The sequence below is a fragment of the Rousettus aegyptiacus genome, unplaced genomic scaffold (genome assembly GCF_014176215.1).
Source record: "Rousettus aegyptiacus isolate mRouAeg1 unplaced genomic scaffold, mRouAeg1.p scaffold_m13_p_18, whole genome shotgun sequence".
NCBI lineage: Eukaryota > Metazoa > Chordata > Mammalia > Chiroptera > Pteropodidae > Rousettus > Rousettus aegyptiacus.
This window is the reverse complement of record NW_023416293.1, coordinates 13,565,591-13,675,197: the sequence shown is the minus strand read 5'-3', so window position 1 is coordinate 13,675,197 and position 109,607 is coordinate 13,565,591. Positions and strand designations below refer to the sequence as shown.

Genomic DNA, 109,607 nt, shown 5'->3' with positions numbered 1-109,607 from the left:
CCATAAGACGCACTTTCTAAGTTTCTGGAGCTGTCGGTAGCTTGTTAGGTGGTAAGTTCGCTGTCGGAGGGGCGTTTCCTGCGGGCTGGAGACCGCCAGGCCAGGACCAGCCCGAAGGGGCAGCGGGAGCTGCCCCCGGACCTCCGGTTGCTGGGATCATGATCCCTCTGTCATCAAAACTCCTCCGCGTGAGCAGAAACCAGGTCGTTAGTCTAGCTGTAGCTGATTACCTTAGCTGCTTATTTTGTGCTTCTAATTGCACTGAATTATTGAGTTCAGGAGAATATGTTTATTATACTGAGACTTTGTGTCTCCTGACTCTAGATAAACCCTTAAAGTCATTATTTTCTTCAAAATACACGTATAGATGAATTAACTCTATTCCATTTGAAATTCTGGGAAATAGGAAGCTATTGCTACTTCCTGTGCATATCTAGTATACGGCAGTGCGTGCCAGACATAATTACTAGTAACACCTGCACATCTAGTCCCGCTTAGTGGTGTAACACCTGCACGTCTAAAGGCAGCTTGGAAGCCTTATCTTATTTCCTTATCCAAAGGTTATTATTATTCCTTGGATAGAAACAACTCACTGTCAAAAAAGCTGCATTTTATGATAGGTCATTTCAGGTCTGTCTGCCCTAACGTGGATTCTGCATTCCTAAGATCTGAGCTAGACCTGCAGATTCTGAGTTTATACTTAAGCCGCACCTGCTGTGCTGAGTGCGTTTATCACACCCGCACCGGAAGGCACGGTCTACTGTGATTTGCCATTCTAACACCACGCTTTGTCTTCGCAGGGATTGCGAGCATGTCGGACCGAAGGCGAATTCTGGAGGAAACCAGAATTCTCTTCGAACTACTTCATCGTAACTGTGTATTCTGCTCCCATTGGTCGTGCAGAGTTTATGTCATTTTGTTTCTGAAGAACCAAGCGTCTCATAAAAGCTCCATTTTCTTCATTTTGCATTTATTGTTATGCCTCATCCTTGCTATTTTTCTGCTCAAAGGCTGTTCTGTTTTGTTTTGTTTTGTTTCAAATAAACAAGAAAAGACCCACTTGCATGAATTGGAACAAACGAGAGATGTGAACGCATGTGACACTTAGGCACTTGCCGAGGTGTGGTGGCTTCAGCTCGGCTGAGTTTTAGAAGAGATGAGAGTAAGGTTCTCGTCAAGAAACGGGGCAGATTCTTTAGATAAATCGTCACCGAGCTATGCGAGCGAGCGGGGGTGGGGTGGCCCACCACATCAGACGTAACGTGCAACCAGCTGCGTATCTCAACCGCGGCTTCCAACGCGTGGGGTCCCGCGGGCACCGTACCCCTCCCTCCCCCCTTCCTCTCCCACCTGCACCCCGGCGCCCCACCCCGTCCGTCCCTGACACAGAAACAGTCATAAAACCGAGCCGACTCTGCGAGGCAGCACGTTCAGACGCCGGACCGCGGCGGCGGAGGACGCGGGCCGCAGGACGAACCGCGTCTTCCACCCGCTTCTGCGGGGGAGGGGGCTCTCCAGCCTGTGGTGTTGGGGGCGGGGGGAGCCCAAGTGCCCAGTGCTGGTCCACGCTGGCGAAGGAGCTGAGCCCCGGGCTGGGCTGCCGAGGCGGCTGCACCTGTGGCCGTGACGTCACCCAGGAGGGACCAGCCCCGCGCGAGAGCCCGTGACGTCACGGTGGCCTCGCGCGAGCCCGCAGCCCCCGCACGCGCGCCAGGCCTGACCCGCGTGGCCGCTGGCGACGGGGAATGGCCAACACCCAGTCTTCGTTCCCTAGCAACGCGTCCTAGCAACTTGCCCTGACGCCTGGAGTTCAGTTCTGGGTTGGTCACTGTCTCTCCCGAGTGTCCCCCCCATCCGACGACAAGGTCCACCCCTGTTAGATCGGGACTTCATCCTCCCATCCCCCCGCCTGGACTAGAGTGCGGCTGAGCTGTCACTTGGGATGTTTCTTTTCACTTGGCTTATCCAGAGATGTTCTCCGGGGCGCCCTCTGCTGGTGAGATGGTCGCAGTCCCCGCAGTGGACCCGCGTTAGAAAAATTGCCCGCGGAGGCGAGATCGCGTCTCCCACGAAACAAAAGCGAATCAGCCCCAAGCCGCATGCGTGCGGCCTCGCCTCTCCCCCGAGAAGCCGTCCTCTAAGGAACGAGCTAGGCCGGAAACCTGCTTTCCAATAAAATATGTTTATTCACAGAAAACTTAAGTTATTCCACCACTTTGATGAATTACTGTTCCGCTCTCTGTATGAACTGGGAATCACGCTGGGGCTTCCGCGGGTAATTCCGGGGTGCGGGCGCTGCCCAGAAGCGTGGCATTCAGCGCGAGACCGGGCCTTACAGCTTCCGTGGTGATGTCATTCAGGCTTAACTAATGGCCTTTTCCACTCTCGTCCGGTGACCAGCAGAAGCGAGCAGGACCCTGCGGGGCCCCCGGAACGAGAGTCATAGAGAAGGGTCTGACCACCAGGAGCCCTCTGCGGCCTGAGGCCTGAGTTGATTTATCACCTTTCACTCCTGAGCCTTGACATTTACTATCGAGTTTTCTAAATTCTCCCCTTCCGCGGGGTGCCCGTTGCCTTCGCGGCTCTGAAATGCTGTGAGTCTGTGTAATAGAACTGTGACAGCGGTTTCCTCCAGGCAGACTCTGCCAGAGGCATCACTTGCAGAGAGAAATCCCAATCAGGTAGAGATCAGCCCCGCCCATCCTTCGGGGGAGGGAGGGGGGAGCCACGAGCAGCCAGGTGAAAAGACGGGATGGTGAAAGCCACCAAGACACAGAGGTTTTAAATCGTCGACGAGAGTTCCGTGTGATGCATTCGAGTCTTTTAAAAATGTCTCTCGCGTGGGCGGTGAGTCCGTGCAAGGACCCGGTAACGGAACCGTAACGCGGGGGGCGGGAGCTGTTTAGAAACATGCGCCCCAGTAAATGCGCAGGCGGCGTGCTGCCCAGGCTCGGGGGCTGCGCTCAGACGGAACCCAGGGGCCTTTTCACGATTTTGTCACCAAGGAACCCAATATTCCTCAACACCTAAATGATGTCACGAGCTAAGCTTGCTTACAGGAACTCAGAAGGGATCCCTGCCCAAAGACCCCGGTGCCCAGTGCAAAGATGGAGATGGTGATGGGGTGTCGTGTGCAAAAAGGTCCGTGCACAGAAAGGGCCGTGTGCAAAAGGGTTGTGTGCAAAAGGTCAGCGTGCAAAAAGGGCCGTGTGCAAAAAACCCCTTGGTTTGCGCCCCTGACCCAGTAGAGTTGGTAGCAATTTTGTAAAAAAGATTAATTTAATTCAATACTTGCTTTGGAGAATGAAGGGTACCCCATATAGTCTTCTTCTTTTATTAAAATTATTTCTGGTCAACAATAAGGAGGAAAAAGAGGACAAGAAAAGAAAAAAATAAGAAAAAAAACAGGTGGAAAATGAGAAAAAGAAAGCGACTCAAAAATACTCATGGAAAGAGTAAAAACTGAAGGGCTCTGCTTTTAATATTCAACATCTGGCTTTAAAAACGTATCAGTCACGTGATCACCAACAGCTGTTGCATTAGACTTAATTAGCTATGATTTTCAAAAGGGAGAAGGAACGCTCTTGGATCAGCCGACAGAAAGTTATCGCTTCAAATGCGCCAGCCTAGCCCTGGCAACCGTTTAAGAGTTAGGGAGACGGAATCTACCAAGGGTGCTCACTGTTAAGTGCGGCGCCACCGGCAGTGTAAACGGCCCCACCTGTTTGAGGCTGGAGGAGCAAAGCAGGAGGGCCATATGTCCAAACAGATACATTATGTGTTCAAATGGATACATTTATGTGTTCAAACAGATACATTATGTGTTCAAAAATGGATACATTTATGTGTTCAAATGGATACATTTATGTGTTCAAACAGATACATCTACATGTTCAAACAGATACATTTAAGTGATGCAGAGGGTCTTAAGGGAAGTCTGCAGGTTCATAACAAGGCAGGAAGACAAATCCCAATGATTTCACCAGTGAGCTCGATGGGTTCTCCAAGTTTGGGGAGCCCAGTCTTCCCGGGTAGGTGGGTCTCCCTCACAGCCTACTGGAAACTACTCAGCCACGTGGGTGGGAGGCGATTCCTCATGAGTGGGGCACGAGGTTATTCCTGTTCTGAAGACAGGAAGTAGAAGCTGTGAAGCCATGAAACAGGTGTGACACGACGGAACCAAGAACACGGGCGGAGGGACCTCAGGTGACAAAGGAGGGCGGGCCCACACCTGGCCCTGCAGCATGGCGGGAGCCTGGAGGAGCGAGCCGCAGAGGGATCCCCAGTTAGGCACAGGGAGCTGCTCAGCCTCACCTGGCCGTGGGTGGAACGCAAGAAGCGTCTGCCAATGAGGCCGCGGGCCGGCACCTGTGCAGAACCCACGGGAACGCGTCTATTTCCCTTTTGTTATTATTGGCGGCGCTGCTGACGTTTTGTGTTTTTGAGTAATTTCAGATTCACATTCCTGAGAATATTGTCACTAAAGAGCCAAGGGAGAGCTTTCTGTTTCTGCCTCGCTGCTCATAAAACGCGTTAATAAGCAAAAATAGAAATCAGAGCCATCTCTTTTTTATGTGAAATTACAGAGTACACGTTCAAAAAACAAGTTTCCCTTTAACTCCAGAGGCAGGCCTGAATCTGGAGGGCTATAAAAAACGGTTTCACATGGGAAGCTGGATTTTTAGGCTAATGAATGCGACTCTATTTTTGATACTATGCTGTGTGTTTATATAAAATAGAGGAGCATTTTAGGCCAATTAGTGGCTTGCAAACCCTATACTTTTTCCAGCGAGGGCTCAGCTCGATGAACCCGAGAAGTTAACAGAGAAGTATTGGCAGGACTCGTGCGGTTGGCTTGATTCAGGGCACCAAGCTGGAGCATAAATTAGTTTTTATTTGTTAAAAGGAAAAACAAATTCTGTTTGTTTTTGTAATACAGTTTGTTAGTTCTTTTAATTTGGGGGAAAATTTGGCGAACCGTGGGACTCACAGGCGAGGCTCCACCCACGGCCTGTGCTGCTTGGACGCCGCTGACCCGGGGTGCGGGCCCCGCGGAGCTGGCGAGGGCGCCACACGGGGTGTCCGGGCCACCAAGCGGGCGCTCGCCTGGCCCGTCCCCCCACCAGCCCATCCCCCTAACGTGGAGGTCGTGGCCGCGGAAAGAGGATTTAGGGGACGCTAGTGCCGGACGGGCTCGCAAGGCCGCCGGCCCCCGCCCGTCCTGTCGCGGATGAGGGGAAGGGAGACACGCGGTCCGGTGCGGTCAAGGCCAATTCGCCCAACGCCAGACCCGCCCAAGTGCCCAGTCGACGGACACAAACGGCCGGATCAGCAGCTCCTTTGTTTGCCTGGCCCGTGAGGAGACGGACAGGAAACCCCGACGTGGAAAAGATGCGCTACGTGCCGACGAGACGGGGCGGCCCAGCGAACTGAGTCCCGGACTCCTGTGGTCACTTTGCCTGTCGCTCAGCAGCGTGGGCCCCGCCCTCAACGCCACGCCCGCCCCCCCCCCCCCCCCCCCCCCCCCCCCGCCAGCGGGGCCCGGGCACCCCCGGGGAGGGGCGGGGCACGGCGCTGCTCCCTCCCCCGTTTCTGTGAGTCGGTGAAGCGTCAAGATTGGTGGCAAAGGGGCTGCCTCGGAGCAAGTGTGCGCTGCGCTTTCGCCGAGGACTCGCGAAGCTCCCGCCCCTGCCACACCTGTGCCGAGCCGCACAGGGCGGCGCCGTGGGTGCGACGCGGACGTGGCTCGCTGTCCCCGCCTCGTCTTCCTGTTCTGGGCGAGAGAGTTCTGCGCTGGTCATGGTCCTCCAGAGACGCGGAACCGGTAGAGATAGATGATCGATAGGTGATCGATAGATAGATGATCGATAGATGATAGATGATTGATAGAGGATAGGTAGGTGACTGATAGAGGATAGGTAGGTGATAGGTAGGTGAGAGGTAGGTGAGAGGTAGGTGAGAGGTAGGTGAGAGGTAGGTGAGAGGGGCGCGGAAGCCCCGCCCGCTCGAGCCCCAGGTGCCCTGACTTCTGAGGTCGGGGGGCATGGCTGCCTGGCCCGAGGCGCGAACCCACCGTTTCATTACCGTTTCCTTCCATTCGGGCCTCGATGAACCGGACGACATTCCCGCAAACTGCTGAGGGCGGATCTTCGCTCTGCCCGCGGAGTCGGACGCCCGCCTCTCCCAGACACGACGTGTCACCCAAGCGTCCCGGCTCAGTCAGGTGGACGCAAAAGTAAGCGCCACCGCCGCTGATTTTTATACGGACACAAACGGAGGCCGCGTGCCGCAGCTGTCCTGCCGCGAGGCCTCGCCAACGGGAGGGGCGCGGGGGCCGCGGCGGGGGGGCCAGTGCGCGCCACCCGCGCGCCCCGCCACTGGGGAGAAACCTGGGCGCAGCTGCGTGGGTTAGAAACACACGCAAAGGGCGTTATTGTTAGAAATGTTCATGGTCGTGTGACCTCGGCGCGTCCGGGGTCGGTCACTCCCAGTGTGTCCCCCAACTGAGTTTCAGATGCGCGTGGTGGTGGCCGTGCCCGCCCGCCGCGGCGACAGACGGACCCTGTGGCCGCCGCCGCACAGCACCGGGCAGAGCGGCTCGACGCCAGCCTCGGGGTTCGGAGAAGCTGCCTCTGGCCGGGAACGTCCCCCCTCGAGTCGGGCCGGGCCTGGGAGCCGGAAGAGCCAGGCGGGACGGGGCCGGTTCGGGGGTTCAGGGGGGCCCGGGGGCCCGGCCAGTCGCTCCCGGAAACGCTTCCCCACTGAATCTCGGGCATTTGTGAGACCGGCCCGGGAGGTCCGAGCTCTGACGTGCCGGTCTCAGGTGACCGGACTGGGCTGGGGCGGGGGGCGGTCAGAGGGCGGCACCAGGCCCAGACTCTGCTGCTTGCTTTTGGGGACCAAATGAGAGAAACAGAAGGCGCTGAACGCAGCGCTTCGGTTACTGCCTTGAATAAACGGTCGTTTAAAAATATTTATCCCGAGTTTAGAGGGGGAGAAACCGAAGCTACAAACGCCCGTGGGGCGCGGCCGGCCGCCCAGGCCCGGCCCGGGTGGGGAGCGCGCCCCGCCCCGCCCCGCGTGGGCCTCGCGGCCCCGGGCGCCGCCCCGCCAGCTCCCGGGGGCCCAGGGCACGGGGACCCGGGGCGGGGGCGCATCCTGCCTCCTCCCGAGTGTTCCGTTGTTCGGTTGTTCGGTTGTTCGGTGCATCTTAGGGCACCAGGAGCCGCCCCTGCCCGGTGCCGGCCCAGCTGCCTGCAGGGCCCTCGTCCCAGGCCCCGCCTGACTTCTGTTTATGGCGTTTCTCGGCCAAGAGGAAAACCATTAGGTGTCGGGTTTCAGGGGGAAGCGGCCAAGAAGCTGCGTGTTCCAGCGGGAGTTTCTGCCAAGGGACCTGAAATAAACCCGGCCCGGCCCGGCCTCCGCGCCCACGCTGCCCGCGGCGCGCTCAATCGGCTGGACCCGAGCGTGGAACTGGGGTCGCCTAAGCCGTCGGGGGGGGGGGGGGCGCTGAAAGCAGGCGGCGGCGAGCGGGCTGTGTTCCCCTCTGGTTTCCTTCGGGTAACACGCCAGCTGATACACGACTTAGGCGAAAAAGAAAAGTCTGCGTGAAGAGTGATTTATTTGTATTTTTAGCCAAAGGTGAGAGATGACTTGGAGCGATTTCTCTGAGCATCGAGGGCCGCACAGAGACAGGAGGAGGCCTCGGACTCGTGAGCGGGGAAACCTCAATGCGGTAAAAGCTGTAACTAAACATCTAGGATGATTCGCCTCCGTTTTTTTAAAAACTTTTTTTTTCAGTTTCTGTTAATGCTGACCGAGACCCAACAGTCAGACTCCCTTCGTGTCTAGCGGCCGGTCCCCCCGCAGCTGAACTAAACCACTGCAGACACCACAGCACAGCCTGCTGGCCGTTCTCCCCGCGGTGAAGAAACGCGTTTATGAAGAAACGCGTTTATGCACGTCCGTCTGACCGCGCACAGAAAAAGACTGCAGCTCGACAAAACCGACCGGGGAAGAACACACACCGTTCCCACGAAAGTTCCTGTCCCCTGACAATAGTAAAACATAAGCGCCAATCAGTATAATGAAGCGTATTTCCCCAAATTTGTGTTTATTCAACACTCACTCAGAAAGGAAATACGTATTTTGGATGAAAATATCCTGAGCTGAAAATCTACTCAAAGAAAGGAGAAGGTGAAGTTTAAAAATACGTTAATGATAATTCTTTGCATATAAAGGGAAATTCTTCATAATCTAAATTTAAATACCAAATGTTTATATTTCATTTCACTAATGAATGGAAATTCCATTTAGAGTAATAAAAACGTATAAAATAGTTGGATGACTTAATTGTCTGGTTTTGTCACCCTAGCATACAAACCCCACCGAATTCATTTATATTGTATATAAAGTTTATACACTTCTAAAAACTTATTTAAAACATCTACAAAAACTTTAAAAAACATATAAAGACGTTTTCTATTTCTCGTAAAGCAAGGGACACAATAAGCCACTTTGTTGCCCTAGAGCCCAGGGGGCGTTTATTCTCAGGGGAGGTTTATTCTCTAGGGGACTCATTGCCTCTGACATGTTAGATTATAAATCGCTGGGGTCAGAACTCCTTGACTCCAAGAATTTTGAATCTTCTAAAATTTTAAAATAGTTTTTGAAGAAAAGTTTATCAAGTGAGTGCACATCACCCCCTGGAGCTTCTATGTCGCATTTATTAAGAACACACAGCCATATCTTTCTGTCAATGTTTTTATTTTGTTTAAAGAGGGTATAATTTTAAAGGGTTAAATACCAGTTTTATTCTAAGTTAATAAATTAGTGTTAAGACTTACTATTGAACTATGACTATTTCGATAATTCAAATATAAGTATTTTACTGAAATTGGAATGACATATGAACATAGCTCTCCATAAAGCTCTTTTTTAATGCTACAAAAGTTATATTTTCCCTCAGTAGAATCCACTTATCTGATTAAAATGAAGTATTTTGTGCTTATAAGTGCTGCAGTTATTAAAAATACTCATGAAAAAATTCAGCAATGTGTGAGATGCCTCGTCAGTAATAAGGTCAGATGCCCGGGCCCCTGGAAGGTTCGTAAACGCGGTTGGTATTACCGACTGTGCTGCAATGCAATACCTGTGTGGCCAGGTAAAGCGGAATCGTTCCAGGTGCACTTGAACGGAAGTTGGTCACGTCTGGATTTCCGCACCTGCGGATGGAGGAAAGCCGAGCTCGGCGCTGCGTTTCCGCAGCTGCTTTGCAGTGAGCTCCATTCCTTACCTTAAACCTTGGTAGGTAGATTGAGCAATAATTTTCAGGTGGGTAAGAAAGCCAGGCAGAAAAGGCCCCGGCCCAGAAGCCTGCTTCCCTCCAGGACTGAAACCTCCAGGTGATGCTCGCCCGTATGGTCGGGCTGCTGCGGGGCTCGTGGAGTTGCCACCCGAACCTTCCTTCCTGGGGGGCTGGGGCGCCTGCCCTCTGGGCAGGGTTTGTGGCAGACCACAGAGGCCCCCCAGACTTTCTGCCTCCATTAAAATGTCCCCAGAGCCTGGCATATGTCAGTGCTTGAAATACAAGCAACAAGCTCACGGACGCCTGAGCTGTGCCCAGGGGCGTCACGGAAAGGCGCAGGGAGAAGGAGGCAGTGAGAGGCACCGGACCCGGTCATCCCTGGTGGACCCCCGAAGCAGCGGAGAATTCTAGAGGCCGGGAGAGTAGAACTTACGCGGGGGCCCCGGGCGAGGAAACGTGGTGCGGCCGCTGAGGATTAGCAGGAATTAACATTTCACTTGAGGTTGGTGTCAATCTTTACTTGAAACTTGTGTCGTGACCCAAACAGGAGGTGACTTTTTCCGGGAAGGGTACAGATTCGGGCATAGTTTCCGCGTCCAGGAGCCCTTTTTGCACGCAGCCCGTTCGCTTGCGGCCCTTTTGCACACGACCCCCTTTTTTTTTTGCACGCGGCCCGTTTGCTTGCGGCCCGTTTTGCACATGAACCCCCCTTTTTTTGCACACGGCCCGTTCGCTTGCGGCCCTCTTATATGCACACGGCCCTTTTTGCCCGCGGCCTGTTTGCTCATGGCCCTTTTTGCACACGACCCTTTCTTTTGCACGCGGCCCGTTCGCTTGCGGCTCTCTTATATGCACACGGCCCTTTTTGCACGCAGCCTGTTCGCTTGTGGCCCTTTTTGCACATGACCCACCCCCCCCTTTTTTTTGCATGCGGCCCGTTCGCTTGTGGCCCTTTTTGCACACGGCCCCCCCCTCTTTTTTTTTGCACACGGCCCTTTTTGCACGCGGCCCGTTTGCAGGCCACGCCCCCTCCCCAGCTCGGGCTCTGCGCGGGGCAGCAGGGACTGTGCGTGGCGACTCCTTTTCAGTTCCCCGAAGGAAACTTAGCTCGCAGCCTAGTTCAGGTGTCAAGGAACGCTGGGGCCTGGTGACAGCTTGGGTCGCCTGCCCTCATGTCCAGTCTCCAAGGGAGATGTCATAAAGACTCTGCGCAGAGTGGGCCCTGAGAGGTGCGCCCTCTGGGTGACAGCCCGAGGCGCCCGTGAACCCTGCGGCCGCGGGCTGCTGGCTTGTCGCGCGCTGACCAGGTCGGCGGCGGGGGCAGGAGGCGGCTGCGGCCCGGCCCCTCCCGCGCCCCGGGCAGCCGCCATCCGCGCGGGGGTCACTCGCCAGCTCCCCCGGACGCACCCACGGGCTGCGGCGAATGTCGCCGTCGCCTGCGGCTCCCCGCGGTTTCTCCCAACTGCCCGCCTCGTGGCCCTGACCCCGGAGCCTCAACCCCGGGTGAAATCGGTACCCTCGGTGCTTGAGAGTCACAGGCGCTCCGCGCACGGGAGCGGCAGGCCCGCAGGCGGGAATGGCGAAGCGAGCCGCCCCCCGGGCGTGGGCCTGGCTGTCCCTTGAGTGCCGGGGTCAGGCGATGCTGCTGCCCTGGTGTTTGGAGTCAGGCACAGAAGGGAGAGAATTGGAATGGGAAGGGCTGGGTCCTCGCTGGAGTCACCAGGAATTCCAGACTATGCCCAGTCTTAATTCTTTATTTTATGAAAATTAATATCACAACGTGTCTTGCACTTACAATAATTTCAGTTACTACATAAATCGCAAAACACAAATGTCCTATTACAGCCCCTGAAAGGTACCTTATATGTAAATCTCCACAGAATTATGTTAAATAATAAATAGCCTACATAGCCTGTCATCTTGCAGTGCTAGATAAAATTAATCTCTTCTTCTAAATTGTATAAATGTAGGGTCAGTTTTATTTCTAAAATTCCTTGGCTCTCTGAATGACTACAGGGCATTGAATTAAAACACGTGAAAAAAATTTGTAGAGAAACATAGCGGGTTTTAGTAATTTGACTAAACGTGTCATTGATTTGACTGATTTTGACCTTTGTTAACTTCCTGCATTTAAATTGCGAACAAATATTTTGCTACCTCTAGAAAGAACAAAGAGTTTACGTCCCACTGACTCTCATCAGAGAGAAACTTGACTTCCATGATTTAATGCTACTTTAAACAAAGAGAAAACTGCCAAAGCATGTTCTATGTACAGAAATAATTTGTTTCATTTAAGAAGTCATTTCTTGAAACTCAAACCAACTGTGAGCTCAGACGAGAAACACTAGGCTATCTCACAGGAAGTACACACACAACCGCACACACACACACAACCGTGCGCGCGCACACACACACACACGCAGAAATCCAGGCCACAGTCCTCCGCATTCATGTGACTGATGTGTATTTTCTCACGTGATTCACAAGACTCTAGTTATTAAAAAAAGATGCTGCTTGTATGTGGAGCTAAGGGTGGCCCTTCTCGGTGTATTCGTGGCCTTCAGGTGGGACACAGGGTCATTTAGGATTACTTACTATGTCAAGAGGACATGGGGATCAAAGTCGAGAGCTTCTAGGATGAGGGTCCGATGGGTCATTAGACTTGTAACCTAATCGGAATGCATCCCCGTGGGAAAAGAATAGTGAGTGTGTGTGTGCGTGTGTGTGTGTGTGGGGGGGGTCATGCTTTTAAGAGGCGATGCAAAAGTAATCATTGCTGAAGCTTCTATGGGGCGTCACCTTAAATACCAGCTCCTCTGGGCCGCTCTCAGGGAAGACCCAGGGCAGCGTGTGAGACATGAGGCCAGGAGAAGGCCCCCGGGGGCCCCCGACTGAGCTTAGCTTTTCTTTCTGTTAACTATGAAGAAAACATCCAGACGTTTGGTTTCAAATCTCTGTTTCCCACCCCTGCGTTTAGGTTAAGTCGTTGGCACAATGAAAGCAAATAAGTTAATGTAAATGGAAACTCCTTTCTATGGGGATTTGCTGCACGTCAACTGTTTTATGAATATAATACTCCATTTCTCCCTTTTCTGTTTTGCGACAAATAACATATCACAAAAGCCATGAAATGGAATTTGCGAAATGGAATTCATAATATAGTCTAAATTAATGAAAGAGCTAAATTGTCGGTTAGCGGTGAAATGCTTGGTGTGCAGTTACCCAGGTACTTCGTGAGGAGACCCTCCGGTGGGCCTGCGTTAACCAGCGGGGACAGGTTCCACGGGTGACCCAACTCTGTTCCACCGGTCGCTTCACGTGTGACTGGCAGACAGATTATTTGACCTGCCTTCCCACTTCACGGTGCTCGTGATAGGGTTACACAATCCATGGTAATTCGGCGCAGTATTTTTTATTCTTTGACAAGTCGCCAGCCTGCACGGATCAGATTCGTCTGCTCTGAGTGACAGCATAATTGGGTCCCTCAAATCCTGTCCTTCTGGAAACTTAAATGTAAGTGTGCCAGAGGGCCCACTCGCACTGCAGGAAAAGGGTTTTTCTAGAGCAAAATGCATGTGCTATTTTACATAGAAAGTGTTTCATCCCAAGTTTGGGGACGGCTGGGTCAGAAGAACCGAGGTCCCTTGGACTCACCAGAGAAAGCGAGTCATGTCCCCTGTACATGTGATTTGCATCCATGAACCCCTGTTCACTTGTTTCAAACACTGGCTGACGTCTCCTCCGACAAACCTACTGAAACGTGACCGAAACAGGACACATTCCGACGACCAGCTTCAGAGACGATGGAACAATGACACTTGTGATTGGTCGCTGTGTTCTATTTCCTGGCGCTCACTTCAGTGATGAGGTGATCTTCGTTGAGGTGTTTTATGAACATAGTCCTTTCCCGGGGGTGTTGGAGGGTGCGTGTATTTTGGACAAGAACTTCAATGTCGCGGGGCCGGCTAAGGCCACCATGTCGCACGGCCTCGTTTAGCCTCTGGTACAGGTGCCGTTTCGCATCCTGACTGCCACTTGCTAGATGTGTTATAACGGGCCAGATACTGAAATTATTCTAAACCTCAGTTCCTCACCTACAGAATGCAGATGCTAAGGGTATGTGCTGCATAGAACTTGTCCTGAGAATCAAGTGCAGGTAAAACAGTCAGTGAAAATGCCTGGCAATACCTGGGCCTTGATACATGTCAGTCATGACAATGGTCATCAAGGAACGATCCGGGGTGCAAACCCTCTGATTGGGTTGGTGTCGAATCAAGGAAATGCAGAGAGAAACATAAAGAGGTTTGCAAAAGAACAATTACAGACAATGGGCCCTCAGCAGAACGAATCTTTTCACTTGAAACAGGGAACGAAAAATCCCAATTTCGAATGTGTCGTTTTGAAAAACTTGCAGATCGTTCCAGTTATAAAATTTGTCTGAGAGAATGAAAGCACAGCTTTTTTCTACTTGTCTCGACAGATATCCTTTTCCTTTGAACTTGTGCGTTTGAAGGTCTTCGTATCAAGAGACACGTGACCAGCCAGGGCGATCCCCACACGCTTGTGCCGATTTGATACAGAGCTACGAGAGGATTTCATGACAAATCTTCATTGTAAATTAAACATCACAGGTTAGTAACCCTAGTTACCCTATAAAAAATATTAAACCTCACAGTCGATATTTCATGAGAAAAAGCAAAAACTCATATGAAAATTTCAGTGTACAAGTATTAGAGTTCTGAATAGAAGCTTATGATTTTAAAATAATCATTGCAAAGACGTTCAGCTAATCAGTTCACACAGTTTCACCACTGCAGAAAATATTAAAGTGTATATTTCTTTTCTGCAAGTATTTATTTGTAAAAGGTATTTTGTGTACAAATACATATTTGCAAAAAAAAAATTTTTTATACTACGTACTGTGCAAAAAATTGATGGAAGCTGAATTTGGGGAAAACTAAGTATATCTTTTATTCCCGATGAATTCTGGTGCCAAAAATAAAATAAACTTTAAAAGAAATACAACATGGTATCTTTCTGTTCGATAATTATATAACCAGATCCAAGCCTTATTTCTAAAATGGAACTTTGAGCTTAATTTTTCTGACTAGGTCTCAGAGCCACTAATGGCATTGCCAGACCTTAGAAAAAAAAATATGCTGTCTTGTGACAGGTTAATTAGGAACACAGCCCATAGTCATCGACGTGGGTCTGCAATTCACTATTATTTTCTTTTTTTAAGATAAAAATCGTAGACTTATAATTCTCTAGTCTAGTGCAGTGGGCTCTACTAATTGATACTAATTAATACTGATTGATACTGATTGATTCGGATCGATTCTGATGATTCAGATTGATACTGGCGGATTCGGATCGATTCGGATTGATGCATACGCCACAGGGTCAACGGGCCTTCCGGCGCCGTCTCTCTCTGACCGCAACTTCTCACGCGGAGAAGAAAACAGTTTCCAGGATTGCTTCTCCACTAAGGGACGTTTCCATGGCTCTACTGCTGAGTATTTTGCGGCCGCTCAGATCGACACACGTGATGCTGTTCTGCGGAACCCGAGAACTGTATGTTTTAACCACATGATCCAGCGCACGGCCATGGGTCGGATTTCGGTTGGAGAAACTGAGGCAGGAGAATTTACAGGCCTAAGGAGAGCAGGGAAAGGGAGCTTTATTACTTCGTGGTGCTCGAAACGCGATTCTCTACCGCGCTTTTCTCATCAGTAAGTAAAGAGATGGAAAGGAAACAGTGTAACTTTGAAACCGTTGCTTCATTCTAAAACTCGCTCCTCTTCGCATGTTAGCGACGAGGTGCTGTATAGTAATGCAAGGGTTAATCGCCAGTTCTGTGTGTGTAATTGCAAAAAAGGATAGAAGGCTGAGCACAAGATAAATGGGAGTTGGATAGAAAGCAATCGAGGATGTGTACTTAAGACACTGAAAATCAGTCAGGAGCCTGAGAGAGTAGTGCATGTCAACTATACCTTAATACAAGTTTTTTTTAAATGAAAAATTAAAAAAAAAATAAAATCAGGTAGGAGTGTGAAGATATAAGAAACCAAGCCAACCAACCGAAAGGCAGCGTGTGACCAGTGTATAAGCTGAGGTACAAGGGGTTTCGTTCATTATTTAAAAAAAAAAAATTGTTCTACTAAAGTTAATTGCATAGCCTATATTTTAAAATGTCTTATATAATCTATTTATGAATCTGCATCACAATATATTATGTGCAAGAAAAGAATAATGATTGAATTTTATTAGGATTATGGATGCCGATTCCTGGTAAAAAGCTGTCTACGGACTGGAGAACTTCAAAGCAAATGCGCGAAGTAAATGAGTCAAGGATGGGCCTTAACGTGGAGGGTAAGTGTGTGCAGCATTACATGCCTCACGTCAATGTTATATTCCGTCAAATCAGCTACATTAGGTTTCGTGTGTAAATATTCAGCACAAAGGCATTCGCACGATTCTATTTTTATCTTACGGATTTAACAGACGCTGTATTCGTTTAGAGAAGTTTATTTAAGTTCAATTGTAACAAACATAATTTTGGGTCAAAAGTATCAAGCAATGAAATTTCACATATCATACAGAGAATAATTCTTGTTGTAAACAAGGTAACAAGATAGACTTGCTTGAAAATTTTAAATTAGATTAAATAAACTTGGAAAGAGATTGGACTAAATGCTAACATATGGAATAGAAGGTTTCCAAAAGTGAATTTCGTTAACTCTCTGCAGGAACTCTAGCTTTACGTCTATTTCTAGAAGCAACAGTAAACCGCAAGGTGCGGATGAATAGGACAAGGAGGCCATCTTGAGGACATTGTAGAAATGCACATGTTATTCTCACACAGCTCACGAGCAATTCACGATTTAAAAAAATATGTGCTTTAAGCTAATACTTTCAGTAAAAATAGTTTTTTTCTTAAAAAAAGGCAGTTTCTGAAGACCGTTTAGATTCTCTTGCAATCATTTTCTCTCGGTCTCTCTCTCACACACACAGACTACAGAGAAGTGATTTTTTGCTGAATGATAGATGAGATTTTAAAAGAAGCCCGAGACTGTACAAATGTTGCAGCAAAACTGTCTTAAATATTTTCTCTGCAGCCGTGAAATAGAAGCTTGCGGTGAAGACCGGCGGGAGGCGCCTCGCGAATCCCGCTGGCTCGTCTCGCCCTCCTGCTCCCGGACGGATGGAGGCGGCCGCGACCCGGAGGCGCAGGTGCCGGCCCGGCCGGCCTAGGCGCTGGGCGTCAAGGTGGGACTCGCCGGGCCGTTGGCCGACTGTCCGGGGCCCGCGGCCTTGGCGCCGCCGTCCGGCCCGTCCGCGGCCTGCGCCTCGCCGGGGCAGCCGCAGTTGGTGGCCGGCTTCGCCCCGTCCACCTCGTTCTCCAGCTGCACCTGATCCTCCTGCTTGGCCATCTTCTTCGCGCGCCCGTTCCGAGCCGGGTAGACGCCCGCGACGATGTCGTACAGGGACTGGTACTGCTCCTGGCGGAGGGAACGGGTGAGAAACACCGTGAGGAAAGTCATGTCGGGACGGCGGCGAGCGAGGCGCCACAGGGCACCCACGGGCCACAGGGCACCTCGCCCCCGCGCCACGGGCCACAGGGCACCTCGCCCCCACGCCTCCGCCCCGACCCTGCAGGCTGAGCTCAGGGACCTCGCTGCTGCGCCTGGCACAGGGTCCCACGTGATGCCACGTCGCTGAGCAAGCGCCCGCCTGTTCCTACGCTGAACAGTGAGTCCCTCCCACACCGAGGGCCCCCAGCGCCCTGAGGTCGGCGGGCGCAAGGTCGATGTCAAGCGTGGCTCGGCCGCGTGAGTAGCTGAGTTCACGCTGTGACCAGCCACCGCGCCCTAGACCGCCACCGCCTCGAGATGACAAAAACCCACACTTCACACTCCGTGTGTCTTTGTACCTCTCTGCAGGTCATCCTAACGAGCGGCCAGCCCGCTGCCCCAGGCCGGGGCTCTGAGCTGGCCTTGTGACCCGTTAGGCAGCACAGCGCAGAGGAAGCCCTGCCGTCCGCCCCCAGCCCGGGCTCCCGTCTCCGGCTCCCCGCCGCCTTCGCGTGAAAGCTCCCGGGCCGGCCTCTGGATGACAGAGACACGCGACCCCTGTTGCTGCAGCTCAGCGCCAGTGGTGATGACTCAGCGCGAATCGTCACGTGACAACGGAAGGTAAAGGAGAAGAACAGAGAAGCGGAGGGAGGAGGAGAGGAAGACGGAGGCGCTCGGGGCGCGGGACACTCACGAACGTGGACACCATCTCCGGCCGGGCTTTGCGGAGGGACTTCACCGCCTGGAAGACGTCTATCACGTCTTCCGTCTCCGCGCTTTCCAGAAGGTTCAGCAGGGCGCAGAACATTCCCGTTTGCTGAGATCCATCTCTACCGAAGGGAGAAAAGGTAAAAATACAGTAAGTGCATTTCGCGGAGACGAGACAGTGGACTAGGAGCGAGAGAGAGGCGGACGTGTTCCTCACTCCGTGTGGGTTGTATCATCATATTCCAGCCTCGCGAGGGCCACGTACGGCTGCTAAATGCATTTTGGGGGGGAATAGATTAATCCGATCGTTTTTAGAAATGTTGTCTTAGGCTTTAAAAATAGACTTCCCTCTGCTTCGTACTTTACAGATGATGATGCGTTTTTGTCTACGTCTGAAGTTGCTGGGACAAATACGATAACACCATGTTGACGGCTGAGGACCCCAAATGGAGTCCTGGCTGGACACGTGGTCTGAACGACAGGCATCACCAGAAAAATGGCACCTGGCAGAACGAGCCATCAAGGAGAGGGCCCCCGAGTGGCCGAGGCGCCTGTGAGAGGTACGTCATGTTACCACAAGGATCTGATTTGAAGAATTTATTGTTAGCAGGAGTTTATTTACTGGACACAACTAGGGACCATATTTAACCACCTCCTAAGAAACACGTACCATTTTGAGCCTAAACTTCCCTTAGTCAGCCTTCTTTCCACGTACGTGTCGCTTTGGAAAACTCAAGTAAACGCTGAAAAGCAGTGGATCTCTAGGGGCTCGATTCTAGCATATGTACTTCTAACAACAACGAGGCTTTCTCGAAAACTCTAAAAGCATTTCCCTAGGCTTACATTTCTCATTTTACTTTGCTGTTTTCCATCTCACTTTCTCAACATTTTCATGGAAACATGTTATACCACGCTGCCTTCTTCATCGGAAGGTAGGGATGCGGGCTTCTATCCCAGGTGGGCGCTCTCTGCGTGACGAATTAACGAACTCGAGTATTATGACCGGCTCCGTCACGAGCTTTCGCTGTGGTCGTGCATTTTATGTATCGGGATAAGTGGAACTAAACAGGAAGTGGGGACCCGGAAGTCGGGATTCTGGGAGCCGTCGGCCCGGACCACTCACCTGCAGTGGACCAGGAGAGGCGCATTCTTGGGGTGCTTGCTCCCTTCGGCGGAGTTCCTCGCGGGGAGCTTTTGTTTGAGAGCCTGAATCATGGCGATCAGGTCCTGGGGGTCCGCGGGCAGCTCGTCGGCTTTCCAGTTATGGCACTGGAACTGGTACACGGTCCGGGAGTCTTTCCTCTGAAACCGCGAGCGAAGGAAGGGCAGGTTAACGCGAGCGGGGCTCACGTTTTCTCCACCGCGGCGTTCCGACGGCGCCGCCTTCCCGGGGCGATCTAGCTTCTCTCCCAAAGGCGCGGCTCCCGGGGCCGCTCACGTACCTTGGCGTGTCTCAGCTCGAACGCGCGGAGGGTGTACCCCGGGGATCTGCTGGTGTCCTTCAGGTCGACCTCGACGTCCCCGTGCGTCTGCTTCCCGTCGGCCCAGTACTGAGCGCAGGCCTCCTGGAAGAGAGCGTGCGATGTGGCACCCGCCGGGCGCGCCCTCTGCCGCCCCGGAAAGTGCCCGGAGCACCTCTCGCTGTCCCTCTCTCCCTTCCTCTGCTCTGTGACACCGAAATTCCTAATCGCGTCTGAAAACTGCAAGCTGCTCAGAAAATTCTAAAATCCGTTTGCACGCTGGTGGACGGCCATTCAGCGTTTCCTTGTGGGTTTCGGGAGGTGAAGGGGACGCCCAGGTGGCCAGGGCCCCGCGGGAGCAGCCCCGTCGTCCCTGGTGCCTGACGCCTGCTCCTCCCTTCCATGCCCCTGCCGCCACCTCTCACGGGTGCAGACTGCGCGGCCGTCGCGCAGGGCCCCGCGGGAGCCTAGATGCCCCGGTCCCTCCAGCTGCCCCTTGAGGGAAGGGTCCGCGTCTTCGGAGCTTTGTCTCTGTGCCGACGATCAGCTCTAGGGAATGGGACTGAATATCTACGTAAAGGGTCAGGCTGAGGAGCGGGAGAGTCGCAAAAACGTGTCTTCTCGGCCAACGGTTCTCCGTCCACTACACTCTGCCTTCGAGGGGCTCCCCGCCTGCACCGCCCTTCCAGCTCCTGACTCTCACGACTCAGATGAAGGTAAAGAATGCCGGAATGCCACGCTGGGAATGTAAACGCGTGTTAAATACGAAACAAAACAAAACCCCGCAAGACTAAAAGACAACGTTCTCTGTCCGGGGTAGGGAACCAGAGAACAGAGAGAGAGGATGCATGTCACATAATTGCATGCGCACGAGGCTATTCACTAAACCAGCTCTAACGAGCGTCGGCGAATGCATTTGGTGCCAAAACGTGGCGACGGCAACTTTGATAACGCGTTAAGGAAAGGATCAAATGCACGTCGCAGGCGTTAAGAGCAAATTAGACCTTAGGTTAGCTATAGAATTTCACAGCAACAAATATTACGCAGACATAAAGGAGGCAGGATTTAGAAAAAATTGTCAGGTGTTTTGTCTCGCCGGACGAATAGGATGAAATGGGTATACGGGATGTCAGCGAGTGAAGCCTCGGTGATGGACATGCCGACGGTATGTGGAGGTCCAGCCGGCGAGCCCACCTGCTCGGAGCGGAAAGGACGGAAAACACAAAACACGAGGTAGATGGAAAGACAGATGTCGGACAGACTATCGAGGGTCTTCAGCCTCAGACCGAGGAGCCTGGTTTTTATCTTGAAGAAGACAGAAGGAAAACGTGGCTCGTCGTCTCCGGGAGGTTGACCCTGGGATCGCCACGTGCTAGGTGGTCTGTGAGCGGCGTGCGGACCGGAGGTTGGGGGGGTGTGACAGTCTGTCACGACCCAGACACGAGGCGCGGGGGGCCACCAGGCGGGTGGAAGACGACAAGAAAGAACCCATGAAATCGTGTGTGTGTGTGTGTGTGGGGAGGATCAAGAAGACTCGAGCGTCGCCATCACATACGTGATCCAAGAACAGAGAATGAATGTTATGACAGAAAAGTGTAAAAAAACAGTGCTGACCTGGTCTCCGCTCTTCAGCTCTGTCAGCATGACAATAACTTTGACTTTTCTTTGGAAAACCATCTGCCAAAAGTCACTGACGGTCTCTCTCAGCGGCCCCTGAGCAGCGATCATCACTTCAGGCTTCCAGTAGCTCTTTACAAAAAATAAAGAGAGAGAAAGCAGTGGGTTTCGTTACTGCTGCTACCAGATCGAACGGCGGAGTCTTAAGACCCCCTCTCGGAACGAGTCGCTTCATGTTCACATCAACGTTGTCACATAAAAATATTAAGATTCTTAGGTCCTATAAACAATGTGATGTCTGGCCGTAAGGTACATATTTAGTTAATGAGAACGCTTAGCTAATCATGTGAAATCAAGATAAGAAAATACTGCCTTACGACAAGAACGGATTTTTCTTTCCTAAAATACCTTTTCTTTTCCTCTCTCTAAAAAGGCTAACGTGATTATAAAAAGAATAACCTTCATTATGTCTCTCTCGGTGCCTATGCACTCAGGACAGCTGATCCTTAAGCTAACATTCTGTGAACGTGTGCTTTAGGAAAACTGGAACAGAAATCCAACTTAGTGTTTAAGTACAAAGGATTCGCTGAATGACTAACAATTCCTCGTTTGAATTCTCAGTTTATAAAAATTTTTAAAAAAGGTGTGTGACACAGACTCACCTGATAATTTAGGTAATCCGAAAGAAAAGTTTTAACTATTAGTCATGTGACACATTTGACTATGAGCATATTGATTCGAAAAGCCATAAAACAAAAATTCGAGGAAAAAATATTTCGAGCAAATGTAAGTATTTGAAAATGTTTACGTTTAGTCAGACGCCCAAACTGTAAACAAGTCAAATATGTGTCATTCTTTTGTGAAATCGCTCAGTGGATGGCCATGATCAGTGGACGGCCATAGTCACGGGGAGGTACTTTCTGAAGGGCGCAGGGGAAGCGGCGCCTACCATGACAAAAGACGCGTTGATGTATCTGCTGGTCTCCTCGGTGTCGCTGTCGTCATCGGAAGAGTCATCCGACTCCTGCTCGCTCTCTTTGCTTATCTCCAGCTCGTGCTTCAGTGGCACTCTGTTAAAATCGTCTGCGCGCAGCGAATGAATAGATAAAAATTAGATCTCTGCTCGATTGTCACGTGGACATTAGAAAGCAAGTTAGAAGGGACAGATTGCCTTATGTGTGTTGAGCTACACGGAACGAGATGTGCGTAAAATTCAGTTTTCCCAATTAACCAATTATAAAAAGAAGTCTAAGAAAAAGAAGGAAAAAAATGGGACATAACTCTGTTAAATGACAAGCGGATGTCGTAACATTCCATGTGATTATTCGATTTTTGATACACGTACTTTAGTTTTCCACGGAGTATTATTATTCTGCTTGATATGCTAAAAAATGCATGTGTAAGTTAATAAAACACTTAGCTTAGGCAAAAGTCTACTTTTCAATTATATACTATTAACATTAAATTTATCTTAAGTAGGTATCTCAGATAAATTATTATTTAATCGAGAAAATTACTTAGCCCATGATTTCCCACTGTTTCTCAACTTCCTCACTGTCTAGTAACTTGATCAAGTGACCGGATTAGCCACATCGCCATCAAGTCTATATCTTCAACTTCACGAGGAATCTCTCAGGAATTCGCTCGGTCAACCGCGCGCTGGTCTGATTTACCCTGTCGCCCAGCTTCTTAGCTTGCGTTATATTTTCTCCATGTCAATTTCGGTGTGTGCCAGTGAATAAAATTACAGCTGTACCACATGTGGCCCTGTCGATACGCGTAAATAGCGGTGTTCAAAAAACCCGTGCGCATCGTGATCCGTTAAATGGGATGATTAACGGCTGAGCCTCGGGACATAAGGATGGGATGAAGAGGAAACGCATGGGCAGCCGAAGCGCGCGAGCCCTGGGGTCGACGACGGGGATCGGACAGAGACAGAACCGATGAGGAGGCCGCGGCCGCTTCCCTCCAGTTTCAGAAGCTACATCGTCCCGACAACCCGTTTCCGAAACGACCGGTAGAAAGGGAACGCCCAGGACAGTCCGAGGGCCGCTGCGACTGCCCGCGGGTCACGGGATGCGCCGCGCGCGGCCTCCCGGCGGTCCTCGGCGGCCGACCCAGTGGCGGCGGCGCTTGTGTGCCCATGTGCCTCGCGGTCACCAGCTCCGAGAGAGAGAGAGAACGCCAGTTTACCTGGCGCGGGCGAGAGAATAAAAGGACCCGAGCTACCTACATGGGACGACGGAAGAATTCCTGTTTTTACTTTTGTTTTCCTCTTGGTTTCCGACGTGCTGTGTCCTCCAGTTCCTGTAGGAGGGCAGTCTCTGAGGGGAAAAGCAGAATGGAAACGGGTCAGCACCGGCTTAGTTTATAATTTATTAAGGCGCGAGATGCTCCCTAAAGAATAGTATTTCGTCGAGGTTTGCGAAGTCCACGTCGTTCACGGTCTCGAAGTTCGCCTCTGACTTTTCCCTTCTAATCGCTCAGGTGCTTAGTACTTCTGACGCGGTGAGTTTGAGCTAGATAAATACAACGAAATAACGGAAAATGGTTTCTCTCAGTGGGCTATTGGATAGCAAAGCAGCATGGCCTTTTCCTTGTACAAGTTGAAAGCACTCTACAGAGGCCGAGTGTCATCCGGCTTGCAAAACGGCCACGGCGAATCCCTTTTAAATGACCAGAAGTGGACGCTCCACACAGAGCGTTCGCGGAAGACACGAGGAGCGTCGGGACCACACTTATTGTCACCTTCCAGACTCCCCTCCCTGTCACTCGCAGCGGCTCATCTGTCAGCAAGACCGAGCATTGCTGCGGGAGACGCTCGCGAACGCTTCCTTTCCTATCGTGGACTTGGTCCAGCCCACTGTCCTTCTCACCTGAGAACGTCAGAGACAGAACCCAGCATGGCCGCCCGGCGGCCTCCCAGCCGGTGCCGCCTCTCGGCCGGCGGCCGCCCCTGGTCTGCGCTCAGCGGACTCCCGTCCATCCCGATCCCAACCTACACGTCCCTTGAGGACGCCGCCAGGAGCCTCGTAGCTCCTTAGGAAGCTGACTGCGCCCTTCCCGCCCCGTCAAATCACGGCTCGGAGGAAAGATGCGTGTGTGCTCCGCTCCCTGCTTTGGCCCGCGAACCTTTTCCGCCCACCCCTCCTCCGCCGACGGCCCTGGGTGTGGCTGCCCCTGCGCGACCGACCGTCCTGTGGCCTGCGGGCGTCGGGTACCGCATCTAGGTTTAGGCCCGGCGGGCTGCGTGCCCCTCTCCTTGCCGTCCGCCATCAGGCCGGTCACCCCGCGCCGACGAGCATGCGCCCCCCAACGCGCGGCCTCTTCGCCCGTGAGCTTCCTCACCCCCTGCCGCCTCCCCTGTGCTCCTCGGCCCCCGCCTTCTCCGTCCTCCCCTGAGCCTTCCTTCCAACGGCGGCATCGCCATCGAGCTACCGACAACAACCTCTGTCCGTCCTAGTCATCTGTCCCCGGGCCTTCAGCGAGCCGCGATTCGGTCAACACGTCGCCTTTGCTGCTTCCTCCCTGTGCTCGGGGCCCTCGTCACCGGCTGCCGTGGCGTCGTTCATCTGCGAACACCCTCGACCCCCTTGCCTCCAAAACCGCCAGGTGGCCACTGCTAACACTCCCAGATGGGTTTAACCTAGTTGTCCACATACGCAGCTCATCTCCCCAGAGAGCTCAGTGTCTCTGTAGGAAAACGAATAAAACCAACCGGCCGATCGCTCTTTAAATCCAAGACCATAAACGGTGAAGGATCCAGCAATCGTATCTGGCAACCCGGCCACCTTCGCCTAGCAGGCCGGCCCTCCTGCCTCGACGCGGGCGCGGGCGGCTCGGAAGAGCTCCGCGTTCACTGCCGTGGGTCCATCAGCTGAAAGACCGGGAAGGCAGCAGGGGAGCCCCGAGCCGGAGGCCGCCCCGTGGGCCGCTGGGCGCTCGTGGCTCCCCGCTCTCCACCCGCGCCTCGGCCGCCTTGATCTGAAGCCTCAGACGGCCCTGAGAACTGGTCTTGGGAAACTCTGAGACCGCCAGTTCGGCAGTTCACAGAAAGGTCCAGTCAACAGGAAATGACAGGGGAAAGGGAGAAGCTGCGAAACACATTTCGATACGCGGGCGATTCGGAGCCAGCCGCGCCCACCATCCGCGGGCGGAGCGGACGGCGTCCCGGGCTGGCTCGCAGAGCGGTCGCCCCCTAGACGGGTCGGGACCCGCGGTCACCCCTCGGTTTCCGTCCCCCGGCTCAGGCATCGTCACAGACTCCTCTCATTGTTTCCTTTACAAACCTGGACCGGACGCCGTGCTCAAAGGCGGGCCGCCGCGTCGCCTCCGGCGGACCCGTGCCGGGGGGCTGCGCCATGTGTTCACACGCTGTTTCAGGCCAGCTTGATGAGCACTGGCTGCAGACCCAGCTCCGCATTCAAACGCGCCTCCCGCGGGACCGCCGCGTGCGGTCCACGGCGCCGGGAAAGACCCAGCAACCGACCGACCCGTCTGCGATCCTTCCTGCCCCCTCCGCTGCCGTCACCTGGAATTCCGCCTCCAGGGGCGACGGCTCGCTGGGCGGGTCTCTCTTCTTCATGTTAGACAGGTAGGGGTGCAGCTCCGACAAGTTCACCTCCGTTTCTCCAAACTGGTTGTACTCCACCAAGGCCTGATGGATCAAGATGTACTGCGCCTACCCATTCCAGGGGGAAAACAGAGGTGATTAGCTGACGGCTTAGTCCTGTGCATCGCGGCTCGATAAACTACACAGTCCCATGATTCTTCTCGTATTGGGACAATGTATGGGAAAGAAAACTGATGTCTACGGCACTGAGATGCTCTGTGAGTCGGCCGTCACCCTTCTCTGGAGCACGAGCAGAAGCTCTGCCTTGGACCTTTTCTTTCCAGAAAAACAAACCAACCAAAAAAGCTGGCTAAGCAGATCAGACATTTACTGTAATGCGTAGCTTGTTATCTTATTCCTAAAAATCGAAAACATTATCGATTGCTTCTTTCAGTGACTATTTCTGAGTCAGGAAGCCAAATTAGTAATATATGACACTATAAGAAATTTTATGTTGTATCTGAGAGGAAAAAAACAAATTGATAGAACATATTTTAAAAAGTCTTCTAGAACTTTTTAAAACAAATTTCTTTAAAAAACACATTATGCCAAACTCAGATTTAACAATTCCTAACCTTGTGTCATATTTGAATCCCCTATTTTAAAATAAAAGACACGTTTCTGATAAACGTCCAGGCTCTTCCTCCATAACCTCTCCTTTCTCCCCTGAGTCTGGCCGTACCCTTCAACCCTATTTAGTGTTTCCACGGGAAATAATTTTTTTTTCCTGGTCGACACTCTGCCTTTATACGACTACACTAACCTCTGTGTATCTATAAATATCGCACATTTTCGCGCATTCTCGTAAAGGCGCGTGCGTTGTGCCACGCGCGTCTCACCGGTGGCTTTATTCGCCGTCGCTCTCGCCCGCTAGCCTAACCGCGTGCACAGGTGCGCGCGCACCTGGATGCGCGTGTCCGCGTCCGCACGGCGAGTCCGCACGCGCGCGTTTTGCTTGCCTGGCCCTAACGATGCGCTCTGAGGCCTTTCCGACCCTCTGCGCCGTCCCGCGCACACCGGGCGCAGCGAACGCTCGAGCACACGCGTGGCGCTCCTCTTGTGGGCGCGGGGCGTGGGGTGCGGGGCGCGGGGCGCCGGCCGTCGGGGCGCCAGCGCGGGGTGCGGGGTGCAGGGCGCGGGGCATGGGGCGCCGGCCGTCGGGGCGCGGGGCGCAGGCGAGGGCGCGGGGTGCGGGGTGCGGGGCGCGGGCGAGGGCGCGGGGCGCGGCCGTACCTCCACCTGCACCATGAGGCAGCGCTGCCGCCGCAGCTTGACCACGTAGCCGTACACGTCCGCGCGGCCCTCGGCCTCCAGGCCCTCGAGCATGGCGTCGATCCCGATGTAGGTGCCGGTGCGGCCCACGCCGGCGCTGCGCACAGAGCGCGCGTGAGCCGCGGCGGGAGCGGGGACCCCGGGGGGCGGGGGACGCCCGGGGAGCGGGGGGACTCATGGGGGAGCAGAGAGACCCTCGGGGAGCACAGGGTCCAGGGGAGAGCAGGGGGGGTTGGGGGGGAGGATTAGGGCCCCCCTGGCCTGTCCTGGCGCCCGCGCCCCCCACCCCCCGGGCCGCCCCGGCGCCCCGCCGCACCTGCAGTGCACCACGATGGGGCCGCTGAAGAAGGTGCTGCAGGCGTTCACGCGCCGCCGCAGCTTGAGCAGCAGGTGCGGGTCCTCGGGCACCCCGTGGTCCGGCCAGCTGGTGAACTGGATGTGCGTCACCTCTCGCCCCGGCGCCTTTTCTTTTTTCTGGCCAAGAGAGCACATTTGCCTTGAGCCGGTTTGTTGCCGGTGTTGGTGGGAGCCAGCGACCTGACCCGACGTGGGGGAGGCGGGAGCGCGGAGCGGAGCGGACCGAGCCACGGCTCCCCCCCCCCCCCCCCGCCCCCCCGCGTTGTGAAGCTGGGGTCCCGCTTTCCTTCTCAGCGGGTCGCTGAGAAGTCACAGTGCACCAGCGTGCGCTGACCAGTGAGCGGCAGGGTGAGTGACCTAGGGCGAGTGTGGCAGGGACTGCCGGGGGCTTTCGGGCCACCGCGTTGGTTAAGGACAGTGACCTCAGACTGGTCAGTGTAACCACCGACGGCCGCATCACCGAGGCTACGCACCGGGCCTCGGTGGCCTCGGCCCTCATTTACCCGGGACCCGTTGGTGGGATTGTCCCTCAGCCCTCTGTGCGTGTGGCATGAGTAGTGCCGTGGAGGGTGACGTAAATACACACATAAACATGCAACTGGGGATTTTTACTGCAGAAAATGTGTCTGGATCATAAATACCCTTCAGGTTACTGACAACCTTCCAATGAGTGGAATTTAGAGCAGTTTTCAGCCTTATCTGTAAAGACTTCCATTTTAAAACAGGTTTATTAAGACGTTTTTCACATCTTAATACCATAACATTCGTTCGAGGTGTAACATTTTTATCACACTCACAGAATGGTAAAATCGTCCCCACGGTTTGATTATAAAACGTTTTCATTACCCCTGCCCCCCAAATTGACCTCCCTGATCAGCTGTCACCCCGGCTCCTGGTCCGACCCCTCAGTCCCAACCAACTACTCACTGACCTCCGTCTGCGGACTTGCCTGTTCTAAGCTTACCCGTAAGCGGGACCGCACACATGGGCAAAGGACTCCAATTTAGCGATTAGTTAAAACCCCGGAGCTTTCTCTTCTGAACTACACATTTTATCTCTCCCATTTGTCCAAATATTTGTACAGATAGTCTTCCGTCATGGCAACAAGCGTGTCGGGAACATGGATTACTTTATCGTTCCGTCCGTAATTCGGTCATTCATTCCACACATTTCATGCGCTTTACTTTGGACTTGGAGGGTCGGCATTACAAACACGTTTGGGGGGACGTGGAGAAGCTTTCTCCAGGGACCTAAGCGACCCTGTCGTCCCGCGGTGGAGTTCTAACCGCCCTCCTCCTCCTGCAGGCCGTTCAAAATAATGCCTCTGTGTGTGCGCCGCCCGTAGTTGGGAAAATAATGACGAAAATAATTTCTCCCGGGTATATTTTAACTTTTCACTTTTACCATCTCGCGGCTCCCTTTTTAGAAACAAGCCAGACAAAACCAGACATCGTGCAAGGAAGCGAACTCACGTGCGTGACCGTGAACTTCTGGACGATGTAATCGGGACACCGCTTGTACTCGCCGACCTTCACGGCGATGTCTCCGTACTCCCGGCTGGTCTCGTCCACGGACGGCCAGTATTCTGCACATTTGTTCTAGGTTTTAAAAATCACCAGTGAGTCCCGTTTTTCATTTAAATGAACTTTTCATTAAACATTCTTTAAATCAAACAAAACTTGGTCATCTGAAATTCTCAACACATTAGTGTGTTCTTTAAGCGCATAGACGTGGTAAGCCGGGCGCTCACGCTATCTTCCGTTTCCCATGAGGGCGTCTGAAGGGTCTCCCTCCCACCCCCTGGGGGCGGCGTCCTCCCGGGCTCAGCTGCCCGTTCAAAATGCCCGGGCTCGGTGGTGGGCAGGAAGGGCATGGTTGCACAAGTGAAATTCAGGCTGGGGGATGGGGAGGCCCTCACGCTTGCTAGAGTGACGTTACAGTAACTGCCGTCCGTCTGCCCAAGGTCACTCTTGTTTCACGTACTCACAGGTACTTGTGAAATCAGCACGTGGGCCTGTACTACATGGACAATACTGGGAAGAAACAGGCATCGCATCGAAGCCCGGCCGTCAGGCGGAAACGTTTACGTTTTATGCATCCGTACGCGTACGTATATGTGTCGATCCAGAGCGCGGCTGTTTCCGCCGTCAAGCGCGGGCACCCGTGGCCGGGCGAGATCGCGTCTCCTTTCCCACCCTCCGCCTCCGCCCCGGGGGTCCTCCGGGCCTCACCCTGTTACCCTCTTCACAGCGAGTGACCATGACGATGACCGTGGCCTTCTGCTCCCAGATCATCCTCCAGAAGTCATCCACACTTTCGTCCCTGGGACCTAGGGAAACGACCGCAAGCTAAGACACGGCGTCTGAAAACGGCCGGGGACCAACGCGTCCGAAGGCGGCGTGGGCGACCCGATGCATTACCTTGGGCGGCGATGTACTTCCTGGGCTCTTTGAAACCCTGTTTAAAAGACACAAAGGTGCATCGTTTACCGAACACTCGATTATCCCTTTACATGCAAAGTCGAGAGTCAGAGGACGTTGCTTTAGATCCACGTTCTTTGGTTGTGGGTTTCCCCGAGCGTTTGCAAATTACGAGGGGGGTTTTACTGACTCGTGATCAGGCGTGCGACTTTGCCAAACGTGTTTGTCAGCATTTCTGAACAGTATTCATAATCCCACGTCTTCACCATGTACCCCAAACGCCTTAAAAAAAACTCGCCTTCGTCCTCATTTGGAGTGGCAAAACAATTTACAAGAGCGATCCAGGCTTTTCTCTGTTTGCCAAACCTTACAGCACCATCGCAATGTAAACCTCCTTACCAGCCACGTAGTTACTGCTGGGAGTTTTACTCAGTTTCTCCCGATAAATCATCCTGCGGTTACCCCACACTGACTCTGTCCTGGAGAAGAGGGATGATAACTTCCATTTATCTATGATGCCTGCTTTCTCCACTCCTGGTACCAAGGTGAGGAAGGGGGCAGAGGCAGGTGAGATGCGCTGGTTTCTTCTGGGTCATCTCACCATATCCTTTAAGGTCAGCTCGGCCATCAGGGAGACCCTTCAAAGAGCTGACCTTTTACATGTAGGGGAAGTGTGGCCACGTGGGCCACACAACCACTTAATTTTGCTAACTCCGTGAAACTTCTCAGGACGTAGTTTTATTCAGACATGCGTGGATTCAGCAGCATGACAGTGTGAACCGAGTGACCACGCTATGTCGAGTCCATCCCTAGAGGCCGCACAAACATACTCCCCGGGGCTCCCGGCCCTGCTGGAGAAACTCGGTGCAACTCGACGGCACCGAGTCATATTCCAGCAGACAACGGAAGTTCTTTTTTTCTCCCCAGAGACTATCTACATTCTTATAAAATTAAAAATTCAGAGGGCGCGTGACTCTGCCGACACCTCTAGCCCCCAGGGCTGTGAAAGGGTAATTTCGGTTTCGAGACCTCCAGTGCATGGGGGCAATTTCTGTCATCGGCCTAGGAAACTAATACGCCGTGCAAATAAATAAATGCGTTCTTGTTATTTGATCATTTCACCTACTCCACTAAAAGTCTATGCGTTCAAGTAGATATTAACAGACAAAAGACACCTCCATTTCAATTGCTTTTTCTTTAAAGAAATTTGCTGGCCCCTGCTCTTTATAATATCTATCTATCTATCTATCTATCTATAGATATAGAGATAGATAAATACATTACATATATATCTATCTATATCTATATTTATCTATAGATATATAACATATATATAACATATCTAGATCTAGATCTAGATCTAGGTCTAGATATATGGCCAAGATAAATGTTTTAGGTAAATAAAGCACGGTTCAGAGAAGTGTGACTACTATGTTAACAGTTTTGGATGAAGGAGGGAATAACAAATGTGCATGTTTTCTTGTTCATATTTAAAGAAACGCTGGACAAATAACACAGAGTTCGCCTCTTCAAAGTGGTGGGGTCTTAGGCAGATGGTGGGTTGAGTGGGAGGAAGATTTTTTCCAGTCTTTCTATAAATTTATACTGCTTAAAAAATTTAAATTTGTGTGGTATATTATTTAACAATTCGTATAGTAAATTCCATTTCTAACGGTTTTGGATAAACTCTCTGCATTTGATTTGTGACAGATACAGCAGTCGGGCGGCCCGGGTCTGAATCCCAGTGCAAACCGTTACCGCCTGGGCACGGCCAGGTGACCTGACGGGCAGAAGTCCCAGCCTCGCCCCTGCCGCGCAGCACATGTGGCCGTGGCTGGCGTGACATGCACAGCGGATCGTCGTGTCTGATACCCGGCTCACACGGGGGGCCGGGACGTTTTGATTCTTAGAATCGCTCTGTCAGTAGAGAAAAACCCCGCACGAAACCTGGCTCTAACAGCAAATGAGAGCTGTATCTAGGCTCGCGCACAATCGCGGTTTTCTTGCCCGTGGCCGTGACGTTATGGGCTTCCTTGAAACAGTTTCTAATCACATTCCCGAGGCTTTGCCCTGACCAGGGGGGAGCCGAGCGGCACACAGGGACGCGAGGAGGATGGACACGGCCCGCGACCGAACGCCGGAGCCGCGAGGCATTCTCACTCACGTCGATGTAGCTGGCGTTGATGTAGTTCGAGCCCGCGTCCCCGGTGACTTCGGACAGCTCCACACGGTTGTAGTCATCTGCTCGGGGGAAAGAAGCGCGAGGAAGTGAAGTCCTGGCCAGGCCCGGGCGCCGGGGGGGCCTGCCCCCCGCCAGCACTTACAGGGCAGGATGTCCACGTAACGGTTCTTGTTCTGGTTGAAGGGTTTTCGAGCCTCCTTGATGGAAAACTTGCTGAACACCCTGGGAATGCTCTGGAAGACACCGAACCCTTGCGTCACGGCACAGTCAAGAAAACGGGGTTCCCCTTGCTGGCTGGACGAGGCACCTTTATACCCATGAACAAGTCGCATAGGGTCGTTGAACTTTACATTGAGGAATTATGCCAAAGGAAAAAACGCTTTAAAAAAATGAAGGCTAGACTACTTTGAGAACAAATCCCATACTTTTAGAATAAATTGTCCGTGAGAGGAAATTTAGAATTAATTGCTTTGCCACTTTAAAACTCATTTAAAAGCCCATACTGACATGGTTACCAAAAGTACAGGGACAAAATCAGCCAAATAGGTTTCAGGACACAACTTCACAAATATATTACTACGATGAGGCATGATTTTGAAATATTGACTGGTTCCCCGACTAGGTGTCTCTCTTCTGATCTGTAAATATCTGCGAATAATATCTGCTTGGACGGTTGCAGTAGTAGGCGGGGTGGATTCTAAAGGCAATGCATTTGCATTGGATTTGTCCTGAGGACTGAGTCAGAGTTTTCCTCGCATAGCAAGAAGAGCACTCACTTGAAATTCAGCCAGAAAGAGCCTTCCTTCATCAGCGATCTTTCTCTTGTACGTTTCCAGCAGAACATCGGCGTGGATCGGCTCCACGTTCATCAGCTGCTTATCATCATCTTGAAACACAGTAAAGAGGCGGGGTCGGCGTTACGCCCACCTTCCGGGCATTCCCGCAAGTGTCGCCGAGTTTACATCTTGGATTTAATCCTCGTCGATTAAATAAATACATTTACACTTCATCATTATATCAACAGAGGAAGTCCAGGTTGGATACAAATGTTAATTCTTATTTTAAACGAATGGATTCAAGTGCGTGTGTCAAGGGGGTGCGGGGCGGGGGGGGAGGGTAATTTGTCAGTAAAAAAAAAAAAACAATAACAACGCATACTTACCCCTTTCGACAAGTTCTTGTTGTTCATCTAAGTTGCTGTGAAAATAAGAAAGGTAAGTTTCTACATTCTCAAGAAACGTAGAGTTCAGCTGGCATTTGATTTGTATTTAATGAACTTACTGGAGGAAGGAGGAAACGGAGGATAAAACAAGAAGAGGGGAGGGAAGAAAAAAATTAGGGAGAAAGAAACCAGCCCAGGGGTGTCTGCTAAACTCGGCTAGGAGACCGAGTTATTGTGAAACGCTCGTGTTCCGTAAGACGGAGTTGTTCCTGGCCACGGGGACACACGTGTTTCCCCAGACAATTTTTCTCCTTTCCTTCGCCTTTGTCTCTCCAAGATCCCTCTGACCCACTTTGTACTAAAAGAATAGACACACATTCTTTCACTGGTTAGCATTAAAAGAAATCCACGACATTATTAGTGAATCTAGAAAATAAGGTTTGCTATAAACCAGTGAGAGCACACTAACAATCCTCGATTGAAAGTTCAGTGACAAACTAGACTTCATGCCATCAAGATGGTTTTCATTTAACTGGTTCTAAACTCGCCTCACAGATGATTTGAGGGCTTTCATTATTATTACTATATGTGTATTTTTTCATTTTGAAACCAGCTCTTACCTGGATCTTTTCTTATGCAGATCATAGATTTTATAGAGAACAATGAGAAGGGCAACTGTTGTCACAATAATCAGAAACACCAGAAATATAATCAGTGCTTTAGAATTATCTAAAAATGAAAAATAACACATGAAGAGAGATTATTATGTCAAATATAAATATTTTTGCTGGGTTCCTCGAATAATCACCTCTAAAGTACCTACATTTTAATATTTTCATTTATTTTGAGAGTTTCAAAAAAAATAACATATTTAGAATGAGACCAAATACAATAAATTTCTGCTGTAGTGAATTTTGTTTCTATTATTATTTGGAACCAATAAAAGCATTTTATATTTTGAGAGAGTAAATAGAATACAGAAGAGCAATTTTCTTTCCTTTAAATAATGTCCTTTTTTTATGAGATGTTGTCATGTAGGTTTAATTGTTTCTTTCATGATTTTTTAATAAAATCTATTCTTTAATAATGGAACTTCTTATTTTGAATTTAAGATATTATATTTCAATATGATGTTCACCTATACATGTTTTTTCAGATAACTTAAAATACTATGCTTATGGAACATACATAATGTAAACATGTAACAATTAAATATGTGAATATGAAATAATATAGTATAAATATAATATATAGCGAAGTGATAACTCACAGGATGTTGAGTGAGAGGCAGTAGCTGGAGGTCCGTCATATTTCCCGTTGTTATAGTAGACCTGAATTTCAGTAATAAAAGAGAAAATCAATTCATATATCATAACGTAACACTATGGCTCATATGATGCTGTTTATTTTCATTAAAAATAGGCTGGTTATTAGGTTATAAAAGACAGTTATATAGATAGGCTAGTTATCTTTAATTTAAAGTTGAAATTTAATATTTATTAAATATTTTTTAAAAGAAAAATTTAACGGTGAAAAAGATATAGAGAAATCTTAGTCCATTTAACAATAATAGTAATAACAAACAGCAAGAATAAGGGAAGCGAAAGGAATAAAATCCTGCACACCAAAATACTCATAATTTAAAGTTAAATTCCCTATTAATAGGCTAATATTTTTACATTTTATTTAAAAAGAAAATTCTACCATACACTGCTTACTAGAATTATACATAAAATGCCCATAAAATTTTTCACAGGGTAAATGGAAATAATACAATGTAAGAATCACTATATTTGTGTTAAAATGATATTAGTTCACAGGGTTACAATGTAGGTTCTATCCTGTATCACGCTAAGTGATACAGGATAGAACCTACGGTAGAGACGTAAGTACCATAAATATCTGCATTTCATAGTATTGATACAAATAAAGCAAAAATAGTTTAGATATACAGAGAAACTGCCAAGAGGAATAATTTTAATATCATTAAAAGCGGTTGATAAATAGAATAACTCTAGAAAGTATATATCTCAGCTTTTATCCCATGGAGAATGTATAATTTCCCCAGTACTCACAAAATATTTATAAACATGTATCATAACCACACTGTTAAAAATACTCTGTGAATTCTAAAGAGCAGAAAACGTAAAAACCAATGATCTTTTATAACCTAATAACTAATAACAATAAAAAACATTCAAGCACCAGAAATGTAGAAACACCCTCTGAAAAAACGGGTAAATTAAAAAACTTCCAGTTTACAATGCAAACTCTTTAGAATTTTCAATAGTAAGAACATTCTACTCTAAAAATGTACTCATTAAATTTTATGTCAGCCATGGAGAAATGAGAGATAAATAATATAGACATGGGGTACAGTTAAAGTTTATTTATTCCTACTATTTTCTGTCGCTATGACTTGTATCACGGTTTTCCCTGGCACGTATCTTTTTATTTCTACTATTTTCTAGCCATTTTGCAATTTAAAAAGTCGCATTAAGAAAGACAAAAAATCAAGGTAAATAAAAGATCTGGCAAAGTAATCATCTATAGCGCATGACATGTGCTACTTGACCAGGAGCAAGCATTTAGCTGTAAGAAAAATAAAGTTTACCAAACTGGGTATTCGCAATGTTGATAATATGTTGAAGGTGATATTGATAACATGCGATATATTAATAATATAAAAGTAACATGTCAATATATTGACAAAAGACTACTGTTTCTTTGCACTAAGGGTGAAAAGTTCGGAGTTAAACATCTAGGACTTAAAGTGTGATTCCCTTAGATTCCAGAGCTTCTCAGTTACTTTAAGGGTGGTAACAATCATTCTCCTCATTCGCGACGACAGAAATTATAACCTTACCTCAAAGTCGTACTGTGTTGAGTAGGCGAGATCTTCCACGATGAAGTCGCACTTTTCCCGTGGTTTTTGCGGGAACTTGGTATCCCCGGTTTTGACGTTCAGCTTGTAGCTGCCGTCCCGGGGACCGTTGAAGTCCCGAGGTGGCTCGCAGGTCACACGCACGCTGTTGTCCGACTTCCGGGAGATCATGACTTTCTCGACCTTCCCTGGCTCTGTCGGGGGCAGAGAGAGTGGTCATGGGCACCGTTCGGTGTCCTGTGGGAGCTCCCGTGGGGGGTGCAGGTGCGCAGAGACAGCCGTGCGGAAACCTGTAACCAAACATCTAAGAAATCAGCGTCCGCTCGGGGACCGTTAGCACGTCAGTGGCGTGTGAAGCCAGGGGCGGTCCTGTCACCCGGGAGGGCGGTGTGCGGATTTAGAGGACAGGAAACGGAGTGAGGGGGGCCGCGGGGGGACGCGAGGGGGCGGGGACCCCGAAGGCCTGCACGCCACCCACGGCCTCCTCCCTTGCCGGCCCGATCGTCCCCGTGAGTCCTGCCCAGCTGCGTCTTCGGGACCGGCAGCCAAACTGTCTTTGCTTTCCCCGATATCTCAGAAATTCAGGAAAATAACAAGAGCGGGAAGCTCGAAGGCCTGGACTTTTTCAACCGAAACCCCACGTGTCTGGCCCTGCGGAGGACGCGAGCCCGGCGCCCGCTCCCACGTGCGGCTCCCGCCTCTGACCGTGGAGGAGTTAAGGGCCCCCTGGGAGGCGGGGTAGCTGTGGGCCTCGAGACGATGGTGGCACTGTCCCTGCAGGTGGCAGGCGCCAAGTGCCACCAGCGCGGAGCCCCGCCTGGAAAATGGCAGGCGTCCGGCGTGACCGAGAGAGGATAACGCCGAGAATCACGTCCCTTCTTCTAATTCTCACGACTGTTTCTGAGAATGACACAGATCCAGAGGACCCAGGAAGACAGTTTTTTTAAGTGTCGTATTTAAAATTATTATTTAAAAAAAAAAAAAAGCCCTAGATGTCAACGAATGGGCCAGACGGATGTGTTTCCCACACGCGCCTCTGTTCACGGACAGAGGCGTGAAAGCCCGTGACTCACGTGCTTCCAGCGTTGTGAACTTGCATGTCGTGGACTCTCCGTCACGCCGGACATGCCCCAGCACGTAGGCTCGCACGGACACCTCGTATTGCGTGTACGGCTTCAACCCGTGCAGAGCGCGTTTGGTCAGATCTTTAGGCAGATCGTCGCAGCGTGGACCTGAAGGGGAAAAATGGAAATATTAATTAGTCACTAAAAGCCAAGATGGCCACACATTTAACGGGGTGTCTACACGAAAGCATTCTTAGTTGACTCCAAACTGAGCGACTGAGGCCTGAGCACGTCCTCGGGGCTCAGAAGCACACGTGGTCGCCAGCAACCGTACTGAACACAGTCCACTGTGACAGCGTGCGCCGGCGAGCCCCAGACGCACGGCCTCCGCCAGCTCCCGGCGCGGGCTCTGGCCGCGAGGATGTCCGGCGTCGCGCCCCGCGGCAGATGCTCACACGGGGCCCGGCCCCACCGCCCGCCTGCCAGCGAGCCGACTCCCGCCGCTCGCGAGGCCTCGCTCTCAGCCCGCCTGACGCACGTCGGATCGCCGAACGGCTGCTGAGCAGGGCGTTTTTCAAAAGCTGCTTCTGTCTGGGGAGCAAAGTTTGCAGGGCTCAGAGAGGCGGATCGGGGCGCTGGTCTCCGAGGGCCGAGGGCTCCCACGTCTGCTGCAGAAGCTGAGGCGGAGCCGGCTGTCCGGGCGCCGCCTCCTGCCTTCGAGACCGCGTCTCGGGGTGTCGCTGCAGGGGGCTGAGCGGAAGCGGTGCCCGCAGACTTGAGCCACGACCGAGGAGGCTTCGCTGCCACTTGTCACCGTTAAGTTAGTACACGGGACGGACCGCGTTGGCCGCACACCTCTCCTGTGGCGGCCGTTCCCGAAACACTTAGAAAAACCTTCAAACGTTATAAAAACACCCGTCGGACTGACGAAGTGAAATAAAGGTCCATGACGTTTTCCGTCCACTTTAAATTCTTAGCTTTCAGACGCGGAAAGGATTGAATCACTGAATCATGGAACGAAATTTAGTGCCCGATTAAGAAGTAACGTAAGCGGCAATACTAGTTCGTGGGCTCCGTTCCTGTGGACTTTTCATAGCGATTTCGTTTGAAATAACGAGAGTCGTTTAAGAATTTGCTTGCGCCGTGCGGGAACCCTCTGAACTCTGCCGACTTCGCCGGGGTGGGCGTGGGTCCCGCTCTGCACGGTTCAGTGAGCCAGAGGACCGGCGAGGACACCTCTCGGGTGCCTGCTTCCGACCGCCGCGTGCGGGCAGCTCGACGGGGCCTTCGACAGCTCGCCCGGGGCAGACTCGCCGACCGACGCACCCCGAGGCTGACGCCGTGCGCCTCGTGCCCCCCCCCCCCCAGCCACCCGGCTGCGTGTGACATTTGGACATCCGTGAATGTGAGCAGCACTAGCTAAGAAGGAATCGTGCTAGCTGTAAAAACAAACCAAAAACCAAGAATCGAAAAACGAGAAAAAAAGCGGGTTGCCAAAAACCAACCAAACAAAAAGCCCTAAGCAAACCACCTATTGAACTGCTGATAACTAACCCGATAGGTCCTTCTCAGCCTCATGATGCAAATGCAGGTATTTTTACATGTATAGATCACCACGGAGCATAAACAGTGATCCATGCGTTGCCGCGTGTACTCCGGCCTAGAAAGGACGCTGGACTAGGTGAGGCATACGAAGCCGAGCCGAGTTCGTGCAAGGCGTCCGTGAGGCGGAGATCTCCTTGTTTTATCTTCCCGCAATTCCCATTTTTTCTTTCTCACGGGTCTAACTGCCGTGATGACCATAACCTCAAGTGCCTTGCAAACACCTCTTCTCCGTGGCATTTGAGCCCTTTTGCCTTAACTCAAAAACTGCACGTGTTCAGCTTTGCTTTAGTAGTTTGATCGTTAAGATCCGAACGACCGGCGAACGACAGACAGTATGTCAGCAAAGTACAAAGTACGACCTGAGGGACAGTTTACTTTTCACGTTTCGACACGAGTGTCTGGTTCCTCCCCACCAAACGGAGACGGAATTCCACGAGATGCTGAGGCTGACCCTCCCTGCGGCTGCAGGCGAAGGGTCGGTGAGCGGGGTGTCTCGGGGGGCCACATCCGCTCTGAGATGGCCCGCTGAGCCGCTGCCTTCTCGACCAGCGTCTGAGACACTCCAGATGCTGCTCCTCACAGGTGGCCTCTCACCTGGAGGACTCGCCTGTGTTTCAGACAACGTTTGTTTCTGCGGAAGTTGAATTCTCACTTTATTCCAGGACTCCGCCTGCCGCGGCTGAGCGGGCGTCCGGTCACCTACGGCCAGTATTTTGTGTGTATCGGCTGGGTCCGGTTTTGGAAGGTGTTTGCTTGTGGGCAGAGTAACGAGTTCACTCACTCATATGACATCGGAAGGCTCAAGACCTCAATCCCCCATACCCACTGCTTTCCAACTTAATTCTACACAAATTACCTGAAGGAGGTGAATAACAAAAAGTGAAATTATGGTATGGACCGCCAGGAGAGCTCCAGATGATCAACGAGCTGGATGCAGTTGTATTCACGCAGTTAACACTCCTGGGTGCTTCTGGAACTATTGAAAGAATAAGAATAAAATGTAAAAATTAAGTCATGGAGAAAGTAGTCTTCATATTATAATCATGCACAATTAATAGTGCATTTTATGTATTTATTTTTATTGGTTGACCTCACAGATTGCAAGGACCTTGTCAGCTTACAATCCTATAATTTTATTTTTTACGCCTACAGCACCTGGTCTTCCTAGGTGGTCTCCCATCCAAGCACTGACCAGGCCCGACCCTGCTGAGCTTCCGAGATCAGACATCGGGCTTGTTCGGGGTGGCGTGGCCGCAGACCAGTGTATTTTCATTAATTATGAATTAATAATGAAACTAAATGAAAGACACTGGTCCTGTTACACTTACTTTAGAAGTCATTGAACAGAGGACATGTCACTCCAGAGGGGCACTGTGACCCCTGAGCGTCCCCCGACTTGAAGCTACCCGAGCACGCCCTCCCTCTCACGGCGTCTGGCTGCCGCCGTTTCTAGAAGCTCTGTCCTGGAAGCCGCCACTGGTGGTGCTGATAAATTTCACAGTCATTTGAAGTAGCATTTGTCATTGCGCCCGCTAACCAGTCATCGGGATTTGAGATGAAAAATGTGACTAAATGCTTACGGCAAATTCGCAAGGTGTAGTTTATGTTCGAACGCGCTTGAGGTACAGTTGGACGAGTTTTGACAACTATGTGCACCTACATCGTCAACATATAGAACCTTCGCATCGCCCCGAAAAAGTTCTTCTCTGCCACCTCCTGGCCCCCTGATCTCCCTTGCCCAGCCCCCAACGCCCTCCGAACTGCTTCTGTCGATAGAGACCAAATTCGTCTTTTCCTCCATTTCACCCAAATGAAATCGAAGCCCAGGCACGGGGCGCGTCTGGCACCCGGCACCCGGCGCGGAGCTGCAGAAGCCACTCTCGTCACTTACGGGCGAGGGGCACTCGGCCGCGGGGCGCGCCACATCGCGCCGATTCGCTCGGCTGTCACGGGGTGTCCGGGGCGCCCCCAGGCTCTCGGCCCCCGTGAGCGAGTCTGCTAGGAACATGTGCGTGAACGTCTTCCCTCCCCGATAAACACCCGGCGTTCGCATCCGTGGTGCTGTCGGCCCTTTTCATTTTAGCCATTTCGGTGAACGTGTGAACGGGCAAATCCATCAAAGCAGAAATGTCTTTTTCAATTGTCGTGTAATAGCAAAGGGATAAAATCCCGCCAAAATATCACTTGATCTTCCGTAAAGCTGCACAATTTCCCCAAATCGTGTCTGTGCTTTCCTCGAATCCGAGCGTCTGTGCTTCCGGAGGTGACTTTAGCCTCGGCGTAGTCGCGGTAACCTTTGTCTGCCGCGACATGTTTCTGCCATCTTACCGACTGTTGTCGACTTAATGTTCTTTATCTCTCCCATCCCCCCTGACTCCTTCTTCCTCTTCCCCTCCCCCCGCCCTTTCCTTCTCTAACGTGGAATTTTTTAAAATCCCATCACTTCCTCTCTCTCTCTCTCTCTCTCTCTCTCTCTCTCACTCATAAATGATCATCCGCGTAACTAACTAACATATTTTTTCCTCGGAGATTCTAACTTCAACGGGAGCGTCTCTCTTCCCACTAAGAGCGGACGTTTAGCTCTTCTCTCTTTCTTCTCTCCTCCGTCTCCCGGACGCTATTCTCTTCCAAATGGCATTAGTTATCATAGTGATTATCGTCTATGCGGCAGGCATTTTAGTAATAATCCTTATTATTTTGCCAGCAATGCCTGGATTTTATCCGCTGACGTCCTCACTCTCTTCCTCTCAGAGGCTGGATGGGGGGAGGGGGGCGGAGGGTCCCGCACACGCGGGAGGAGCAGCGTACGGTTTGGATCTTCCGTCATTTATTTCTAAGTTCTATTTTAAAAATTTGAAACAAGTCCATTTTCTGGAACCCTTTCTCCACACCTGCAACATCATGGCTGGTGATTCTCAAAGACTCATAAGACCATAAAAAGAAAGGAAATTTTTTATATAAATGTAAGCAATATACTCACCTCCAAAATCTGTTCTAATAATTTCTTTTTTTTCAGTAACATTGTAGTTGTCATAGACTATTGTTGCAACACAAGTATAATCACTGTTGGGTTTAAAATTGTCCCATTCAAATTTCTCGCTCTTTTGAGTAACAGTATCTGTAAAAAAAAATAAGTATTGCACATGACTATATTGATACGATCTATGACATTTCACTTTTATTGAGATTTCACATTTATAATTAATAACTTTTACATTGAAAACCTACGTAAATAGTCAAAATAATGAGGAAAAGGCCCTTTCTCCCACGCTACATTCTGTTGCCACTCTCGATTTTAAAGAGACCGGCAGGAAGGGTAGCTGGCTTCGGGAGTGCCCTCATCTAGCGAATGGAGTTCGCTCGCTGTTCTTTGCTCAGGCTCTGAGAGTCGGCCTTTCCCAGCGGGTCCTCAGGCCACTGCCCGATCGCTGGTCCATCCCACGTCTGCTCCTGCCTCCCTCCCCCTGCCGCGAAACAGCCGGACCCCACCCCTGTGCCAGGCCCATGGCCGCCGGAGCCCCGTGGGCGTGTGTTCGCGCCTGTCTGTCTGTCTGTCCTGCCAAAGACGGCCTCCCTTATGTCAAGGAAGGGACGGCCCACCTCAATAACGTCAAATAAAAAGGAATAGGAATCATAAAATCTTGAATCATTGAAAAGAAACGGTGCCTCAGGTCTCGCTCCCCACCAGTACGAACCCCCCGACTCATCCCGAGAGGCTCTTTCTAGCTTTTCCTCCCACTTCCTGTCCCGCTAACTCTCCTGGAATTTCGGCGTCTGTGAATTCTGCCGGTGGCGGGCCGAGCAGCGTCGCCTGGGCTTCCGCTGGTCACCCGCCCATTCCCACAGTACGCACGCCGTCGTCTTTACAGCGCCTTGCTTTGATGCCCTTCCCCGCGACGCCTCGTGTAGAACAGTCCCCAAGAACACGCTTATAAGTTAAGGACTATTACTATTTCAAAAATTATTTTCCAGGGGAAGTATTTGTCTATTTTGCGAATTCGAGTGGTATAGAGAATACAATGATTTGACTCCAAACATACTACGGAGATAAAGAGAGAGGGAGAAGGAAGGACGGACGGACGGAAGGAAGGAAGGGAGGGAGGAAGGGAGGAAGGGAGAGAGGGAGGGAGAGAGGAGGGAGGGAGGGAGGGAGGAGGGAGGGAGGGAGGGAGGGAGGAGGGAGGATTACACAGTATCTAGCACAACTTTCTGCTACAAAAATATTCTCTGATCGATGCCATATTCTTACCACATTGAAACTGGTAATGAATGTCTTCTTTTTTACATTTAAACTGTTTAGGTTTTTCCCATTCTAAACAAATAGAAGTATTTGCTTTTTCCTTCTGTACACAGTTCTTTAACTGAAAACTGTCAGGATCTGTTAAGAAGAGGATATAGATATAGAAGATTAATATTTCATAATGTGTGCTCTATGCTCAATTATAGCCGTTGAAATTATATTCACGATGCAGACTTTGACAAGCATTTAGATTACTTTGAAAAAAGACTAAACTAGGGGTTTTGTGTTTCTTGATCGTTCAGTTTCTTTCTTTCTTTCTTTCTTTTCTTTTTTTTTTGTGACATCACACATTTTGGAAGCATTTTATTCAGAACTTACGCTACTTAAAAAAAAAAAAAGAACCCAAACATCTAGATAAAATTGCATGTTTTGCACATTTTAAAACACTCCCTCCATTTTGTTTTTATATTTATAGCTCTAATTTTGTCCTTTACTCTTTGATTTGCCAGTGAATGATTATTACACAGAGTATGGGGAGTTTATTTATTTTTTTTTAAATTGTTATTTTCTGTTTTCCTCGAAAGTATATTTCAGCGATATTTAGAGAAAATGAACAAGTGAAGAGGTGTTCTTCAGAAAAACATCGAACCTAACCTAACGCAGAAAATGCGGCGAAGCAAATCGCGCTGATCTTGAATCGCAGACCGTGGAAGACGCTGAGCGAGCTCACCCTGTCCTGCAACCCCTTCCCGCGGGGCTGCAGCGCGGGTTCGAGACCTTGGTCCTTTGCCACAGCAGCTGAGCGGGGCGACCTTCGCCTGACCCTTCACGCCTTTTTTGTGTGTGTGTTAAAGTAAACATCGAATCCTTGACTTTGTGGTTTGCCCCAATGCTCCGCAGACACGCCTGTATTTCAAAGCACAGCTGCGTGCCTGTGGACATTCGGCTGCTTGACTTCAGTGGGGGCGGGGAGGGGCAGGCCGTGGGTCCCCACGGTGGGATCGGTCACGTGGCACGTGGGAGGAATCGCAGGGAGGCGGTCAGGGATGCAGGCAGGAGGCCTCTGCGCGCTTACGCTGATCCCCGGGCTGGAAGCACACGTCAGGCTACCTTCCTTCCCCTCGGCCCTGTTTTCTCGAGAGATTGGTTCCCGTGACCCCTGCGAGTCACCGCGCACGCAAAAGCACTTTTTCCGCAAATACACAAGCAGCCACCGATCTGCGTTTACCTGGCGGTACACGTAAACCTAACTTCTTAGGCGGGTCACATGAGTCATGAGACAGCTGGACACCAACTGTCTCACACGCCAATAGGTCCGCGAGCTTTTTCTGAGGACACGGGTGAGGCTCACACGTCACCTCGCCGGCGACGGACAGCTCAGCACGGAATTTCCTTTTCCCACTGTCAAACTGGTAAGCCACAGAGACATATCCGTACTTGTCATCTGAAAGGAAACAGAACGGCGAGGGTTATCGTTTATTTTTCAGAGCGGAAAGACTGCGCTCAATGCCGACGCCTCCGCGTGCACTTTCGGCGACGGCGGAGCGCTAGCGGAGTGTCCCCCGGGGACGTGAACACACAGGGGTGCCCCCGTTCTGCTCCTCCGCGATCCCCCTTTCTGCCTTGTCGAGGGCCGCAGCGTGACGGGTGGTGCTTGGATGGCCGCTGGACCGCGAGGCCGCCCGCCTGTCCCGGCTGCGCACGGCACGACAGCGAAGGCCAGGCCGCCTCGGCCAGCGCCGCGAGTCACGGTCCACGCAGAAGACCTGCCCCCAGGGGGAGCTCAGGAACTCCTCGCCGAAACGACTCACAAACAAACCCTGTGTCTGACCAATGCTTCTCCCTGGTCTCCGACTTCCTTAGCTTTCTAAAAGGCGGTTCTCGACGCTCAGTTTCTCCACGTCGTTGGAGCACCAGTTGCTTGGAGATCCCACGTCTCGTCGGCCCTTCACGCACGTAAAGCCACTGATCGCAAACTGCCCGAAACAACGTCCTCGGCGTCACCTCGCCCTCATTTAAACAGGTTCCTTGGACTGGCAAAAATATCTTTTCCGCAAATATCCATTTGGCCACTGGTTTCTCAATGCGATGAAAATTTTTGGGCCCTCGTTGTATTTCAGACGCCGTCCCAACCACAAAGAACACACACATGGAGCTCGAACACGGGGGCGGGCACAGACGTGAACCGCATGAGACACACGGACGCCCCAGACGCCGTCACGTGCGGAATTACGCGGGAGCGGCGAGGCAGAGAGGGCGCCCCTGGGACGGGAGGGGCGGGAGGGGCCGGTTCTCCGCGGGAGGCGACTGGCAGCGGGTCCACGCGGCTTCGAGGGAGAGCGAGAGGGGGCGGCTGGGACGTCTCATTAACGAAACGATCGTACGGAGGCGGATCTGACCGCCAGGCATAGGGAGCACCCCCGGGAAGAGAGGGGGACGATGGGAAGGGGGGGGCCCAAGGGATCCCAGGCTCGTGCTCTGAGCCAAACCCACGCAAGGCAGCGAGAGAGACGGACGGACGGACAGGCAGACACACGACGTTTCTCCCTCCTGCCGGGCCTGCAGGGTTCACCCACATTCCGTTCATCCTTACGTGGCCTCCTTGCCCCTCCCCAGCCCCCGAGGGAGCCGGCTTTCCTTCCGTTTTGCAAACGCCCCGCTGAAGCCAGCTGAAGCCCAGTGGCCTCCGCAAGGCTGCTTCGCTAGCGACCACTAAACTCAGTACCCAAAACTAGGTCTGAATGGGGCGCCGAAGCTTCCGGCACGCGGAGGACACTGGTTTGGGGGATTTGGAGGTCACCGTTCCTGAGAGAATCAGAGCCAGCGAGCTTAGCCCGTTGGGGACTCCCGGGCGCTTGGCATAAAAAAGGGTGAATTAAAGTTATATTTGTATGGTGCCCCCGGGGAGCGCACTTACCACATGTCGGCTTAGCTGTGGTAGAAGCTGAAATAGAGAGAGAAAAAAAGAAAGCGAATTATTAAAATGCCATTTCGCACCTTCTCTGCTGTCGTCATTTTTGGGGGAAGGGCGTTTTATACACCGAGATCTAGCGAGCTGGGCCTGGCGGATCACGCGGGCTTCGCCGCACCTCGTCTGAAGTTCGGATCTCGAAACTTCAGACGTCCTACGCCAAGGAGCTGGTCTAGAGAGCATTTTTGTTCATTTACCCCGAGACCCAACCGTGGCTAGGACGTTTGGGGTGCACATCGGACTATGTGTGGCGACGGCTGACCGTTCACGCCGCCGGAAACATTGCCAATGTCCTCACACCCCGACTCATCTCGAAATCGATTTGTGTAATTCTAACCCCCAGAGAGTGCAGCTCCCTCGACACCCCGAGCTGTGTCTGCGTGAGCACGGGGTCCAGCTGAGGACCTGGGGGGCGCGCGCCCCGCGGAAGCCAAGCGCGCTCTGCCCACGCAGCCTCTCGGCTGGGAGAATGCGGGGGAGGACGGGGGTGGGGGGGCTGCCCCGGGGCTGCGAACGACCCCGCCCTCACGGCCACTTGACGCCCCGAGGCCGTCAGCCGTGGCCGCACGGAGAGATCGTGCGTCCGACCCACTGCCCTTCCCGGCCCGCACGGTGAGGCCCCTCCGAGGAACTTCTCAGGGACAGGCCCGCTCGTGAGCCCTTCCCGGCGCGTGGTGGCAGTGTGGCTGCGTGACTGAGGGTGAGGTTGTCACCTATGGTTGTGGCAACGCTGTTGAGGTCAGTGTGTGCCATGAGGCTCTGAGTGGGTGGTGGAGTGGACATGAGGCTCAGATCTGCAAGGAAACGGACAGGAGAACAAACGTTAATGAGGTGGCCACACGGAAGGGCGAGGGGGGAATCATTCGGGGACGAGGATGCCCTAGCCGGGCCTCCGCTGGAGCGGCCCTTCCTTCAAACTGACGCTCGCTTGGTTTCGAAACGAGAACACGAGTCACAGGGGTGTCTGCAAAGGGCCCTTTACGGCGACTAACAACAGGCCACGTGATCTGAACCGCACGCCGCGTCGGCGGAAAGCAAAGCCGTCGCTCCTTGGCGTGACTCTTACCTGGCGGGTCATCTGCCTCAACCTACTCTCGGGTGCGACTCTCCTTGGTTTAACCACCAAGAAGGAGAGGAGTCGCCCGTCTGTACCGGGCTCGGCACATCTTCAGGGCTCACGGCGATCTTATAAGGGGCAGGGTTCCCTCTGCACTCCCCGACGGGAAAAGAGGCGCACAGGAGCGTTGGTCCCCGAGGCCAGCGACACCCAGGAGTGTCGGTCACTGGCACCGAGGCCAGCGACGACGCTGGGGAGGCCGCCCTGGGTTCTGAGGCCGCATGACGTGACCTTTGCTAACGTGGCCGAGAAATTGCAACCTGCCCGGGAAGGGCTTCCTGGGACGTTTCTTTTGCCCAATTTCGTGCCCGTCTGCAAGGATTTAGGGAAAGGGGGCCGTGTGGACGGCATTCGGGGGGACACGGAAGCCCTGAGGTCAAGCCTTGCATTTCTGTCTCACGATCTGGGGCTCGGAGGCCACCGCGGTCCGACCTGAGGAGAGGTTCATGGCGGAGACAGCGGTGGTGCGTGCGGGTGAGCCCGGGGCGCTGCTGGGTGCGGGGCTGGGGGTGCCCGCGGTGTCCGTAGGAGGGGTGCCGGACGGAGCCGTCCCTGCCGGAGCGCCTGCAAGCAGAAAGGCCGTCGGCTTGCCACTCGACCCTGCCACACGGCCCGGGGGCCAGACGGCCGAGCGCCAGACACCCGAATACCTCCGCTGTCCCCCAAAGTTCGCTTTCCGCAAAGCCACGAACGGCAGCCGGGCTCGCGGGAGAGGCCGAAGGGAGAAAGCTATGCGGCCTCGTCGTCGGAGCCTGACTCCAAAAAGAACCTGGGACCTTGGGAGACAGCTCGGGCAGCCTGCAGTGTCAAAAATGCCCCCGAGTGACGGGGTGGGGCCTCGGCTTGCTGGCCCCGAGACCCCAGGATGGCAGCGGAGACCTGAATGTCACGGCAGGAAGTGCGACCTGCCGTGTGCCGAGTGCCCCCCTGGGTGCGCCTCTCGGGGGACGGTCCCTGGGGCAGGCGGCTGCTTCCGAGTTCCTTAAAACAGAGCTGGGCAGGCTCCTGCCCGTGCAGCTGCCGAGCTCGGGGTCCCCGCGGAAGGCGACAATTCTCCTTTCACTGCGTGGACTCTCCCGGCCGGGAAACTCCCGGAGGCTTGGAGCCGCAGAGTGTCCACGCTGAGCTCACGTCCCTCCTCCCTGACCCCGCACGTGAGCCCATCGGTGTAGAGTGAAGTGTGGTGGCCGCCGAGGCCGCACGCCGGGCCTGGCTAAGACTCGTCATTGCCAAGCTGCGAAGCCCTGGTCTCCCCCGCCCCCCGGGCCCCGCCCCCAGAATTCCAGCACAAGGACCCAGTGTGTGCAAACGGGGTGGCACGGGACAGGGGGCACGGGGCTGGCCACCAGGGCAGACGCGGCAGGGCCGCGAGGCAGCCGCCCCGGGAGCACGTTCGGCCAGCGCGTGATCACCCTCACGTGATGTCACGGTCATCGGTTCCGTGAAGACGTGGCTTCTTTTGCAGCCAGGTCCTCGGGGTTTTGGCGGGGGACTCAGGGCGTGCCTATCCTGAAAGCGACTTCGGTGCCTGCACGCAGCAGCCCCCGGCCACGTCCTCGAGGCCACACGCCCCCCCCCCATCGGCACTGAAAATGCACCTTTGGAAATGTGGAGTCTGGGTTCTCAGCTCTGTCTTCAAAAGGCACTAACGCCCCACATTTGATAAACCGGAAGGAAATAAACACCGTGCACCCCCTCTTTGGCTCTGAGTCCCGGGGCAGGGGCTCCACGGGACTGGGCAAAGCCTCGGAGGCTTTGCATCCTTTACGAAACGTGCGGACACAGAACGGGCCTCTGCGAAGCTCCCTCCTCCTCCTTCTCCTCCTCCTCCTCTGCACGGGAGACCCCTCTCCCGGTGATGCTTGAGGGCCCCCGCCCCCTCCCCAAATCCCCTACCTTCCTGCTTCATTTGAACCTGTCTGTCCCTTGTGGAACCCATCTCCGAGGTGGCTTAGAGGGGCATTTGCCATTTTAATTAGGTGAATTCATCCTAACAGGTTTTTAACGAGTGGAATTAGCTGCTGCGCGGGAGAGAGAATCCCTTGCTCAGGGCAAAGCGACCGCCGGCCCCACGGACCAGGGCTCGCTCGCTCTCTGCTTACTTCACAGTGCCAGCCCAGGCATGGTTTCTGAATTTGCCCATTTGCCGGAAGTGCCGAATCTTTTTGCCACAGTTTCCATGGCAACTGGAATGGGTGGGAGGAGGCGGGAGGTGATCGACATTTGCGGATTGCCCAGGTTGATTTTTTTTATGCCAAGGCAACAATTTCACTACGTAGAAATAATAACGATCCCATGGGACGTGCTGGACGCCCTGCTGGACTCGGACTTAGCACGCGGCCGCCTTGTGGGGTTCCACGGCCGGGCCACCTTGTGGGGTTCCACGGCCGGCCACCTTGTGGGGTTCCACGGCCGGGCCACCTTGTGGGGTTCCACGGCTGGGCCACCTTGTGGGGTTCCACGGCCGGCCACCCACACCTTCCACTTTCGGGCGCTCGGGTCACTAAATTTATCTACGTGGCTGTGGGGCTTTGCAACCTGACAAACGTGCCCATATTTTAAGATTGGGAAAAAAAAAATTTAAAAAGGCACCAAGAGGTGATTTAGACACTGATGTTGGAAAGACGAGGGGGGGCCCTGTGACGTTTTTACAAACACAGGACGCTGGGAAGGCCTCGGAGTTTGGTGGGGGACGTGAGCATTCGGGTCCTTTTTCCTCGTTCTTTTAAGAAGCAAATTAATTGCGGCCATAATTTCTCAGTGATGATAAAGGTCAGTTATCCTTCACTGCTGGGTTTATAGGAAGGTCTTTAAGTGACGGTTTGTGTGTATCATTCGTCATTCCTAACAAAATGGCGTTTTCGCTGCACAATGATACTCGCCCCGAATAAAAAGAAACGCGCAGAGGGCCTCGAATAACTGTTTCCTCCTGAACAGAGTTTTCCCGTTTCCGCCTAATCCCTGTGATTTTTCTGCTCGTCTCCCCTGCCACAGGGACCACCGCTACGTGGCCGCGCGGGCTACGGAGAAGCCCGGACACAGGGCGTTTGGAATCCGGGCGCGAAGGGTGGCCGGATCCCCTCCGCCCTTCCTGGGCTCCGCCCCGCGCCTCTGTGCACACGAAAGCCGGAGCGTTTGCAAACCTGGTGTCCTCTGCCCGCGCGGCGCGGGCGTGAGTGCAGGAGGGGGAGGCTGCCTGCTGCGTGTCTGAGTGCCAGGTCCGGCAGTGGGTGTCTGCAAGTCTGCGTGCGTGGAGAGGTGAGGCAGCGAGGTTGGAGGGGCACCTAAGGCGAGAAAGCGAGATCATCCCGTCAGCTGAGAAGCGCAAACGCAGGGCGGTGGCAAGGGACGAAGCTCCGCGCCCGTGTACCGCACTCCGGAGCGACCCGATCTGCTCGGGCGCTTGCGTCTGCCTGGCCGGAGGCGGCTCCCGGGCGGGCGCAGCCACCACGTGCGTGAGAGTCCCTGTGAGCTTTTGGAAACCTCCATCGCTTTACAAACGGAAAGTGGGGACGTCTCTTGAAGGCCGAATGAGAAAAGGACCCCTCGGTACCCAAAAGTCTCTCATACACCACGAGGAAAAGAAGAAATAGAAAAATGGACCCGCCATGGAACAGACACGATTCTGAGACGCGGCGGCCAAAACACGTGTGCGCACGGGCCGCGTCCTCACGGAGAACGTTCCGGGTGGGGGCCAAATGCGACACTTTTAACTACCAGAAGATGGACAGAATCCAGTGTTAGAAAAGATGCATGGAAGCAGCTGCACACTCGTGCGCAGACACTCACAAAATCACGCGCCAGAGTGCGGAGTGTGCACCGCCATGCTTCACACGCGTCTTTAGGGGGTGGGATTTGGGGAGAGGGTATTTCATCGTGTGTGCGTGTGTGCGCGTGTGTGTGTGCATGTGTGCGTGCATGTGCGTGCGTGTGTGCATGGGGGCGTGTGCGCATGTGTCTGTATGTGTGCATGTGTGTGCATGTGTGCACGCATGGGTGTGCATGTGGGTGTGTGTGCATGTGCATGTGTGTGCATGTGTGTCTGTGTGTGCATGTGTGTGTGTGTGCCTGTACGTGTGCATGTGCATGTGGGCGTGTATGCATGTGTCTGTATGTGTGCATGTGCGTGCATGTGCGTGTGGGCATGTGTGCGTGTGTGTCTGCACGTGTGCATGTGGGCTGTGTGCATGTGTGTGTGTGGGCGTGTGGGCGTGTGTGTCTGTGTGTGCATGTGTGCGGGCATGTGCACACGCGTGTGCATGCGTGTGTGTGTCAAGGGGGATGCGGACGTCCGAAGTGAAGGCGCCCATGTGACCTGCCGTCCGTCATCGCGTGCAGCGGGACGTGAGCCGCTGGCCGCCAGCCCCTTTGCCCTCGCGCTGCTGCTGGAAAGTCTCGGGGCTCAGAACCCGAACACTTAGGGGATCAGGTGGGTCCCGGGGCGACTCGGCCACGGCGGCACCGTGACGGGATAGAGACTCAACACCTGGGCCCGTCGCCGCTACGGCAACCGCTGGGCAGGGCCAAAGCACGGCTGGGGGTGTCGGAGCCTCTGTGGGGACGTCACTCGGGCCTCGTTCTCAAGCGCAGTCGGTGGCAGCGCTAGACACACAGTGTGGCCGCGCCGATCGCAGCCGACAGACCGGCTGGCCTCGGAGAGCGGCCACCACCGCGTCGTTTCAGAGGAGACGCGGAGACCCCTCCCGACGGCGATTCACGTGCCGAAGGCCCCGCCGCCCGCGGGAAACGCGGAGCGAGCGACGTTCCTCTGCGGCTCCCGGCCGAAGCCCCTCCCGGCTCGCTGACGATCCCCGCGGACGCGGCCCGCGGCCTCACTCCCCGCCGCTAGGGTTCCCAACCTCGACCCACTGGTTTTAAAAAAAATAATGCAGGTGAAGGTCCCCGGGAGAAATTCGAATAACAAAGCTGGATCATTAGTCCTCAGCGTGGATGTTCGAAATGATCGACAGCCCACCTCCGATCCCTCTCTGGTGCTGAGAATCGGACGTGAACGGAGGGCTTGTGCTCGGGGTCCCAGTGGGGGCGGCGGTGACGGGGTCGGAGACGGTGCTCCGCCCTGTCCCACCCGTCTGGCCGCGGAACACCCAGGTGACCGGGCACCGGGGACGCCAGCGGGCAGAGAGCAGGGAACGTTCCCGCGACTTACCGCGGCGTGTGCGGGAGGGGGGTGGGGGCTCCTCCCCTTCGTCCTGCCCCCTAACAACGCGGGCGCGCTACGCGAGGCAGCCCGCAGCCCGCAAACACCTACATGCCCTGCATGTCGGACACGTCCATGAAATCACACGCAGAGAAACCGAGCACGCAGTCCCGCGGCAAAGTGTTCGCTAATGTCAGAGCCCGGGTCCCCTGACTCACTCCGGTTCGCACCTGGGTGCCACCCCGTCACCTCGGGGCTACTAGCATTCTCCGGGGGCTTCGGGGGCGCCTCTGCGGAGGGCGCGCCGGGACCGAGGGGCGGCGTGGGCTCTGAGGAGTTGCTTCCTCGTTCAGAGATGCTTGCGGGTGAGGGTGGAGTGGTGCGAGCAGGTATGAGGACACCTGGCGGCCAAGCGCTGGACTTTGCTGCTGCGTTCGGTCCTGTTATAGTCGTGAGAGACGGAAGAAGGAGAAGGTAAGCATGCGAACCACGCACGGACACGCTGTCTCATCCGCGCTCCGTTCCGGCTGTTCCGGCGCGTGTGTGACGCACGCGTGTGCACGTGCGTGTGTGCAGAGCTGTAAACGCGTCTGTACAACTACGCGCATACACGCATGCAAACGGAGCTGCATGCGGATGTGCGGAGGTAATACGCGGACCTGCGAACAACCGCCAGCAGCTGCCGGGCACCCGCTGGGGGCAAAAACCAGGGAACGGGGCCGGGCGCGGCTGTCCGGGCCGCTCCTCCTCCAGCAGCTGGGCCCGGGCCGTCCGCGGCCAGAGGGCCGGAAGGAGGGGAGCGCAGTGCACGATCGAGGGGGCCCTGACGGACGTGCGTGCGGAAGGGTGCAGGCGGACAAAGCGGGGGGGGGGGGGTGGAGAACGTGCGTGAGGCGGGGCAGGCACGGAGCAAAGCGGGGCGAGTGCCGGACGGGGAAGTCGGGAGGCAGCGAGCAACGGCGGGACGGAGACCCGGCCTCCTCGTCCTCGCCAGACACGAAGCGACACCCGCTCGCGCCGAACCCGCGTCAGAGCCTCGCGACCTGAGCGCGCCGCGGCGTCCGCGGACACCGAGTGTCACCGGCCTGTCCCGGGCGACAGACAGCCACGGTGATCACACGGTCCTTCTACGTGGTTTTCTAAAGCAAAATTTCGGCTCCTAAAATTTCACCACCTAATGACTCACAAATCAACATTTTTTTTTTTTCCTAACGAACGTTCACGCGTAATTTCTTGCCCACGGATCCAACTACACAGGCGAGCAGCGCCTTCCTGTCTTGAGGAAAACCTTCGGTCTAACTTTGGCATCCTCTCACCTGCTCCGTGCTGAATTAAAAGAGTGGGGTGAGGCGAGGGAGAGGGTGGGGAAAGACGGGGGGGAAGATGGGAGGGAGGAGGAGGGGAGGGAGGGAGGAGGGAGGGAGGGAGGGAGGGAGGGAGGAGGGAGGAGGAGGGAGGGAGGAGGGGAGGGAGGGAGGGAGGGAGGGGGAGGGAGAGAGGGAGGAGGGAGGAGGGAGGGAGGAGGGAGGGAGGAGGAGGGAGGGAGGGAGGAGGGAGGGAGGAGGAGGGAGGGAGGGAGGAGGGAGGGAGAGGGAGGGGGAGGGAGGGAGGGAGGAGGGGGGAGGGAGGGAGGAGGGAGGGAGGGAGGGAGGAGGGGGGAGGGAGGAGGGGGGGCGGGCCTCACGGTTCCACCCGCTGCCATCAACTGACTGGCGCCCGCGCAGACTTGACCGGTAGTTCGCTTGTTTTAGCTTAAACTGACTCCGGGTCCTCGGGGTCCCACGGGCCCCTTTGGCTTCGCAGGTTCTCCCTTTCTCGCCCACTCCCAGTCTTCCGTCAGGTTTGAATGACAGACGGGAAGGACCATCGCTCCGAAGGCCTCACGCGATCACGCGGTCCTGCTTCAACGGCCGGCCCTTAACGAGGGCTCCTCGCCAAGCACGTTCAGACTGGGGCGGACGAAGAACGTCCGCCCAGAAGCCTCCAAACTCCCGCACGCATCTGAAGCTCGGTGCCCATCGCACAGTTCCACAAAGAAGAATTAACTTAGGATTAGAAAACGCGCTTCTATCGCCCTTCTGCATGGTCTCCGTACTCCACCTCGGAGACACCGCTGGTTTTTACTGATCACGTTCTCGTAGGGGCGACCATCCTCATCCGCGTTTTGGGACGCGATGTTAGCGTACCTGGTTTCATCATTCGGGGGCTCGTTATAATAGAGCCGAGGCAGAGATTGCGGAAACTCGGGAAGGCAGTGAGTCATCCAACATTTCCAATACTCCCCTCTCCACCCTGCTCCCAGCCCCCTTCCCTGGAAACGGCCCGCGTGCGTGGCCGAGACGCGCTCACTCTTCCGTGACGGGCGGAGGTGCTGAGTCGCATGTGTGCACATGGCATACACTGGTAAGGCGGTCGCAACCTCTCCGCCGTACTATGAAACTACGAAATTCTAATATTAGATCTTCTTTTTTAAAAAAACGAGAGAACATGCTTCTTATGCAGATTCGGGAGTGTTTCGTTACTATTCGCATAGTAATGCATTTTCATTTACTTACAAAAATGATTCCTTTAATAATCCAGTTCTCAGAGCGTTTCAAACGTGCCTCATTAGCACTGTGCATTATAATTTTTAAATCGGCTTCGTCTTAATGGCTTTACTTACCTTCTTCATGTGTACCGTCAACCCTATGATTAACCAGGAAATTAGTAATACACTTTCAATAACAATAACATTTAAGCGATGTAATTTATTTTTAACCAAATGCAGCCTAATTTTTCTCTCTTATTTTGCATATATTATGTGTGAGTTTATTGTCTAAATTTATCTCAGGACTAGGATATTTGTTAAGACGGAGTACAAGTGTGACGGTAGAATTTGGAAATAGTTATTACAAAATATCTTAGTCTCAAAGCTTTTCTCTCGAAGGAAGATACATGGATGTATATGCATATATGTATATATATATATGTACACATAAATATGTTTACAATTCTCTGTACTTCCTCACATAATTCCTTAACTCATTTTTAACTATAAAGTTTCTTGATCTAACTTAAATTGATTTATTCGTAGTGTTAAAATTTAAAAAGAGATTGGAAACCTGCCATGTGGCTTACTGTCATTTAAGAAAAGCTATAGTTTATATACAATAATACATAGATAAACAATAATATGCTCGGGTAGCTATCAAATTTATATCTTACAAGCAGAAATGTTAAGAACAAGCAAATGTCAAGAACAATTCATGATTGCAAACTTTATCCTTACAAAATGATTTCACTAGATAATAGAAGATTTTATTGACATTAAATATATAAACTTAGCAACAAAAGATAAAATATATAAAATGCAAATATTAATTCTTACCAGAAGTGGAAGAGACTGTGACATTATCCCCTGCAAAAAAAAAAAAAAAAAAACACCTCTTAGAAACTTTCGAATTTTCTGCACATATGTAAACAGGGATTGGATTTGTACACACACATCGTCTCTGTCAGTTGGCACTAGCAAAGTGACAATTTTCAAGTTTTAGTACCTTTCACCACAATGAAACTATATATTCCTTCTCTCGATGTCAAGTTTTCTAATACTCAGGTTAAATAAGAAAAATAATAGAATAAAAGAGAGCTATTGGAGTTCATTTCAAACCCGCAAAAGACTCCGGAAAGACTTTCGGAAAGTTTTTCCCAAAGGCATCGTTTATGGAGATAATGTTCATCCATTGAACACCTACCTATGAGGTCCTCCTAGGTACACAATAATAATTTTTTTAAAAGCCGTGGACTGTGATGGCAGATGAGACAGGGTGGGCTAGAGAAGCATGCAGGAGGGTCATGTCATTTAGACTTCCGGGGCTGGCGGCTCGCTGGTGGGGGTGGTGGTAGAGAGAGTCTCCTGGCGACGTTTAAGCCGTGACCTCAAAGACTGACAACAGGTAGCTTAGTCCCAGAGGAACAGCAAGTCGGGATTGTCTCCTGGGCTGCAGGCAGCCGTCGGAGGGAGAGCCGTGAGAGCAGGTGTGAGAGAAAGTTTTTCGAGTGTAGATCAAGCTTGTTGGGAAATGGAAAACAGGTTATCAGAGGGCACAGCTGGGGACGGGAGAACTCGAGAAAGCAGAGGAGAAAGACGAAGCTGCTCGCGAGGAAGATGGTACCGGGGGGGACAATCCCCGAGGCCCTTGGGAGGCGGTCGCGGAGGAGAAGGTGATACGCTCGGGGCCCCCGCGTAGACACGTTCGCAGCCTTTGGACGCAGAGGACGGCGGCCCGGGCGGTGCCTCTGGGCCGAGGCCGCGGAACTCCACGGGACGGGTTTCGCAGCTCTGAAGCTGAAGGGGACCCCCACGTCACACAAAAGAGGGGCGCCCAGGACGGAGCCCTGGAGCCGAGCGGTGCGTGAGGAGAAGCCCCGCCAAGGTGACCTAACTTTCTCGGGAGGAGGAAAACTGAAGCCCGCGAGAGGAAGCGCGAGGCCGGGCGGAATGACCGACGTCGAGGCCCCGGGAGGGAGGAACCCGGCAGGCCCGATGACGGCGGGCGGCTTGGGCGGGAGCGGCCGGAGCGAGCCCTCCGGGCCACGAGGAGGACGTTGGTTTTTTTTCTCAAAGTGGTGGAAGCCATCGGATCAACGAATCTGGAGGAGGAAACTACCGGCCGATTTGACGTCCAGGCACAGGAAAAGATGGGGCACACAGGCCCGGGGGAAACTGGGTCCCGGGAGAAGACGGTGCTTGTGGCTTTGGACGCTTGGGCGGGGGGGTCTGGGAGGACATTTGGCGTGTGAGTCTGGGGTTCAAGGAGGACTTGCAGGGGGCACAGAAACGTGGAATCCACTGGGATGTAAATGGCCATCGAAACCTCGACCGCGGATGGAATCACGCGGGGCAGAAAGTCGGTTTAGAGACTGAGACGAGGCCGGCGCTCCGACGTGATCGGCTTTGAGATCCGACGGCGTAAGGGAGAGAATCGCACGCAGAGAGGCCGGAAGAAAAACAGTAAAAAAGAAAGCAGAAGGAAGGAATTCAAGGGATAAGGCGGTTTCAGAAAAAGGGAGACTGGCCAGCGTGTTCTAACTCTGCAGAAAGGACAAGCGAAATGGTTTCCGGCCAAAGCGGAGGCGAACTTCGCGACGGGGCCTTCGGTGTCCGCCGGGGCTTGGCGAGGTCACAGCGGACGGAGGAAGGGGCAACGCGGGAACTTGCGAACGCCAAGGAGGGTCACGTAGGACTTTGTTTGTTTGTTTTTGCTTGAAAATCACAGGCGCAGTTACAGAACTGAAACGACGTCTGCAAAAAGCCGCCCGCCGGCTCCTGTAACGGAAATGCCCGAGAGCGTTTCTGGCCCCAGGCCCTGCTGGCCTCGGCAGCGTGGACGATCTCGCCAGGTTCCCGTTTCCGCCCGTGTCTTTGCTCGTCCGCCCGCCTCGCTTCACCTTCTTTAGAGAGCACCCCCGTCTCACACGTACGCAGCCTTTATTTTTTTCTGAAGGAAAATCCCAAGCCTTCGGCATCACCGTAAAACTCAAATCGCCTGTCCTCGTAGTCACGGGGACCCCTCTCCGCAGACTTTTGGTCTCTGGAGAAACTTTTAGCCGACGTGTCAAGTCACACGGAAACTATGTAGCGACTCCTTAATTTAAGGGAATGTCCTTAAGAAAATATTTAGGTATCAAGGCAGTGCCACTTGAAATGACACTTTATTGCCATAAGCCACACCCACTAGATTACATCATCTAAAAAAATTTTAATGGCTTGTTCAAATACCAAAAACATTTAACTACACATCTCAAAGTAGGAGCACAGATCGAGGCAACGTCCATGCAACTGCCTAGTTAAAAATCCAGCTGCTACCTAAAGGACACCCCCCCCCCATAAACGCTCTGATGGCTTTCGCATCGAGGTAAGCGGCACACCCACACCTGTCACACCGAGACAAGCTGGAGGGCAGGTGAGGCTTCCCAACCCCTTGGCAGAGGCCCCGCCCGCAGACGTCTGCAGGAGCTGGTCCTGCCGCTCCCGCGCCCCGTGACTCTCCCTCGACCACGACTCCGGGTGCCGGCCACCCCCAGCTCACGGATGCGGCCCGCATCGCATCCTCGCCGGGATCCCAGCTAGGAGAGGCCACGCTGGATCGTCCCCTCCACGAGAAGACCCGACCCCCTCGGTGCGTGGCTGGCTATGACGACGTCACGACCCGCCCGTCCGGCTGCGGGGTTTGGCCGCAGAGTGACCTGCGCGGCCAGTGCAGGGAGAACCTGCGTGTGACGTAGGCGGACAGCCCCGTCCCCTTCGCCTCCGACGCCGCGTGTCACTTAGAAGCAACCGCATCCTGTTAGCGGAGTCGCGGAGAACAGCAGGACGGTGTATCAATAGCCGCAGCACCGCGACATGCGTAAACGTTATACCTGAACGATGCTGGTCGGGAAGAGCCTGCGGAGCGGCGGAGGGGGTCGGGGGGCGGGGCGCGCCCTCGGCGGCTGACGGCGGAGAACAGGCTTCGCGTTCCCCAAAGTCGGAGCTGCGGGGAGCCTTTTCTTATGCTCCCTAAACACGTGGGATGAACATGAGGAAACAGGCCACACGCTTAGTGCTCCTACGTATGGTCCTTCCACTCTTCCGGGGACCTTGCCGGCTACTTTTTTTTTTTTCTTTTTTAAGGAAATCTCCTGGGTTTTTATTTGGACAAAGGAATATTCAGCAACATTCCAGTAGGGGGCACCATAGCACCAGAAATCTTTAAATCCTTCGCCAGCATCCTCTCCCCGCCGGAGCCCTCCCGAGAATCACAGCGCGCAGCCGACCAGGTGAGCAGGCTAGGTGAGCTGGCCAGGTGAGCCGGCCTTTCTCGATGCGTTTCTTTTACAACTCAGAACGTTTACGTGATCACAACTCAGAGTTCCTCCGAAGTCACACCCCTAAGTTCCCCATCAGCGTTTTCAGAAAAAACAAACAAACTAGGAATCAGGGATGTGAAAGTGACATTTCGAAAGGTGAACTCGAGACGCAAAGCGCCCGGTTCCCGCCCCGCCCCCGAGGAAGGGACGGAGCCCCGGCTCCTCTCCAAAGAGGTGTGCACACGTCTGGCCCGACACACCTGGGACAGGTACGAGGCCGAGACGAAACGGCGACAGGAGCCTCGCGCCCAGCATCCGTGCCCCACGGCCGGGGCGTGTTTCGAAGGCGCGGCACGCGAGGCCGAGCCCCGCGAAGACGCAGGCCGCTCGAGGTCGGAAGGAGCAAATCCAGACAAACGAGGGCCAGCGGAAACAAACGCGGGGTTTTCCTCCACTTTGTCAGGCGCGATAACAATACGCCACATCGATAAGATGAAAGTTGTCCTTTTACTTACTCTGTACACCGGCGAGATGGTCCGCAGACAGCCAACGGAACAAATCACATCACATTCGAACGTTCGTATGGAGCAAACGCTCTTGCGCGTGACAAGATAGGATGTGGACTATAGAGAGGCACAGAAAATAGTCTTTTCTTCCCTCCCCTACATACTAATTATAACCTAATATAATAATGAGAATGTGATGCTAGTATATCATTATAAGGGCATAATGATTATAATAGTGATTATACTGATATAGCATCATAAGTTTAATCATGATAATATAATAATGATAGCGAGAGTTTCGTTATGTATCAGACACTACGTATATCTCTTTGCATATGTTTTTGTATTTGAGCATCCCCACAGGCCAATGAGACAGCAATTATTTTTCCTATTTTATAGGGAATGAGACTTGGAGGAATTTAGTAAACGGCATACAATCACACGCCTGGGAAGCATTACTGTGAAGGAGAACCTCATAATAACTTTCTTATCCTTTTTGTTAAAATGTTGGTTATCTCGTGACGATGCCCCGAATGCCATGAAGAAAACGGTTCCTGCCTACCGCCAGAAGGTGCCGTCAGAGGTTCGACGCACACAGAAACACGGGATTTCAATGCATTGGCATCGATTTCCCCCGACAGATAAGGGGCCGAAGCGTCAACGGGCTTACACGCCTTCCCGACCCCACGCAGAGGCGTTAGCTGGGCCCACGACCCGCAAGCCCCGCCGGCTCCCACAGAATTTCGCCGTACCTTTCAGCACATCTGCTGAAGACACCACACCTTAAATACTAGGGGACACACCCAAGAAACCCCAGACCAAAGCCTCCGACGAGAAAGCGCCTGAGAGAGACACACACACAATGAGGAGCAGAAGGAGCCCCCCAAAACCAACCGCAGCTCCCGTCTTCAGCGGCGAGACAACAAGGCGCCCACCGGCAAGGAGCGGCGGCTGTAAAAAGCAACACTTCAAGACCAGCAGGGGAAGTCGGCAGACACCGGCCGAGGCCTTAGAGAAAGAGAAACAATGGGACAACAGAAAATGCCTTTCGAAGGTGCAGAACCGTCTTAATGTTGTGCGGTTGCTTCTAGAAGGGGGGAGATTGAGACTGGGACTCGGAGGGGGGCGAGGGGTTGGTCTTTTTCCCTACAGACTTCGTAGAGCTTCTGAAACTTTCCACGCGCACATTCGAAGAGAAACAGAAGGAAGAAGGATCTCGGGATGCAAAATCGAGGGTAAAAGAGGCAGGTGCGCAGGGCCCCGGAGCGGAGTAAAAGCAAGGAGTTTGCTTTTGGATGCGGCCGCCCGCGCTGGCCGTCCGTCTCTGCGGGTCCGTCCCGTGCGGTTACTCACACCACACAGGCGTGCGCACACGCGCGCGCCTCTAAAACGAGGCGTGCGTTTCTAGGCCTTTTCCGCTTGGTTTAGAACATCATGTTGTCGATTTCAGCCATGTGGATTAAGCGAACAAATAAAAAAAATAAATAAATACATACATGGGGCGAGATAACCATCTATAAAAGATCGATGACTCTGCCTTGTTTTCTATCTTAAAATATTTATCTATGAGTCGTGGGGAAAAAGAAAAAAAGCAGATGATCACTTCCTGTGTGAGGCCGGCTGCTCCGAGGTCTTCGATTTAGATTCGCATGTCTTCAAATGTCCCACGGTCGGATTTGTTTCAGAAGTATTTCATGCCGCAGGTCCCTGGGAGAAATCCTGCGAAGTGTGTTAAGGTATGAAAGGCGAAGAGAAATCGATGTAGCGAACCCGTTTTTCCATGGGCAGGCTGGGGACACCGCCATGACACTCGGGGACAGTGGACCGTGTCCCCGAGAACGCGGCGCGCGGTCCTGGTTCGTTTCGGTTTTGTGATGTATTTACAGATACGGGGAGAGCAAGAGCGGGCGAGAGAGAGAAGAGAAAGAGAATCAAGAGCATCCTAACACTGACGCATACAAAATCGAGGCTTCCATCCATCTTGGCGGTGGATGGGTTAAAAATAAAAGCCGACCACGTTCACACAGAGCAGAGGCGCCGGGCCCCGCCCCCGCAGCTCTGGGTCCGTGGGTGCGAGGCGTGCGGGTGACACTCTGGGCGCTGGCCCTTGTCACAGCTCTAAGGCTGAGCACTGCCGGGAAAGGGGCCCAGACCCCTTGGTGAAGATACTTTCAACACACTTCTCAGAATGGGTTTAAGCTCCTCTTAAATGTCTGTGTGTGTGTGTCTTACGAAAACGCCCGTCTTCACTGACCCAAGCCAGGGGTAAGCACCTGACTCTTGCGATGGACTCACGGCAGCACCAGCCAAGGACGCTCGCCGCGGTGCTGGGACCGCGTTAGCCGCGTCTTCGGCGCCATTCATCACGCGGAGCACCTGATGGCCGGCCTCCGCGCGGCCGGCGCGAGGCTAAGCAATCGTACGCGCGGCTCCGTCTCATCGCAGAGACCCCACCGAGTGGGCAGCACTGCCTTCCTGTTACAGACGCCGGCTCACAAAAATAAATACCTCTGGGCAAGGCCAGAGAGGTCGCAGTGCAAGGAGTTAGCTGCCGAATGCCGATCTGTCTGCACTCGGAAGGGCTCGTTCGAGGAGCCTCCGCTGCCAGAGAAGGATCCCTAATGGCACATCCAGCCCTTGTGCCAACGCCCCACTGAGACCCGGCCATGAGCACACTGCCAGGCACGGACCGTCAGAGTGGCTTTCAGAGGAAGTCGCACGTCGAAACTTATTTTTAAAAAGTGCGAATGGCTCTAAGGATGACTGTGAAAGAGGCCGGCTCTTAAAAGTTTAGAAAAAAAAGGTGTGTGGAGAGGGGGAGGCGGGGGTGAGGTGGGCAGCCCTCTGCTAACCTCGGTGGAAACTGGTCCTCGGAAACGTTACCCAGGTGCTCGGGGAAGGGAACCGACGTGCTCCGAACGTCACCCTCTGCACAGCCACGCTCCGGAACAGGACGGGGCGCGAGGCCGGAGCTGGTGGACCCCGCGCGGGCGCCGTGGGGACGTGGCCCGGCGAGTGGCCGCCCCCACGGGGAGGGGCAGGGCCGCGCCTTTAACCCCTTCCCTCGTCCATCAGGGACGGTTTTAAACAAACCGGGAGCGAAATCTCAGTGACCCCGTCGGTGTGCGTGAGCCCCAAGTCCAATAAGAAATAGACAGACAGGAAACGCTGGGTCCCAGGGGGTCCCCCGGGCCCACCGGGGTCCCATCACACAGACGCCACCCACAGTCTGTGGAGGCCGGCGACAGGCCCTGAGCAGCAGCTCACGACGCCCTCGGCTTCGGGAAGGGGCGCCAGGCCTCAGGGCAGCAGCTGCGCCCCAGACGGACGGGGCCTCGGCGGGCGGGGCTGAGCCCCCCGCGGCCGCCGCGCCGGCCCTGTGGTCTCTCCCCTCGCTCCTCTTCTGCTTTTCTCACTCAGAGACCCGGGGGTAGAGGAAGGGGTGCAGTGTGTGTGGTTTACGCGCCCGGAGCTTCTGCATGGTGCGACGGGTCGCCATGGGATGCCCCCCCCCCGAGGCCGCCCCATGGGACGCCCGGCTGCCGCCCAGAACCCGGGCTTCAGGCTCATCTGTTTCCTTGGCTTCTTTATTATTTTTTTTCCTTTTCTCTCTTTCGCAGATGAGGTTGACTATGAGGAACAGGGGTGTTCTCATTTCTGTTGGAAAAGCGATGGCCTGTGTGTCTGTCGCGGGAAGGAAAAGGTTAAGCTCGGCCTTACGCGTGTGACACATGGGGCCCTCCCCTGGGCCGGGAAGGAAACGGGGTTCGCCCATAACACACAGTGAAACTCAGAGAAACTCGATCCCATAGAAAAACAAGCAGGACAAGTGTGCTTCCTCGCGAACAGGGTTCACAGTCCTCTGACCCCCCCGATTACAAGGTGGCCTAAGAGCGGAGGCAGGTGCTTCACACCTGTGCAGAGGTGAACGCGGCCGTCACCGCGCCGCACCCTGTGCAAGCCCGTGTCCCAGCGGCTTCCTTCAGGTCGCCCTAGAGGCCTCGCCGAAGATCGTGCTGGAAGCCAGAGACGTGCGGCACCATTTCGCTGCCCGGGGCACGTTCCTTGCCCTGGCGAGTAAAAGTTTCTGCGCCAAGTGAGCATTTCTGCCAATTGTCTTATGTTTTCACTAAAAACAACGGCTTTGTGATATTTAAAAAAAAAAAGTATTAAAATAACACATTCACATCCAGAAATTATAAATCCTAGGAAAGGTTTGGAAATAAGTTTTGTTTTTTTTTTTCAATTGCTGTGGGGAAAAAAATCATATTGGGTCAGCACTGCATGCCTTTCTATGTCAGAACGGTTTTCCTCCATCTTGAGTTAAAAAGGAACATTTTTGGACTCCTCATATTATCTCGACGCGACAAGTGTTTCATGAACGAGGAAACAAATAGAATAGCAGTGGAAATAGACGGCCCCCCACAGACTGAGTGAGGAACAGGGCGGAAGTCCCAGCCCCAGGCCACCCAGCTGCCCGAGCCTCTGTTTCCCGCCCCATGCCGCCCGCCCCGGGCCGGAGAGGAGAGTGTTCCCAGCGCCCTCCTGGGCTTCGGCACCCAGCCCCCCGGCCGGCACGGCCAGCATCCGGGGGGCGCGGCCCCTGCCCGCTGCCCTCGCTGTCCTTCAAGCTCGGTCACGCCCTGTTTCGCCAGACCTCGCGCTGGGTTTCCAAACCGGGGCCTCCCCGCCCTCCCGCCAGGCCCCGCCCCCGAGTCTCCCTGTCAGATCCGCCTTGTCGAGATGGGTCCCTGGGCGGGTCCCAGACCTTCGCGTCCCTGTTGGAAGCCGGTCGCCATCCACCTCCAACCCGCCCGTGCGGCACCGTTCTCCCCATTCGGTTCAAACGCCCCTGCGGTCACCCGGGAGGCGTGGGCGCCTGTCCCGGTCACCCGGGAGGCGTGGGCACCTGTCCCCTCCCTCCCCGCCTCTTTGCCAACACCCTCTGTCCTTCCTCCCCAACATGACCCCGAACCGCGTCCTCGAGACTCGGTTCAAACTCCAACGCCGCGACAGCCCCCCTCACCCTCGGCACGAGAGTCACATGTGCCCCCCACGGGGGTCCGTGTCAGGGACCGAGTCAACGGGTCCGCTGTCTTTCTACACGGAGTGGTCCGGCGACGATCACAGGAGTCGGAAACCGCGCACACAGGTGCGACTCACGGCACGGCCGCTCTCCAGCCGCGTGACCTCGGAGAAGCGGCCGCCCCTCTCCGAACGCCGGGTCCTTCTCACTTAGTCTGCAGTGTCCGCGCATAGGGCAGTGGTGGCTGTCGAAGGGGACAGTGCTCGCAAGGCCCTTGGTAAGGAAGCACGGCGCGTCCCTCGCTTAGCAGCCCGGTCACCACCGTCGTCATCACCATCGAGGCCGTCGCCCCCGGGCATTTCACCCGCGGAGTCTACGCGTGTCTCTCAAAGGCGCGGGTGAGATCGGGGTCCCTCGTGCCCTACGCGATGCTCAGGTCCCAGAAAGCGATCGATGCGTGAGACCGTCCGCGCCTCGGGTCTCGGGGGGGCAAAGCTCAGAGCCGCGTAATTCTGAAACTCGCCGTGCGCCCCGCCACGTGCGAACTCTCGATTCGCCAGAAAGCTTTGCATGTCCCCTGGGCACCTTCGCATTCTCGAGAATTCTCAATACGTATTTATAATTCTGTGGCACAGGGAAGAGCAAAATGCAAAGCGGCAGCCGGGCACCGTGCGGCCTCCGCCCTCACCCCCCGCGGGCCTGGAGCTGAACCCGCGCTCAGCCCGCCCGGCCCTCGCGGGGGCGGAACGTCCCTGAGCCTGTCCACGGGCGACGGAGCCGCCACACCCGTGTGTGGGGCCACGGGGGACTCGGTGGGGCGGCTCGGCCAAGGGCTCCACGAGGCGCTGGCCCCGCCGCAGGGCTGTCGAGTGAATGCTGGTTAAAGCCAGCGGCGGCCTCTCCGCGCCTCGGCCTCCCCCCGGCCTCCTCGGCCCCTCTGTGGCCACCGTCTGGGGTTCTGGATTTTCGCATTGTTTTTCTACAATGATGCAGCTGATGCTGGGCCGGGAAGAATGGGGGCCCCCCCCCTGGATTCGGGTGTCCGGGCGCCCCTCTGCCGGAGCGTGCTCGTCCCGCTCAGCACCCCGTTTTGCTGCCTTCCTTTGCATGCCCCCTCGACCCGAGAGGGCTTCCGAGGCCCCTTATCAGAGGCCGGGCTCGCGAGTGGCAGCGAGGCCACAGCCCTGGCCAGCGCGTGGCTTCCAGTGACCCGGCGCCTGTGGCTCTGTCTGCGCGGGCCACGTCCCCGCTGCCTCCCCTGGGCCCCGAGGCCCAGGCCCCACTCACGAACCTGCCCTGACAACGCCAGGGCCCCATGGCCTCGGGGACCCCGCCTTCGGGCAAGCACCCTGAAAACCGCCTCAGAAGCCCCTCGCCAGCTGATAAAATCGACCACCCGTTTCAAAAGGAGGGTTTGCCCAGCTGGACGGAGAAAGCGTGGCCTCGCTTGGGCTTCCTGGCGGGTCTGTTCCCTTTCATTGGTCGCCTGAGGGATTCCCGAAGCCTGAAGAGCACCCGGGGCCTGTGTGGAACCTGCCCCCCCGGCACGTGGCTTCCTGAGGCTCCACGCGGTGCCCGGTGCCAGCCCGCGGCCCCGCAGCCAGGGGACAAGTTAAAAACGGTCTGCGTACGCGATGTGAGCCCACTTCAAACGGTAATCACAACGGCAGCCCCGGGTCCCCCAGCAGCGGGGGGGGGGGGGGGGGGGGGAGGGTAGAAGTTACCAACTTGCAGAGGAGGAACTGAGCAGCGGGAGTGAGCGACGTCACCCGTCACCCGGGAAGCAGCCACAGCTGCAAGGGAGGGGCCGGAGGAGGAGCGGGACCCAGAAGGCCGAGGGAGTCGGAGGGCCCGGCAAGGGCGGTTTCCTGTGTCATGGCAACTAGAGAGGAATGAGCTTCGAGAAGGAGGAAGCTGTCAGTAGTGACAAATGTCCCTGACAGACGAAGCGCAGCAAACGCTCAGGCGCATTGGGTGGAGCCGCGTAGACCCTGGGGGCCGGGCGGGGTGGCGCCGAGCATCTGTGTGAGCGGTTTCGGGGGGCCGCTGGCCGAAGCAGCCAGAAAACGGGGGGCAGATAAGGGACCCGGAAGTCAGCGTGCTCGCCCAAGGGCTGGCAAAAAAAAATCTGTAAAAAGTCTGCGGAGGAGAAGAAAAAGGTATCGACCAGTAACTAGACGGAGACCGGGAGAGGAGAGACCTCGTTTTCTCAGCTGCGCTGCCATTAAGATCGCGTCTCTCAAAATCGTGTCTTGATGATAATCTCTATAAATTGTTTGGAGCCTATGGAAAAAAAAACTCTAGATTTAAGAAAAAAAAATCATGTAAATATTTCTGGGGCTTATTATCTACCAAATCCACTAGGGAATTTTTTTTTTTTAAGTCTTTGTTTCAATTTTAAGTACTGGATGTGTCCAAAGCTTTCACACATTCCTTTTCTGTGTTTTTCTTCAATGATGTTTCTTTTTATTACCAATCTTCAATCCCCAAACTGATCAGATTTACTATCCAGGAAGTTGAATATGATTTTTAGACCTAACAGGGTCATAGAACAATAGTAAATTATAAAAATGTTGTCATGGAGATGTCGGCTTCCAGTGTCTTTCCTTAAAAATGCCACATCAACAATTGAAACATCGATATTTGATATTTAAGGCTGAGTCTGTCACGCGGGCCCCGGCCAAACTCCACCAGAGGTGTGTTTCCCCAGTGACCTAATTTTCATACGCTAAACGAGGCCAGAAAGTATTATGTCTCTATCACTATCAAAACTCCTGAGGCAGGTGCAACCGTGAATTTAAATCAGGAGCTAATAACACTTTTTCGGGGGCATAAAGAAGCAGCTTTTATTCTTATAGTTCTGGATCGAGATGCTCGCAACGGAAAAAACGAACGGGGCGTGCTCTTGGTCCGTCTGGAGGCCCTGTGAGCGACGCCAAAGGAATGCCTGGTTAAACCCGTCCCCTCTGCAAATGCGCCTGTCGGGATGACCCAAGCGTGAAGGAAACGGGAAGGCCGCAGTTTGGGAAAACGACTCCGCCCCTCACTGGACTCGACTCCTCAACGGCTGGGTTATCAGCTGAGTTAAAATACACACCGATGTGGGAAAACTTCCTGACCGTTTCTCGTCGTACTGTAAACAGGTTTTTGGTTTGCTTGAGGGAGAGACCGCATCCCAGAGAGACGGGCAGGAATCCTGCCAGGGTCGGCCGTGGGGTGATGGCATGAAAATAGCGGGGAGACTTCATAACGAGGGGAGACATTTTAAAAGAAATGGTTAACTTCTAAATCTAACCGCGCAATGTCTTTCAAAAGGAGCAAGCCGACTTATGCCTCAGGCTTTATAATGTGAAAAAATCTTGATCGAACCATGTGGCCATCTCCCTGCCCAGCTCACTACATCAACGAAGCCTTGTAGGGCGGCTTTCTAAGTCGTCACATGATTTCTCAGTGACTCAAAGGCGTTCATTTCTTCTCTAAGCATGGTCACCTTTGGCGAGTGTCAGAAACAAAGGTGCCGTCCTCCTCCCCATAAGCGCGCACCCATCCACGAGCAAACGTAGCCTTCATCTGCGAAACAAACAGCAGTTCGTTAACTACTGGCTGAACTTCATAGGAAAGAAATATAATGGTAAAGAAGGAAGGTTCTCAACGTTTAAAAAAAAAAAATCCCGTCCTAGGACCACACAGGAGAGCGGGGAGCGGGGAGCAGGCGGTGAGGAGGGGGGTGCGTAAGGGGACCTTGGGCGCGGGCACCGGAATTGCTGGCCGGTGCCCGGGGTGAGAGTCAGGGACACAAGCCTCGCAGAGGCGTCCGGTGGCAGAGGAGGCGGCCCGAAGAATCAGTCATTTCCCAGGCCACGCTCAAATCCACCAGGATGTGAATTCTGAAAACGGCTGTGATCATTTTGTGTGTGTGGTTACTATGCAACCACTGAGGTAGTTCTTTGTAGTCTTGGCCCGGCGCGGTGGTCGTGGGCACCATGTTACGCGCACAGAAGCCACTTCTGTGACACAAGGACCGTCAGGCTGAACCACGCAAAACGGCGTCTTCCGACGCCAGCAATGAGCATCCGTCGCCGACTTCACGCCGTCTGGCCAACGCGCCACGTGCCGCCGACTGTGCGCATACAAACACCTTCCAGCCGAGCGCACCGCAGCCCTCGGGTGGCCTTGCCGCTTGGACAGGGATGGACGGGAGGCTTCTGTTGAACTCTCTCCAGCCCCCTTCAATGTGTATGCACCTCTTCACCAAAGGGCTTCCACCTGCCTCGGGGAGGAGCGGGTCTGCCGGTTCTGAAAGCCAAGGACCTCCGCCGATGCCTCCTGCGGTCCGAACCCGCGGGGACACCGTGCGGGCCTCTAGATTCCCGGCCTCGGCCTCCTCTGCTCCTCGGCATTCGCTCCCGGATGCCCTTCTCGCCTGACCCGAAAATTGCTTTGATTTCGCCCGGAATCCGTTTAAGCGGCTGCCGTGTCTCTCGTCTCCCTCTTGAAATCACCTTTCCTGACACAGAACCTCCCTGACGCCCGTTCTCACCTGACCCCTGATCATTTTCCTTCCCTCCGCACCGTGCCATCGGAAGCATTGTGCTCACTTGGGGTTCACCTGCCTGATGCGAGGGCCTTTCTGTGAGCCCTCGGGCCCTCCCTCCCTCCCTCCCTCCCTTCCTTCCTTCCTTCCTTCCTTCCCTCCTCCCTCTACTTCTCGCCCGTTCTCAGCGGCGGTGCGGAAGGCGCTGGGCGGCGCCAACGCCGTCGGGGGGCGCGCAGCCCGGATCGCAGGCGCCTCGAAGGCTCCTGCTTCTTCCACGCGCGCTCCCCACCCCCCGCCCCCCGCCCCATCCGGCCGACTCCCAGGCGGTCTTCCGAGGTCCAGACGCGGCGGTCGGTTCTCGCTGTCCTGTGGCTCCGCGCGCGTGTGGATGGCACCGTGTCCACCGCGCTTCGCCTTGACATGGGGACCTGGAATGCGCCCTCCGCGCACGGCCACGGGGCTCGCTGGCCTCCTCTGCTCTCCTCCCGGGAGCCGCCCTCGCCCCGCTGACAGCTGCACCCCGCTCTGACGCGCGCGCATCCCGACCCCGCCCTCCTCACTCAGGGCCAGGGACCGACCCACGACCCTTACGGGACCTTTCTGGAGGTTTCTCACAGCCACCTGTGTTCACGCAAGGCTGCGTTTGGCTTATAAAGACGGATGAAAATGAATCTACTGTGTTAAAAAGCATATCCATGGTGGAGGTACTCACAGTCTTAACGTGTAACTGTCACTTTGCTCGTGGGATGTTTGCTGCCCTTAACCTCTGCGTCCGGGATATCCTCACACAGACGGAATGCTCCTCCCCAGCTCTGGGCCGGCCCTCCACGAATGTGAAGTCTGCTCTTACATCTTAAACGCAGCAATGTACAAACAGACCCTGCGGTTTTACATTTACTTCAGCATCTGGACGTGTTTCGCAAATTATTTCCATTTCTTTGGAATATAGAGCAGCCTTACAAATGGTTCCGACAAAGTTTTGGCCCAGAAAAGATCTGCTAAATCCAGAGACTCTGTTTTGGGGACTCTGCGGTCCCCAACAGAATCCCTCCCTTGCTCCCGCCCCTCCTCCCTACAGAGGTCGCACACACACGCGCACACACACACATGCACGCACGCACACGCATGCACACACATGCACACACGCATGCACATGCACGCACGCACACGCATGCACACACATGCGCACACACATGCAAACGCACACACACGCACATGCATGCACACGCACATGCACACACGTGCACACACGTGCACACACATGCACACACACGCACACACAAACGTGTGCACACGTGCACACGCATACACACACATGCACACAGAGACACACATGCACACACGCGCACACATGCACACATGCACACACACACGTGCACACACATGCACACACGCTCGCCTGCTTCCATCGTTCAAACCTCTGTGAGCGCAAGCCCACCGCTCTCCTTACGTCTTCCGACGTGAACATTCGCGCAGACGGAGAGGCGACGGGCTGCCCTTGGGAGGGGAAGTCGCGCCGGTGACGTGAGGGACGGTGGGCCGGACCCGTCTCCGCGGGACTAGGAAGGACCCGCTGACGATTCTCCGTGTTCTCATTTGGTCCCTAATGCGCGAGACCCAGCGTGTTCGCCAATGCGTCGGCCCCTGGCCAACCGTGCCCCCCACCCCTGTCTGCGCGTGGCCTTCCCGGCCGCGCTCTGCCCGGAGCGCCCTGGGGTGCGGGGCGGGGGGAGCCGCGGCAGAGGGGCAGGAGGGTCTGAGTTCCTCTGTTCCTGGGGACACACGGTGCGTGGAGGGGTTGGGACCAAACGTCACCACGGGGCCCCGGTCGCCTCGGACGGCCGCGAGGGTCCGCCTCCGAGACCCGCGTCCGTGCACCTTGGGGACCGAGGGACTCTGTGTCACTGTCCGCGCTCCGGCTGCTGTCAACCCCCGGCTCCCCCGCCTGACTTGGCTTCTTCGGCCCATTTGGAAGCCAGAACGCGCCCATCGAAATCACGATGCAGAACAAATGTGCAACCCTAGGAAACATGGCGGGCCAGCGACACACGGACCTGCCACTGAGGGCTGCGGAATGTTCCAGAATCGTCCCCCTCACACTGGCTCCAGCTCCATTAGGATTCAAAAGACACTCTCCAAACTGGGAGACCTGAAGTCTTCATGGGCGGCGCCTCAACCCCTTTTATCTACGTGGGTTCAGGTCATCAGGCCGGAGAGGATCGAGGCGGCCCCGTCTCTTCTCGTCCTGAACCCCGTGGGTGGGCGAGCGGCGGAAGCTGGAGGAGACGGGGTCGGTGCGGGTCTCCCCGGGGGCAGGTGCGCGCGGAGCCCACGAGGCCAGCGGGGGGCGACCCCGTTCCCAGCCACAGCTGTGGCTCTCAGGGGCCCCAAAGCCAGTGTGCCAGGCGGGACGGGGCGGCCACGTCTGAGCTGGAATTTTCTAGACTTGCCCAGGGCGTCCCCTGAGTAGCATTCAAGGCCACTCTGCGAAGTGAGACTCCGTCCTCCACTGCCATGACGCCTGCCAAATTGTCAGGTGACAAAAACGAAAACAAAAATACAAACCAACAAACAAAGAAACAAACACCCCAGTTGTCTCCGCACTGGGCCCCGAGGACGTCGTGAACACGTCACGTCGCATGAAGCCGGGTCCCCGAGACACAGCTCGCGGCCTGGCCCGTCTACGCCCGCGGCAGCTCTAAGCGCCTTTCCGCCAACGGAGCCATTTCTTTGGCCGCCGATGACCTCACAGCGCCAGCGGAATTCGCCTCGAACAGCCGTTTTGAGCGAATATTTCCCCGTCTTCGCAGTTCCCCTTCAGATATGGGAAGGTCGCCTGTTCCTTTTTTCTCACAGCCGGCCACAGACACCGTCGCTTTGATTAGCCGCAGACCAGCATTCTTAGAACACCGAGCTTCTGTGGACGGCAGAAAGGGCAGTCCACGCTGCCTTAAACAGCGCCGTTTCCCTTCCTCCTCGGCCCACCTCTTGCCCCTGGAGACACTTCTCCTTAGATGACCTAAACCCACGCGGATGAAAGGGGGTCCCGCTCCACGCACCGAAAACACGTGCCGCCATCACCAGGGCGGAAGGTTCTTCGGTTTGCGTTGGCCTCGGCTGGGAGGCGGGTCACGCGACGCCCTAGGGAGTCTCGGCGCAGGGCATCGCAGCGCCGCGACGGGCATCGTCATCGCCGGCCTGTGCTGAGCGCCGCCTCCGCGCGAGGCCCTTTACCGCCCGGGAGGCGGGCGCTCAAACCGGCACCATTGAGGGATCGGGAGACTCCGGCACGTGGAGGCCGAGCGACCCTCCCAGAGAAGCGCGGGGCGCGGCGGGGCTGGGAGCGAAGTCCGGGAAGGCTGGCTACCGGGTCCGCGACCCTGACCAAGCGCAACGCCGCCACCCATTAGGGCCACCAGAGCAGTCCCGGATTCGGCGGGAGGTTACGCGTCTCCAGTGTCCAGGCGGGGACCGAGCTTCCGCCGGACCAGGCTGCTCCCGAATGTCTCCTTCTGCTGTTTCCGGAAGCTTGCCAGGACCTCGGGTGGGTCAGACTCAGGACTGGTCCCTCCGTCCGTCCGCCACAGACCCCCCCTGTGCCCCCTCACGCCTCACGAGCATCTAAGTGTTCTAATTAGATAAAGGGACCTCGTTCCTAAAGAACTCTAGTCTTCAAAAGGGAGATAAGAGGTTAAAGGCCATTATTATTTGAACGGCGCCCACCACCAGCCTGGTTTGGCTCCATTCAGGGACGGAAAAGAATGGACTTGAGCCAGGTACGGAGGGAGCAGGTGCGCTCAGCGGGGCTCTGGTCTGGGGCCCCAGACTCCACAGAGAAGTCGTGTGGGTTCAGCCCTGCGCACTGCGCGATTGTGCCAGGAGACGCCTCTATCCAACAGCAGTGTGGCCGTCGCACACTTAGGGGCCTGTCGCATTTTCTAAGCACACAGTCCTGGGAAGTAGGGCCCTCAGGGGCTCCCACGTCAGGTGGCTGGAGCTCAGGGAGGGGCGGGGACCGTGGTGGCTCAGCCCCTCCCTCCTGCGTCCAGTCAGCGACCAGGGCTCAAGGAGACGCTATGGTTTCCGTAATTCCCATGGGAACCTCCAGACGGGGCCGTTACGGCGGCGGGTACGCCAAAGGGCCACCAAAGGTCGAAGGCCTGCTGGCCTCTGTCCTGAAAGGGGAGACCGTGGAACCCGTCACCCGTAACTCTGACGCCTGGAAAAGGCCGGGGCGTCCCCAACAAGGAGAGGGGGACACTGAGGTTTCTCAGGCTTCGTGACTCAGTTTCCCCTTCCTTCTTCTCTCCTTCCATTCCCTTTCATTCCTCTCCTCACTCCTACTTGGGGCATTCCAGCTTAAAATACATATTGATATTCATGCTTATGCTCATGCAGGCTTGTTTACATTTTTATATGTTCATCTAAACACACAACTCTCGGGAAAGACTGAATCCAAGTGACCTTGGAAACATAATACAGCCGTATTTCAGGTGCTCAATATGATCAGTTATTTTAGTAATTATTTTTATCGCTATTATTGTCAAAATAACCAGGACGGCGTGGAGCAAATGCACTCCTCGAATGCGATCGGGTCGACTCCGGCATTGCTGGTGTGACCTGGCCACCCAGATGGACTCGGTAATGTCACATCAACCACCCTGCGGGAGACAAACGTCAGCTGGGTCAAGACACCGGATCCCGACTCTGTTCCGTCCGGGACAGCACACGGTAAGAATGGAACTGGAATCTGGGAGCATTCGGAAGAGGCTGTGACCAGGGGGTGGGGTGGCCAGGGGTCCCACACGGCACGCCAAATACAGAAAATTTAAGAAGATGTAGGGCGTTTTTTTCCGAAGAAGAAATAGTGTCAGAATACAAGATACACGTTCGAATGCTCGAAATACTGTTATGTGGAAGAAGATACAGTCCTAGTCCGTGTTGCTCGTGTGAGGGAAAGAATTTTATCCAGTTGGCTTACACCAGTGGTTCTCCAAGCGTGAGGTCCCCAAGGGGGTCCCCAAGAACCTTCAAGGTTCTAGTTGCATAATAATTCTGAGGTATTATCTGCCCCTTTTTCTGTCTCACTAGTGGAAACTGGATGCTTCCAGAAGCTCTGTGACGTCTGGTACTGCAGCAGCCACAGTGTGAAAGCAGACATGGGCATCCAGCTGACTTCTCCTAGGACAGACTTTAGAGAGAGCTGTATAAACATGAAAAGGTGCCGCTTTCTTAGCAAATCTTCATTTCGTAATGTGGTTTTTTTTTTTTAATAAAAGTGCTGTTTATATTAGCATGTATTGGATCGATTATTATGAAATTAATAGTAAATAAGTATTTTTAAAGTCTCAGTTTTGATTCTCATTAGGGTAAGTATAAATATAACTAACATAAAGAAAAACTCTTCGGGGTCCATAATTATGCTTAAAAACGAAGTTTATTTTATTTTTAAAGACTTTTTTAAAGACAGAGTCCTGAGACTAAAATGTTTGAGAACCACCAGTTTCAGCCACGCTGGAGGAGATTTTGTAAACCACATGTTTCAGATAATTTAAGCTGCGTACCCTAAACTGGGCTTTTATTTGTAAACAAGTGGTCTTTGGAGAGAATTCGAGCAGTAGGCGTCTATGGTAACGGCAGGTAAATTCCTTGATCTCTGTGGCCTCCGAGATTTCTGTCAGCTCAGGACCTAAGTGAGAACGTTGGTCCTACAAGGCTGCCGAGAAAGTTAGCAGATAGGCCCGTGGTGAGGGGCCAAAGTTTTGGGGTGAAGCAAAAAGAGAAGAATCTCAGCACCGGAGACGGTGACTTCGAGGTGCTGGGCTGGTGGCAGATTCTCCGATGACGAGAATCATGAGGCCCGAGGACTCACCGCCAAAGTCACCTAGGTTTCACGCGGGCCCCGTCTGTGGGGGTCAGGGGGAGGGTCCGGCTTCCATGGTGGCCTCGCAAGTCTCCCCGAACGTCCCAGAGACAAATAGTTAAGGGTTTGATGGGAAAGAGGAAAATGGGCAGGAGCGCGCGTGGCTTCTCCTCGAGGCTGCGTCGCAGCCGACAGACGACACCCCGGTCCCCTCCACTCTGAGCAAACGCCCGCCCCCCCTCTTCCCCACGGCTCCGGCTCCGTAGCGAAATCCAAACGCAGCCGGGAGAAGAGACACGTGCGAAGCGCGTGAGCTGGGTGCCGCCCGCGGCAGGAGAGGTGCACACGCTCCGAGGCCAACGAAATGCAAAGCGGAGGTTTCGGGGACCACGCGCCGCCCCCTGGAACTGGCGCGTGTTCGAGGACGACGAGCCTGGGCGCCGGCAGGGGACCGCGGGGGGCCCTCGCGAGCACAGAGGCCGGGACGCTGTCCCGAAAAGCCGTTTGGCACGAGGACCGGCAACGCCCCCGGCTTTCGGCAGAAATCGCGGTCGACGACCCTATGTCAAGGAAGTGGCCATGCGTCTGCAGACGAGGGCTTTCGCACAAAGTACGCGTTTTCAGAAACACTGACAACATAGTCTTCTTCCGCTGGAAACGTGTGACCTGGGTCCACGGAGAAATTAGCCAGACTCTCCCTCAGGACCAAGCGGGACTGGTCACCAGGCAGCCAGGCCCGCTCCTCAGACACCCCCGCCCAGCGGTGCTCGGCATCAGCGTGGGTCCCTGTGCGCCCCCTGTGGGGAGCACCCCCGTGTGGGGAGCACCCCCGTGTGGGGAGCACCCCCTGTGGGGAGCAGTCACGTGCCTCCCATCGCTGCTCCGCCCAATGTCACCGAGCGATTCTTAGAGGTGCTGAGCGTCGCGGTCACGGTGCATGTCATCGCCGTGCGAGTCTGTTTGCTAAGCGAGTCATCGCCGTGACAGAAGCGCGTGTCTGGTGCTGCCGGGCAGGCGCGTGGCAGAGGCCCCTTCTCTCTCAGTCGGTCGGTGGCGTCGGCCCTCACGCGACGCAGCCTGGGTCCCCTGGCGCTGCGCTGTCTCAGAGCTAGGGGGCCCGTTTGCTCGTTCATCCACTGCATTAACTCCACGAATGCACGTTGAAAAGTGACTCTCTCGTGCCAGGCACCGAGGAGGCCAAAGGGAATAAGTGAAACCTCCTCCCTGAGGAGGGCTCATCGGGAGAAAGCGAGAAGTACCTAAGGGCAGTAAGGGATGTCCCCACATTCCAGGAGACAGGGGCCAGGAGGAGGTCCCCGGGGGCCCGTGGGCTGGCTGCCAGCTGCAGGCACTTTGCGCCTGACGGAGGGACAGTGAACACTGTGTGACCCCCCGAAGCTGGGTCCCCGAGCGCAGCACGCGTCGGCGGCACAGGGGGCGAGCCGGTGGGCACGGGAGAGCCGGGGGCGGGGACCAGGCCCGGCCCGCGGGCAGCAGCTCCGGGCGGAGGCGGGCGCCCGCGGGAAGGTGGCCGGGCGCCTGCGCGGGGGACGCGGCAGGGAAGTGGGCCTTAAGCAAGACTGGACTTTCCTCTCTCGCTGCCGGGACTTCCATGTGGGTGGGTGGACATCGAAACCAGAAAAAGCAAGAGTTTCTCACACCGTGTCGCAACTTCTGCTTCTGCGTTGTCAGAACACAGAAGTGGCGAGAGTCAAAAATGAAGATACTGTTTTTCTTTAAAGTGGCGATTGATTCCCGCCTCCCCCCCCCCCCAACACACACACACACAAAAGTGGTACATTCATTCAGCTACGTTTGGGATCTTAGATGAACATCTACGATGAATCTAATTCTATTTGCAGTTTATTCATGACATCCTTTATCTTAGTTTAGGGAGAAATAAAACCACCACTGTTGGACTCCATTAAAAACAGACTGTAGCATGGCTTATAAAGTTGGATTTCTTTCACGAAAAAACATCTAAAGCCCCAGGAATCTGGTGACAGTATTCAGTATCCGAAGAGGTTCTTTTTTCCATGAACATCTTATCAATGAGTACACTTGGAAAAACTTAATTTTCCGGAAGATTAATTATCAACACCGTGATTAGGAAAAAGCTCATTCGTTTTCTCTGTTCTAGTAACCAAATGTTGTAGATATCACTCTAAACTTTACTTTACCGGGAAAAGATACATCAAAATATTCATTCTAGATATTAATATACATGTACACGACAGGTATAAAAATTATCTTAACCACCGTATGATGATATTAAAACGTTCCGTGATCACGAGAAAGAGATCTCCCAGTTTAAATAAAATGGCTTTTCCCTCCCCAATCTGCTCTCCTTGTCTAGAGACTGCCTGATGAGACGCCTGCCTCGTCTAGCAAGTTCTAGTCACAGGATGTGGCTGCCTTGCCATTTCATGCCCATCTGGCAGAACGTGACCCACCTCTCTGAGCTCTGAGCTCTCACTGTGTAGCAACTAAACTTTGCTTGAACGCCCTTCGCAATGTGCATTTCTCGTAAAACCACACGTTGGCGAACTTCCTCAGGGAGCCTGGAACGGTGCCTGGAGACGGGGTGACCCCGGGGTGTGTGGCAAGGTTCACCTGACTAGCTCTCTGGTCTGGCATCCAGGGCCAGACAAAGCTTCTGATGTCCCTTTGTAGCTTCTGCAATACACTGTTTATAATAAGCGGTCACGTCCTGGCAGGTGTCTGGATGCGACGGGGGGTGGGGGGGGGGAATGAGGGTGGAGGAGGGAGGGAAGGAAGGAGAAGCAGCCGCCTCGCTGAATCTAACACCGAGGTTAAGAGGCGTCTCTTCCACGTGCGAAGGATGAAAACGTGGCTGTGGCTCCTCTCAGTGCCAGACATTTGTGCGTCCCAGCAAATCTCATCAGGAACCACGGCCTCACCCCATCGAAAGCATCTTAGGAAGGAGCATGGTCGGGGACACCCACGATCCGAAGGGAGCCCCCACCCCCATACAAAACAATGACCAAACTGTTGGGGCTGTTGGTACAACGGGTGGGAAAAACTATGCCACTTACGGAGAACGAATTTTTATAGGGTTTCGTTAAGCCTTCTTGAACCCGTCTCGCGGCTTCTATAAAATTCTCCCCTGCGAGTATTTCTGATTCTTAAGTTTCTAAAAATTAGAACATGCGCCCTTGGGTCACTGTAAATGGTACCCGCCAAACTTCGTGGCGGAGCACGGCTAGCGAGCGCGTCAGGGATAAACACATAATGCCACTGCTGGGTATTGTGAAGCAATGATTCCAGCTGTATCGGCAGCTCTCGAGGAAGGCGGCGCGGCCTGACGACTTTGCCCTCAAGGGACACTGCACGATGCCCAGAGACACCTCTGGTTGTCGTGACTGCGGGGGGTTCGAGGGGGATGAGGGGGATGCTGTCGCATTGCAAAGGCCAGGGATGCAGCTAAACGCCCCTCAAGGCGCAGGGCGGCCCAGGCATCCAGCCCCAAACGTCAGGCAGGCCCAGGCTACGAGGACATCAGAGAACTTACTCGATGCCGCACGTCAGAACGTGAGTTAGTGACAGAGGCAGCACTCCACATTTGCCCCCAAATGTCGCATCTGGCAGTCACCCTACCAAGCCGGGCGAGTGGGTAAGGGCTTTGCGATATACCAGAGGAATTCTGGGCCTAACTCCCTCGTTCCCGGTGTCTCCTAGGACAAGTCCTTCAGTGGGGTCGACTTTCTGTTTTCCCATTTGCAAAGCAGATAAGATAAAATGGACGATCCCAATCAATGGGGTCTTTTTTTCTCTAAAATTGGATTATTCTGCAAATATTCTGTTACGGTAGTCTCCAAATTACCTAATTCCCTTTCTCTCTTCTTAAACTTCTGCTCTAGGAAATCTAACCCAAATAAAAGCAGGAAATATTGCTGATGATTCAGAAAAACATACTGAAACAAAACAGTGTCTTGAGCAATGCCTGAGACTCAGTAAATAGAGAAGAAGAGAATAAAATTCAAATGCATCATCTAAAAATAGAGTGACAGGAATAAAGCCATCCTCGTCATCTATTATTTTAATGGGAACACAAGTTCTCTGGGCCCTTTTATAGCCTGTGAACATATTAACTTACTTTATAACTATATACAAGCAACGTAAGGACGGTGAAAATTAAAGCAAATCAGCCGTGTACACAGCAAAGTGTGGTTACTGAATTAGTTGAATTGGTTTGACAGATACTGCCCTTTGGCATATTTCCTGGGATAGAAGTTCCCCAAAGTACCCATGGATCTGGAATTCAGTCTTAGAAGTGCTAATATTGTAGAAACAGAAAATCGATCAGTGTTTCAATTTTCCATTTTAATCCTTAAGCGTTTGGAGTAAGAGAGAGACCGATGTTTCTTGGTGTGCACTATAATCTTTGGACTGAAGAGTTCAGTGGATCAGCTACAGCTGTAGAATGGAAGTGCAGACACACAGAGTGAATGTCACGTGCTTTAACCGGCCACTGTCTAACCTCTAAGGCCCTGAAGTCCCCTTCCTTCTACGACAAGAAAACAGAATTTTAGATGCCAGATCACTTCATTCCGCCACCTAAAGTTTTTTAATCAGAAGAAATTAAACTATCGTTTTGTTATTTTCTTTTTCACACAAAAAAGAATTTTAACCTGACCCAGGTGCCATCATCATTGTCAACCTCTGGATGTTTCAACAACATTTTGGTGGAGCTTAAATCAACTAACGCTATGAAGGAAAACGTCTGTGGTTCTAATCCTTTTTAGAGGGGCTCCTAAAATATTTTTTTGGAAGGAGTTTGAAATCTATTTAATTAAAAAGGCCACCGAAAATCCCATAACTCACTGTGTGTTAAACGAGTAGATAGTAAAGTCATGTCAACATTACTAGCAGAAGCGTGTGTATCTGAGAGAGAATTATCAGACGTGTCAGAGGGAGGAAATGCTTTCTCCTCCATCGACTCCAGATGCTCGCCCCACCGAACAGAGCCCAAGGTGACAGGCAGGCCGTGGATCCCCATGTCCTTAAGCACTGTCGCTCCAGAGAAAATGTGCGGATGAGGAAAGCCAAAACAGATTTTTAAAAATCAATTACGCTTCACTTTTGTTTTAAAGAGATTATAGTAATTATTTTCTAAATTAAATATGGAATGTCATAACGGGTCCATGAAGATAAAAGGCACATACTTTTTTTTTGTTTTTGGCCAGGAATACCATTATGTACATATTTTGATTTAAAATATAAAGGTTACTCTTTAGCAAAAAATAGGTCTATGATAAGCACTTTTTAATAAGCTGACAATATATGGAGAGCAAAGCCAAATCATGGCTTCATGGATTCTATCGAGTCGTTCTTTTGCTTAGTCTATTAGCTCTTTAGCAAGATTGGATTTGCTAAAGAGCTAACAGACTGAGGAAAAGTCTAATTGCAAAGCAGGAGCCCACACTGACAGCAGCTGGGCATCCGCCATGTCTGTGCTTGGCTTTGCGGATTGACAGGTGATTTTTTTAAATCAACGTTTCAACGTGTACCCCGACCCTTCCAGGGAAAGACCAAAGGAGAAGCTAATCAGGGCGACACCAGGACCTCCGCTCTGCGCTAACAGATTTCCGGACGCTGCAGGACGGAACGGCCCCACGCGGCTCACATCATGACACCGGGCGAAGCCCTTCCACATCCGTTGCTCTTAGCCACCTCACACGCGGCCATGTCATCGTGACCATTCACTTTAAGACGATACGTGCTGTCACGAATAACCGAAAGTCATTGCGGGGTCTTTGAACACCATGCATTTTTTTTTTCTTTTTGCAAATTGACCGATTAAGATAGATGGGGAAAAAAAAACATACAGTTAAATGGATGTCAACAGACAGTATCCTCAGTCTGACAGCGCTTTGAAAAAACAGAATGTCGCGAAACTGCCGCAGGCTTTACGCTTGAGGGCGGAAGGTGTTTTTATTATTTGCACTTCCGGTCTTTGAAGTGCGCCTAGGGTACCTCGCTCGGCGCGCTCCCAGGACTGCGGGGTCCTCCTGGCTTTGGTCTCGCCCGCCATGCCCTGCCCTCCCTCCCTCACCCGCACCTTCTAGCCGCCCTCTGTTCTTACGACCCGGATGGTCTTTGATTTCAAAGGCCTTGGCGCTGTCCTGTCGTAGGTCACCCTGAGAACATCCTGAACCCTTCTCTGCGTGAAAAGCTCTCTCTCTAGAACCTGGACTTGGGCCTGTGGGCTCCACGAGTCCTAAAGTGACCACGTGTCCGGGACACACCACAGCTCTTCACATTTCAATGATACGGCTCCTCTTTCATTGAGAGGAAAACTCACTTTCTTCACGTGAACTTTATCCTTGAAACAATGGGCCAAAAAAATAAATAGAAAGTGATATTTGCTTACATAATGGGGCCAACCCAACTCGAAATGGATAAGCTAGGTTTATGAGGCTTTTATCTTCCTGATGACTTACATATTGTAAGATTTTTCTGCGTGACAGCAAATTGTGCTTCCTGGTTCACTGGTGGCAGCTTCCACACGTGTGATTGTCTAGCTCCCAAACCATAGAACTGTCGGCAATAAATGGGTCACCTTCTCTCGCCCCTTCCTTCCCAGCCCCCCCCCCCGAAGCAGATGTGCTTAAACTGCTGCTTTACATTTTTATGAAAATGAAGCGAGGCAGGAAGAGAAAGCTGCAGAACTTTCTCCTTTGTCCAGCTGCTTGAGTACGATCTCACTGTCCAGATCACAGCCAACGGCCCCGACATTTGATGGGCCCATTTTCCAAGATGAGCGAAATACCATCATCCAAAACTAAATAGAAATATTTATAGATGACTTACTATTTTCATTTAACCATGATTTTCTTTTCCTCTCTTAAGACTAGTGACCAGAGATTGTCTGAGTTTTTACGTAACACTCTGAAGAATTAGAGCGACGTGTCCATCATGATGGACACCGGACTCTAAGGCCGAAGAGCGTCGGGTGCGTGAGGTAGGCTCATGGTCGCTGCCTTGTCCCGCTCGGGGCTCAGATTCGGCCCTTAACGTCAGAACGAGGAACATTATGTCCGACTATTCCTTTTTGGGATATCAGTACATTGTATGGCAAATACTGGGAAACAAATGAACGCATTTACTTATGTTAAAGGCAAGTATGAGCTAGACTTCGTAATGACTCGTATACTTAAGTTAAATATGATCACATTTCTATAAAATGTTTTGCTTATTAGCTATTTTCCTTATTAGCTACCAGTTACTATAAAAACAAGTCACTCTAAATAGACATCTCTTTTAAGAAAACCTGGCAGGCCTGACATTAAAATTTTATATACATATGTTCCCACGAGAACAAATCTCTGTTTGTATGCGAAGAATTATTAAACCTACTGGGGACGACCTCACGTAGGTCCATGTGATCACCAGCTATTTCCCAAATTTCTCAAAGAAATGAAAGGTTTAAATGTCGACTCAGAAATAAGCCTTTTATGTAACTAATTAACTCTCAACAAGCCTCTCGACCTGTCTAAGAATTGGCTTCAATAATATTTTAATATGTAACTAATTAACTCTCGACAAGCCCCCCCCCGACCTGTCCAAGATTTGGCTTCAATAGTATTTTAAAACATTTTTATCAATACGCATCAAAACAAAATACATCCCCTAAGGGACTCTACGGAACATTTTCTTCTGCAGACATTTTTAGTTAAACTTCTCATCAGTCTCTCGGTGTACTTTACATAGCTTTTATTAAATTATCTTGTATCTTTTTAATAGCTAAACTCACAAGATATATATATATATGTACAGGAAAGGTAGTTAATGTTTCCAAATACTGTCATGAAGTCCTTCTTATTTACTTGGGCGACGCTACGCGTGTTTGAGAGGCACGTGGCAGTACCTCGCATGCTCACGGCCACCGCCCCGGCCGCCCCTCAGAGGGGACGTGGGTTTGGGCCCTGCGTGGGAGCGGCCGGAGCCCCACACGCCGGCAGCCACGCTTCGCCCTTCCCGCCCGGCACCGCCTCCGGCTTCCACAGCCCAGCGGTTTGCTCCCTCCCGGGGCTCCTCCCGCCAGCCCTGCCCCGCGAAGGGTGCGGGGTCATCAGGCCCGGCTTCTCTGCACCCCCTCCCAGCACGGCACTCAGGTCCTCGGCGAGACACCCCGCCCGTGGGCCCCGTGGAGGCCGCTCTGAGCCCCGGCCCGTGTCCCGGCCTCTCCGGCCGGGAGTCTAGAGAGGATTCAGACGGCGCTGGCGACGGCCTGGCCCTGACTGGGGTGCCGCTCATTTTAGTTCCTCGTTAAGGGGAAAAACAATGAGTCATTCTGTGCAACTTCCTGTTTCTCCTCCACACGGCGACTTCTCGGTCCCACGTAAATCTGTCCTCTCCCCCCACCTGCTCGGCCGGCACGCGTCCGGGTCGCCCCCGCCCCCCACGGCCCCCCAGCCACGGCCCCTCGCGGTCTCCAAGCTTTTGACTCCGTCCGCCCTGTTTCCTCACAGTCGCCCCGGGGAGTCACCTCAGCATAGAAAGAAAACCAGGCCGCTCTCTGCCTAACGGTCCCTGAGTCACTTCCAGCAAGGCCCATCGGCCCCCTTCCTCTGCTGGCCTCTCCAGCACCCCGCCCCACGCACGGCTCGGCCTCTGCCCCCCGTCCCGCGGGCGCCCACCCCCATTCTCTGCCCCAAACCCGCCAGTTTTTTCTTTCTTTTTTTTTTTTTTTTGCTATATTCGAGTTTTTGTTCCTGCCAATCCTGTGCACACAGATCTATACTCTTGTCCACCGACGAGTGGCTCGACGGCCCCCCTAAGGGGCCTCCCGTGACCCCTCCTGCGAAGGGCCGTCGACCCCCAGGCCCGCCTGCCTCTGTGCTGTCTGGCTTTGTATGACAGCACCCGTCAGCATCTGACAGTGTCTTAACCACGGACGGGGTTTCTGTTCACCGTTCTCTCTCGCTAAGACACGAGCTCCGTGGAGGTCGGGGCCTCGCCCGTTTCTCTGCCCACCACGTCTCGCTGCGAACGCTTCCTGGCTCGTGGTACAAGCCCCAGGGGCAGCCAGTGGGGGCGGGTGAGAAAATCACCTCATTTAGTGGGCGATGTTATTCCCGCGACACTGGATGCGTCATAACTGGGAAGCCGACCGCGGGGGCCAGGCCGGATGCCGAAGGCCAGCCCTGCGGACCCTGCGGGTGGAGCGCGTGGGCGCCCACGTCTCGAGAGCCCTCTCTCTCTGCGCGACCCTCGTCGGCTCCCCGGCCCAAACCCGGAACTGCCGCCTTCTGCTTTGCTTGTTGTTTCTTAGCCCTTAGGTACCTCGATCGTACCAAAGTATCAGTCTGTACATTCAGACGACAAGGGCACAGGTCACCGAAAGGCGGAAAGACTTCGAGTTCGTGGGGAACGAGGGATCGCCTTCACGCGGAAGTCGAGAGGGGGTTTGAAAACCTGAGTCTAAGAAGTGAAAGTAGTAGATTAAATGCCCTTGTCTAACTGGCAACCCATGTTCATCATGACAACCAAACAACAAACACATCCGTTACTTCTCTTTCCCTCGGGCTGGAGCCGACTTATGCCACAGTACAGATCTCTGAGATGGTCCCCCCCCACCCCCCCGATTCGCTTCGGGCCTCTTGGATGCCTACGGAAAGATGCTCTGGCGTCTCCACTTCCTGGAATAAGATGAGAACCTCAGGTGTTTTCCAAGATCAAAGAGTCTAACAAAGGTCAAATTACTTCCCTTGCACTTCAAAAATGAAAAAAAGAAAATTCTAGAAACTCTGGTAAATCGCTCAATGGCTTTCACTTTATGTAATATCAAAAGACAGTGAGGTGGGCCCATCCGTCCTCCCCGGGACCGAGCTCGGCTGGGGGCGGACTCGGCGCTGGGCTCTGCCGACCCCCCTCCTCCTGCACTGTCTCTGCGCCATTGGCATCCACAGAAAAGGCAAGTCCCTGGAGGACGTGGTCATAAGGGACACATGGTCTTAGCCGACGGGTCGCGCTGTAGACGGGGAAGTGGCTCTGTGTGCCGAGGTCCACCTGTTAGCCGGATCAGGTGGACGGGGCTTTTGTGTGCACGTCACACAAATGACCTCTGGGAAGGTGTCAACCTCCCTTTGGTCTTGCGGTGACTCACCCACCATCGTGAGGTCACGCCTGCGATTGCCCGATTATCAAGATGACCACTGAGAAGGACGAGGAGCCCGTGGGAAAGGAATACAAGCGGTCAGACAGGCCCAGGACCAAATCCCGGCCCTCACGCCCCCAACGCACACTCCCTCTTAGCCGGTGACCTCGAAACGCCGCAGCGGAGGATCACTCAAAGAAGAGAAGGGTTCGTTCGTGTGGTGAGCACGTGTGCGTGTTTTAACACTGCTCTCCAAATAAATCTTTTACTTTCAGTTTAAATCACAAAACAAGCCAACCAAAATGAATGTGGACTGTTGGCCAGTCCCTCTTCCTGCCGACCACCTTTTTTAAGTTAAATAATCCACGTGACTCAGTGGAAGTTCCAGAACTATCACAAAAGCCTGCGGAAAAGATCCGCTCCGACGCGGAGGAAGCCCTCATGAACCATTTGTTCATGAAACGGATCGATGAACAAAAAAATGGATTGAGCTGACCCCGTGGAAGGAAATACACAGTCTGTAGATGATGGAGAATGGGGATCTGTGAGATTTCCTGGTTGCCCATTTATTCATTTCTGCATTTCTCACATCGCCTAGAATAATCACGGTTTACTTAGAGAAGAGCTTGAGAAATGCAACTTTATGCGCAGCCTGGACGGCAGGAGAGAGAGAGGAGGAGAGAGAAATGCACGGCGGCCAGCGATCGTCTTCTTCCTCGTACTTCCTGCAATCGTCCAGCGCGTAGACACGTCGCTGTAAGCAACGTGCGTAAACAACAACAACAACAACAAAACAACAGCGGTGGATTCGCGCCGTTGTTACAGGTGCTGAGTGCTTTCTACTCACGGGCGTGGGCGACGCCGGAAGCCCGTCCATTCATTCCACGGGCCCCCGGAACCCGCAGCGGGATAAGCAGGACCCAGCGACCGAGCTCCCGGCGACCGCGAGAGACGGCCGAGCGGGGAGACTCCGAGAGCGTCAGGCACGGATGCTCGCGGCAGAAGGACACCTGTCCAGGTGTGACGGGGGCGGGGAGGCAGGGCAAGTGCCCGAGCACCGCCCGGAGCAACCACCCTCCTCCCAGGTAAGGACAGACGCGGAGGGAAGAGAAGACGATGCGGCCCACAGCCCGCGGCCGGGAAGACGTCACGGTTTTAGGGGAAGGCGCGTTACGACAAGAGGACGCGGCGCGTGGCGCCGAGCGGCGCGGCGTGGCCGCAGGGGGAGCCGCAGGGGTCTGCAGGGGCCGCGGCCGCACCCTGAGGCCTCGCGGTTTCCCTGGGTGCAGAGGCCGACGGAGGACGATCTGCCGCCTCGTTCCAGAGCCTTTGCAACGTGTACGGAGTCTCCTCTTTACCTGCCGCTCCGCCGTTAAGCGAGAAGTTGGCACAGGGCCGGAAATTCATCAGCAGAATGGTGCGCGGACGGAAGAATTAAAGCACGGCGATTCCGGACGGGACGGGGGTCCCGCACACCTTCTGCGGGCCCCACCCCGGACCGGCCAGCAGAGCTCCCCAAATCTCAAAGCGGATTTCGCTCAAAGGGCGCCCGATCGCAAAATGAAGGCCACGGACTGATAGAAACATCGACGTAATGTTAATATTAATAACATTAATAATACTAATCATGACCAACCTGAAATTTGACAAAAGCGAAAAATTCTACATTACATATTAGGTAACATTAAAATGAAAAAAAGAAAAGAAATTACCAATGTCTGACACAGCACTTAAGAAATGTCGTTCCTGATTTAAACAGAAGAATTAAAACCTTTTTGGAAATTTAAGATCTGCATTGTTTGCCAAGTAAAGTTACATTTATGAAAATCATAACCATAATGGAAAATTCCCAGAGGCATAAGCTATAATTGGTAAAATAATGTGGATAAAAATTTATTCATAAACTTAATAGTAATTATAAAAATTAAAAGGAAAATTGATTTTGTTGAATATTAGTTGAGTAAAATAAAAATAAAAGTAGAAAAATTAAGAATGATTTAATCAGGCTGCATATAAAAATATGCAGGAAATTAAATTGGCTCAATAGAATTTTTTTTCTGTGAAATCTATCCTCAAGGAAAACTCATAACTGTTGGTATATTCCCATTAAATATTTTTTCATCAGAGTTGAGTCTGAACATACTTGGGATCAAAATCATGGGGTCGGGGCGTTCTGTACCCCGCAGGAAGCCACGAGGGAGGGATGCAGGAGAGTTTTACCCCGGGCGGGGATCCGGGGGGCGGGGGGTGGGCACGGCACAGTGAGGACTGAGCTGAGGCAGGATTTCAGGCCATTGCTCCCATCGGCAGCGATGAGAGTCCCAGCAAAGAGTCGCAAGAGGCGGTGGATTTACAAACTGTTTAAAAGACAGAATCCGGACGACCCGGGAAATCCCTACACCTGGGGAGCAGAGCGAACAGGCTTGAAATATCCCGAAGGGGGCGCCTCCCTGCCCGCAGCCGCAAGCCAAGCCGCCTCCTCGGAACCCTCGCAGGATGTGCGGTGACGCCACCCCGCGACGTCCCCGCGAGGTCACGGGGTCGCAGGAATGAAGTGGACACCACCGCGGAGGCTCTCGCGGTCCTCGGACGTCCTCACACACGCAGCGTCACCTTGGACGCCTACGGGGCTTTATCAGGGAGGACGGTGCGTCTCGGACGGAACGTGGTCTGGATGGAGACTACGCAAGTCACAGAGCTCGATTGCCAGAGCAGCCCTCCCTCTAAACGCCATGGTCCCCCCCCACCCACCCACCTTGGAATGGCTCCTGACTCATGTCTTATGATGCTTAACGCGTCTCTCATCAGTAAACGAACGGTCGTTGTTATACTTTGACGGGACGTGTTTAAAACCATCCTACACGCTCCCTTCGGTGTTGTTTGGCATCGGCCTCATCTGCGCGGGGTTCTTTAGTCGTCTCCGTGACCGTCGGGTTCGTGTGCGTTAGGGCTTCGTTCTCCCTGCGGTGGCCCACCGGCGAGGGGCGTACGGTCACCTCCTCAGCTTCTGTTTCCCGATTCCTGAGCCCGACCTCGGCGGCATCAGCTCCGCTGTTCTAGAGGCAGAGGTCGCTTTCTCGGAGGGCAGATGATTCCCCTCACTTTTCGGTTGAAAGGAATTTTAAAAAACATACACGTGGTGACCACTTCCATTTGGATAGCATTGCACGGAGTTACCATTCCATCACACGGGAGAAATGGGGAAAGTAACGTTTCCACTTCAGAGACGTGGGCCTCATTTCTAGCCAGAAATAAATGCTTACCCTTTACACACTATAGGGCTGAGCGCTAGCAGAGATGCTAAAGTTTGTTTCAGCCCAGGTCTTTGGTCAAGAATCGAATAAAAATGTCGATGACCTTGGTGATCATCTTTTCAGGAGTGAATCAGTGGGAACTGCTGCGAGGCGTAGCGGGGGCCGCCTGCCCTCTGCCCTCGGAGACGGCCCCACGGCGCGAGCATCAGGGCATCAGGGCCCGGCCGGGCCTGCAAGGCTGCACCCGGCTCCACGTAAAAGCCTCGTTCCCCCCACCAGCGGGCCCCTCCCCGCATCCCTGCTGCTCTTCCTGCAGGCGTCTGTATCTGAAGAGCCGCCATTACCAGGAGCAGCCAGAGAGCGGGTCCCGGGCACCCTGCGGACAAGTTTGCTGAACCGTGGATTTTTAAGAAGTCAAGACTCTTTCCAGATAAGAAGTAAATTAAGGAGATGAAAGAAGGAAATAGCAAAAAAACAAACAAACAAACAAACAAACAAAAAAACGAAACAAAACAACAAAACAAAACAAAACAAAAAACATAAAGAAAAGGAAAAAAGGCAAATCCTATCAAGATCCAGAGGCAAAATTATTCTGATAAAATTTCCCGGCTGCCTCCGTCACCCCACTTTGCCTGACTGCTTTTTTTTGTCTCTCGTTTCTCCTTCCTGCTGTCCTCTCTTTCTGAAATTTTTCTTGTCCTCCTCCTCGCTCTCCTCCATTATTATAATCTGAAGGGTTTTTTTTTTTTTTAAAAAGATCATTACCGTTTCAGTGTCCAGTGAAAAAATCAAGTACAGATGGTGACAGAAAAGGCAGAAGACACAGCTTCTGCTTCTGCGCGGGCGGCCGCGGCGGTAAGGACGCCAACCGGCCAGCAAAGTGACAGTAATAAAACCAGCAACGACAGCCAGCCGAGACTGCATGTGACTCGAGGAAAGGCGGTAAAGAGCGTGTGCCTTCAGGGGCGAGGAAACAGGATCTGCCCAGAGCCTCGGGGCGCAGGGGCGTGGGTGTCGAGACGGCTCCCCGCTCCTTCCATTTGAACCGGTCGTCAAAGAGAAAGAGAAAAAGGTCCCCGCTCAGCCCGAGGCCCAGCCCCCGCTCGCTGGTGCTCCCCATGGCTCCGGCGAACACTCCGGAACGAGCGGATGCCAGCGTGTTCCCCCCCACCCCCCCCACCGGCCTATTTTATACCTTTGGGCCGTGAGTGCGGGAAGGAATGGATGAGGCTTCAGACGGATTGAAAACCGATTGCAACTCTCCAGCCGCGAAACGACAAGGCCGCGAATTTGGGGGGGTGGCGGCGGAGGACGAGGAGGAGGAGGAAACGGTTTCAGAGACTCTTGAAAGTAAAATCACAGGACTCGGGGAGCACGGGAGTCTCTATTCCAGACTGTATTACTATGGCAAAGATAAAGCAAGATTCGGCTTAGCCAAGGAGGCAGGTCCGCGCCTCGGAGAGGCGAGTCTGCGGATGGAGGATGGAGGAACGGAGCTTCGATAAGCGGCCCCGGGTGGTGACGGGGCGCTCCGAGAGTCGGATACAGGAAGAAGACCGGCCGGGGATCGAAGCCCCGGGAACCCCGATATTTAAAAGTAGACAAATATACAGGACCAGTAGACAGATGATTGGTAGACGGATGGATATATGTGTGGACTCTATAACTACATATAAAATATACATATATTTATGTATAAATATAAATATGTTTGCGTGTTATGTAACTAGTACACATAGCACACACATGTAACAGGTGTGTGTATATGTGCGTGTGCCGAGTGAACAGTATAGAAATCGCTGCGTCCCTGCCTTACTTAGTTCAGTGTCATTGGTGACAGAATGTCAACCAGCCCAGGACAGAGAAGAGACCCACTCAGACTGACTCCCTCGGCCTGTGCTTACTTATAGTTTTGCAGAGCAAGAGGGAAAAAGGCAAGACAGACCCCTAAGCCCACCTTACTGTCCTCTACCAAAATGCATTTTAAATTCTAGTCATGATAAGGTTTTTATTAGGGAAATACTTCAAAAACCGATAATCGTACTCACCCCCCCCTACATCTCCACATCGGAGAATGTTTGGAACGTGATCACACTGATCTCAGAATGGGTATGGAACCCCTGCGCCGCGCGAGACACAGGACGTGTTTATAACCCGAGCTGTTTCCTTTCCGGGCCAACGGGAAAATGAAGAGCGACAGCCAGGAAGTGGATCTCAGCTGCCGTGACGCATGACCCCCGCGGCGAGGCCCACGCGGGTCGCGGCCGCCCGGCGAGAAGTCCGTGACAGCCAGCGGGCAGCCCTCGGCGCCTGCTGCTCACGGTCACCACCGTGAGTTCCGGCCTCCCCGGCACAGAGGCGCAGGGCGCAGAGGCCACGAGCACTTGTGCGATACGCCCCAAGTCAATAGCTTCTGCAAACGCGAAACTCAAATCTAACACACGGAAATAAAACGTAATCTAACTCACTGGTTGCTAACACAGAAAATATAATTTCAGGCATTAATAGCTTCCCGAATGAGACGTTGAATCACAAAATGTCTCTCTGAACTTAAAAGCACGATAAACAAGATGTGTGGATACATATTACATCTCTCTCTCTCTCTATTTTTCCCCAAAACTAAGTCCATATTTCAGGAAGACGAACACCTTTGAGAAAAATGTTTGCTCTCAATATTTATGTGAACAACTGAAGTTAAACTCAATCTTCTAAAATAAATCTGTGTACATCTGTTCATTTCTTTATAGTATAAATGATCAGGCGAAATTGATTTTGGATCATTTCATACTCTTATTTTGATTATAATTCAAGATGTTTACTGTGGGAAGCTGAACTGGAAATTCTGTTGCTCTGTGGCCAATAAAAAATTTTCGTATTCCTTGACGCTCTTATATAAATGCTTTGCAACAGTTCCTGGGTGGGCATTTTAAATGGAAATCTACTCTGATTTATGATAACACACATGTTATCACCCTATTAAAATGATCATTCTTTATCATTTGTTTTTGATGATGATAAGGAAATTTATAGGGATGGTAACTTGATAAATAGTTCTATGCGAAGACGACATGCTGTGTGTCCCTATGTAAAAATATGGACTCTTTGCAGTTAAAAACACACACACAACACTCACAGTGTTCGCCACTCTCCTTGGTTACGTAAAATATAAGTCAACAACAGGACGTGCTCGGGGGGCAGCTGCCGCCCTGCGTTTTAGAGGAAAGGAAACTGATGGCAAGTTAAAAAAAAGATTTCGAAGTGAATTCCAAGAAGCAAGATTTAAAAAAATAATTTTCTCCTTGCTTTTCACTTATTTGGAACTCCTACAAAAATAAAATAAAATAAAAATAAAATTAAAAAACACCTCAATTTTGATGTCCTTTCAAAAGTTAAAAAATACAGCGTTAGATACTACATTATAGAGTAACATTAAACATCGATTTATTAGCTACGTTTAACAATCGACGAAAACATACTCATGACCCGAAATGAAACTGCTCAAAAATGTCCACTGAGTTGACCAGAAGTGTACAGAGACCTCACACTTAAATAGCTACCTGACGTCCCACTCGTCACATTTTCCTACAGAATGCGGCATTTGCATGGTTGTTGAGTTTGTATATTTTTATCTCGTCAAGATTCTACCATCTCCTGTCACCCAGGAAGGGTGGTGGCCTCATGAGAATTTTCAAAGCAAATAAGAATTAAAAGTATAAGTAAGGAACCAAAAACTTGAGTTAGACCACGTTCTGTGATAAGAACATACAAAAAAGCTAACGTTTTCTCTAAAAGCCAAGTGCTTTACTTTGAACTTTCATGTAACTAAGTGCTCAAATAAATATTTCACCAGTAAGCAAAATTTGAGGAAGCAACCTCCCGGCCGAGGAGAGGGAGTGGCTTACATGCCACCAAAGCCATAATGTGACCTTTAAAATTATATTTTTTTGTTAAAAGGATAAGAATTCACATATTTCATCACTGAAATTCTCTCAGACTTTCAGAAACGCACGTTCACGCAGTTTTAAGGGCTAAGCAGCAATGTTGCTTTCTGACACCCTTGCACAGCTGGTAAACAAAGATCCAAAGTTTTCCTCATAAATCCTGATTCCCCCCCCCCAAATATTTGTGCCTTTCTAAACGGAAGCAGCGTCTCTGCCGCCTCGCGAGCCACGTTTGTCTCCCCTGCCCCCGCCTGGACCGTTTCTCGGGGGGGCTTCTTCACTTTCGGTCACCAGCCCTTCACTTATTTCTGTCCATTTCAACCCGAAATCTCTCCACAAGCCACGCACGGCCGAGGAAAGGATGACATGCTCGAACCTACCTGCACCCAGGTCCAGAAAGGCACAGCCGAAGGCCAGCAGTCTCAGCCACAGGTACACGGTCATCTCTGGAAAGTGGCCGCGTCCCTGGGAAGCTGCATGCGTCCGTCCGAAAAGGTGTCTCCGCGAGGGCCCGTCTCCGCGGCGCCGGGTCGGCAGGAACAGGGCGAAGGCGAAGGCGCGCTCTCCGCTGCCGTCTTGTCGGGCGGGGAGCGGTTTCCTCCTCTGTCACCCCAAGACCAAACCACTCTCCAGCTCCGCGGGCTGCTGGGTGGTGATGTCAGATTCGGTTTTACTAACTTCTGCAAAAATCGTGTAAAAGGTCCTCTTTGCAGGAAGTCAAGAAAGTCGTTCAAAGTCCGTGCAAAGCCATCTTAACTTCCTTAATTCAAGTCATTAGGCTAAGTGGGAGTTTTTAAAGACTTTTTCCCTTCAGAAGATGTTTTTATTTTTTATTTTTTTAGATCCGGATAACGCTCCCTTATCATACTCATTACGACTTTCAGAAACTATCATCTCTCTTTCCCCCAAATAATCGATACTTTTCTTTCCTAAGAGATTGAAAAAATAAATAAAACAGAACAGATTCAGCTTGGGCGTAACAAAATGGGGGCTGGCGAGGGGATCCACTCGTGGGATCAGGAGGAGATCACGCGCCCGTGATCGGAGACGGTCAGGCGAGGACACAGACACCTGGCTGTCGGCCACTCCTGGCCAGCGGTCTAACTCGCCACTAGGGTATTCACACCCCGGCAACATGGCAGCTTTGGCAGCCATACCTATTTCCTATGCAAAAGCATTCAGAGGGTTCAGCGGGTTCGCCCCAAATCGCTCACCGATGTCCTTCCTCCTGGGGCCAGGAACGAAATCAAGATGTCGCCTCCACCACAGCAAATTCTGCTTCCACGAAAGCCATCGCTGTGTGACTTGACGTGATCCTGGTGCTGCTGATGGGGGGGGCGGGGAGGGGGGACCCTGCAATAAAAAATCCAGAGCCATGTTCGATACAAGTTAACCTTTCCCCCCCTTTAGCGATGCCTCCTAACCTTTCCGATTAAAAGAAAACAAATTCCCATACGATGTCCTCTGTGGCTCCGACCCGGTCCTTAGGAAGTCCATAAATTGGGACAAGGGATACTGTGAATTCAGCAATGCAACGAAATGAACTGGTATCATTATCGCGATATTCGGCTTGTTTAGAGACAACGGTGTGCACTCATGCAAGGGATGGTGGTCTGGACTGCAGATCATGTTTAAGGGGCGCCTGGGGAGACAATGTTCTCGCCACAACCCCTCGGTCCCCACGTAGGAAGCGCCAAATCGATCTTTCGATATTTATGAACTTATTCATTTTACTCTTCCTTTGGCCGCTGGGAGCCGCAGAGCCAAATTTGCACACACACCCCCTCTGTGCAAACAGACATAACCCCACATCTTAAATTCTAGATAATAACACGATAAGGAGGTCTTTGTTATAATTATGATTTTATCGTGATGATGATGGTCAGAGCTGACTTACTGGGCTGTCACCACAGAACTGCGCCGAGCACTTCGATTGCATAATGTGACTTTTACGACCTTTGCTATAGATAATGACATTAAACCCTCTCATCTATGACGTTCTGGGAGGTGAGGTGGTGCGCCCGAGTCTCACGGCTAGGAAGTGACGAGTTACGTTCTGAACCCATCTGGAGATTCGCCTTACTCTCCTCACCTGCCCCACTAAGCCTCACGCTTCTCCCCTTTCTGCAATCGTTTTTACGATGTACTTTTATCATTTTCAATCTCTCGAAGACAGGACATCGACTCCATAAAAGTGATGCTGTTCTTTTTTTCTTTGCAAAAGTATTTGTCAGCAAAATAGTTTTTTACATGATTTTCTTTAAGCGACAGCTTGAATGTCGCTTTCTCGGTGAGGTTTCCCTGAGCACCCCACTTAACAGAGGCCGCCCTGTGCTCTCGTCCCTCTCGGAATCTGGGGAGATATTGTTTTCTCTGGATCTGGGGAGATACTTGTTTCTTCACATCCGCCTCTCCGTCCAGGACGTAAACCTGACTTTTCTGATGGTGAACCGTGAAGTCTAAGGCGTGGTTACCAGACACGACCTTTGGAGAATGAATGAATGAGTGAATGGATGAATGAGTGAATGGACGCGTGAGACCTGCACGTGAGGCTGTGGTGCGGCCCGTGTGTTCGGGGTCGGCGAGGGTGGGAGATGGGGAGACGCTCGGGGAGCTGGTGCTGTAGACCAGGCGCGGGACGATGGAGACGGTTCAATGAATCGCACCGGCTGCGACGAAACCTGGCACGTGCTCTTGTCGGAGAATAAAGCACTGCAGGAGCGCGAAGCAGGGAACGTGCTCTCTCTCCATCGTGCGATCCTAAAACGCAGCCCTGCGTCCCGCCGTTTTGTCTTTTGAAAATCTAGGAGGACGGAGACGGAGAAGGACGTGACCGTAACAGTCCCTGCCCGCGCATCGCGTGGGCGCAGGTGTGCCGGCCGCCAGAAGAAGGCGGCGAGACGAGCTAAACCGGACGTGGGAGTCGGGCGTTCTCGTCGCTGGGCGGATCCTTCCGTCTCGACCCAAAGTAACGAGGAGGCCGCGAGACCCGCCCCGCGCCCTGCTGAGAGACGGAGAATGAAAGCTGGACAAACGTGCCACGTCCGGTTTTAATCGGCTTAAAAGCGCCGTTGGCCGTGCGCTTCGCGGAGCCCGACTGCAGCCCGCGGGCCGGCGTGCGGCCGGGGCGACCCCCGCAGAGGGCCCGGGGCCGGGTCCCTCCCGGCCGGAGGCTTCGTGTCGTCCGTGTCCACAGGCGGAGGGGCAAACGCACGGACCAGATCACGCGGTTCCCGGGGGCGACGCGCGCCGGGTCGCGGGGTTTTCTCTTCGACCGCGGCAGCCGTCGGAGCTGGTGTCGCCGCGTGACCTTTTTATGTTGTTTTCCATTTCTGTTTTCGTTTTGGATGAATGAACCGGCCCAGGTCAGTGGGGCACCTTCCTTTAGTTCAGCGACGGAACTTCAGTTCGAAACCACGTTTCGACGTGGCGTTTTCGCCTACAAATATGTCAAATTCTGTGTCACTCGGACGCAAACAGAGACGGATCGAGGACCATTGTCAACCGAATCTTCCTTCCTGTGTCTCAGAAAGAATGAACAGCGCGAACGCAGCACGAAAAGTGACCTCTCCCCGGGCGGCTCATGCAGGTCTATGCCGGCCGAGGCCCCCGACCCCCCGCGTCCTCCGGGAGGCCCTCGCTGCCCCCTCGCTGCGCCCCGAGGGTGACAGTTCACACGTCCACCGTCCACCGCCCTCCTGCCCTCGCCCCGAATCCTGCCTCCTGCCTGGAGGGACGGGGCGCTCGGGGGTCCACAGACAGCAGTGCGGGGCTTGAACGCCGGCTGTCTGCCCCCTCCACCTGCCCTGCCCCGGCCCCCGCGTGGCACCCGCTCACCTGACCGACCGGGCCCCTGGGCGCCTCCCGGCCCTCCCCCCGTCCCCGCCCACCCCCACCCCCAGCCGCCAGGCCCCGCGTCTCCCGGTCGCCGAGTCCCGTGGCACCCTCCTCCGACCTCCCCGGCCGCCGCCCTGCGCGACACCCTCGCCCCGCGCCCTGACCTTCCTCCGGCCTCCGGCCTCTCCTCGAAGCCGTTCTCCAGGATGCAGTGGACGGTTTCTTAAAATGTAAATAAGTTCGTGTTTCGTCCCGACATAAAGTCTGTGTAAAGGTTCATTTGCAAGTCAAATAAAGTCCCGGCTCCTTATCAGCGGCGGCCGGGCCGCCGAGTGCCAGCCCCGGCCGGGTCTGCCCGCCCGTCGGTCCCTGTCCTGCTCCGGCCGCGGCGGCTACTGCGGGCGTGACCGACCCCCTGTCCCTCCTGCCCCTCACGACCGACCGAGTCCTCCCCGTCTTCACGCCACGGCCTAGTCATCGGCCCCCGCGACGCGGGCCCAGCTCTCGTTCCGTCCTTCTCCGCACCGCCGAGCCTTCCCCTCCGCGGCCTCTTCGATAATTTGTCCTGTCATTTAACCGGCCGTTCGTTTACTCACCAGCCTTTCCTCTGCCTCCCCGCTGGGACGCGAGCCCCGGGATGTGACAGGGGCCTGCTCGTCTGGCGCCCCGTGGAGCCGCTGGCACCGGGAACTGGGCACATGTTCTAGAAGCTTCCCAGTACGTATCTGAGAGCGAAAGACAGAATGTGATGATAGAGACAAACAAGTACGTGGGTAAATATATAAACAAACAAAGGACGTCAGTTTCCTTCTTCCACGTGAGGCAAGTTTAACCCGTAAGAAGTTTTCTTAGCTAGAGACGGAGCATCGCACGCAGATGGCTGACATTTTCCATCAGCTTTTCTTCCTAAAAACGCGGCCGCTGCCGCTCAGCTCGGAGACCGTGTCCCGGAACGGCGTCGCCTCCGTGAACCGGCGGCTGCGACCCGACCAAGCGCGGTGATTCATCGAGCGCCTGGCGTGAGGCCTCGCCACCAGGAAGGGCCGGAGAAGCGTTGCCGCCTCGCAGAACGCGGCCCGCGGCCCAGACCTCGACCCGGGACCCCGAAGCTCCTCCCCTTACTCTCGACCTGACCTCGGAACCACTGAGTCTCGTTTTCCTATTTCCCTATTCAGGGGAAAGTCTCCGTCGCTTCGTACCTGTGAAACCAGATCGCACGCTCGCTTCCTCGGCTAACGAGCTCGCGCATCCATCCTCGCCTCGCTAGGAAAAGCTTCAAGACACTTCCAGAGTGAACCTCAAGAGTGCTGAACGGGACAAACGTTAACACGCTAACCTTTTCCAGAGAAGACTCTAGTGCAATCCCCCAAATAGTTCAGTCTGTAACCCGTAACCGTCTTGAACCGTGAGTTTCAAAACTGCCAGCCCATCTCCTCCAGCCTCCGACGCGGCGATTTAAGAACCAGACGCGGGTTCTTAAATATATAAACATGCAGATATACGTACACATGGCAAGATCAGAAACCAAAAGGTTTAAAATTCATTAGCCTGAGGTCAGAGTTATTAGAATCTACAGTCTCCAGGCCTACGCGAGCCTCAGTTCCAAACAAAAATGCGCAATGATACGGGACTGGCTTTGTCTTTCTCAAGTCTGAAATCAGAGCGGAGAGACGTTACCGCCTTGATAACCAAACGGTACTTGCGAAAACGTTCGCTGATTCAGGGGGAAATTATCCAACAGATATCCTCTGCCCACCAAAAGTCCCCCCTTTCGGAAAGAGGCCACAGGCCAAGGGTGCGGGGTGAAAGATGGCCACGCCTCCTTTGACAAGACCTGGAAAAATGGAAAAGGTCTTAAAAAAAATGGCCGCGTCTCTTTCCTGTCTCTTGAGTACTCATTCTCGACGCCTTGAGCCCGAGGTCACGGTCCCTCGGAGCGGAGGCCAGCGTGTTTTCCTGTCGGCGGGAAGAGAGTACGCACGTTCGGCTTTGCGGGATGTACGGTTGAGGAGAGCAGACGGTATTCAGAGGAACCTGGGTGGCTGTGTGCCAGCGAAGCTCTGCTCGGGAATCCGTAGTCGGACTTCATTTAAGTTTCAGACCTTGAGAAGCATCATTCTTCTTGAGATTTTTTTTTTTTAAACATTCGCAAATTTAAAAAACATTTCTCAGTTCATGGACTATACAACAGGCTGGAGACTGGATTTGGGGGGGAGAGAGAGAGGGAGGGAAGGAGGGAGGGAGGGATATCGGAACAAGGTGAGTCACCTGGCTGTCCCCTGTCAAAAGTCTTGACCCTCATTAGCATGAGACAGGATAATAATGTATTGTTTCAGGCCCTGATTTTTTGGATAGTCCGTTAGGCAGGAACAGATAGCCAGAGTAGCTCTTACGACAGACAGAACCATAAACGCTACACTGGATTGTTTTGAAAACCCTGGGTCTCTCGTCTAACCCCTCAGGACGCCCTTCCTCATTAGGCCATGAACATCGACCGTATTGATCAAACTAATAAAGTTTTCTTGGTTTCATTATCACAACGAGCAAAGTTTCCATCAAAACATGTCGAAAGGTGCGAGCTATCCTAAAATCACACGGGAGCTGGGTTTTCTGGTTTTGCCGTTGCAGACGGGGCAGCAGAGGAAGCCCCCCCCCCCCCCCGCCCCAGAACCAGCTTCGAAGGACGAAGCGCCTCCTTCAGCGCCCTGTACCGCCCCACGGCCTGTGTCACCCCCTGCAACTCCTGCCCCGACCGGTCCCCGTCTGGATGTGCTGACCCCTGCGGCTCTGCTCAGGTGGGGCAGGCGACCCCCCAAACCCACGTCCACCTGAGTAGAGCGTCCCCCTGCACAGAGCCCCATCAGAGGAGGTGGCATGTCTGAGACAGAACTCTCGCTTTTTTTTTTTCTTTGCTGAACTGAAAATTGAAAAAAAAAGAAAAGAAAAGCCTGGCCTTTGGATCTTGTCTTGCTGCCCGCCCATCCCCGTGGGAAGGCCAGCCAGCCTAAGTGCGCCGTGGGGCCGGGGGCGAGGGGCCGAGGGGCCGGCCACGTTTGCCCGCCCCGCCCAGCTGCGGCCAGTCCAGCGACGCCTCCCGCGCCCCGGCTCCCGCGAGCCCGCACGTCGCCCCTCTGCCCGAGTCAGGCTCAGTCGAATGTTGTGACGCTTGCAAAGGGGCAGCATCCGGTGTCACCGCGTGGGCAAGGACTCTCCTGCTGCGAAGCACTCGTTTCTTTACTCCCTGACACAGAGTTGTGGACTTATGTCTAGCACAGGCCCGGCACGGGCGAGGGGGGCGCAGGGCCTCAAACCCACGCGGGAGCCGGGCGCCTCCCTGCCTGCAGCTCCCCGACCTGTAGGGAAAATACACGTATCGACAAGTAATCAAAATGCAGTGTGATGAACGCATGGTGTTACTGTGGCCTGAAGGAGGAAGTCATCAGCTATGCTTGAGGGGTCGGCAGGAGGCGGGGGGGGGGGGGGGGAATCGCCCAGCGGGGGGAGGGGCGGCGGCCCAGCTGCACCCCAACTCCGCTCAAGCGCCCGTGGGAGGCAGCGAAGCCCCGCCGCCCGCTGTGAGGACGGGAGGGACTCGGAGGGCCGCGGGGTGCTGTGGGGGGGGGCGGATCTCAGCCTGTGGGCGACTCGGGGTCGTCAGGGCACCGTGCGCCGGGGAGGAGGGGGGTGGGGTCCATGCGGGGCCCATCGCTCTGCTCCGGGCACAGGTGCCTGTGACCGAACAGAGGGACAATGATCCCGACGCCACAGGGCAGACGTGGGGGACCAGCGGCGAAGACCCCGGCGGGGTCTGGGGCGACGGCAGGGGCCGCCGTGGAAGCCGCCCGAGATTCCCCCCCGGTGGATGCCAGGCGGGCGGGCAGTGCCATGAAGGCGCAGGGAAGAGGGGACCGGAGCGGACCGTCCCCGCCTCGCGTGGCGTCGCTGGAAGGCGAGGCGCGCCGGGAGAGGCCCCCGAAGCCCCGGCAGCCTGGCCACCCAGCCGCTCTGCAGCAGCCGGGCCACGCGGCCGCCCCTCCCCCGCCCCGGCCCCGTAGGAAGTGGCACCTCGGTCTGCAGGATGCAAAGCAGCTCGGGGGGAGCGGCGCCTCGCGCACCGCGCTGGGCTCTGATGTGGGCGGAAGTGAGCGCGGCCCGGGGCCCCTCGCGCTCGCCGTGCAGGTGCAAAGCGTGGGCTGCACCCTCGCGAGCAGCACCCGCGGGCCCCGGGCCGCGCCTGTCGCCAGCGGCTCACAAAGCCCAGCGAGCCGGGCCGTAGGCACCGGCCTCTGTCTCCCTCGGGGCCTGGCTTCTTGGCCCAGCACCGAGCTCCTCGGAGTGGCCCTTTTGTGATGGACTGGACAGCCCCCCACCCCCCGCCCCGTGCCACAGGGCCAGGGGACCCTGGGCGGCATGCTCACAGGAAGTCGTGCTTCCTCTTGAACAACACTCACTCACGGCCAAGCCTCCTAACTAACCCTACCCCGCTGCACGCGCACACACACACACACGCATGCACACACACGCACACACATGCACGCGCACATGCACGCACACACACACGCACGCACACATGCACACACATGCGCACACGGGCCCGGATGGGAAGCTGGGCTGTCCCCCTGTGGATGGTGGCCGGGAGCAGGGGCTTGGCAGGGCAGGAAGCCGCTGGCTGAGCCCCAGCTCACCCCTAGGGCTGAGTTCACCACGAGGTTAGAGCCCCCAGGAGCTGAGGTGGAGGCGCCCGGGGCTCTAACTGCCACATGTCAGCAGACCGGCCTGGCCTTGTCCTAGTGGGACAGCAGCTGCTCTAGGACGCAGAGGCCCCCGCCCCTCCCTGCCGCACGGGCAGAGCCCACACACCCCCGGCCCAGCTCAGCACTCAGCACCTGACATGTCTTCATTTAAATAAGAGCCGGGCTTAGACCACCCAGGACGGGCTGAAGCTGTCTGCTCCGCCCACAAACGCAGGGGTCAGGAGAGGACCGACCTTGTCACTGTGACTTCCATCCCCCACGAAATGGCAAACCGGTGACTGACAAAAAAGAGAGTGGGCTTGAATGGAACCCTATCGATGGCAAGACTGGCTTTGTCGTCTCAAGGGCATCGCCAAGAAAGGGAGTGTTTGCGTCTCAGCCGCCCGGTTCGAGGCTGTGGGAGGAACTCGGCTCATTCCGTTAGATTCTCCCTTCTGGTCCCGCGTGGATGCGATTCCCGGGTCCTTGGACACCAGCCTCTTCTGTTGCGGTTTGTGCTCATCTTTGTTTCTTCGAAAGGCAAGAGCCGGGTCCCCGTTTCGCTGCGTTGGAAGACCCTTTGCTGACTGCCCGTGGCGACGGTTTTAAAGGACACGGACGAGTCTGGGCTCTCCCGACGGGGGAGGGCTAATCACAAGAGCACGGAAGTGCGGCCCCGCGGCTGGGCAGCAGCATCGAGGGGTCCCGCGGAGTCGCCGAAGATCAAGCCAGGACCGTCCCAAGTCAACGCCGAAAGCGCCCACTCTCGACTTCTTGTTAACAAAGCAATAAATGCCGCCCGGCTTGAGACGCTACTCGAGAGGCTCTTCTGTTATCAACTGATTCTTGCTGGCAGAGGACGGAACATCCAAGCAGCCATTTAGGCCCGACGGTACGCGGTAAGAAGGTACGTCGTGGGCGGAGTCGCAGGAGTCCAACTTAACGACAGCTTAACTGACAACATGCGGTGGGATGAACGACACATACATTTAGTTATTCTTAGGTCGGGATTTCTTCTCTATGCCTGAGGCAGCTTGGCCTCACGCAACAGGGCGAGCCAGACGAACTTGATCCGAACACTCGCCCCTCCGTGTGGTAACTCTGTGACTCTCGGCCGCGTTACCTGCTTCGTGCCTCTGTTCCATGACTCGATCCGTGTGAAGGGCCCGGGACGCGGGGAGGGGCCGGCAACGCACCTCCGAGTGTCAGATTCCTCGGCGGAGCCCCGGGCTCGACGTGAGACCCACGCGACGTGCGTGTCTGTCGGAGAGAAAGTTCTCGGTTAATAATCCTCGGTCCACCCCGAGAAGAGTAACCACGGCGAGCGGAGACGGGGCCGTCCGCAGCTGCTCAGCCCCAACCGCTCCTAGACACAATCTCCGGTGGAAAGGAAATGTGCGTTTTTACAATCCGGTGGAATATTCTGACAAGTGTCAGCATCCGCTTAGCGAGAAAGTTCTTGGAAGTCAGGAATTGAACCTAAATAGGAGGAGGGGGTGACGAAGACCCAGGCGTCCTGCGTCCACTGGAATGAACGCCGAGGTGCACGTCGGGTGACAGGGGTTGGGGGGAGCAGAGCCGTCTGCTGAAGACCCTCGCTGGACCGTCCCGCGAGGCTCCGCTATCCGCCTCCGCCATGTTTTGCGACAGGGCAGAAGCCTGAACTCGTCTTCCATTGGGTTCTCCCCGGTGAGAACGCTTTCCAGACCCGTGTCCTTGGCCTTGGATCATTAAACCTGTGGCCGTTAGAGCCCAGATGTCGGCAGCTGCACCTCTAACCGCGGCCGGCACCCTGGCCGTGAACCCTGAGACCCGCCATCTGGTCTAACGATGTGGTTTTGTTTTCTGCTGGAGCCCGGATAGTTCCCCCATGGTACTCGCTCGGCCCGATCCAAGGGCAGTGATGTGTGACTTCTGGGCGGCGGCTCAACCAGACAGTACACAGCTCACCGAGTCGCCTTTTCCTGCTACGTGATCCTGGAGGCGGCTCTATCGCCGGTGTCCGAGTGACCATCAAGGGCAGAGAGAGAAGGGTCCCCGCAACCACGTGGTGAGCAAGAAACAGAACTTTCTCCTGTCAAGCCTCGGTGACGCTGAGGCCGCCGGCTCCCCTCCCACGGCTGAACCTCCCCGATCCGGACGACGCCCCATCAGAGGAAGCTCTGACACCCACACCAGCAAGAGCTGTCCCGGGGGTGCTACACGAAGACCCCTCCCTGAGCCCCAGGGAGCCAAGTATGCTTGCGAAGGCCAAGGCCCAACGGCAGGCCCATGTCTCAACCTCAAGGTTACTAAGCTCAAGGACAAAACAAGGGGCTCAAAGTCAGGGTTCTGCAGCGAAACGGCGCCACGAGGGTACACACACCAACAGGGTATGGGGAGAGAGAGAGAGAGAGAGAGACCGTGAGGGACTGACTCACGCCATCACGGCGGCTGAGAAGCCCCTCGACGCCTGGGCTGGAGGCCGGGGCCGTCGCCGGTGAGATTCAGCCGGAGAGAAGACCTGAGAACCAGGAGAGACCGCGACGCAGACCCCGGTGAGGACGGGAGACGAGAAGCCCGTCCCCCTCCCCTGCGGTTCCACTCAGGCCCTCAGCGGGTCTTCGCTTAAAAAAATAAATAAAAAGCAAAAAAAAAAAAAAAAAAAAAAACGAAATAAATTGATTAATTAAAATGATTAAATTCGAAGAAAAAAAATAGAAAATAAAAATCGGGGCCATGTCCACCACAGGAGACGCTCGAGGTGTCCACCGAGGTGCAGGGAGAACACGTTTAAAAACGTCGTTTTTAAGCAAGAAAGAAGCGCTGTGCTCTCATGTCGCGGAAGCGCCGAGCCCGGTCCTCTGGCTCTGTCGGGAGGCGTGACAGAGAAGCGCAGACACCCGTCCGGGGCGCCGTTACACCGGGGGGGACCGAGGCGTCTCCAACTCCGGTTCGCCCCCGAGGGCGTGGCGCCTTCGGCCCCGCGCGGGCGCCGCTCTCCGAACGCGGGGGCTCCACACGATTCCCGCGGAGCCGAAGCTCGTTTTCGGCACCGTGAAACGGCAAATCTTCCGACCGTTGTGGGAAACGTCGCCCGCGGACTTGAGGGACGACAGGCAGTTACCGGAGAGACGGCGACAAAATCCTTCGTGTAATCGGTAGATGAAACTTCGACCCGCAATTTAAGAAGCGCGGTTAGCAGCGCGCCCTTCCTCGCCGGGGTCCGGGGGTCCGCGCCGCGCGCATTTTCCAGGCGCGACGACCGCTGCTACCGAGTCTCGGAAGCATTTTCACATTTTCCGTGTTTTTCTACGTCTTTGTGAAAACAAAGTTTCGATACTGAACCGGGCTTTTGCTTCAAAATCTAGTGGAAAATGGAAAATTCTTGATCTTTTCTCATAGTACATAGTTCGGCAGTGCTATACTATTTAATTTGATCATTTCTACTGTAGCTTAAAACCTACTTCCTTTTAGAACTACTCAGAAAAATCACCTACAGCTCTGAATTTGAAGATGATTGCTAGATTTTTTTTCTTTCGAAAATAGTTCTGTCATTTCTAAATTGGTGAAAGAGAGTGGTATCTACCTATTATTTTTTTCTTTTTTTTGTTAATTTGACTACAGTATTTTTTTAAAAAATCAATGCATGTATAAAGTAATTGGATTTTTTAAATGAATCATTTTATTCTGTATTTGGAAATAAAGAGTTAACCCACAAATTCAGAAAATATTAGATGAAGGAAAAAATGAATAACTTAGAGTTCCTTAAAGGTACTACGAATTCTTAAAGAGCTGAGTAGAAATAACTGGACTAGAAACCAGATAAACTCAGAGGTCAGTAACATGCATAAATGTGACTTTTTTTTTTTTTTTTTTGTAGGGGCAGCTCAGTCTCAATGACATAAAGTTAAAAGTCTTCCTAAACTTAACACATATATAGAGTAACAATTTTACGATAAATGAAAAACATCCTTTAGTATCTTGACAAAGCCATACTTTGTAGGCAGACTAAGTATAATGAAGGAAAATGTTTTAGGGCTCTAAATTGACTGTTGGATGCCATTTTTCTCGGTAAGAAGTGTGCAGTAGAAATGATATATACATACAAAAATATCACATATCCTGACTTTTCCCAACCTGGCTAACGTAACTGAGTTTTCTAAATAGTTACTCTCGTGAATGCTTTGATAACTTTGTTAAGAAAAGTCCCTAGAAATTGTCACATAACCATTACTACACAGTGACAGCAGGTTATTAGAATAGAGTGGACCCTGGGCCCGAGTGCACTTGGGTCTTGTGGGGACCTTGTGGGTTCTTCAGGGTTTCAGTTGGCTACGTACCTCTGCAGCACACGGTGTTTGAAACACGAGTTACTGATAAATTGCCACCAGCGCTGTGGTTACCAAAACCACTCTGAGAAATACGAAAAGAAAGGAGGAAATAAGTTAAGAAAGGAAAGGCCCAGATGAAGCAATTCAGCATAATAAACATCCTATTTCTGAGCTCCTCTCGAGGTTGCGAACCCCTCTGCCAGGATGACCCAAGCCCTTTCCCTCCTCTTGACTCTCCTCGGCTGGAAGGGGATGTCTAGAGACCCAGCGCTGGGGTCTAAGCCCTCGTCCCCAGCGCCCACCCACCTGACCCGCTTGCCTTGAAGGCTCAGCTTATCTGTTGCCTCCTCCTTTCTGAAAACATCCATGATGAATGCAGACCATTTTACGCAATGCTTTCTCAACGATTATCTTCAAGATGTTGAAAATGCTGTCTTCTCAGCTGGAATATGAGCTCCGCGAGGCAAGGCGCACACCCTGTTCATCTTCGTAGGCCCAACGCTTAGAACAGACCAGCTCAGCACTGACAAATGTCTAATTCAAGAATGGGAGAAAGAGAGAGATTAAATGAATGGAGAAATGAATGGATACATGGTATTTCGAGGCGGTATTGGATGTGTCACACGCTGTTTTCAGAATTTCAGGACTCGTAGAGCACACTTCTCATTTAATATCCTGTTAGGCAAACAATTGACTTAGCCCTGAGCCCTGGACGGGACGAAAGCCCAAGCGTGTGGAGCTGCGGCCGAGCTGGGCAGGTCATTAAAACAGAGCTGTCAACTCAGAGATCCTGAGCATGAACTCAGAGTCCACGTCCAAAGCGGAGGCGTAGAAATGAGGAGAGCTGGGTGAAGGAAGAGACGCAGAGCAAGAGAGACCCCGGAGGCGAGGAGCTGCAGCTCCTCGAGGGCCCAGAACGGCCCTGGCGCCCCATAGTGACCGAGCGTCCGCCTCGGGAACCGGCCGCCTATGCTCAGGTCCGGCCTCTGCGGCTTCCTGGACACCTTCCTTTGAGTATGATGTTTTCTTGTTTGTAAACCAGGGATGACAACAATACCCACCTCACGGGGTCGGCGTGAGAATTAAATAAAATGTGTCGTAAAGCATTTGGCACCATTCCTAACACATAACCAGCATTGAATGTTACCTGTTGTGCTGAGGAGATACTGACTTGATTTGGACAAATAAGATAAAGTAAGAGTTTTTTTTTTTTTTAAGGGGGATCTTGGGTAAGGTGATGGTTTTTATCTGTTTGCTTAGCCCAGTCCTGGTTTAAGTGTGTGGTCTTCGTATCTTATTTGGTTAGTCTGTTCTTTTGCCATCATAGAAACCTGAAAAAATTAAATGTGTCAGAATGTTTTCAGGATGTCAGGATAGGGAATAATTTTCTGAAAATGAGATAAAAGATACAAATTATAAAGAAAAAAATGTTAAGTCAGACTGTGCGAAATTTAAAATTTCTGAACAGAAGACAAATATTTCCTAAAGTGAAAAATTGGACTAGTAATCAAGAAAAAACAGATAAAACACAATGATGGTTTTGCTTCCGTAGGAGCACAGAGGTGATTGCAGATCAAACGTCCCTCGGGGACCAAGTGGAAGAGCTGGACGAAGAGCAAAGGATTTAAATAGACAAAGAATGTTGTTTGATTACAGTGTGAAACTGGAAATCAACAGCAAGAAGATAACAAGGCGATACCTAAATATTTAGGAATTAGACGATGTATTTCTAAATAATCCATGGGCCAGATAATTAAATAGTGTAGATAATATCAGTTAGAAGTAAAATATGGCATATTGAAACTTCGGGAAGTAGCTAAAGCCATGCTTAGAGGAGCATTTATAGCACTGATGAGTCTATTAGAAGAAAGGCCAAAAGGCAGCGAAGGGCTTTCGTTGGTCTAAGTGTTCGTTTAAAGACACTTGGAAAAAAAAGAGCAAATGAAACCCCCCAAAAAGTGAAAGAAAGGCAGTGATACATACAAAAGCAGAAAGCAATCGAGGGAAAATGCACTACGGAACAAATTAACAAATCCAAACATCGTTTCTTCGAAAAGACTTAGAAAAGTGATAAACCCATGACGACCGACACATTTTTTTAAAGGTAAAAATAGCTAACACTGAGAATCAAAAAAAAGGTTGTTGCTACACATATCTATTCCAGACGGGCATGTATACTCGGAGACTCATCATACTAATTTTCTCTGATTTTAGTTTTTACTGTGGTCCCCAGTTTTGGAATTCGGTACAGCCTGGTAATTTCATAGCAGGTGCAGTGTCTCTGGTAGAGAGGGGTCCGTTTTTAGCTACCAAAATCAAAAGAAACAAAAGATGATTAAAACTGATACACGTATATATCAATCAACAAGAACTCACGTGCGTTGTTTCTGAACTCGGCCCTTAAAGTCATGTTCTTGCCACATGCCCAGATCGTATGTCCTCGTGAGAATACATCTCTCGTACTATTTTACAGCAATGTTTTGGCAAATAAATCAAAACAGGTTATTTAGATATTTTTGGTAATATAAGAAACTATTTATCACAAAGGCCATTATGAAAAGCAATAGAAAGTTTACGTGCGACTATTGCATTTGGAGATAATTTTATGGAGCAGAAAGCCAGATTTGGGGGAATTCTATTTGCCCATGTATCACTCGCCATAAATAATAGAAGATTTCCTGTCTTTTTTGTGCTGTGTAACATGGAAAGCCTCCATAATGCGATCAAAATACGCATCGACAGTTCCCATATTGCATTTCTTACCCTTTCACTGTGACTCGGGCCACCGGAAGGTTGAGCAGGTGTATCGAGGAGTCAGGTAACATGCACTTTTGTGTTCTCTAGTTACTCGTTTTCATTTTGGATGTATCGGCATTGATTATTTTTCCCTCTCCAGAGAACATTATGTCCCCCGAACAAGGGCAATAAACGTCACAGTGTTCCACGGGACACACGCCGGTTATTCCCGGGGGTGTTGTGGTTATGCGCTGGGAGAGTAAAGAAGAGCTTCTTTCCATCTAGGCTGTAAGGTGACTTAACAGATGCTCCGAGCCTCCGACAACCTTGAGGTAAGACACCGCCCGGCAGAGCCGACGTCTGTCGCTTTGTCGAGTTCGTGTTTCTTGTTTCATTCACTGATTTCCAAAGAGCAAGACGGCTGAGTCCTGCTCTGCCGATGACCAGGGAAGGCCCGGCCCCTCACCCTTCAGGCCGGCTTTGCACGAGCCTCGAGGTGGGCGCGGGGGTGCACGGGGGGCTGGGTGCCTGGCGGGAAACAGTTTAGAGGACACCGAGGGTCGAGTTGTTCTAAAAGATAACATTGAGCCAGACGGGTAACGGGGTAACACGCTACATTCGCACAAAGTTCGAGATAATTTTAAGATTAACAAATTTCGGACACTGAATAGACGTGTCCCGCTTCCCCTGGGCGCGTGCCGAAGCGGGTGGCCCCAGCCCCGTGGCGCCGCGTGCGGGGCAGGGCGCCCGGGGAAACGCCGCTCGTGGCCCCCCGCGCGGCGAGGATCACAGGCCGGCTCTGCTTTACTCCCCCGTCCTCTGCATGTCCCCAATTTCCCTCACGGGCGAGGAACTGCTTCTGTAATTGAGAGAAAACTCAAAACAGATGGGGGAGCCCAGAAACATGGGAGAAAAACCGAACGGGCAATAAAGGACAATCGCTCCCAGGCGCGAAGGGACGGAGAGAGGCAGGGGACGGACTGGGAAGGGCACAGACCGGCGGACGCGCGTGCTGAGCCGCGACTCGGCCCCGCCCCCCGCCCGGCCCCCCTCCCTCGCCCCGAAACGCCCCTCGCGGCCGGGGACAGGCGCGGGCCTCGCACGCACCCTCGCTTCCCTCTTCCTGAGACGACCGGGCGCCCCGAGTGGCGAGGCCCCGGCGGACACCGCTGAGTTCGGACAGGCCGATCGAAGTCGAGAAGGTTCTCTCCTGGCCACTCCTGCGTCCCTCTCTTGCCTCTCATCTTCGCTGCCAGGAAAACACAGAGACGGAGAGAAATATGCCCTCGGTCCCGCCCCGGGGCCGCGCTGCGGCACGCGGGCCCCACGTGACCCTGCGGCTCAGTTCCGGCGACGTCCCTCTGAGCGGAGGGGTGCCAGCCCCGTCCAGGGCCCCGGAAGCCCCTCCCGAAAGCCCGTCCCCGGGGCATCCAGACCTGACCCCTGACACTGCCCGGCGCCTCCTGCTGCCCGCAGGTCGGGTTCTGCGTCCACCTGGACGCGACCCCCGAGGTTGGCCACATAAAAGGAAAAAGGATTTTAAATTCGGGCAACAGAATCAGCAACAGGCGTGAAGCAGGCGCTGCCCGCTCCGTCTTTATAAATTCCCTCCGGCCACCCCGTCCCTCCGCCGGCCCCAGCCGAGTCCCAGGCCCTTCCGGCGGCTGCGTCTGCCCCGTCCAGGGCGAAGCTGTCACGCCGCGCGGGGCCGGGCAGGCGGCATCGCCCTGCTCAGCCGGGGACCCCGGCGCCACCTCGGGTGTGGCTCAGGCTCAGCTGGACGGGGTCGCCTCGACTCGCGGCACAAACGCTCTCCCGCGGAACTTTGGACTTGCTTTGCTAGACGCTTCGGCTCTGACCTGGGGCGGCTCGCATCTTCCGTTCTGGAAAACGCAGTCCACGGGGTTCGAGAAGTACGTGAGATTTTACCGGGGACCACGGCCGCGCACGCAGGGCGTCCTATAGCGGGGGCCCTTGGCGTGAACGGGGCCGGCCCTGACCTTGAGTCAGACGGACCTGTGTTCAGATTCCCTGAGCGCCATCGTTTAGCGGCATGGCCGTTAGGAACTTGCTTGGCCTGTTGGAACCCTAATTTCCTTAACTAGTAAGGGGGGTTTATCATCACTGAATACGGAAATTGCTGAAAGTTTTACGGATGCGATGTCCACAGAGTCGCCCGCGCAGCGGCCGGCAAGAA

At 53.5% G+C, this 109,607-nt stretch overlaps 1 protein-coding gene and 1 long non-coding RNA gene across 2 annotated transcripts; both read right to left on the bottom strand.

Annotated features, from left to right (window-relative positions):
• Positions 1 to 15,819: 15,819 nt before the first annotated feature.
• On the bottom strand, positions 15,820 to 92,444 carry PTPRC (protein tyrosine phosphatase receptor type C). The gene is given in 33 exon segments (XM_016150556.2): positions 15,820 to 16,597; positions 16,600 to 16,809; positions 17,576 to 17,711; positions 18,713 to 18,891; positions 19,032 to 19,154; positions 20,664 to 20,798; positions 21,616 to 21,749; positions 22,900 to 22,990; positions 25,198 to 25,347; positions 26,512 to 26,647; positions 26,867 to 27,024; positions 28,380 to 28,505; positions 29,139 to 29,236; positions 29,328 to 29,364; positions 31,492 to 31,568; positions 31,652 to 31,742; positions 32,286 to 32,395; positions 32,672 to 32,706; positions 33,292 to 33,400; positions 33,942 to 34,002; positions 35,538 to 35,749; positions 36,629 to 36,787; positions 39,081 to 39,200; positions 41,205 to 41,342; positions 42,474 to 42,602; positions 43,693 to 43,908; positions 45,382 to 45,408; positions 46,149 to 46,229; positions 46,985 to 47,116; positions 49,696 to 49,836; positions 51,929 to 52,150; positions 55,078 to 55,107; positions 92,172 to 92,444. Coding segments are annotated over 33 exon segments (4,155 nt in total). The 5' UTR covers positions 92,236 to 92,444; the 3' UTR covers positions 15,820 to 16,309.
• A 2,535-nt stretch (positions 92,445 to 94,979) lies between these two features.
• Positions 94,980 to 102,954, bottom strand: LOC107513636. Its single transcript, XR_004955441.1, has 5 exons — positions 100,616 to 102,954; positions 96,828 to 97,730; positions 96,225 to 96,353; positions 95,793 to 95,892; positions 94,980 to 95,230 (listed from the first exon to the last, which is right to left on the bottom strand). It is a non-coding gene; the product is annotated as an uncharacterized LOC107513636 (long non-coding RNA).
• Positions 102,955 to 109,607: the final 6,653 nt, after the last annotated feature.